General features: G+C 43.5%; 3 protein-coding genes across 5 annotated transcripts in view; 1 reads left to right on the plus strand and 2 right to left on the minus strand.

Annotated features, from left to right (window-relative positions):
• Positions 1–16,989: 16,989 nt before the first annotated feature.
• cnst (consortin, connexin sorting protein) lies at positions 16,990–70,835 on the minus strand. Of its 3 annotated transcripts, none has more exons than XM_033025882.1 (11): positions 70,743–70,825; positions 56,565–56,992; positions 56,082–56,248; positions 54,161–54,191; positions 52,853–52,939; positions 50,151–50,262; positions 46,733–46,754; positions 44,597–44,693; positions 32,996–33,891; positions 25,095–25,224; positions 16,990–20,143 (listed from the first exon to the last, which is right to left on the minus strand). In XM_033025882.1, exons 2-11 carry the CDS (start codon positions 56,926–56,928, stop codon positions 19,938–19,940), a joined length of 2,112 nt encoding a protein of 703 aa, XP_032881773.1. In that variant the 5' UTR covers positions 56,929–56,992; positions 70,743–70,825; the 3' UTR covers positions 16,990–19,937. The 3 variants fall into 3 exon arrangements, with proteins under 3 accessions (XP_032881773.1, XP_032881771.1, XP_032881772.1); XM_033025880.1 differs by having other exon boundaries at positions 18,846–20,143; positions 32,996–33,900; positions 56,565–56,993; positions 70,768–70,835; XM_033025881.1 differs by having other exon boundaries at positions 18,846–20,143; positions 32,996–33,900; positions 70,743–70,826.
• A 15,763-nt stretch (positions 70,836–86,598) lies between these two features.
• On the minus strand, positions 86,599–106,714 carry tfb2m (transcription factor B2, mitochondrial). Its single transcript, XM_033025884.1, has 9 exons — positions 106,594–106,714; positions 100,322–100,754; positions 100,081–100,172; positions 96,262–96,415; positions 92,509–92,657; positions 92,329–92,418; positions 91,098–91,157; positions 89,224–89,372; positions 86,599–87,044 (listed from the first exon to the last, which is right to left on the minus strand). The coding sequence occupies exons 1-9, from the start codon at positions 106,618–106,620 to the stop codon at positions 86,852–86,854; spliced, it is 1,347 nt and encodes a 448-aa protein (XP_032881775.1). The 5' UTR covers positions 106,621–106,714; the 3' UTR covers positions 86,599–86,851.
• Positions 106,715–108,886: 2,172 nt separating this feature from the next.
• The window catches only part of smyd3 (SET and MYND domain containing 3), a 775,824-nt gene continuing 740,531 nt past the window's right edge, over positions 108,887–144,179 (plus strand). Inside the window, exon 1 of the mRNA XM_033025885.1 lies at positions 108,887–109,101. Coding sequence (XP_032881776.1) covers positions 108,941–109,101 — 161 coding nt within the window. The 5' untranslated portion in view covers positions 108,887–108,940. The remainder of the gene's footprint in view (positions 109,102–144,179) is intronic.

A 144,179-nucleotide genomic window follows, 5' to 3' on the forward strand; every position in this document is an offset into this window, starting at 1 on the left:
CCTTTAGACTGGGAATTTGTGGAAACTGTTCCAGACATTTTGAATGTATAGCCAGGGCCGGCCTCAAGCCGATTGCTCCCAATTGGGCCCCACGCTAATGTTCCGTATTTAGTACGGAAATACGAATTCTCTTTGTTAAATAAAGATTTTTTTTAATTCGCCATCCGGATTTCTTTTAAACGAACATGTATAACAACCGCTGCACGGCCATCAGACACAAACGATTTGTTAACTAGTACTGTTAGCACTTCTTAACAGCAAGTAGTTAACACCTTGTTATGCAAAATCATCAATCTGCATCCATCCGCATTCCTCAGTAAATGTTATTGTGTTTTGAACAAGTATTAATGACGCCGTGTCTGAATTCAGACTGAGACACGGTCTGAAGAAGGGTTTCGGCCCGAAACGTTGCCTATTTCCTTCGCTCCATAGATGCTGCTGCACCCGCTGAGTTTCTCCAGCATTTTTGTGTACCCTCGATCTTCCAGCATCTGCAGTTCCTTCTTGAACACATTAATGACGCCGTGTTCCTTTGAATAAAATTCACGCGGTGTCATTAATACTTGTTTAAAACACAATTACATTTACTGAGGAATGTAGATCGATGACACGTTGAGAATTTCATTAAACTCACCATCATGAGTGAGGGCCCCGGACCGCGAGAAGGGGCTTCTTCCTGGTGTGCAGGTTAGTCATTCACCTACCGACCCACATTGTGTCTCTCTGTCTTTTGCTCTCTCCCTCCCTCCCTCTTTCTCTCGCGCTCTCTCTCTGTCGCTCCCCATCTCGTCTCTCTCTAGCTCTCCCACTCCCTCTCTATCACCTCAGCATTCCCGGAATCATTGCCGTTTTGAGGTAGACAAAAATGCTGGAGAAACCCAGCGGGTGAGGCAGCCGCCTGGCCTGCTGGGTTCCTCCAGCACTCTGTGTTTTTTGTTTGGCTCTGAAGTTGAAGGTGGCTCAGCGGGACGGGCAGCGGCTCTGGGGAGAGGGTTGCGTTTCTGGTCGAGACAATCACAAGTACTCTCACCGACGTGAGTTCAGTTCAGTCTGAAGAAGAAGTCTGAAGAAGGGTCTTCTCTCCAGAGTCGCTGCGCTGCCTGTCCTGCTGAGTTACTCCAGCTTTATGTCTACAATTTCAGAGAATTACAATTTCTCACGGGGGGGGCTTATAACGTCTCTAAACCCCTCTGGGACCCTCTGAACACCTCTAAACCCCCTCTAGCCCCCATATTCCCCTCTAAACAATTCTAAACACACTTGAACCCATCTGAAGCCCTCTAAACATCTCTAAACCGTTTAAACCCCTCTAAACTAGGAGGCTGCAAAGGTGACTTGGATAGGCTGGGTGAGTGGGCAAATGCATGGCAGATGCAGTATAATGTGGATAAATGTGAGGTTATCCACTTTTGTGGCAAAAACAGGAAAGTAGACTATTATCTGAATTGTGGCCGATTAGGAAAAGGGGAGATGCAACGAGACCTGGGTGTCATGGTTCACCAGTCATTGAAAGTAGGCACGCAGGTGCAGCAGGCAGTGAAGAAAGCGAATGGTATGTTAGCATTCATAGCAAAAGGATTTGAGTATAGGAGCAGGGTGGTTCTACTGCAGTTGTACAGGGTCTTGGTGAGACCACACCTGGAGTATTGGTACAGTTTTGGGCTCCTAATCTTGCCATAGAGGGAGTACAGAGAAGGTTCACCAGACTGATTCCTGGGATGTCAGGACTTTCATATGAAGAAAGACTGGATAGACTCGGCTTGTACTCGCTAGAATTTAGAAGATTGAGGGGGGATCTTATAGAAACTTACAAAATTCTTAAGGGGTTGGACAGGCTAGATGCAAGAAGATTGTTCCCGATGTTGAGGAAGTCCAGAACAAGGGGTCACAGTTTAAGGATATGGGGGAAGTCTTTTAGGACCGAGATGAGAAAAACGTTTTTTACACAGAGAGCGGTGAATCTGTGGAATTCTCTGCCACAGAAGGTAGTTGAGGCCAGTTCATTGGCTATATTTAAGAGGGAGTTGGATGTGGCCCTTGTGGCTAAAGGGATCAGGGGGTATGGAGAGACGGCAGGTACAGGATACTGAGTTGGATGATCAGCCATGATCATATTGAATGGCTGTGCAAGCTCGAAGGGCCGAATGGCCTCTACTCCAGCACCTATTGTCTATGGTTCTATGACTGCGTCCAACTGCTGTCTGGTTCGTTGATCGGTTTGCTAGATATGAACTGTTTTGGGAGAGAAAAATGCTCACGGCAGACCAAATGTGTTAAACAGAAATTGGTCAGATATTGAGCTTTACAGTGAGAAATCATGTGAAATAATCACTGAATTTAATTTTAAATGAATGTACCTGCATGTTATACTGTTTAATTTGGAGATACAACCAGATAGTCTGGTTGATACAACCAGATTAGTTTGGAGATACAACCAGATAGTCCACTGAGTTCGCACCGACCAGCGATTTTTGTTACAGATTTGACAATTTTATTTGGCGGCCAATCAAACGCTGTCTCTAAGGGGGTTGCATCCAATCACCAACCAGCTTGCCTTAAAATTCCCGTCCAATCAACAAATAGGTCTCCTCCCGTCCAATCAGCCGCTGTCTCCAAGGACATTGTGTCCAATCACATAATTAGCAGCTACGGTAAAGGTTGGAAGCCAGCGGAGCTACTGACAGTCAAACGGAAGGGAGCAGGAGAGATTCACACAGTGTATAATCCATAGCACCTAGTGTACAATTTCATAATATATACTAAATAACTGGGCTGACACACCTTGGCTGGGAATCTGGGGTTCACCAAAATTGTTCCCAATTGGGCCCCGCACCCCCTAAGGCCGGCCCTGTGTATAGCAGCCTGTTAATTTGCTCTCAGGACATGCTTTCTGAGAGAGTCTGCGGTGGGTGGAAGACGTGCCTCTGATTTTGCTAACATAAGGAACAGGTTGTATCTAGCTTCATCTACTTTCTCACAGCCCTGCCCTGCCCAGCCCATACAACTTGCAAACAAATTTCTCTACCACTTTCACCAATTCATCACTGACTGTGAATGAGCTTCCCATTTCATGAAAGGTGGCCTGGGTAGCTGTGTCACTTGCAAGCAACTTGAAGGCATTGGATTTGGATTTTCCATGAAATGAGCTAACTGAATCGCAGCCTGTGAAATAGTGCAAAGATATCAAAGCTTCGCTAACAGCTGGTCCCAGATGTGAGCTAATCTTTGATAGACTCAAACTCCTTCTACTGTTGCCTTTTCCAGTGTGCAATAATAAATCTGCTCCAATGTGTTGAGACACAGCGACTCCAATCACAAACACATCTGTGTCAGGACTCCTGATTATAATTGGGTATCTAGCTGTATCTGTTGAAGTTGATGGTTGATGACGAGCAGCATACTGACAATGAAGGAAAAGACGAGTTTCTGCTTCTTCATGGTTGCACTCCAGTTCTGGTACCAAGCGAGCATTCATTTGCCCATTGTCATCTGTCAACTCGTGACACCACTTTGTGAGCAACAAACACTGTTACATTCTTCAGGCATGCAGATGGTTTGTTCTGCCAAGTATGAAAAAAAGAACCTGATAAGCTCTGATTTGTTGTCACCACATGTAAGACATTTCTTCCATTGGTGAAGTACTTGCTGGTCTTCGCTGTAGATTTTTGTAATTAAGTTTCCAGCAACAGTGCATCGCCCTCTCTCAGCATTCTTGATGCTTTCGCTCCTATAAGTATCAACTACAAAGTGCATAACATTACTCTGAACACCGAGGGCAAACTCAACGAGTTGTTTCAGAAGGTGATCAGCGAGCTTGCCCAATGTTGATGGAATACTTCTCTGGGACAGTTCTTGCACCATAGCTATACCATCTACAATCCAAATGCTCCCTGGCAGAATGTCAACTTGTGGAGATAGTTGTACTTGCAATTCGATGTAGTGCATCAAGGATGATTTTGCAGTTTTGTTGTGGCCCATCTAGATGTGCAAGTGAGAGAGGATGTGGACCCATGTTGTATGTCAGCATGTTACGGATATCGAGCTTCCGTACATTAGCGATGATCACTGTGGAACAGATTTCTGTCAGCCTTTAACACCACTTCCATTCCTTTGATTTTAGATTGAGTAGACTTATTCATCGACTGGAAAGTCTTCGTGTTCTTCTTCTTTAGTGGCTTGAACATATCTTCACTGCCCTGGAGGCGATCTTTGGAGTATGTGATGAAAGTTGCATCTCCCTTCTCCCACACAGTGATGTAAGCCTCAGTTACATCCTTGGATGCAACACAGCCAGATGCTATGTGGACTAATTGGTCTTGGATGTCTTCAAATGGATTAATTATTGACTCGAGGACAGATATAAGCTTGTAGACATCCTCTTCATCTCTCTTTATTCGTGACTGCTGCAAGTCCTTGCGAGCACTTGTCATCTTGTCTTTTCCTGCCATTTCTTCACATCTGGAAATAGCGGCTCTTTCGGGTTGTGACAAAATCCATCTTGAAACAGCTCCTTTGTGAATCCCACTATGCCTCCTTTTGGTTTTGTGTCTCTTGCAGATCTGCTCTATGGCTTGATCACAGGCTACTTGTGAAAATCCATGATCAGCCTGCTTCTGTACAGCAAAATTGCTTTTCATGAACTCTTGGTGAACAGCAGGATGAGATGATGGGAGGTCACACATCTCAAGCCGGTAGGCTGGCAAGTAATGGACATAGTTCATGTGATCATAGGCAAACAACCATGGAAGAAATGACCTCACAGCTGAGAGATGCAAGTTCCAGTTCCCTTCTCTGGTTGTTCTGAGAAACAGTAGCATAACTTCTACCATCTCAATGTAAGAAGACCATACATTGAACGTTGGATTATTCGCCCGACTGTTGACAAACTCATCATACATTGTAGTCGTCTTGTGAAATTAATCTGACGACAAGTTCTGTGAAAGCCTCTTTCGGAAAGGATGCATTCAGTTGGCTCATCAATGTTTGTGCTTGATGTTAATCCTCTTCTGTAAGGGATTCAAGGAAGCTATGCCAGCATTCCATTGCTTCCACCAAACACTTGTGCATGTGGACACTTCGATTGTAGCGATGCCCGTTCATTGTGCCATTCAAAGATCCCTGTGCAACGATCCCTGCTTCTACCATCAAGTTCTCAAGACCTGCATCGCTGAATCGTTTACCGATACAAGCTAACATGGTTAACAAAGTGTGAAAGGCACCAAGGAGAACTATCCGATCAGAAAATCTCTCATTACTCCATCTGATCTGCTGTGCTTTTGAGTACATGGCTTGATCAAACACTACAACCTGCTTCAGGGCATCAGCAATTTGAAGAGACTTCTCAAGAACGGTGAAGACAGTGCCATACTCAGTGGTAGATATAATTGGTAGATAGCTGATGTTTCACATTCCTGGAATATCATTCTGTAGAAGAGTGTTGCAGCCTGTCTATCCAGGGAAGATCCTCTCGGATGAATTTGCCAATTTCATTACACAAAGAGCCAGGTCAAGCGTTCTTGCAGAACTTTGGACTGTCCAGAAGATCAACCTTTTCGCCATAAGATTTTGGTCGAATTCTTTTGCTCCCAATATATTTCTTGATGTTAGGAGATGGCGGTTGAACAGATCGTCATCTATCTCTTGCACTGGGCACAGACTGCGATGACTGGGTTGATTCAGAGGTGGTAGATGGGCTCCACTGAAGAAGAATGCCATTTGTATTGTGTGTGGTTCCCTTTCCACTTACTGTTTCTTCCCCGAAATCATTGTCCCATACAAACATGGCAAAGGTTGTTTGATCCTCAGCTGGAAGTAGGCCAATCCCCTGTTCTGTCTGCCTCTTTGCCAGCGCAGTGTCATGTTCCAAGGTGAATTAATTTGATGAACAATGGCCAAATCCATTGAGCAGCCCGATTAACCTTGCTGAGCCTGTTTAATGTCTGAATGCCATGGAGAGGTATGTGTGTTTTGGAAGGAGTATTATCCATATTAGATAAAGAGAGGAGCTGTTTATGAATGTTTTCAATTTTGGTTTTCAAAAAGGACATAAAACTATTACATTGAGAAGTTGAGTAGAAGTGGGTTGGAAGAGGAAAAGGTGGTCGTGAGATTATGTTAATTGTGGAAAACAGGGCTTGAGTGTTCCCTTCGCCAGATGAAATTAAATTAACATAGTATATGGATTTAGCTGTGGAGAGAGCATCCTTATAGTTCTTAGAACTTGAACTTGAACTATTGGGCTTGGGTGGGCGATAGATAGTGGCTAAAACAGTAGGAACGGGTCGACTGATTTGTAGGATTATGGATTTGAATGAGTTGTGGGCAGGGACGGTGACAGGAGACACTCTCCCCTTGTCATTGTAGAGCATTGCGACAACCCCCTCAGCCTGCGGCGCGTGATTTACAGGTGTAAACAAACCCAGGTGGGACAGCCTCGTTGAGCAGTGTGTAGTCATTCTGACGCTGCCAGGTTTCAGTCAGGCACAAGAAGTCGAATTTGTTGTCCTGTAAAAGACTGTAGACCAGGGGACCCTTGTTGCTGAGTGAGCGAATGTTGAACAGCCCGACGGAGACGCTGGTGTTGCCGAGATTAGCGCTGGCCGACCTGGCTAGGTTAGTTAGCACATTGTGGTGCTTTCTCGGGGGGACGAGGTGACCATGACCAGAAGGATCTTATTGGCTTTGTGTCATCAATGTTGAATCTCCATCCGGAGCCACGGTGGGTATATTTGCCAGATCCAGGTGAAGATGTAACACTGGGGGTGGGTCGGACAGGTGGGGTCGTAGCTGGAGAAGTTCATCCACAGAGTATTGGAGAATCAGTGTAAAAGGATTGAGTATGGATGAGAGAGTGATCCAGACAAGTACTGTCCATAAAAACAAGCTGTTAATCCTCATTGTGGCCAGCGATTTATCCAAACCCCGGCAGCCGGAAACAGGAGCAGCAGGTAGTGGAGATGAGGTCATGAGCTCCAGCAACCAAAAGACGAAGGTAATAACAGTCAATATATGCAGGTTATTCCATTAAAGTCAGCACAAGTTGCTGAAGTGTGTTAACAGATAGATTCCCTGCTCAAATTAGGGAATAATACATAATTCATAGAGAGCAGCGGCAGCTAGTCGCGCTAGCGTTCACTCTCACTTCCGGCAGCCATTTTATGTTCAGGTATACCATGTTGAATACTATTCAGAGGAGAGCAGCAGCAATATACAGGTCTGGCTCTGAGGTACAGCAGGGAAGGGTGAAGTCAGATGGAGTGATTGTGATGAATCGCTAGATGAATTAGTGAGGGAGAGATGGACAGGAGATTCCATGGCCACAGACCCCAGGATGGGGTGCATTACCTCCCTGGTGTCAGGGTCCAGGATGTCCGTGCAGCTGCAGAGCATTCTCAAGGGGGAGAGGAAGGGGCAGCCAGTAGTCAATCTGCACATTGGTACAAATGACAGGTAGGAAATCGGATGAGATCCTGCAGAGTGAATATAGGAAATCTGGCAAAAGGTTAAAAAGCAAGACAGGAGTATGGCAGGACTGAGGAAGACTGTTGGATTAATTTATATGTATTTCAATGCAAGAGAGCCTTTACAGGTAAGGCAAATGAACTCTGTGTAGATACAGTGGCTTGCAAAAGTATTCATACCCCTTGAACTTTTCCACATTTTGTCACGTTACAACCACAAACGTAAATGTATTTTATTGGGATTTTATGTGATAGACCAACACAAAGTGGTGCATAATTGTGAAGTGGAAGGAAAATGATACATGGTTTTCAAATTTTTTTACAAATAAAAAACTGAAAAGTGTGGCGTGCAAAAGTATTCAGCCCCCCTGAGTCAATACTTTGTAGAACCACCTTTTGCAGCAATTACAGCTGCAACTCTTTTGGGGTATGTCTCTACCAGCTTTGCATATCTAGAGACTGAAATTTTTGCCTATTCTTCTTTGCAAAATAGCTCAAGCTCAGTCAGATTGGATGGAGAGAGTCTGTGAACAGCAATTTTCAAGTCTTGCCAGAGATTCTCAATTGGATTTAGGTCTGGACTTTGACTGGGCCATTCTAACACATGAATATGCTTTGATCTAAACCATTCCATTGTAGCTCTGACTGTATGTTTAGGGTCGTTGTCCTGCTGGAAGGTGAACCTCCACCCCAGTCTCAAGTCTTTTGAGGTCTGGGGACAGGGCAGTCTTCCAAGATTGCCCTGTATTTGGCTCCATCCATCTTCCCATCAACTCTGACCAGCTTCCCTGTCCCTGCTGAAGAAAAGCATCCCCACAGCATGATGCTGCCACCACGTTTCACAGTGGGGATGGTGTGTTCAGGGTGATGTGCAGTGTTAGTTTTCCGCCACACATAGCGTTTTGCATTTAGGCCAAAAACTTCAATTTTGGTCTCATCTGACCAGAACACCTTCCTCCACATGTTTGCTGTGTCCCCCACATGGCTTGTGGCAAACTGCAAACGGGACTTCTTATGGCTTTTTTTCCAACAATGGCTTTCTTCTTGCCACTCTTCCATAAAGGACCGATTTGTGGAGTGCACGACTAATAGTTGTCCTGTGGACAGATTCTCCCACCTGAGCTGTGGATCTCTGCAGCTCCTCCAGAGTTATCATGCTGCTTCTCTGATCAATGCTCTCCTTGCCCGGCCTGTCAGTTTAGGTGGACAGCCATGTCTTGGTAGGTTTGCAGTTGTGCCATACTCTTTCCATTTTCGAATGATGGATTGAACAGTGCTCTGTGAGATGTTCAAAGCTTGGGATATTTGTTTTATAACCTAACCCTGCTTTAAACTTCTCCACAACTTTATCCCTGACCTGTCTGGTGTGTTCCTTGGGCTTCATGATGCTGTTTGTTCACTAATATTCTCTAACAAACCTCTGAGGCCTTCACAGAACAGCTGTATTTATACTGAGATTAGATTACACACAAGTGGACTCTATTTACTAATTAGGTAACTTCTGAAGGCAATTGATTGCACTGGATTTTATTTAGGGATATCAGAGTAAAGGGGGCTGAATACTTTTGCACGCCACACTTTTCAGTTTTTTATTTGTAAAAATATTTGAAAACCATATATCATCTTCCTTCCACTTCACAATTATGCGCCACCTTGTGTTGGTCTATCACATAAAATCTCAATAAAATACATTTTGTGGTTGTAACGTGACAAAATGTGGAAAAGTTCAAGGGGTATGAATACTTTTGCAAGCCACTGTAGGTACTTGTGACTGGAACATTGTAGCATTACAAAGAGCATAACTACAGAGGCCCAGGGAGCCGTTGGTGCGAGGGGAGGAGTACCTGCACTGTAAGTATAAAATACATCGCGGGCTTGCTTTCACAGAGGCCCAGGGAGCCGTTGGTGCGAGGGGAGGAGTACCTGCGCTGTAAGTATAAAATACATCGCGGGGCTTGCTTTCACAGAGGCCCAGGGAGCCGTTGGTGCGAGGGGAGGAGTACTTATGCGGCAACGTTCCAGAGAAGGAGTCTGGTGGAAGCCTCTGATTGGTGGAAGAGGACCGGGTTTACATTTTTACATTTCTGCCTTCAGGTTAAGGATTCTGGGAGTTAAGGATTCTGGGAGTTGAGTGTACAGTATTTATTAGTAAAGTTTAAAGGATAAAGTTTTGTGTTTTTTAATATTTAATATAGTTAATTTGGGAGTAAGATATGTCAGTGGAGATTGGCCCCGTGGTTTGCTCAGCCTGCAACATGTGGGAGATCAGGGATATGGTCGGTGTCCCTGGTGACTACGTTTGCAGGAAGTGTGTACAGCTGCAGCTCCTGGCAGACCGCATTGAACGATTGGAACTGCGGCTGGATTCATACTGGAGCATCCACAATGCTGAGAAAGTCGTGGATAGCGAGTTGGTCACACCGCAGGTAAAAGGTAAGAGGACAGAAAGGGAACGGGTGGCCAATAGCCAGCAAAGCAGTAGGCAGGTAGTGCAGGAGTCCCCTGCGGTCATCTCCCTCCTAAACAGGTATACCATTTTGGATACTGTTGAGGGAGATGGCTCATCAGGGGAATGCAGCAGCAGCCAAGTTCATGGCACCATGGGTGGCTCTGCGGCACATGAGGGGGGGAAAAAGAGTGGAAGGGCTATAGGGGATAGGGGATTCAATTGTCAGGGGAATAGATAGGCGTTTCTGCGGCCGCAAACGAGACTCCAGGATGGTATGTTGCCTCCCTGGTGCAAGGGTCAGGGATGTCACTGAACGGCTGCAGAACATTCTGGAGGGGGAGGGTGAACAGCCAGTTGTCGTGGTGCATATTGGCACCAACGATATAGGTAAAAAAAAGGGATGAGGTCCTACAAGATGAATTTAGGGAGCTAGGAGATAAACTTAAAAGTAGGACCTCAAAGGTAATAATCTCTGGATTACCAGTACCATGGGCCAGTCAAGAGTAGAAATAGGATATTGCAGATGAATACGTGGCTTGAAAAATGGTGCAAGGGGGAGTGATTCAAATTTTTAGGGCATTGGAACCAGTTCTGGGGGAGGTGGGACCAGTACAAACAGGACGGTCTGCACCTGGGCTGGAATGGAACCAATGTCCTTGGGGGAGTGTTTGCTAGTGCTGTCGGGGAGGATTTAAACAAATGTGGCAGGGGGATGGGTACAAGAGCAGAGAGGCAGGGGGGTGTAAAATGAGGGTAGAAGCAATAGGTAGCAAGGTGAAAAGTAAAAGTGGCAGGCAGACAAAACCAGGGCAAAATTCAAAATGGGCCACTTTTCAACATAATTGTATAAGGTGTAAGAGCATTGTAAAAACAAGCCTGAAGGCTTTGTGTCTCAATGCAAGGAGTATTCGTAATAAGGTGGATGAGTTGAACGTGCAGATAGCCATTAATGATTATGCTATAGTTGGGATCACAGAGACATGGCTCCAGGGTGACCAAGGCTGGGAGCTGAACATCCAGGGATATTCAGGAGGGATAGAGAGAAAGGAAAAGGAGGTGGGGTAGCGTTGCTGGTTAGAGATGAGATTAACGCAATGGAAAGGAAGGACATTAGTTTGGAGGATGTGGAATCGGTATGGGTAGAGCTGCAAAACACTAAGGGGCAGAAAACGCTGGTGGGTGTTGTGTACAGGCCACCTAACAGTAGTAGTGAAGTTGGAGATGGTATCAAACAGGAAATTAGAAATGCGTGCGACAAAGGCAAAACAGTTATAATGGGTGACTTCAATCTACATATAGATTGGGTGAATCAAATTGGCAGGGGTGCTGAGGAAGAGGATTTCTTGGAATGTATGCGGGATAGTTATCTAAATCAACATGTAGAGGAACCAACGAGAGAGCAGGCTATTTTAGACTGGTTATTGAGTAATGAGGAAGGGTTAGTTAGCAGTCTTGTTGTACGTGCCCCCTTGGGCAAGAGTGACCATAATATGGTTGAGTTCTTCATTAGGATGGAGAGTGACATTGTTAATTCAGAAACAATGGTTCTGAACTTAAAGAAAGGTAACTTTGAGGGTATGAGACGTGAATTGGCCAAGATTGACTGGCAATTAATTCTAAAAGGGTTGCCGGTGGATATGCAATGGAAGACATTTAAAGACTGCATGGATGAACTACAAAAATTGTTCATCCCAGTTTGGCAAAAGAATAAATCAGGGAAGGTAGTGCATCCGTGGATAACAAGGGAAATCAGGGATAGTATCAAAGCGAAGGATGATGCGTACAAATTAGCCAGAAAAAGCAGCATACCAGAGGACTGGGAGAAATTCAGAGACCAGCAGAGGAGGACAAAGGGCTTAATTAGGAAAGGAAAAATAAGAAAACTGGCAGGGAACATAAAAACTGACTGCAAAAGTTTTTATAGATATGTGAAAAGAAAGAGATTAGTTAAAACAAATGTAGGTCCCTTGCAGTCAGAAACAGGTGAGTTGATCATGGGGAACAAGGATATGGCGGACCAATTGAATAACTACTTTGGTTCAGTCTTCACTAAGGAAGACATAAATAATCTGCCGGAAATAGCAGGGGACCGCGGGTCAAAGGAGTTGGAGGAATTGAGTGAAATCCAGGTTAGTCGGGAAGTGGTGTTGGGTAAATTGAATGGATTAAAGGCCGATAAATCCCCAGGGCCAGATAGGCTGCATCCCAGAGTACTTAAGGAAGTAGCTCCAGAAATAGTGGATGCATTAGTAATAATCTTTCAAAACTCTTTAGATTCTGGAATAGTTCCTGAGGATTGGCGGGTAGCAAACGTAACCCCACTTTTTAAGAAGGGAGGGAGAGAGAAAACGGGGAATTACAGACCAGTTAGTCTAACATCGGTAGTGGGGAAACTGCTAGAGTCAGTTATTAAAGATGGGATAGCAGCACATTTGGAAAGTGGTGAAATCATTGGACAAAGTCAGCATGGATTTACGAAAGGTAAATCATGTCTGACGAATCTTATAGAATTTTTCGAGGATGTAACTAGTAGCGTTGATAGGGGAGAACCAGTGGATGTGGTGTATCTAGACTTCCAGAAGGCTTTCGACAAGGTCCCACATAAGAGATTAGTATACAAACTTAAAGCACACGGCATTGGGGGTTCAGTATTGATGTGGATAGAGAACTGGCTGGCAAACAGGAAGCAAAGAGTAGGAGTAAACGGGTCCTTTTCACAATGGCGGGCAGTGACTAGTGGGGTACCGCAAGGCTCAGTGCTGGGACCCCAGCTATTTACAATATATATTAATGATCTGGATGAGGGAATTGAAGGCAATATCTCCAAGCTTGCGGATGACACTAAGCTGGGGGGCAGTGTTAGCTGTGAGGAGGATGCTAGGAGACTGCAAGGTGACTTGGATAGGCTGGGTGAGTGGGCAAATGTTTGGCAGATGCAGTATAATGTGGATAAATGTGAGGTTATCCATTTTAGTGGCAAAAACAGGAAAGCAGATTATTATCTAAATGGTGGCCGATTAGGAAAAGGGGAGATGCAGCGAGACCTGGGTGTCATGGTACACCAGTCATTGAAAGTAGGCATGCAGGTGCAGCAGGCAGTGAAGAAAGTGAATGGTATGTTAGCTTTCATAGCAAAAGGATTTGAGTATAGGAGCAGGGAGGTTCTACTGCAGTTGTACAGGGTCTTGGTGAGACCACACCTGGAGTATTGCGTACAGTTTTGGTCTCCAAATCTGAGGAAGGACATTATTGCCATAGAGGGAGTGCAGAGAAGGTTCACCAGACTGATTCCTGGGATGTCAGGACTGTCTTATGAAGAAAGACTGGATAGACTTGGTTTATACTCTCTAGAATTTAGGAGATTGAGAGGGGATCTTATAGAAACTTACAAAATTCTTAAGGGGTTGGACAGGCTAGATGCAGGAAGATTGTTCCCGATGTTGGGGAAGTCCAGGACAAGGGGTCACAGCTTAAGGATAAGGGGGAAATCCTTTAAAACCGAGATGAGAAAAACCTTTTTCACACAGAGAGTGGTGAATCTCTGGAACTCTCTGCCACAGAGGGTAGTTGAGGCCAGTTCATTGGCTATATTTAAGAGGGAGTTAGATGTGGCCCTTGTGGCTAAGGGGATCAGAGGGTATGGAGAGAAGGCAGGTACGGGATACTGAGTTGGATGATCAGCCATGATCATATTGAATCATATTGAATGGCGGTGCAGGCTCGAAGGGCCGAATGGCCTACTCCTGCACCTAATTTCTATGTTTCTACAGGAGGGACAGGATTGGCAGCTTAATGTTTCATAATACAGGTGTTCAGGTTATAAGAGGTAAGAGAGGGAGTTGATATAATGATTAAGAACACCATAGTAGTCTAAGTGATTGTCCAGCGAGGCTATGTGAGGCTGAGAAATGAAAAGGGGATGTTTGCCTTATTGGGATTGTACTATAAGCCCCCAAGTAATGGTAATCAAAGGAACAAATGCAAAGATTATAGAATTGTCAAGGGAAAAATAGGTTAACCAGTGAGAGAAATAGGGCCCCTCAGAAACCAAGTGACATTTGTGTCGAGCCACAGGAGGTGGACAAGGTCCTTGAAGATTTTTTCCTGTTTTTTAACTATAGAGACGCACAAATTGGGGAAACAATGGAGATGTCCTGAAGACAGTATGTTTTACAGTTGTGGTGTGAGATATCATAAAATGTGCCAAACTCAATAAATCTCTCAAGCCTGATCAAGTATATCAAAGGATACTGGGACTCCATCAGAGCTCTCAATCAGATACAATTGGAGATGAAATAAATTGAAATGTTGGAAGCTTGAGTGAAGCAGTGCTAGAGGAACTATATATATGAATCATCGTTAAACGCAGGTGAGTTGCCAGAAGACTGGAGATGGTCCATGTCCATCCAAACCTTTTCTATCCATGTGCCTGCCAAACTAGCTTCTAAATATTGCAATTGTACCTGCATCTACAATTTCCTCTGGCAGCTTGTTCCACACACACACCTCTGAAAAATTTGCTCCTTGGGTCCCTTTTAAATCTTTTCCCGTTCACTTTAAATCTGTGCCTTTCAGTTTTAGACTCTCAAACCCTGAGAAAAGACCATGGCTATTCATCTTACCTATACCCCTCAGGACTATACCCATCAGTTCCCCCTGTCCCCTACACACCTGGAATTGGAAAGCAATTGGAAGCTGAAACTTCATCAGTACAGCATGAAGGTGGTGAGATGTAATGTAGGTATGTGGATATTGAGCTAAGAGCTGATGTTGAAATCCATTATAAAAAAAATAAAAAATTTAAAGTGTAAATATGCATTGATCCATATCATTTTAATTGTGTGCACAGGAATAAGTTTTCAACTGATGGAGAATATCTGTATTGTGCATGTAATGACATAGAAATTAGCAACTATTTACTAAAATGTAAAACTGAGGATTAATATAGTTCCAAGCTTTTGATACAATGTTGATTAAAATTCAAATCTATAAATAGGCTGACATTGAGAATACACATCTGCAACAGTGGACAAGTAATCTCTACAAGCCAATTTGTTCATTCATCCCAAAAGGTTTAAAATATCACCTTCCAATCAACTTCCCAATCATGGATGCAGTTCACCTCTCCTATGCAGCCAATTTGAACTAATATTTTTTATAGTACAGGTAGTTACATAGAAACATCTGTGCACAGAGACATTACTGTATAGAAAGAACTTGTCCATATATTTATGCTTAAAGTTCTGCCCCTTCCCCCAAATTTACATGCACTTATCATGTGAATGAACAAAGTTTCAACAGGTCTCTTCCCCCTCGCCATGCTAGATTGATCAAATTACTCAAATGTTGCAGATGAGGATAAGAGTGAAAATAAAGCAAGGATTTAAATAATGGAGGTGAAAGCAAAGGAAAGTTTAAAAATAGTATTTCTTACCCTTGAATTGATGAAATTGTACAGTAAAGGAATATGGATGGCATTTAAAAGTTCCTGTCCTTAAGGTGTTGGCAGGAAACTCGAGAAAACATCTTAATAAAATGTTGAGAGCATCAAGACAATCTACATATTTATAGAAAGTTGCTATTAGAACATCGAAAATGGTCTAGTTTAGAGATACAGCATAGTTCTCAATTTGGTAGGTGTTGCTCCAAACCACTTCTAGAGCCTCAGCTAATGACTGCTGCCTTGTGGCTCTGTGGCCATTGCTATTTCCAGTAGCTCTAGGTTTCATTTTACAATTGGTTCTCTCCATTGAGTTTAATTAAACCCAAATAACTAGTTCACTGAATCTGTCCTTGCTTTACACTGAAGAGAGCAACACTTTATTTACCATCAATTTCAGGCCACCTCCACTCCCATTTCGGTGTGTTGGTATCAGTACCAAACTCCAATTCACCACAACAAAGAAAACCTTTTATTCATTGCCCTTTATCTCTCCACATCACTGTCTATCTTGTTTCCCTTATCCCTAACCAGTCTGAAGGGTCTCGACCCGAAACGTCATCCATTCCTTCTCTCCAGAGATGCTGCCTGTCCCGCTAAGTTATTCCAGCTTTGTGTCTTTAAACAATCTTATTGGCAATGTATGAACAAGATTATGCTGTGAGGGATCCTTGATGCATATTTAAAAAAAGACAAAGTGCTGGAGTAACTCAACGAGTCAGGCAGCATCTATGTAGAACATGAATAGATGATGTTTCGGGTAGGGACCCTTCTTGATGCATATTCATCTGTTGAAACAAATTGCCCAACCATTAATAGAGAAAATAGTTAATTGTGCTAAATATGAAAGGATTAGTGGCACTACAGCAGTATAACAGTCACCATATCTAGAGTACAAAGTGCAGTATTAGAAACATAGAAAATAGGTGCAGGAGGAGGCCATTCGGCCCTTTGAACCAGCACCGCCATTCATTGTGATCATGGCTTATTTAATCCTTATTTCCTTAAACATCCTTATTTAAGGAAGAATGTTAATCTGTTGAAATACAGAAGTGCTGGAGTAACTCCGCAGGTCAGGCAGCATCTCTGGAGAACATAGATAGATGACGTCTTGGGTCGAGATCCTTCAGACTGATTTCAGGGAGGGTGAACATAGCTTGAAAAGTGGAGAAGCAGGACAAAGGTTGGCAGGCAATAGGTTTACACAGGCGAGGGGTATTTTATTGACAGGCGGATGGCTGGAACAAAGGCCAGAGATAAGAACAGTACGTGTGAGACAAGTATGAAGTGTTGCAGATTATCAAGCCGGGGGGAGAAGAGAAATAATAGGTCGGAGTCCAAATGGGGTAGGGATGTGATATTTTTCACATATCTCGCAACATAGGTGACCCATTAAGTATTTGCCTGCTCTTGGAGCATTCCATTAAGTCTTATTCCCCCCCACTTATTTCCTGAGAACCTATTTTCACATGCATGACAACCCCCGCCTCTCCACACACATGAGATACAATAAGCTGATAACCTACCAACCAGCACGTCTTTGCATTGTTGGAACTTTGCAGAGTTTGAAAGTTGTATGATAAATAAACTGATTTTAAAATGAGGAACTCAATGTGGAAAAGACACCAAATAAAAATCTATTAAGTTTAACACTATTTTCTATTTGTAAGAGATTCAAAGCACACGTTGTAATCTTAAAATGCATGATCAATTTACATGGAAATCATGTAAAACACTTTACAACCAGCTCGTCTTCAAATTACAATTCTCTGTCATTTTGCATTTCAAATCAATGCAGTGATACAATTACTATGCTTCATATCATGGTTGTGATTACATTTATACATTTCTTGTGAACAATCCCAAAAGTCTTCCACAATACAAAATGAACAGAAATGTTTAAATGATTCACAGATTAGGAACTCAGCTGCAGTAACCTAGGATTACATAGTTCAAATCTTAGATTTCTGAAATTTTACATGCTAGAATTTACAAAAACAGGAAGAATATAAATCCAAATGATTTGCTCTACATACAATCTATATTCAATAAATTAAGTTCCATATCTTTAATTTATAGTTGTGTACTGAACCAGCCAGTAATTCATGGCTATTGTATAGTGCCTTTTATTATGCACTATATTATAGTTGACGTTTAAAGTTAGCAACTTTAGACATAAAAGTTAAAAGTTCTTTTGCTAAAATTTAAGGCCCTTTCCTAAAGCTCAAGTGATTATACCATTCAGTCTGAGGACCATTCACTGGCAAGCTTCCTAGTTCAGTCTGCCAGTGTTGTTCAATATTCTAGAAATAAGTTTATATCTGAGGAGCATAATCATGACTGCTCTCTGTTAACTACCAGTGACAACGAGTTAAATGCAGAAATAATGCATGTTTTACAAAGGGGAGAAAAAATCAAACCGTAAACAGCAAAACAACATTAAATGTTAACATTTCTTTTAGTACTGACCAACCGAATATATCACTGTGTAATTGATTGAAATAAATAATGTTTGCAGGTGCCAACAAATTAGAAGATAGAAATCTGTAAAGAAAGCATGACTTAAAGTATGTGCAGTGACAATGAGGATGAGATAATTATTCAATATTTTCTACAAGCATTATTAAAAAGTATATGCATACATTTGGATAGAGACCTGCTCTTATGTTCTCAAAATGTATTTCCCATTTTCTAAAATAAACTGATTCTATGTGTTTGAATTGCAATTTCTTAATATACAAGATCGATATTTCATACAATGAAGGTGATGCAGCTATGAAATTATAGTGCATGTGTTACAATATTGTGCTTTGTGATGCAATGCACCTCCATAAATAACAAAATTAACTTTTAAACCTCTTCCTGCTAAGACTATTCAAATTGGAAGCCTGAGGCTGCAGCACACTTTTGTGACCAGGACTCAGCAAGGAAAACAGTGTCCCTGCCTTAAAATAGAAATCAAGTTAACTTTAGAATACAACAAAGCCAATCAAAACATACCAACCTGAGAAAAAGTTTTATCTTGCAGAACACAAACGTTCAACACACATAAGTTAGATGTAATTATGAAAGTTCAGTGAAATTAGTCCATTGGTAAATTTGCTAGAGGGCTGGTACCTTAATTACAAACATAAGTAATACTGCCCAGAATGATGTAAGCAAATAGCCAGGATAATTTCACCAAGTTCGTGCTTTTGGTTGAAATCAGCCTTTATTTAGACATTCTTCGTCATTTGATTATCCCTTTTCTCCCAACATTGCTGAGGCAAGAATCTACTATATTGAGAAATTATAAATGTTAACGTGGATCATTTCACTGACAGTAGGTCTGAAAACAATAATGTCATAGAAACATAGAAAATAGGTGCAGGAGGAGGCCATTTGGCCCTTCGAGCCAGCACCGCCATTCATTGTGATCATGGTTGATCGTCCCCTATCAATAACCCGTGCCTGCCTTCTCCCCATATACATTGACTCCATTAGCCCCTAGAGCTCTATCTAACTCTCTCTTAAATCCATCCAGTAACTTGGCCTCCACTGCCCTCTGTGGCAGGGAATTCCATAAATTCACAACTCTCTGGGTGAAAAGGTTTCTCACCTCAGTCTTAAATGACCTCCCCTTAATGTCCTGAATGTTTACTCTACTTCTGTAAATATAACAAAATAATCAGAATGCATCACAAAGCACAACATTAGCACAACAAATTTTAACAACTATTTTCCCATTGTTTGAAATGAAAGTTAATTTAACAATAAACATATAGATGAAGGAGCTGACTGCCTCAAAGTTATAATTTACATTCACTCCTAGAGTTTAAATCAGAATTATTATATTTGACCAATCAGTAAGTAAAAGCAGCAAATAATAGAAAATGATGCACCAATACTCACGTGAATATCCTAACACATGGCTACATGAACAATGACAATGTATATTTCTAACCTTCAATAATAATCTTCTCAAAAATTAATTCATTTATATATTTGCATTTTTTTTAAACTGCAGAAGGAAATAGATTGTGAACTAAGTAAGATTAACAGATGGCATAATCACTGATAATGATATAAGTTATAATTGAGAAAGAGACATGGGTGAAGGAATCTAACCAATAAAAATCAAAACCTATAGATACATGATTTTTCTTCAAAAGAGCAATGTAAAAACAGAAACAAAAATCAAGTGCATAATTATCTACTGTAACTCATTCACATGATAAATTATGAATCCAATTTTTTATATCCTTAAGTGCAGAGTATCCTAACAAGCAAATTATACAAAACTAATTTCTTCTGAAAATGATTGACAAGCCTGCTATTCATATGTAGTCAGCGAACATTATTGACCGTGTTGTATATTCAGTCTTCCCTGTGTATCAAGCTATTAAAGGAAGTCATGTCAACAAGCTACGAGTTTTGTTGAGGTCTGAAGTTTCATTATTTAAGTTCCTGTGTTGTGACCTAATGCCAGTTACATTCCACAGTAGTTAGTGCACTGCAGTGCGAGCATCAAGATGATTAACTGCTCATTGTGGTCCATCTGAATCCCTATTTACACAATGATTTCATTTATATGTGGATATACTGTTATTTAAGAAAACAACAACCAGTGCTTCACTTTTGCTATGCCTTGTTCGAACTGAGTATAGTAAAAATCCATCTGTGTTGTAAAGTCTCTGCATACACTGGACTCCAGATCTCCAAATGTACAATAAAGTGCTGTTCCTAGGACGCTAAGAAGTACTGTGACAATACACAGCAGGACTAAGAGAAGACAGGAATCTCCAGTTCCTTCATCTAAGGAGAAATAATAAAAAATGAGCACATTAATGTATGATATTTCCAATAATTCAAACTTATCTTATAGAAAGTGAATTTGCAATTATTCCTAACTGATTGATTACTTATTTTACTGATTTGATATTTGAAAACATTAGCCCTTATAATACTGTCACTTATTATAGGCGTCACTTATTTCATGACTTGATCTTGTAATTTGATTTCTAAATTGAGTACAAATGTCAAAAGAAGCAGCCAAAATCACACTGGACCTGACCAGCTGCTTGGAATCGCCACTGGACTCCCATTCCACCTACACGCACCTAGTCCAATACACAAGGCCAATTTCACTGCCTCTCTATATTCAAGTTATACTACGAAGTCTCAGTAATAATAGGCCTCAATCAGGGTATGTAGACTGTTTTGTGGCATCCCTTATGCATGTATTTTTCTAATGACCTGAATGTTCTAATGGAAAATCATATGTAGGAGCCATTCTTGCTTAGGCAAGTTACTGTTAGCATATTTTACTATTTTGTCTAGAAATTTCTTGCAGAATTATTTTGTATGCTTGGGGGTGGGATTTTGATACGTAGATGGGCGGTGACATACATCGGATGAGGGAGGAGTGAATCGAACTTACGCAGATGATAAAAATGAATCTTCCACAAGATAAATATCGGATGAGACTAGCGAGACCACAGGGAGTGGTCAGATCGCCTGGAGCCGGCAGAAGAGAAGGAATATCGTTTTTTACCAGTTCAGCTAGCAAGAACAGAAAGCTACAGTTTGTATAAGAATAAAGAGGATCTGGTCTGTTCTCTTCTTTGTGTTTACAACCACTTCAATAAAAATCTATGAAACTGGAAATAACGACTGGAAGATTCGTTTTTATCATCTGCACAAGTTCGATTCACTCCTCCCTGCCTGTGTAGTAATGCCAATGGAAAGGATTGAAATTGCCATTACACATGCTCTACATATAGTTTGGTTTAATTTAGGGATACATTTTGGAAACAGGCCCTTTGGCCCACTGAATCCACGCCGACCAACAATCACCCATTCATTAGTTCTATGTTATCCCAGTATTGGTTCTAAAAGATGGACTACATTTCACCACAAGATAATCAAAACCAACTTTATGTTTATGTAACATTAAACCTCTCATGTTTAGACACACAGCTTTAAAATCCCAGGTTTGCTAATGGTCAAATAAATGTCCCACCTATTTACAAATCAAAGATATCAAAATGGATTACCGCAGAGAAAAAAAACGTAGTAGAATTGTTGAATGAGCAAAGACAGTAATGCTATTCTTGGGAAAAATGATTCAAAAAGACATAACTCATTTTAATTATTGAATGCATCTAAAGTTTGGTGGCTTCAATGGTGTTAGCGGTGAAAGTCAAAGGAATAATGATTGGACATGTCATGTTTTAAAATACAGCTAAGAGCATTAGCTTTTACTAAGAATCTGTAAATAAGACTTGAGCTCCAGGTAAGAATGTTACATTTTAATTCAAGGCAGAACAAGGAATATGTATAGACACAAAAAGCTGGTGTAACTCAGCGAGACAGGCAGCATCTCTGGAAACAAAGAATGGGTGACGTTTTGGGTCGAGACCCGAAACGTCACCCATTCCTTCTCTCCAGAATGGCTGCCTGTCCCGCTGAGTTACTTCAGCTTTTTGGGTCTATCTTCGGTTTAAACCAGCATCTGCAGTTGCTTCTTACACAAGGAGTATGTATGATCTAGAGAGAATTTGTGAAAAAACAAATGAGTAACAATTGATCATAAATGAGGACAAGAAGCCACACCAAGAGATTTTTAACTACCGGTGGTGAGAATGATCAGAGGGCTTGTTTAAAAATGCTTAGGTGATTCTATTCAGAAAACTAGGTAGTTTTCATGCAAAAGGAGTATTATGAAAGCAACTAAGATGTAAATTGAACATCTGTAAGACTAAACTTGTAAGTGAACAAAGAACAGCCAGCTTTACCAAATTCCATTTATCATAAATGTCAGCCATTCTAAATGATAAACACGTCAAATATAAACAAGGATGGGGTCCTGTTGAAATATGCAGAGCTGTAGTCTAAAATTTAAATGAAAAGAGACGCTCAATCAATTGTTTACAGTCAGCGGAGGGAAAGAATAGTTGTTGAGTGAACCTGTTGGCTCAAGTTGGTGCTGATAAATGTATACATTGCTCAACGTACTTCGATTTTATTTCACTATCCTGGTCTGGTTGACTTAAGAGTGATAATTTATTGTATATCTATTGTTGCTGTTGCATTTAATATGTGCCTGTTATGCCGCAGCAAGTAGGAAATTAATTGTTCTGGTTCATATCCAGTGCATCTGGCAAATAAACACTCTTGACTGTTATTGCTTTACAGCATTATAAATGTTTAATTGATCCATAAATAAAGCATTGTTTGGAACTTCTCTTATCAGTATTGTTTTCTGTTGAACCTGCTTTCTGTTGAAACCACCTTTATTTTTCCCCAGAGTAGATTTAACCATATTTTGCAACATTGGTTTTGGGAATTCTAATTATACAAACAGCTAAATCACATAAACATGAGATCAAACACTGACTGTATGAAACAGCTCTGTCTTTCATAGCACAAACAGGAATGATTCCTGAATAAAAGCTCTGCATGGTATCCAATATGATTTGAGATTGAGAAAGAATAAAATGGGATTAAGGTAGGATTAGAAGAAATGGATGGTTGTTGGTAGGCATGGGCTTGGAAGACCAAAGTGCCTGTTTCCATGCTGAAGTAACTCTGTGAATTGGCTTTTTAAGAATGAAGGCGAGCAGAAATTTCATTTTGTGGATTATGAACCTTTGGAATTCTCTATACCAGGGAATTGTAGACGTCCAAACATTGTATTTTTACACCAACGGTTTCTTGAACTCCCTGGAAATCAAGGCATTTGGGGAGGTATGAAAGTAGATGTACACATACTGAGCAAAAGAATCGTAATAGATGTTGTGGTTTCTATTTTTCAACTTCTATGATAAATTAGCTGCAGTGGAAAATGTAACACATTAAGGTTGAAGGAATGATATATAAAAAGAGAAACATAATTATTTATAATGCAGGATGGTGTGTTCACAAGTAATCATAAATATTTATCATGCACTGGCTGCACATTGTTTATTTTTCCCAGTACATTCCCAATGAGATTCTTGAAAGAACGGTAAAGAACCTTACTTCATCTTGTCACCAAGAGACTTAAAAAATAAATCAGATGATTATAAAAAGAGCACGGAATACCTCTGAGAAAAGTACTAATTGCAAGGGGGAGAGAAGAGTGCAAAAAGAACTGGGACGTGTCTGTCAGCCCTGTGAGTTAGAAGCAGGCATTGCTATTTTATTACTGTGCTCATCTTTGAGATGAATGGCTCTTTGCTGAAAGGAGCAGCGAACATGTCATGATCATTTTGATCACGAGTTGCTCTACAAGATATACAGATCATCATATTAGATCAGATACATCAGTAGGCAGATTACATAAGAATGAATGCATTCCCCAAAAGTTACTTTAAAAAAAACAGCAGGTTCAGTGAACTTCCAATAACAAACTTAACTCATGGGATAATATGTGAACCAGTGAGATTATAGCATCAAAATCAAGATACATTTTTGATTAATGTTAGTGCTTCAACGGCAATTCATTTTAAATAATGCTTTTTGTTAGGGCATTTCCCTCTGCTCCCTGCAAACATTAATGCGGTCAGGATTTAATCTCATTGTTACCAGGAAGAAGGATGCAAATTAAAATAAACATCCCTACAGGAGGAATATAAAGCACTTGAAAGCCACTTGACAGCTTCCCATTGTATAAATTCCCATATTTATCAAAGATCTCCCTTCGCTCATACTTTTAATCTGTAAGGATTTAAAGGTTGCCAGATGCACACAGTTTTGTAGTGTTACTGGGTACTTGAAGCCCATAATTACCATCTTCTATCTGGGAGACAGATAAATATCAAATTACATATTTAGAAGTAAAACTGGAGAGGTAGAAAAATAAAATTATCCCTTGAAAATCAGGACTTGGAAAACTGACTGTTTTCAGAGGTGCTAGATATTATGGGGAGAAGGCAGGAGAACGGGGTTAGGAGGGAGATAGATCAGCCATGATTTAATGGCGGAGTAGACTTGTTGGTCCGAATGGCCTAATTCTGCTCCTATCACATGATCTTATGATGTTTTTAAAAAAGGTGACAGCCAAAGTAACATTAAAGCACTTAGTTCTCACCATATACCCAAGGCTCTGTTATAATATATATACTTTACATGCATAAAACTGCAAATTAACCATAAACAAACATTAACATGCACAAACTCATTCTATCAATGTCCAATCTTATATTGTATCAACGACTAAAGGGTGGCACAGTGGTAGAGTTGCTGCCATACAGCGCCAGACACTCGGGTTCGATCCCAACTACGTCTGGTGTCTGTATGAAGTTCGAACGTTCACATTGTAACCGCGTGGGTTTTCTCTGGGTGCTCTGGTTTCCTCCCATATTTCAAAATTCTCCCATATTTCAAAGAAGTTCAGGTTTGTAGGTTAATTGACTTCTGTAAATTGCCCTTAGTGTGTAGAACATGTAACTGGGATAATATAGAAATAGCTTACCGGTCGGCTTGGACTGAAGGGCCTGTTTCCACAATGTATCTCTAAATTAAACTCAGATTGTTTCCACAAAAACCCAGTGACTTACAATAGCAAGTACAAAAGATGGATGCAAAAACTTAAAGATTTGTATTTAGATTGCAATCAGTAATTATATTTTACTGTTGCACAGATCAAACTTCACATTAAATCGGGCTATTAGCATTTGAGATTTTATTTTATTTCACTTGCATTACAAAATTAAGAATTGGTATTTATATCTAAAATGTACTCAGGAAACCTTCAGTAATAAGAGAAAAGTCATTATCTTACCCTGATCAAATGTGTCTTGGGGATCTTGAAATCTTACTCGTCTCTTTGACTGCTTCTGTTGTGTCTGTCTGATCTCTTTGTCTGAATTTCCTTTCTTCAGTATGGAAACAAGACCTTCTGGGTGGATACTCTGTTGGAAAAATGGCACAGTAATTCAATGTATGTGCATCACAAACTATTTCCAATCCAGAATAAATGTTGAGCATGCCACATCGTTTACATTACTTTTCAACCTTTGGGCAAACACATCAGCTATTAATCTCGCAGAGAGGGGGAGGGGGGCGAGAGGGGGAGGGGCAGAGGTAGAGAGGGGGAGGGGCAGAGGCAGAGAGGGGGGGAGTAGAGAGGGGGGGGAGTAGAGAGGGAGGGGAGGGGAGTAGAGAGGGAGAGGGAGGGGAGTAGAGAGGGAGAGGGAGGGGAGTAGAGAGGGAGAGGGAGGGGAGTAGAGAGGGAGGGGGGGAGAGAGGGAGGGGGCGGGGAGTGGAGGGGGAGGGGAGTAGAGAGGGAGGGGGAGGGGAGTAGAGAGGGAGGGGAGTAGAGAGGGAGGGGGAGGGGAGTAGAGAGGGAGAGGGAGGGGAGTAGAGAGGGAGAGGGAGGGGGAGGGGAGTAGAGAGGGAGGGGAGTAGAGAGGGAGGGGGGTAGAGAGGGAGGGGGCGGGGAGTGGAGGGGGAGGGGAGTAGAGAGGGAGGGGGAGGGGAGTAGAGAGGGAGGGGTAGTGAGGGTGGGAGTGAGGGTATATAGGGAGGGGACCACCCCTGCCCCATCTCCCTCCTCCACACCACCATCTCCCTCTACCACCCCACTCCAGCTCCCTCCTCCCCTCACTCCCATTCCCTGTCCCAGGATCTACCCAGGTCGTCGAGCAGCGCCAGGGCCTGGAACCTGGCCTGGTTCTCGTACTCGGCCCGGCCCTGGCTGTAGACTCCACCCGTCAGCTTGGCCACTGCCTGGGCTATAGTGAAGGCTACGACTTCATCTCCGGACTCCAGCCATCAGCTTGGCCGCTACCTGGGCTATAGTGAAGGCTACGACTTCATCTCCGGACTCGTCCCTGACCACGGACCCAGGCTCGTCCTTGTTTCCAGCGGCGGCTTCTTTCTCGGCCCCGGTCATGGCCCCTCACTCCAGCTCGAGCACCAGGCTCGGCTCCAGCCAGGGCCCGCGGCTCCACCATCGCCACTAGGTGTCGGGCGTCGGAAACTGCCACACGAGCGCTGGAGTGCCCCTCCCTCCCGGACCCCCGTTCTGCCTTGCGAGTCCATTGCGACGTCATTCGGGGTTTTTTTCCGAAATGGATGAGTTTTCTGACTGTTTTTTAAAACTTTAAACGATTAAAAAGTTCGGAAATATAGGTGAGAATGCGATGGGAAGATGTACACACACACGAGAAGAGTTATAGATAGCTTAGATTTAAATCTTGGCATGAGTGAGTGTAATGCATAAGATACATATTAAGAGTTATTTTTTTTAAATTTGGTTCACTTTAAAATTATTATTTTTTATGGTCAAAGAAGAGCATTGACATTGTTTTTTGTAGTTGCTTTGATTTTGCAAATTATTTGTAGCCCAATACTTGAGATTCCCTGCCACTGCATGTGTTTTCCTTTATTACTATGATTTCTTCCACTTCCCAAAGATGGACTGGTTGGTAGGTTAACTGGCTACTGTAAATTACTTTTGGTGTAAGGAGGCAGTAGGAAAATCAGTAAAGATTTAATGGGTATGTGGTGAAATAATAAATAGGGGGATGGGATTGCTGATAGCTAACAGAGACTCCATGGGCCAAATGGGTCCTACATCGTAAGGAAATATAAAACATTGCAAGTATACTGAGGACATATGGGTGGAACTTAGAAATAGAAGGGAATAATTTCTTTAATGGGGTTGTATTATAGGCTTCCCGATAGTCAGCAGGAATTATAGGAGCAAATATGTAGGGAGGATCGCAGATAACTGTTGAATAATTGGGTCATAAGAGATGATTTTAACTTCCCTCCTATTGATCGGAATCCCACAACGCAAAGAACTTGAACGAGATGGAATTTTTTAAGTGTGGCAAGGAAAGTATGTATAGGGCCCTACTTGACAGGACAAAACACTGGACCACGGGAACAAAGTAGGGCCAGTAGCTGAAGCGTCAATCGGGAAACCTTTGGACCATGATTAATTCTAATAGTTTTAAAGTAGTCATGGAAAAGATAGGACTGGTCCACATTACATTCTTAAATTGAGGACAGGCCAATTTTGAAATTATTCAACAGTAATTTGCATATTTCTGTTAGAGTGAAGAAGGATGGCAGTTTTACAGAATAAATTTGTGGATGAGGTATTTTGAGGCTACAGTCAGAAAAAAGAAAGCGTATTTCAGGTCTAGACAGCTGGGATCAAGCAGATACATTGATGAATATCAGAAATATAGGACTACACTTACAGAGGTAAATCAGAAGGGCAGAAAATAGGACACGAGAGAGCTCAGGCAGACATGATAAAGAAAAAAATAATGGAAAATCCTTAGAGATTCTATAGGTATATTAACTTTTGGCCATCGCTATTAGGGAATCCCCTAATATTTCTGGTATTGTCCGTGGGAATAAGACACATAAGCTATCTCTTTATGCAGATGATCTGTTATTATTCATCTCTAACCCTGAGAAATCTATTCCGGCAATAGTAGCTCTACTTAATCAATTTAGTAGTTTTTCTGGTTATAAACTAAATCTTAGTAAGAGTGAGCTTTTTCCATTAAACAATCCAGTTTCGAATTATGGACAGTTTCCATTTAGATTGACTACTGAATATTTTACTTATTTAGGCATTAAGATTACCAAGAAACACAAGGATTTATTTAAAGCCAATTTTACGCCTCTAATTGACCATATCAAACAACAGTTCACTAAATGGTCACCAATGTCCTTGTCTTTAATAGGCCGAATCAATGCTATTAAAATGTTTATCTTACCTAAATGTTTGTATTTATTTCAGACAATACTAATTTTTATTACTAAATCTTTCTTTGATAGTATTGACTCCAAAATGTCTTTATATATATATATGGCAGAATAAAAATTCCAGACTAAGTAAAAAATACTTACAGAAATAAAAAAAAGACGGTGGTTTGGCACTGCCGAACCTTAGATTCTACTATTGGGCAGTTAATGCTCACTATCTAACGTTTTGGACAAAAGATTTAGAAGATACCCAATGCCCAGGATGGATAAATCTTGAACGTGATTCTATGCAAGGGCTATCATTGGCTTCTATTCTAGGGGCCTCGTTACCTTTTACAATTACGACTGAATAAATATACGACTAACCCAATAATAAGACATACACTCTGAATATGGTTTCAATTTCGTACGTTTTTTGGATTGAATGATTTTATCTTATCGAGTTATATCATATCTAATGTTTTCTTCCAACCTTCTAGTACTGATCAAGCCTTTCTGTTATGGAAGAGGAAGGGATTAGTAGCTTTTCGCGATTTGTTTTCGGATGGTTGTTTTATGTCTTTTGAGCAACTCTCCAATAAACATAATTTACCTAACTCACATTTCTTTAGATATTTACAAATAGACATTTTTTGAGGGCTACTCTACCCTTTTTTCCGTTACCACATCAAACCGATATCTTGGAATTTTTTTTACATTTGAACCCTTATCAGAAGGGCTTAATAACGACTATTTATGAGTTGATTTTGAAATTTAAAAAAAATACATTTGATAAAATTAAGAATGACTGGGAAAGAGAACTTCAAATTTCTTTATCTATAGAGAAATGGGAGAGGATTCTTCAATTAGTTAATACTTCTTCAATGTGTGCAAGACACGCTTTGATACAATTCAAGGTGGTTCACAGAGCTCATATGTCAAAAGATAAGTTAGCTCGTTTTTATGGTCATATAAATCCTACCTGTGACAGATGTCATTCTGAAGTGGCCTCATTGACTCATATGTTTTGGTCCTGCCCACTTTTGGAAAAATATTGGAAATAAATGTTTGATACTATTTCTGTAGTTTTAGGTATTGATTTACAACCTCATCCTATTACTGTAATTTTTGGGCTACCAATGTTAGATTCTATTCATCTGTCCCGTTCCGCTCATCGGCTGATTGCTTTTACCACATTAATTGCCAGAAGATCTATTTTATTTAAATGGAAAGACTAATCCTCCGATCACACTCCATTGGTACTCTGAAACGATATCATGTTTAAATTTAGAAAAAATTAGGAGTGACATTGTTGAACCCTTGGTTAAATTTGATAGGACTTGGGGAAGATTAATTCAATATTTTGACACAACATAAATTGTCCCCTCTAAGTGTTATGATAATTATTTTACCTTTATACGATGGAACGGACTTGACGACAAACAGGGACTTAAATTGTTGAAATTCTTTGCAGCCCAGATTCTGTTTTTCTTTTTTTTTTAAGTTTAGGGGGGTTTTGTTTTTTTGTTTTTTCTCTTTTTTTCTTTTTATCTTTTTGTTTTTATACATATGTTCTTTTTTAAACACTTAACTATATTTACATAGAGACCGGGAGGTCTATATTCAATGTGTATTTTGACACTGGACATATTTAGGTTATACCTGCCATTAATGTAACCCTGATCACTATGTATCAATATCATTGTTATGTTTATCATTATTTTTTTGTTGTCTTGTTTTTGCTTTTGAAAAAAACTAATAAAAAGATTTTAAAAGGAAGAAAGGTACATTAAGAGCAAAGGGGTAACATTGTTGTCTCTGTGTTGAGCCACAGGAGACAGGCCAGCTGTTAAATGAATGCATCTGTATTTACCAAGGAGAAAGTCATGGAATCAAAGGAATGGAGTAGTAATATGTTGGACCATACCTTAATTATAAAAGACCAGGTGTTAGCAGTCTTTAAGAATATTAAGGTGGATAAATCTCCAGGTCCTGGCCAAGTGTATCCTTGGACATTATGAGAAGTTAGGGAAGAAATTGAAGTGGCCCTGGTAGAGATATTTGTATCATCTTAAGCCACAGGAAGATATCAGAAGACTGGAGGGTGGCTAATGTGGAACCTTTATTTAAGAAGGATTGCAAGGACAATCCAAGGAACTACAGGGAGTGAGCCTCACATCAGTGAAGGGTAGGTTATTGGAGGGGATTCTGAGGAACAGGATCTTCCAGCATTTGGATCGACAACAACTAATTAGGGATAGCCAACATGGGTTTGTGCACGGAATACCAATGTTCCTTCCAATGTTTCACAGAATAATGCCAAAGTAAGCAGATCAAAATTACAAATGAACAAAAACAATTAGTCATTTAAGTCAATATCCAAATAACAAAATGTACAAGAATTTGTACAAATGTCCATCAGTTTTAATTTTGAATCTGGGTTTGAAGCCTTGATTAGGAAAGTAAGGAGAGTAGTTAAAATAACAAATGGTATCTTAACCTTCATAAATAAATGCATAGTATACAAGAACATACTTAAGAACATACTTAAGAACATAAGGAAATATGAGTATGCAATATAAACCATCAATAAAACGTTTGTGTAACTCAGCGGGACAGGCAGTATCTCTGGAGAGAAGGAATGGGTGACGTTTCGGGTCGAGACCCTTCTCCAGACGTCTCGACCCAAAACGTCACCCATTCCTTCTCTCCAGAGATGCTGCCTGTCCCGCTGGGTTACTCCAGCATTTTGTGTCTACCTTCGATTTAACCCAGCATCTGCAGTTCTTTCCTACACCATAAGATGTTTGATCTGTTCTTCACTCCACATTCCGGCCCCAAACAAATATAACCTCAATTCCCTTGTTGTTCCAAAATGTATAGAAATCTTGAATATACTGAACCCCATAGCAATTTCAACAAAAATTGCTCTAGGTGTCAACTGCTCTACATCGGTGAGACCAAGCACAGGCTTGGCGATCGTTTCGTCCAACACCTCCGCACAGTTCGCATTAACCAACCTGATCTCCCAGTGGTTCAGCACTTCAACTCCCCCACCCATTCCGAATCCGACCTTTCTGTCCAGGGCCTCCTCCATGGCCAGAGTGAGTCCCACCGCAAAATGGAGGAGCAGCACCTTATATTTCGCTTGGGTAGTTTTCACCCCAGCGGTATGAACATTGACTTCTCCAATTTCAGGTAGTCCTTGCTTGCTCCCTCCTTCCCCTCCTCAGCTCTCCACACCCTACTGTCTCCGCCTCTTCCTTTCTTCTTCCTGACCCCCACCCCCCCCCCCCCACATCAGTCTGAAGAAGGATCTCAACCCGAAACGTCACCTATTCCTTTGCTCCATAGATGCTGCCTCACCCGCTGAGTTTCTCCAGCATTTCTGTCTATCTTCAATTTTTCCAGCATCTGCAGTCCTTTCTTCAACAAAATCTATGCTCAGTTTAAAATAACTCCCTTGGATGGAGAATTCTTCTTCACCTTTGCCTTAATTGGTCAACCTTTTAGCCCATACTCTGGCTTTACACTCCTATAACAGGGAAACCATCCCTATGGTATCTATCCTATCAAGCCCGTTCAGAATGTACTGATTTAATATCATCCACACACCTGAAAGCATTAGCTCAATATACTCAATTTTTCTACATATCAATCCGCTCTTCCTGCAAATTAATTGCTAGAACTCCTGCTGCGCCACTTTAAAACACCACTATAAAACAAAATGCTGGAGTAACTCAGTGGCTGCATCGTTGGAAAACAAGAATAGGTGATGTTTCAGATCAGAACCCTACTTTAGACTGAAAGGTCTATAAGATCTTCCAACAAAAACCCTTACCGCTTCCCCAGCCATTCGCTGACCAGGGCCACTAATGCTGCTGCGGCTGACCTTCACTCCAGCCCCCTGCGGGTCACAACCAGTGACTCCACCGACCCTCACCTCTCCTCCACCCACCAGCAGGCTCCTATACCACGTGTTCTGACTCTCCTGGGTCCTACTGCTCCCCTCTCCTCCAGGGAACCTTAGTAATGATTCAAGTGGGTCTTAACCACGTTACCCCCTACTACCCCCCACTCCTCTCTGAACCTTCATCATCCCTGCACCCCCACAGTATCTCGCCTAAATTTCCATCCTCTGATCTCCTCCGACCCCAAGCCTCACATTTTTTGTTTTCACCACCCCCCCTCCTTCTCTGACTTAGAAAGGTCTGGCCTCACCTTTGTAACACTATGCTCCCACCTCAACGAGTTCCAAGCCGGCATGATGTACAGCTTTTCTACCATCCGTGCCTTTGGCTATGGGAAAGTGTCCTCAACACCCAGTGATGAGCCCTTCTCCCATCTCCAATCGTCCTCCTCCTCTTGGACTCCCCCGGAAGGCCTTCTACCATCTCTAGACCTTTGCATTTCTAACTGTCAGCAGGACAAAGCTTTCAGTCTGAAGAAGGGCTCCGACCCGAAACGTCACCTATTCCATTTCTCCACAGATGCTGCCTGAGTTCTGGCCTCACCTGAGTTACTCCAGCATTTTGTGTCTATATTCAGTATAAACCAGCATCTGCAGTTCTTGTTCAAGAAGAAACTGCAGATGCTGGAAAATCGAAGGTGGACAAAACTGCTGGAGAAACTCAGCGGGTGCGGCAGCATCTATGGAGCGAAGGAAATAGGCAACGTTTCGGGCCGAAACCCGTCTGTTTCCCGTTGCCTATTTCCTTTGCTCCATAAATGCTGCCACACCCGCTGAGTTTCTCCAGCATTTTTGTCTATCAACAGTTCTTTCCTACACTTGAAAAATAAAACACCCTTGAGGTCAAGAGAAAGGCAGGGAGAGGGGACTGGTTGTACTGCTCTTGCAGAGAGCTAGAATTTCAAGGACCTAATAACCTCCTGTGTTCTTACCATTCTGTAAAAACATATCCAATTAAAAATAAAAAGTGGGTTATTTGAATAGTTTAATATTGAAGAAAATACCTCTTCTATCTGAATCCTTTTTGCAAGTTCATCCAACGAATGAGAATTGTCATTGATTTGCAGTAACTCGTCTGTATTATACTTCTGACTGGATGTGATAACATTATGATTAAAGTTGGTGAGTTCTTCCACATTTTCATCTCGTCTCTCTGAAACTTCAGGTGATGTCTCACACGCATTGTGCTGAATTTTCTCCTCCACTTCTGAACCTATCTGTTGATATTCTTCATTAATTTCAGTCAGGACATTGGTATGGTTTTGTTTTGTTGCTTGACCATCCAACTCCACGGTTCCTTCTGGGCGACTTGTATTCTGCACATACCTAGTGTCTTCATGCACACAATCACTGGAATTACTTCTAACATGCTTTTGTAATACATGATTGCTATGTTTATGTGGAGCTTCACCATTTGTAATGAACTGTACTGTTTTGTTGCACTTCAAACTTATTTGTTCATTCTCTTCAGTAGTTTTGCCAACACATTTCAAATTGTGTTGCGGGTTTCCCATTTCCTCATGAAAACATGGAGCAGCATTTATTACAACATGTGTCTCATCAGAGAAAAGCTCTGTCTCAATTGTTTCTGCAGCAGTCAGCATGTTCTTGCCAGGCACTGAGGCATGTATCTGACAGCAGCTTTCATCTGTCATGATGTTTTCTGAATACAAATGTTGTGTCTCAACATCAAAGTGCATCCTGGCTTTTGCTCCTACAGCTTCTACTTGACTCTCGAGTGATGATTCAGCAGCATACATTTCAGGCTCTCTTGCACAGCATTCACCAACGGGCACTGCAACCTGCGATTCAATAGAATCTTCTTTCTGCTCTTCCATCACTTCCAATGATGCATAATTGTATTCTGCAGTTTGCAATCTTGGTGTGTCTAAATATCGGTCTGCAAAACCAAAAAACAGAGCACAGAACCACACATTTCATTAGAAATTTAAGATAGTTGCTGCAGAGCCCGTTAAAAATTAATATGCTTGGTCTCTGAATCATTGTCGCAGAGTGAAATGAAATCCCATCTGCCAATCCCGGCTCTTTTCCATTCAGTATGCAGGCATAAGTGGCATTAAATTTTAATGGATTTTTATATAATTATCTACTCAGCCGCAGGCAGGCAGGCACTCACTTGATGAAGGCCTTTTGTACATTTACTAACAATTGCATATTTGCAGTATCCTCAGCCTGCCAAAAATCTGCATTTAATTAAATGAAACAGAAATTATTACTAACTCCAAGAATCATTAATGAAGCAATTAAATTAGTTACTTTGAGGTAGAGCTTCAAGATCAGCATTTTCTGTTAGTAAATATAAATATTGAAATAGATCTGCATAAATATTATAATAATTTATTTTATTTTCATTAAAAATCAAAATATTTAAGTCAATAGTAAAATCAAACAAACTCAGTTTAAGAGAAAGAATGGGATCTTTTGGACAAACAAAAACAACTCCGTCTTCTCAGTTCTCCACTTTTTCCAAGAGCAGCTGCTTGAAACCTTGCAACTCCATTTGGGAGAAGAGTGGGTTTCTGAAAATGCAAGTTATTTTAAATCCACAATACACGTCAAAACATAAATAGAATATTCAATTATTTCTGACCTTCTGCATTACTAAGAATAATTCTATTTATAACTTTACACCTATCATCCGAATTGTTGCTTTGCTGGCCCAGAGATTCTTGAATATCCTCAAACCGGTATTTTACCACTTAAAAGGAGTTTTGTAATTACGTTGTTGATAAAAATTGCTGAGAATGTGTCATTTGCTGTGTCAACAGCTTAAAATGATAAATTTTATTTGAATTGCCCCATATTTTCATTTTAACTGAAAACATTTGCACATCAGAAAAATGAACGAATAATTTTGATCAAACACAGCTCAAACCTCAATCACCGGTTCCTGGGTAATCTATTTCAGCCATACTTGAATGCTGAACAATTTATTTTCCTTTCATATGAATTCCCTCCCCTCCCATGGTACGGAGCTTTTGCATTTTTCGGCTTGAAATTGTGCAATCTGGTGCGAGTCTGTTAACTTACACTTGAATGCAATATTTATGCTTTAAATTGGATTAGCTATGAATAAGGTTAGGCTAAATTACATTCCTACTTACATTCCACAGAAGAGCCAGGTGCTGAAGAGCCTGATCAACAGGTGCAGCACATGAATGATCTTAGTGTATTCATGTATCGAAATCAGATTATAATCAAGCATTTGGCCCATGTTGACCAACCTGGGTCTCACTGCACACCTGGTACTACTGACCCCGACTCCAGTTGCATACCTTCTCTCATTCCTGACTTCGAGTCCAGCTTTACACCTGGCCCCCTAATCTACTCTGATTATAGGTGCTACCTGCTTAGGTTCCCAGTGCTGAACACTCCCATTGTCCCAGCTTTGACTGCACACCTCGTACTATTCCAGACCTTGACTCTGGATGCACACTTGGCCTTGCTCCCAGCCCCTCTGCACCTACAATATATCTGGCCCACACATAAAGCCCCATATCTGACCCCCTGGACTTAACCTATTACTTTCAAGTCCACAGGTGCTTATCTAATGCAGTAATCTTTTATGGGGCACTCCATGGACCAAATTTTGCTTAACAAAATTTTCTAAATCTATTGGCTTCCTTGTTATCTAACATGCTAATTATTTTGTCAAAGAAGTCATCAATTGGTTGAACACAATTTCTCATCCATAAAATTATACTCACTCAGCTGTATAAGTATTATTACCATTTCCTTCATTTTCCTAACAAACTGTCCTGAAGTCATTTTCACCCCCAATATTTTCAGTATTTTACTGTCTTCCTCTCAGCTTGACTTTCCCGAAATGCAAAGTCCAATAACAATATATATATTTAAGCAATAATATTCTATTTAATGTGATCTTGTGAGGACATAATATTTTCTGTGGTATTCATAACACAACAATGATAAAAAAGATCTTTGTTTTGATTGCACCTACCAACATGTAAACATTATTATATTACAGTTAATATGTACCGAGGGCAAATTTTTGTTCCAATGCTCCCCATTCCCAATTACTTTTACATTGAAGTGATTGAAACCCAAGTGAAGTTTAAATGGCATCATAAAAATAAAACCTCCGGAATGGATGATATTCATTACGTGGTTGGTAGCGGTCAGTATCAGCACAATTATTATATTAAACTTTGAATCTTCAGATGCCCTGGTTCAAGCTAAAAGTAAAGACAAATAATAACCTCCTCACACATTCCCCTGCAAATATCTCTGTCACTCCTTTAAAATATGCCCCTTCTTTGAACAAGCTCTTAAACATCTGATTCAGTTTCCATCAGATTACACTCCTTGAGGATGTTCATCTACGTGTTCAATTAATAAAACAACGAGATTGGGGACATTTCTATTCAACCTGTCAAAGCAATTTGGGGGAGGGGGGAGTTTAGATATAATCAGTGAGGTAAAAAACCCCATAATAGTTGAGTGGCAAATGACAATAATGCTACCTTCCCAATATTTAACTTAAGGAAATAATGGGTTATCAGGGCTGTATGTTGTGACAGACAGCCTGACACCTTGCATGTCATTTTAATATTACACTTATCCCATCCCCCTGGATATTCTGGATTAATAAATTAAGGTTTTGTCAACTAATTACAAATCAGGCTAATTACAAATCAATAACATTAGCCAACTCCGAAACACGAAGTGCTGAGCATTGGGATCCAGACATCATGGACAACTGGCCTCAGTTCCCCGCTCACATCTGGCAGTGCTCTCCGTCTGAACCAGGGGCAGCGGAGGGTTTTTTTAAAGTAGGGGGGCTGAGCGATCACTGATCACTGGCCTTGGGGTTACCCAGTGAGGCAGTGGAGCGACCGAGTGGACTTTTTGAAATTTGATGTATTAAAATATTTAGTGCATTGTAGAAGTATGATTTCAATGTCTTTTGTCTAAAGTATTTTTAAGCGGTAACTTTTTAAGGGGTAATTTTTTCCACACAAAGGAATTCCCTGCCACAGAGGGCAGTGGAGGCCAAGTCACTGGATGGATTTAAGAGAGAGTTAGAAAGAGTGCTAGGGGCTAGTGGAATCAAAGGATATGGGGAGAAGGCAGGCAAGGGTTATTGATTGGGGACGATCAGCCATGATCACAATGAATGGCGGTGCTGGCTCGAAGGGCTGAATGGCCTCCTCCTGCACCTATTTTCTATGTTCCTATGTAAAGGGTGGTGGGTGTATGGAACAAGCTGCCAGAGGAGGTAGTTGAGGCAGGGGCTATCCCAACATTTAATTGACAGTTAGACTAATAGATGGATATGACATGTTTGGAGGGATATGGACCAAAAGCAGGTAGTGTAGCTGGGACATGTTGTTGGGTGTGGGTAAGTTGCGCCGAAGGGCCTGTTTTCACACTGTATCGCTATGACTACATTATACCTCCACCATGCATGAATGCTTCAAAATCAAGTGGTCGAATTCTATTGCCATATACTCAAGCATAGAAACATAGAAAATAGATGCAGGAATAGGCCATTCGGCCCTTCAAGCCAGCACTGCCATTCAATATGATCATGGCTGTTCATCTAAAATCAGTACCTCTTTCCTGTTTTTTCCGCATATCCCTTAATTTCGCTAGCCCCAAGAGCTAAATGTAATTCTCTCTTGAAAACATCCAGTGAATTGGCCTCCACTGCCTTCTGTGGCAGAGAATTCCACAGATTCACAACTCTCTGGGTGAAGAAAGTTTGTCCTCATCTCAGTCCTAAATGGCCTACCCCTTATTCTTAAACTGTGACCACTGGTTCTGTACTCCCCCAACATCGGGAATATTTTTCTTGCAGTTATAGCAAGTGAAAATCTAGCAGGCAAGCAGGATGCTTTCTCCAACCACCCCCATTTGAAGCCCACTATCTTCCACCGCTTCTACCCAGTGCTTGGTACCTACTTCCAGCAGCCACTGGTTGTCCTCCAGGGTGCACCAAGCCGCAGCCTGGTCCATGCCGGTCACCAGGGTGAATTCAGCACAGAGACTCTCATGGCAGCGGCGCAACGCTTCCGACGGCCCTGGACTCTTGCACTGAGGCTGCTCCATGGCCGGAGCTGCAGCGAGTGACTCGCCAGACCGGCACTCGCCAGCCCTGGCTCCCCATCCGCATCTGCCCCCGCCACTGCTTCTTCTTCCATCCCTCCCTCCGCCCCAGCTCTCCAACACCCACGACCAGGTTGCTCAGAGCACAGCAGCGCTTCGTCCAAAGTCAGAGATATTGAAACATGTCTAGCCAAAAAAGTGGGGGGGGGGGGGGGGGGGGGGCTGCCCATGTACCTCTCTCCTGCCGCTCGCCGGTCTTGCTCATGTCAGCCGCTTCCCGCATATTCTTAAATTCCAACTGTCGCCGGGAGCAGGACATGACCTTTCTTGCTGCGCTGGGTGACACTCATTCACTGCCCGGTGTCTTTCAATGTAAATTTGCATGGGGACTTGGTTTGGAGGTGTGTGACAGTTCGGTCAAGAGAGAACAGATAATAAGAATGCTGCTGTCTTGTCAACAGACGCGCACACAAGCAGTTGATATTAGTTTTGAAATTCTCCGTGATCACATAATTTTATCACGACAGAGCATGAGAAATTTGTGATCAGCGTGAGAGCATGCAAATTGAACGAAATGCGTGAGTCTCACGCTCAATGCTTGAGAGTTGGCAGCCCTTAGAGGGGGATTGGAGAGTTAAATGGGAAAACTCAGGACCAACTCTGCAGATAAAATGCAGGCGTTTTGCAAAGCAGTCACCTAATCTGTACTTGGTTTCTCCAAAGTTAAAGACCATACTGTAAACACAATGCAGTAGAAGTCATGAAATGCTGGAGTAACACAGCAGGTCAGGCAGCATGTCTGGAGAACATGGATAGGTGATGTTTGAGGTCGGCTTGAAGAAGCGGATGGCCTTTATAGGAATGGACAAGGAATTGAGTGGAATGCTGGATTTTAGTGCAATCCTCCTGTTAATAGTGGAAAAAAAGGACCAACTACACTTGCTAGCAGTCAGTTTGATGGCTTGGCATGTACAGCAGGCTCCCAGGATGCCGCACGGTGGCAGAAGATTTCCAGGATGCTGCCGGGCCAGGATCCCGGTGGCCAGACGAATGTAAAATCCGGCAGGCGGCCATCTGTAGGGGGAAGCTGCTGAGCTCCCGTGGCCATGCACGGCAGCATGCCTGGCTCGCCGCCATGAAAAGGGGGGGAGCTCAGAAGCCGCCGAGGTTGGCCCCGAAGACCAGATAGACAAGGTGGAGGGAGTTGCTGGTGACGATGGACGCAAGGAGTGGGCCAAAAGGAGAGGGATATTTCCTCCATCAGCTTCAAGGTTGGCTGCAGGATACGTCCTCAGGACACAAAGGTGGTTGGGAGAGGAGAGGGACATTGGTTTGCAGGCCGAGCTGGTCGAAGATGACGGAAGAGGTCCTGCAGCAGCCTGAAGTTCACATGGACCAGGAGCCGTTCCAGTGCATCGAGAGTGTGGACCGGACTTTGGAGTTTTTGCAAATGGCGCCAAAATATGGGGTGACTCGTGCATGTGTGATCTATACAACACAAATTTTACTGTGCAGTGCAGACATGACAGACAATAAAGCACCATCAAACCACTGAAGTCTGAAAAAGAGCCCTAACCTAAAATGTCACCAATCCATATTCTCCAGAGATGCTCCCCAATCTGCTGTGTTACTCCAGCACTGTGTGCCTTCTTTTGTAAACCAGCATCTGCAGTTCCTTGTTTCTACTCAATGCTGTAGACTAGATCAGAAGTAGCACAGATGAGTAACTGATAGTGGAAATAATTGTATGTTTTTATTTCAGATTTCCACCATCTGCAGTTCAGCAAATATCATTACCCCTGGATTTATGCTACCCACAACTTAACAACTTTCAAATATTTCATTAAGTATGAAGGCTAGAACTGAAGACTGTGCAGTGTGGTTGATACAGAGGGTATAAAAGGCTTTATAAAAGGTGTAAAACATCCCTGCTTTTTACTTAATTTTTCCATTTATGAAGTCCAAAATCCTAGGTCTACCAACTATTCTTTCAAGGCATTTTGCCACCTTCAAACATTTATTCACATGGGCCCCTCCCTTCCTCATTTCTTCGAGCCGTGTTATTAAAGTCAACATTGCTTCCCTCTCTCCTGGCAAAAAGCATCAACATATTTCTCTGCATTAAATTCAGTTTGCCATCTACCTGCCATTCTACTGGATTCCTATTGCATTTGATTGGTCTATTGTTGCCATATTTCAAAATAATGACATATTCCTGTGTGTTCCAATGTCCAATTTGTATATACCTATCAATCGAAAATGCCCACTGTCCTGGCATTCAACTTTAGGGAACACCACTAATCACCATCCACCAGTCTGGTAAAATAAGTATTAGCATACTGTGCTTTATATTTTGATGTAATCGGACACTGATCCTCCTAATCCATGAACTACAATCTTACTAGTCAGCCTTATGTTTAACTTTATCACATGCTTTTTAAAAATGCACATCAACCATCCAACCCCCTTCATTAAGAATTTCAAACAAATCAAACACAACCTGACTTTTGCAAATGCAGGCTCCCTCCCCAAAGTACTGATAATTATTTTCAGGTGTCTGGATGATTGGCTTGTCTGCCAATGGTCTGTAGTTATGTTCTTAAACTCTTTCTTGAAAAATGGAGTCATATTTGTAACTTTCTAATTCTCTGTCATCCTCATTGCGCAGACAGCAAGCCTTTTGGACAAGGCAGCTGAGCCGTTCAAAGCATTGCCAGCACATTCTAATGATCACTTTTCAATCAATTCTTAACCCCCACAATCTTTGTTTCCACTGATATTCTGCTAGCATCCTCTAATCTTGTAAATATTTGAAGTGAGTACTTGACACATATTCTGCATATATCTGTGTCTCTAGTATTTATGACTTTTGTCTCCAATAGGTTCCACCAGCTTACTATTAATATAGTGAATGATGATTTTTGAGTTCCCCATTATATTAACTGCCACCCTATTCTCCTATTGTCTCATGCAAACTTCTTTTATCTTCTTTCTTTTCCATTTATCTTGGCAAAATACTGTTTTTAGTACAGTTCTCGCTTCAATAATGTACCTTACATGCATTGAATCAACATATTCTCCATCACTCCCATTGTCAAAGGATCCTTGGTTTTGGTCCTTTCCCTTTTGGGAATATTCCTATACTGCACTTGAAACATCAACATTATTAAATTCTTCCACTGATCCAAAACATAATTTTCTGTCAGCCTTTGATTTTACTTAATTCCGTCAGATCCCATCAAATCCCATTTAATTTAGAAGTTTCATTTCAGATTGCTGATAGCCCTTCATTATTACTAATTAAAATCTTGTTACAATAACCACTCTTACCTAGTTGTTCACCGCATTCACAAGCAACAAATCCAGCAACGTCTCCTTCCTAGTTGAGCTGTCAATGCTATTCAGGGGTACTTAAGACTTCAGAAATTACTCCCTTTCCTTTGCTAAACTATAACATTATGCCAATCAATATTTAAATAAAGGTTACCGTCACCATTCTCATTGATTTTAGTTGAGAAAATGTGATCAGTCACCAGTATCAAATTACAACCCTTCTTTAACATCTGTTATGGTATAAAATTACAACCTACCAGATGTCAAGTATAGATTGTATCTTGATACTGCTAAGCTTTACTGTTAAATATGAATTCCGTATAGAACACCAGTGAACTAATACAATGTCTTAGAGAAAACAGCAAATAATCAACATGATTCCCGATTGATTAAAAAAAGATTAAGAATCTATTACAATAAAATTGCTATACTTAACATAAGGATGTCAGACAAGACATTTTTTTATAATCCCTCCTATTTTGGGTAATAGCTTGATTACATGTTATTACAAAATATAAATAGAATGTTATGCAGGAATACAGCACACATATTTTAATGGAATGACCTATCATTAAAGTTTAAATATGCATGCAAATTGATGAAACACAGGCATTTCTCCATTTAAATGGAATTTCAGGTCTTCTGTCCATATATAGACCAAAGTAGAGGTCCCAAATTTTCCAACAGATTCAGAATACTGAAGGAGTCTATTTCCTCCATGGTAAGACTCAAGTCTGGCTGCTTTCAGCAATTTCATTAAGAAATTAATACTCAGATATTGCGCCAAATTAGATCAGGTGCAGGATTCACAATCGCATTGGTTTCTAAGGGGATTATAGGGACTTTCAAGGGTACGCCAAGTTCCAATTAAATTATTTGTTAATTTCAATGTTTCTAATTATTTAAGCATTCAGCTAATATTATTTATTTTAAAATCCAAATACATTTCATTTTTAATGGTTTGGTGTTCCAGAAATGTAATGAACCTAAACAAGCATAATAACTTGCACGACATTTTGGAGACAGGTTCTTGCTCAGACCTTGTTTCTAGAATCTCTGACACCATAGGATAGTGAGATAGGGCTTCCACACCCAGACCAGGCAAGTTAGGCAAGAGGTGACTACAGGCAGCAACATTTTCAGTTCAATTTATATATTGTTGAATGGATGGTTACAACAAAGTGTGACATAATCTGAAAATGACTCAAAACCAACCCCTTCGGGCATACAGGTTCTTAACGACATCAAAACTGCTCAAACGACAGACAAACAAGACATCAGGTAGAACAGTTTGTGGAGCGTTTTTGCTGCATCCTTAGAATGGCTCAGATGATCGTTTGAGTACAGTTTGCCTTCTATAGGTTGTCAAGGTTATTTATAAAATCATCAACAATCTGTTCCATCTAGTGTGATATATGTACAAGATCTAAGAGAGAAGATACACTTGTGTTGCAATTTTGTACACTAGTAGGTAGTGAAAAAAACTTTTAAAAACATCCTGCATGTCCTCCCACTAACCCCATTAATGACTGTATTCTCAGCCACAGTGGAAATTAGATAATTCCTTACTGGAATTTAATACAAAAATGTGTTAATCAAATTTCAAACCACATAACAGACATAACATCACTTATTCATATTAATGCATTAGTAATGAATATCCAACAAAAAACGTACTCAAATAATAGAATTTAAAAAGGTACTACTTAGTTTAGTTCAGAGATACAGCATGGAAACTGACCCTCCGGCCCATCAACCATAAATCACCCATTCACACTAGTTCTATGTTATCCCACTTTCTCAGCCACTCTCTACATACGAGGGGCAATTTATGGAGGCCAATTAACCTATAAATCTGCATGCTTTGGTATGGAAACTGGAGCAACTGGAAGAAACCCATGCAGTCACAGAGAGAACATGCAAACTCCACACATACAGCACCCAAGATCAGGAATATACTGGGGTCTCCAGTATTGTGAAGCAGCAGCTCCACTCAACTGTGCCATGCTTAAAAAGCATATGGAATGTTTTCCTCTATAATTATTGATGACGCATAAAATATTGGAGCAGGGGGTTTAACTGCATGCAACACTACTATAACCACAACTGTAGTTGTGGTCACCAATTTACAGAAAATATATAGTTTTACTAGAGAGGCCAGAGGAGGTTTACAAACATGTTGGCAGTAGTAGAAAATTATCGATATGAGGAAATGTTGAATACGCTAGGATTGTTTTCCTTGGAACAGAGATGACCAAAACTGAATTTAAATGTTTAAATTTGTGAGTGGCCGAGATAAGTTGAAAAACAAGATTTTCCTTAGCACAGCGGTGAATTAACAGGAAACACAGATATAAAGTAATTAGGAGGGTTAGAGGGGAGATGAGGAAGAACCTTTTCAAAGGATGGGTGAGATTTGGAAATCACTGCCTGAAAGTGTATGTAGACACCCTCATCAATTTTTATGAATATTTAGCTTTATACTTGAATAGCTATGAACTGCAGGACCACAGACCTCCTATTTGAATATGGCATAGGCCGGATAGCTCTTTTTTAAACTGGCACAGACACGGTGTTGCTCAGCTTCCTTTCCTGTCGTACTTTCTGTGATAAGGAAGGTTTCAAATCTTACAAAGCCCAAGGTTTTGACATTTTGAATCTAAGCAAGCTTTACACTATGGCTGGCACATCTAATATGGATCTATCCATCTGAATGAGATTTGAGATCTTAATTTTAGAATGAAGCTAAATATATTTATTAAACATTCAAATTACAAGCAACTCGCGGTATAGCCGCTCAGGTAATAGGAACTTGCCCTCAAAGAATTCACAAATCACGACTCAAAAATTTTAGATGCAGAATAAAATTCACTCCCACATAATTTGAATGGTTAACATTTCTTCATTGCCATTATAAGTTTTTAAGGAGGTATTATTTTTTTTTAAAGTGGAGATGTACAACAGTCATATCAAAGGTAATTCCAAACCAACAAAACAGTTTGTACCTTAAAGTTTGTTTTGAGACTTTTGTATGTTCAACAAAACTCCAAATTTAAAGAGCAAAAACAAAGCTAAACAAGACAATTCACCTATGGCCATTTTTAAACCAATGGAGAGGCATTCTAGGATTTTAATCACAACTTTATATTTCCACATAAAGGTTTCAATCATTCCATACATACTCGAGTTGTATTCTGCAGGAATGTTCTTGCAAGCCTTTTTTTCCTTTGAAATAAAATGACATTCACTTTTGTAGAAGCACTCTGCCGATACTGAAATCTAATGCATTAAGAAAAAAAATCGGGCTAGCACGAGAAAACATCACATACATTTCTTGTCATATTAAAAATGTTCTCAACTTTATCACCCCCACAAATATTATTTATGTACTCACAATCAAAAGACTGCTATTTGATTGCTCAAAAGTTCAATTCCCATCACAAAAAAGCTCATATTGTTAAAAAAAAGCATTTTGTTAAAATTTCAACAAGAACTTTTCGATTATGCTAAATTGGAAATTTAAAAAAATAATTGAGGCTTCTCTTAAATAGGCTTTTAATTATATTTACAAGGAGAAAATCAATCGTTCTACCTATCCAGCGTTACAAATCCTTGAAGTACATATTTCTCAGTGGAAAGATAGCATACATGGAAAACAATTGCCACGTGCAATTATCCAAACCAGGAAAGTGATATCAGTACCTGGGGAAGATCTTTTCTTGCCCAAATGTGCTTTGCAATTTTTCTCCAGAGACACGGCCTACTTATGGGTTTGGTGCGACATGTTCACATCTACCTAAAGACAACTGATGCTGGTTTATTAATGTTTTTAAGCCTAAAATCAATTGATTTGTCTGGAAAGGATATCAAGGCATATGTTGAAATATAGCTCTGCATCGAGTACGGTGTAACAGACTAGGATAGTGGAGCTGAATGACTTCTGGTTCTATGTTTCTCAATGCATTTATAGCACAGATAGTTCCGATAGATCCAGGCTGCTAAATGTGTATTATGGGTTTAATAGCAACATTGCCACTGATTGTAACTGGTGATGCTTACATCAACAAAATTATGAAACGGGGCTTTAAATGGATCTGGACTGGGTTTGGAGAAATATCTTTAAATGTTTCAAGGAATAAACTCCATCTAACCCTTGAGTAAGTTACAAGATCTCATAGCAATAACAGAGAATTATCTGTAGTTCCTGGATTTTATTTATCCCTCACTCAACCTTACAGCAGATTATCTGGTCAATTCCACAACATTGTTATGGAACCTTATTATGTATGAATTAGCTGCCCATTCCTACAATACAATAGCACCCCCGTCTAATGCACTTTACTAGCTGTAATAAAAACAGAAAACAGTGTGAGGGTCTTGGACTGGCAGGTTAACTGCTTCCCTGTCCATGGATACTGCTTGGGCTGCCGAGTGTTTCTAGTATTTTATGGTTCAATTTCAGATTTCCAACATCTGTAGGATTTTTGATTTTCACTAACCGGGAAGTATTTGGGGACATTGTATTGTATCCTTCACAGGCAGCCAAGTTATTCACCAGCAGATTAGAAAATATACCAGAAAAATGGGAAAAGTACATGTCCTCCCCAATTTACAATGCCTGACATATGTACAACAGTTCATAGAAATGGAACCCAGGGGCGGACTTAAAAGGGCTCAGTGGGCAAAAGCCTAATTCAAGAATTTTAAATAATTTAAAAATACTTGGTAAAAGTAGTGTTCTATGGGAAGAAAGATGCTACAAGAGCACAATGGGGAACATGATCGACCAGAGGTGCAGCCAAAACAAGCAAAGTTTTAAAAGTTAAAACCTGCCCATTACTTCTAGCAGTTAATACACAACATATTAATTACCTGACAAATCAATAAATTACAAAGGAATGTGCATAGGTTTACATTATTCTGTTTCAAGTTTGCACCGATACATAATTTCCTCACAGGACTCACTTGATAATTTTCAAAACAGTGTTTTAACATTCACCTGAATTGATGCAAACTTTTGGATTAACATCTCATTTGAAGGATGACTTTCTGTCAGTGCAGCCTTTTTTTTGGTCTGCACTAGAGGATCAACTAGTTGGAGTGCTTGTGTGACTGGTGTAGGTCTTAAGCCCATAACTCCCTGAATTAAAACGTTTAATTGCTACCAACTGAGCCACAGGCGACTCTTCTATCACAAGATGTAACTGACACACTATGCTCAAAGTCATGTAAGTAGTTTACCTAGAAAATTAATTCCATTAAATCTATACAATTATGCACATTTGAAATATGGTATTTTCAAAAATTGAAAAACTTACTTTGCCACCTGGTATATTTGGCCTGAAAAAAAAAAAAAAATCTTTCAACATTGACCATTAACAAGAAATATCAAAAGCAACATTTGACTGTTTAATTGTAAATTAACCAGATGCCTATATTTTAAAACTGGATCAACACTTTTCATTACCCTTAATCAATCATTGGAGAGGCTGAGGTAAAGATTTACAAGAATGATGCCATGACTTGAGTTATTGGAGAGATTAGCTTAGGCTTTTCACCCCTTGAAACATGGGAAGTTGAGTATATAGAGTATATATATTTATATAGAGGTATATAAAAACATTAGTGGGCATAAATAAGGTCACAGTTTTTTACCCAGGGTCAGAGAGTCTAAAACATGAGGACATAGATTTAAATTGAATGGGAAAAGACTTGAAGGGGATGCGAGGGGCAAACTTTTACAGAGGGTGGTGGATATGTAGTACGAAGTACCAGAGGAAGTGGTAGGAGCAGGTACAATTATAATTTTAAAAAGAAATTTGGATAAGTTCATGGATAGAATAGGTTTTTAAGGATATAGGCAAAATCCAGGTAAATGGAACTAGCTCAAACAAGCAACTTGGTCGGCATAGACAGGTTGGGCTAAAGAAACGGTTCTCATGCTGCATAACACCATGACTCCATTATGGAGGAGGTGGAGTGCAGATGGAAGAGTAGATCCAGTGGGTAAAATGTGAAATACATTGATAGTTTCCATTGTCACCTTCCTCACTTAACAGATTCCAGTTACCAGTCACCTACCTTTGTCAACTAATCCACTGCTTTCCCTTCCCAAACTGGTTGCGCATGTCTGTCATTCGTCTTACCTTACTGGTCTATCTTTCACCTGTGGCTATTGTCTCACCCTGCATACTCTCCTCTTTATACTGGCTATCTTCCCTCTCCATTCGCAGTCCTGATGCAGTCTCTTTGTGTCAATTTCAGGAAATTCCTAATTAAACCTAATGCTTCTCAATCTTTTATTCCTCTTTAACTTGCACCCGGTTCATCATGCTTTTGTGATATGCTGGAATTTCTCCTATAATGACTTGGTCTCAATTTTATTTGATAAATGCTTTTATAATGCATCTTTACTAAAGGCACCATATAAATAAATACATTTTGCTACTATTAAAAATACTGGACCTTTAGGATTCTTCCAATATCCAGGATTATATTTCAGATTACCTGCAATATTATTCTTATTTCATTATTAAAATTAAAACTTAATTTATCAATATTGAAGTTATAATATTAATAAAAGAGAAACATTAAAAAAGTGAAAATAAGACCACAAAAGAAGGCTGTGGAGGCTCACTCACTAAATACAGTCAAGCCAAATAAATGGATCTTTTGATAAAGGTTGTTGGGTTAGTGCAGGAAAGTGGTGCTCACAAGTTCTTGTTAAGGCATACGGGGCAGCAACTCAGTCATTCTAGTCCATATTGCCATGGTGGCCGATTAGGAAAAGGGGAGATGCAACGAGACCTGGGTGTCATGGTACACCAGTCATTGAAAGTAGGCATGCAGGTGCAGCAGGCAGTGAAGAAAGCGAATGGTATGTTAGCATTCATAGCAAAAGGATTTGAGTATAGGAGCAGGGAGGTTCTACTGCAGTTGTACAGGGTATTGGTGAGACCACACCTGGAGTATTGTGTACAGTTTTGGTCTCCAAATCTGAGGAAAGACATTCTTGCCATAGAGGGAGTACAGAGAAGGTTCACCAGACTGATTCCTGGGATGTCAGGACTTTCATATGAAGAAAGACTGGATAGACTCGGCTTGTACTCGCTAGAATTTAGAAGATTGAGGGGGGATCTTATAGAAACTTACAAAATTCTTAAGGGGTTGGACAGGCTAGATGCAGGAAGATTGTTCCCGATGTTGGGGAAGTCCAGGACAAGGGGTCACAGTTGAAGGATAAAGGGGAAATCCTTTGGGACCGAGATGAGAAAAACATTTTTCACACAGAGAGTGGTGAATCTCTGGAACTCTCTGCCACAGAAGGTAGTTGAGGCTAGTTCATTGGCTATATTTAAGAGGGAGTTAGATGTGGCCCCTGTGGCTAAAGGGATCAGGGGGTATGGAGAGAAGGCAGGTACAGGATACCGAGTTGGATGATCAGCCATGATCATATTGAATGGCGGTGCAGGCTCGAAGGGCCGAATGGCCTACTCCTGCACCTATTTTCTATGTTTCTATATCAGCTCTCAGCACAGCAAACCCATCAGTCCAGTGTTCATTCATTTTATTGTTCCATAGACATGCAATCTTTTTCTCTCATATCCTCATCAACATTCCCTTTGGATTTGTGTTCGTACTTACCTGCACTACGGAGCAATTTGCAGTAGCCAATTAATCTATCTATGCCTTTGAGATGTGGGAGGAAACCATCAGGGAACCAACCACATGATCATGGGGAGAAAGAACAAACTCTCCAAAGGCCGACTAGGTTAGGGTAGAACTCAGCTCTATAGATCTGTGATACAACACTACTAACCAGTGAACCACCTTGCCACTGAGACAATTTAGAGCTTGCTGAATGGACTGCACTACCTGAGGAAACTCAAACAGGTCTCACTCCCTACCAACATCCTCAGGACTTTTTACAGGGGCACGGTGGAGTCTGTACTCACGTACTGCATGAACACGTGGTACTCCAACTGTAACTGCTCAGACAGGAAGTCTCTGCAGAGGGTAGTGAGGGGAGCAGAGAGGATCATTGGCGTCTCGCTACAAGAACTGTTCCAGAGCCGCTGCCTGAAAAAAGCACTGAGCATAGCAAAGGACAGACTGCACCCACTCCACACACATCTAGATCTCCTGCCATCAGGAAAGAGATACCGCAGCATCAAAGCCCGGACAACCAGACTGCTAAACAGCTTCCTTCCACAGGCTGTGAGGCTGCTAAACAGTCACTCCACCTGATTCTGCTGCTTTTGCACTGACAATTTAATAACTGGCACTGAGTAATAACTCTGGCACTGGCTCAGGCCACTTAAATCAGCTGCCCTGGACATTTTATGACTTTTTTTTTTTTAACTTGTATTTTAATGTTGCCTTTTTTACCTGCACTTTTTTAAACTATTCGTACTGTTTTTATCAGGAACTGGATTGTTTTTATTTATGCGTGAAATGTTTTAAGTTTTTATGTGCGATGCTCCGGTATTCCCTGGGAAACGTCTTCTCATTTTGCACTGTACAATTGTTGCTTTGCATGATGACAATAAAAGGGTGATGATGATGATGGAGGTATGACAGATAGAGTGGAGTCTTCCTTCAGTTTGGGATTGTGCAAGTAACTGAAACAATGTCAAGTGAACCATTAAACCCACGCAAATATACAAATGCACAACCATGAAAGTTATACACATCTGAATCACTAAATGGACATATTAATTGCAATAGTGATCATACCTAGAGTGTGATGCACATATTTCTGTAAGCTTCTTTATTCTGTCATTATCCAACGATTTAACAATCTTCCCTCCCGAAATCTCTCTTGCCATTGCTGCCTTCAGTTTCACTTCTGTAAAACCGGAAAAAGTCAGCTGAAATTACACTGTTCAATGAAATTTATATGTCCAAGCCTTGGCTGTCAAAAATCATCCAGAAAGCATTCAATAGAAATGTAACAAATTGGTCTGCCATCCAACAAAAATGCATCATGCTCTGACGATACTTCAAAGACGTGTACACACCATTTATTTTCACATCACCTAGAATGATAAATGAACAGGCTTTGAGTGCACGACTGATTTGATTGTACTGTAAATCACTGATTCCCCTGTGAACAAGTGTTTCCAACTTCCACCAACATTTGTGAAATAGTTTACCTGTCAACATCAATATACAGTCATTAAATTGTAGGACATGGACGATGAATAAACCAAAAGTGCGCCAATTAGAAGTCACCATGGGATGGCAAGTCTCATATCAAAAGAATGTAAGGATTGATCTTCTTGCAAATATGAATAGAGCACATTTAATTCCTATCAAATAAAATAGCTTTTACAAATGACAATTATTTATCCTGTTGAACAATCTGGAGCAAGAATTAAAACAAAGGAAATCTCGTGTCTCCAGTTTAATCTCAAATCAGGACTGCAAAACTATTAAGGCACCTTATAGACAGTAACAAGTACTTTCATTCACATCAAATTTAACACTGCAGGAGGAAAGGGCTAGAACAACCACTGGATAGGCATAAGGGGTGGATTATTTTAAAAAAACTTGCAAATTAACTTTTAGTCCTGATTTCAACTGTCTGTTTGTACATAATTGTTATAATTGCAATGGGAAGCCATGATTGATAGGAACAAAATTTATGCAGTTTCAACTGGAACCTTGGTTATAACCCATTTAAAAGTCATAGAGTCATACGACATGGAAACAGGTCCTTCGGCCCAACTTGCCCATGCTGACCAACATGCCCCATCTACACTAATCCCATCTGCCCACGTATGGCCTATATCCCTCTTAGCCTAGTCTATCCATGTACCTGTCCAAATGTTTTTTAAACATTGTGATAGTACCTGCATGACATAATTTATTGTATAATTTATTTTGAATGGTTACCCATACGGGTATTGATATATTTAAATAGAGTCAGAGCTATACATGGAATAAGACCCTTTGGTCTACCTAGTTCATGGTCATCAAGTTGGCGTACTGGGTTCTGCTTGTTTGGCCTATATAGCTCTCATATAGCTCTCTAAACCCTTCCTCTCAATATATTTGTCCAAATGTCTTTAGTTCAAGTTCAAGTTCAAGTGAGTTTATTGTCATGTGTCCCTGTATAGGACAATGAAATTGTACCTGCTAAGTGACATTGTATTCATTTGCCACATGCAAAATGTGCAGTACATTAACAAGCCAATTTGTACGGCTCAAGCCTTTAAAAGCACTTTCTAATCCTTTCTTAATCTGTCAAGAGAGCATCTCCTGAATTTATTCATCAGAATATCACTCCTTGTTGTATTATGTTCATCCCATTGAACTCCAACAAAAAAGTATTTCTTTAATTCTCTAAATGGATTTATTAGTAACTACTTTATAATATAGTAGGTTCTAATTTTGGTATCAGCATGCAATTGAAAATATCTGTATCTCCCCTGATGAAATGCAGTTATAATGTTAAAGATCTGACAAGTCACTTATTGGTTTTCCCTCTTCCACAGAGACAACCTATATAACTTTTCTTGATAATTACAAATATCATTCTGATTTCAAACGTGGAAATATATTTTCCACCTCCAGAGCTTCTAAATCATGACAAGATCTCCACCAGAATTGTGCAGAGTACTGTAAATAATGTCCAAACAATGTTCTATAAAAAAATCTTCCTATTTTACAATGTTATGCCACATAATGCTATACATCATAACATGGTCAAGATTTGTCTTTTCAAAAAACCTATTTGATTAATCCAACTGTTTGTTTTTCCCCAGGGCCCATCAAATATTTCCTGCTCCGGCTTTTTTATAGGACACTCAAATGTACTTGATCGCTGAACCTGGTCAACGAATGAACCAAGTATGTTTGTGATACCAAAACTGGAGGAGTCTGTTATGAACAGGTACAATTTTCTTGAAACAGCCATTTTAAGTTATCTGAGCAATCGTACTCAAAGTTTTCAATCTTATTTGCCAACAAAGTTTATAAAAAGCATTTCTCTTTGTACTATGTATCCCTCCCCAACCTCCTCGATAACACTAACTTGCTTTATCATTTATCCAGTTCTGACGCAGTGTCTTTCACCTGAAATGAGAAAACAAGTTCATTTCTCTCTCCATAAATCCTGTCTGGTTTCCTAGGTGCTTTCAGCGTTTTGTTTCTCTTCATAAAATCAAATTGATTTCAGTATTATAGTTTTTACAGCAGGGAAAACAACCCAATTTTGCAGCTGAAATTCTATGCAGAAAGACAGAAATGTCTGCAACAGAAAAACATGGCTTCAAAAAGAAACTACAAATTTAAGAATTAAATATCTGTCGTACAAAAACTGAAACTTTAGTAAGCCGTAACTAAAAGCCTTATAGACCAGAAACGCAAAAGTATATTGAAGCCCACAATTTTTTTTAATGACAGTGTTCATTACTTATATATGGTGTCCATACCCCAGTGCTCCTGAATGGCAGCAAGATTTGTCAGCAATTTTTGATGATACAGTTTCTCCAGCTGAATAAATTCTATCGCTTTCTCATCTATGCGTAAGGTAAAGGAAGATCACTTATTGCTCAAGCATCAAGCTGAATACATAATCATTTACTCAAACTCACAATTATAGCAGTGTAAAATTCTACCGAAAAGGCAAGGATTTCTAATATAGAATTGCAGAAACAATATTTCTGTCCTAACACCGCAGCAAAGGTACAATAAATTCTGTGCTTAACCAATATTATGTTTTTTACACATCAAGAAAATTAGATTAATATAATCTGAAACGATACTGCAGAATATCTGCTGGAAAACATGAGTGAGCATGTGATAAAGGGGAAATAGACATGGCTGGACCATGACTGATGTTTGAATGCTGATAGTGGAGTTGAACACTGATATCCATGAAGGCAAAAGAGAAAATGACTAAGCTTCAAGAGGTATTCTGTGGATCTCTATTTATTAGAAAAGACAATCGAGTGTCCATAGTGTACAGATAAAGTATAAAAGCACAACATTTATTGCAAAATAAACTCCAATAAAAAATAATTCCAATGAGGTACATCGGAGGTCCGGGCTACAATCCAGCTGGTGAAAAGGCAGTTCAGTTGCCTGAGAATAGCTGGGAAGAAACTGCCCCTGAATCTGGAGGCAGGAGTTTTCAAACTTCTGATATCAAGTTACAAGGTTCTCAATCTTTTATCTGTATTTCGTCTCGTCATTATTTGATATGTGGCCTACAATGGTAGTGTCATCTGCGAATTTGTAAATTGTTGGATTGGCATTTGGCTGCACAGTCATGAGTGTATAAGGAGTATAGTAGGGGGCTGAGAACACATCCTTGCACAGCACCAGTGTTGAGGATTAACGTAGAGGATGATTTATCACCGATCCTCGCTGATTGTGGTCTCTTGGTCAGGAAGTCAAGGATCCAGTTGCAGATGGGAGTGCTGACTCCAAGGTCCACGAGTTCAGTACCCTCATCACCCATAGGTTGAGTAGAGAGAATATGAATAGAGGTACTGCTTTTTATGTTTACAATATGGGCATTAGGATAAAGAGCACAAACTCACCTCTGATGATGTGCTAAATATTTAACATTGGGAGTAACAAATCTCCACCTGAATAGTCAGAGGAAAAAAATTAAACCAATGATACTGCTTAATTGATTAACTATGGAAGGGACAAAAAATAAAACATAAAAAATAAAAGGCGAATAAGAGGAAAGAATTTATGAAAATATGAAAAAGTAGAAAGATAAAGGATACATTCTTCTTCATCAAAATAGATTTCAGCGGTCTGAAAATGAGAAAATAACAATTGGTGATCCCAGAATGAATCCATCATCGCATTTACTGTGTTGCACTTAGACTAAATGTAGAGGTGTATAATCGAATATATACAAAGTTAATGCAAAAAGTTACATTGTTGGTTCTGTCTTTTTAAATACTGCAGAAATTTACAACATTTATCGAGACTAAAACTATGTAAACTATGAAAATGTACATATGCAAAATGGTTGCACATAAAATTAAAATCAAACTCTCAATTGATGAGCACTGGCGTATTTATGAAGTTTTACTCAGTAATTATCAAGTTGTCTATTGAGTTATATAATTAGAATGTTATTTATCAAAACAGCATCCAAGTATAATTCCGATTAATAAATTACATTATCATTAAATTGAAAAATAAATGATAAAGCAATTTTTTGCAACTTGGAGAATCTCAAAGTACAGTGTTTGTTGATAGCCTGGTAATTATCCTTCAAACATATAAATAAAAATAAGCACTCTGAACATCCATTTTAGTAATACAAATAAAAATGTTGTATCATGCAACCCCAATTCCTAACCTCTACCCAGCCAACTTTGAAAAAACATGGTGATAGAATCATAAAGTCATTACAGCTATCAAATTCATGCCAACCTCATGTATAAATTCAATTCTGTCCTATTCATTCAATTTTTTTCCTGCAGCCATACAAATTATTTTATTTCAAACGTACATCTCTTTTCCTTTTAAAAGCCGCGATTTACTGTTTGTTTCCGGTCTTAAAGACCACACATTAATGTATTTTTAAGGATAATTTTTATCTAGAAATCCCCCATTTAATGCCCACTTTGATTAACCTCCCCCCCCCCCCCCCCTTTAACCATCATTAACAGAAAAAATGTTTTGTTTATACCATGTAAACCAGTCACGATTTAGGTTATTTCTATCAAGCCTGGCAACCTCTTATCTCCCAACATAAACAACCCCATATTCACCAGTGGTGTAGCACAAGGATCACTGCTGGAATAATTACTGTTGATTGTGTACATTCATAATTTGGATGTGAATGGCGAAATCTTGATTAATACATTTGCAGATGATGCAAGAGTTGGTGGTGTTGATAGCGAAAAGGGTGGTCTTAAGTTTCATTATGGTATTGGTCAGTTGGAGAAGGACTAACAATGAGAAATGGAATTGAATCTTGATAACTGTGCATTTGATGCACTTTAGGAACACTAATAAGGGTAAGATATACATAATGAATGGTAAGACCCTAGGAGTATTGATGAACAAAGGGACCTGAAGATTCCTGGAGTTGGCAACATCCTATCTATCTGTGATGCCAGGAGTATAGAATATAAGAGTAAGGAAGGTTATAGTACAACTATATAAAATATTGCTTAAGCCAGAGTTGGTGGCACAATGTGCAGATCTGGTAACCACACCATAGATTGAATAGGATTGCACTGGAGTGTAGAGGAGATTCACCAGGAGGGTGCCTGGGATGAAGTACTTAAGTTAAAAGGACAGAATGGATTCCCCGGATTTTTTTTGCCTTGGAGTGGAGGAGGCTGAGGGCCAACCAGATTAAGATAATTGATGAGAGAGACAAGTGGATATCTCATGAGGCGGAGATGGATCAGAGGTTCCCTGGAGTCAGGGCAGATGCCCTATGCTGAACATTTTATCACATGTTCAAAGATCTCCAATTGTATCCTTACAGTTTTACCTGACAACTATTGATTCCCCTTTATTCTGGTCACAACTCTTGATGTTTAACATGTGAATTTTAAGGGAAAATATTTAAAATATACTGAATTTATCAAAGCAAATACACATATTCAGAACTCATTCTTCCTTTTATTGATGCTTTATCTGTGAGAAACATGGGTAAAAATATAGCACTCCCTGCACCTGATGAAGGAGGTACGGCAGCGTACTGCAATCGTTTAACTCTGTAGCTTTCTGGATGCAGTTGAGTAGAGCCTGTAGGAGTTCTTCCTTGTCAACTTGCTGACAATTTACTTCCAACTCATCACTTCCCTTGCAGGTGGCAATGCTCGGAGATTTGGATATACCATCTGACAAAAAAATAAAATATGACATTGCTGAAAGATCCAGAAGAAGTATTACAATGCACTTCTGTCACGATAGCATGAAATTCTCAGCAGTGACCAGACAAATTAAAATAAATATCAGGTAAGAAGTCTCGACACATCAGAAAACATTTCTACATTTCAGCGGGGCAAGTTCAGAGAGAAATACCATCCACTACATTTATTTGAAAGAAACACAAAATAACAACTATTTCTTTCCATCTTGTTAAAATACCATAAACAGTTGTAATTCTCAGTTTTGATTAGTTTGAGCAGCAAATGATTCTATTTGAAAACTTACCTGCAGGGATGGTTTTTAATATGATGGGTGTATCTGAATCACACGTCATTTCTTTCTCCACTGACGGTTTGGTGTTCGAGCTAGTGATGCCGTTCAAAACCTCGGTCTTAACATTACAATCTGCCTCCATGCAGTCTGTTTGTGTAATCTCAAAGTCAGTTCTTTCACAGTCTTCTTCATTGTTATTGATTAAATCCTGCTCCTGGCCTCCCATTATTTCATCAGTGGATGATGACACTAACTGTGCTTCACAAATCTGATTTTTATTTTCATCTGAAGTTACTGAGGTGGAATTTCCCACACACTCATTACAGATATTGTCAGCTGTTTCCACTTCAACCTTAACCAATTCTCCTTCATCCATGAGAACGTTCTACTGTAGATCAGCCTGGAAACATCAATTTCCTTCAAAATCTTTTAATGTTGATCTAGTAAAAAAAGTATTAAATCAATTTAGTAAGGGAAATATTCATTCAAATCAAACCCATGACAGTTTTAACTTGATAACTTGATTTTTCTTATAATTATTAATTTATTGTATTTTTAATTATATATTATGTATGTTATTGCAATTATGGGCCTGTTAAGTAGCAGCAAGAAAGAATTAAATTGTTCTGTTGTCAGTGCATATGACAATTAGTCGTTGTTGACTCTTGGGAGTCCCTTGACCCTTGTGTGTTTACCCGAGTTTATATGCGTCTTGTTTGCTGCTGCAAGCAAGATTTTTCATTGGACCTGTATCTCACCATCCTTCAGCATATATGACTATAAACCCGACAATCAAATAAAAATGATTCATGAGGCAAAATAAAACTGTTCATGTGGCATTTCCATATGATATTTCTTGGTCCATTATATATTGATCATTGTGAAACATTTATATATTACCGGAGTGAGTCAAGAAATAATTAGCTTGTAAAAGATGTAGTTTATGTTATTGAATATTTTAAAAGGAAGACAGAGGAATAGAGTTTTCAAGAAGGAATCACAGTGCTTCACCATCACATACCTCTACTTTTAACTGCAGCAGCTTTAATATACGCTATTGGAGCTGGAATTATCGCGGCTGCTGACACCAGACTTGCCCTCCAATGGATCCTAGTTAAAGGAATTAAAGTGTACTCATTCCAATTTCAAGGCCTCGAAAGAGTCCTGTATTGTTTAGTTTTTAATTTTTTTAAATATAGTTGCAGGAGTAGACCATTCGGCCCTTCGAGCCAGCACCGCCATTCAATGTGATCATGGCTGATCATCCCCAATCATTACCCCGTTCCTGCTTTCTCCCCATATCTCCTGACTCCGCTATCTTTAAGAGCCCTATCGAGTTCTTTCTTGAAAGTATCCAGAGAACCGGCCTCCACCACCCTCTGAGGCAGAGGATTCCACAGACTCACAACTCTGTGAGAAAAAGTGTTTCCTCGTCTCCATTCTAAATGGCTTACCCCTTATTCTTAAACTGTGGCCCCTGGTTCTAGACTCCCCCAACATCGGGATCATGTTTCTTGCCTCCAGCATGTCCAAACCCTTAATAATCTTATATGTTTCAATAAGATACCCTCTCATCCTTCTAAACTCCAGAGTATACAAGCCCAGCCGCTCCATTCTCTCAGCATACGACAGTCCCGCCATCCCAGGAATTAACCTTGTAAACCTACGCTGCACTCCCTCAATAGCAAGAATGTCCTTCCACAAATTAGGGGACCAAAACTGCAAACAATACTCCAGGTGTGGCCTCACTAGGGCCCTATACAACTGCAGAAGGACCTCTTTGCTCCTATACTCAACTCCTCTTGTTATAAAGGCCAAAATGCCATTCACTTCTTCACTGCCTGCTGTACCTGCATGCTTACTTTCATTGACTAATGAACAAGGAACCCCCAGATCCCATTGTACGTCCCCTTTTCCCAACTTGACACCATTTAGATAGTAATCGGCCTTCCTGTTTTTGCTACCAAAGTGGATAACCTCAAATTTATCCACATTAAACTGCATCTGCCATGTATCTGCCCACTCACCCAACCTGTCCAAGTCATCCTGCATTCTCATAGCATCCTCCTCACAGTTCACACTGCCACCCAGCTTTGTGTCATCTGCAAATGTGCTAATGTTACTTTGAATCCCTTCATCTAAATCATTGATGTATATTGTAAATAGCTGCAGTCCCAGCACTGAGCCTTGCGGTACCCCACTAGTCACTGCCTGCCATTCTGAAAAGCACCCGCTAATCCCAACTCTTTGTTTCCTGTCTGCAAACCAATTTTCTATCCATGTCAGTACCCTACACCCAATACCATGTGCTCTAATTTTGCTCACTAATCTCCTATGTGGGACCTTATCAAATGCTTCCTTAAAGTCCAGGTATACTAGATCCACTGGCTCTCCCTTGTCCATTTTCCTAGTTACATCCTCAAAAGATTCCAGAAGATTAGTCAAGCATGATTTCCCCTTCGTAAATCCATGCTGACTCGGACCAATCCTGTGACTGCTATCCAAATGTGTCGCTATTTCATCTTATATAATTGACTCCAGCATCTTCCCCACCACCGATGTCAGGCTAACTGGTCTATAATTCCGTTTTCTCTCTCTCGCCTTTCGTAAAAAGTGGGATAACATTAGCTACCCTCCAATTCACAGGAACTGATCCTGAATCTATAGAACATTGGAAAATTATCACCAATGCGTCCACGATTTCTAGAGCCACTTCCTTAAGTACCCTGGGATGCAGACCATCAGGCCCTAGGGATTTATCAGCCTTCAGTCCCATCAGTCTACCCAGCACCATTTCCTGCCTAATGTGGATTTCCTTCAGTTCCTCCGTCACCCCAGATCCTCTGGCCACTACTATATCAGGAAGTTTTTTTGTGTCCTCCTTAGTGAAGACAGATCCAAAGTACCTGTTCAACACATCTGCCATTTCCTTGTTCCCCACAATAAATTCACCTTTTTCAGTCTTCGAGGGTTTTAACTTTGGTCTTAACTAATTTTTTCCTCTTCACATATCAAAAGAAGCTTTTAATATCCTTCTTTATATTCTTGGCTAGCTTCCCTTCGTACCTCATCTTTTCTCCCCATATTGCCTCTTTAGTTATCTTCTGTTGCTCTTTAAACATTACCCGATCCTCTTGCTTCCCGCTCATCTTTGCTACGTTGTACCTCTTCTCTTTTATTTTTATACTGTCCCTGACGTCCCTTGTCGGCCACGGTCTCCCCTTACTCCCCTTGGAATCTTTCTTCCTCTTTGGAATGAACTGATCCTACAGCTTCTGTATTATTCCCAGAAATACCTGCCATTGTTGTTCCACCTCCCCGAGTCGGGAGTGGGTAATTTGCGCGCCTGCTACCTTCCTTGGATGTGGTAGCCGTTTCTCAGGCTCCTTCTCTGGAATCGAAGCCCAATTCCCCGTTAACTGTGGTAACCATGGTACGCACAGATAGTACAAGTACACAACCTTTTATCCGAAAGCCTTGGGACCAGACACTTCTCGGATTTCGGAATTTTTCGGATTTCGGAATGGAAGATTTTTAGCGTAGATTAGGTAGTAGCGGGCGGCTGAAAGTCTGGAGCGGCTGCCTCCTCCCCAGAGACAGGGGAATCATTGTAAATCATTGCTTAAATGTTAGTCAGTTAGTTTGGAGGGATTTTATGTGGTGGGGGGGGGGGTGAAGGGGGAAACTTTAATTCTTAGTCCGCTACCTGGTCGGAGAGGCGGGGAGCGGGCAATGCCTTACCGGGTCGCCGTGCAGTAAGCTCCAGAGCGCTGTGGACGCCGACTCCCAACATCGGGGAGCTGGGGTTGCGGGCGTCCGGCCGTGGGCCGCGCTGGATTTGGAGCGCCGCGCAGCCAGGGGTAGAGTCGCCGGGGTCGGAGCTCCAACCAGCGCCGGTTGGAGCTCCAGATCTTACTGCACAGCGACCCGGTAAGGCATTGCCCGCTCCCCGCCTCTCCGACCAGGTAGGGGACTAAGAATTAAAGTTTCCCCCTTCACCCCCCCCCCCCCCCCTCCCCTTCACATAAAAGCCCTCCAAACTAACTGACTAACATTTAAGCAATGATTTACAGATGTTTAAGTGTCTCCCCGGTCTCCGGGGAGGAGGCAGCCACTACAGTAGTACAGACCTGGGTTGACCGTGGGTCGTTTCGGGTCAAGTTTGGCGCCAAACGCGAGCTTTGGTGTGCAGACGACATCCTGGAAAAAATGTCCGGTTTTCGGAGCTTTTCGGTTTCCGGAATTTCGGATAAAAGGTTGTGCACCTGTACCATTGAAAGTTGATTGGGCAGACATTAAAATGTATTGTCGCCGTCACGAGGATGTATGATCGGCCCCAGGTTATTTGGAGTCACCAAAGCTGTCGGGCGAGTCCGGATTGGTTTTGGTCTGATCATCTCCAATGGGCTCAGCGCTCGTTAGCATGTATTAGCTCTAGAATTACCACAATTATCTAAGTAAGAAAGTGAGCGATCAAAGGAACCATAACTGATTTAATGAGCCATTCGCAGTTTGACTGTACCAGTCGTGTGTACTTAGACATGCATGGCTTAATCTTTGAGACAAGCATATGCTACCGGCAGGATCAGCCTGAGAGAAACTTTCACTAAACCATAACCGACAACGATGGGGGTTGCAGCACCACACACACCACAAACGCCCCCCCCCTCTCTCTCTCTCTCTCTCGCTCTCTGTGTCTCTCGCTCGTTCAAAAAGTGCCGAGAAAACACAAACCGTTCCGCCTTTGCGAACAACTCCCATAGAGGCTCGCATGTGCTTCCACCCAAAGCGACAAGGTGCGATGACCTCGGAGGCTTGACTCAGCCCACTGGGTGGAGAACCAGGTCATAGAGGACTCACACCGCAAGAGGAGGAGGCGATTCGGTGGCCCAGAGGAGAAAACGCACACCTGTCGGCCGACGACCTCACGCCAGTGGGTGAAGCATTGCGGATCACCCGTGCCCAGGATTGCCGCGACGAGTGGGCATTTGTCACCCTTTCACCATGGCCGTGTCTTGTCCCTGACCACTTGCGCGGCAGGACCCGCCCATTGTGGAGTCTGGCAAACGAGCATGAAACACTAGCGGTTGTTGTCCACTGGCCTGTTCGGCCTCTCCTGCGCCACCAGCAGTGGCTGCCTCGCCAAGTCTTTCTGTCCTTTCTACTTTTTGTATGTGTTAAAAGTATGTTTTTGTATTCCTTGGGTTGTTTTATGTGGGGGGGTGGGGTTGGGGGAAACTTTTTTCCGATCTCTTACCTTGACGGAGGAGCAATTTTTTCCGTATTGTATCTCCGTCCTGCGCTCCAAGCCGCAGGAGTCTGCAGGACTTTAACATTGCGGAGCTTGCAATCCCTTTGCCGGGGATCGAAGCTCCTACCGCGGGGCCTGTGGACTTTAACATCGTGAAGCCCGCGATCTCTGGTAAGAAGAGGCCGACTCGGGAGCTCCATGCCGCGGAGAGAATTTCAACCGCCCCGAAGCGGGAGTTTCGATGACCCCGACGAGAACTTTGATCGCCCCGACTGCGGATGGTTTGACTGCCGCGACCACGGGAGAACAAAGAGGAAGAAGATTGAACTTTACTGCCTTCCATCACAGTGAGGAATGTGGAATCCACTGTGATGGATGTTTATGTAACTTTTATGTGGTTGTGTGTCTTGTTGCGTTTCACTTAGTATGGCAGTATGGTAACTCAAATTTCACTGGTACATGTGACAATAAACTGACCGTGACCTTGAATCTTGAAAAGCAGAGATGCTAAAGAAGGTTGAATGGGATAATAGGAGTTTGAATATGGAGTTTGAATAATCTTTTATGGTATACGAGGGCTGTATGTTAGATCAGTATTACTACCCAAATTTACTGCCTGAACAATTAGACCAGTTCAGTGGCCAGGGAAAAGTAATGCAAAATATCCAGCTGCCAATTTGGGTCAAGAACTCATATCTTCAAATTACAAGTCCAATCCTTCAGATATTAGCCCATGAACTTAACCACTATACTATTTTATTTTACACAAATGGAACATGGAAAGTCAGCCAAAAAAAATCTTGGAATTCAAGCCTCAATGTAACAAAAACATGGGGGTGATTTAGTCCATTACACAAACAAGCATTTGAGAGACCAGCAATATGGATGGGGATAAACATGGTCATTGTTGCAGGCATCCTCTGCCGACTGGGAAGGGGCATTTCCAAGTGACTTCACTTCACACCCACCACGCGCAAGCCACAAAATTCTTAGGCTGGGTAGAGCGGGCAGAGGTGGAAGCACTGAGTAGATTCCCTCGCTCACTCACAGGGTCAGTGAAGCCAACCTGCACCTGCTCACTCTTCCATCACAGCAGTTTCTGTGACCCACATGACACACTTTTATTTTGTTTCTGATTTACAAACAGCTTGGGTTATGAACAGTGCTCAGGTGCAGAACCCTGATGTTAGCTGGGGACTTCCTGCAACTACAATTTCATGCAATATGTAATTATCCAAAGGTAAACTGACACGTTAATCCACAATTTGATACTCGCCTGAAGTTCCTAGGGCCGATAAACCCTACATCCTCACCACTCCCTACATACTGTGGGAACAGCAACTTGCACCACAATCTCAACTCCAACTTGATTGGTACAGCATTAAGGTAAGTGAGGTCTTGCAGCAATAAGAGTAAATTCGGCCCACTGAAGTGTTTTGACATTTGGCTTGGGTATGTTGCCAGATATTGTCCAAAGTATCAGAAATATTTACAAATATATAGGCCTTGACAATCAAAATGTTTTAAAAATATTAAAACACTCTACTCACCCTCAGACTAACTTAGTTTTCATACAGTGTGGTGCACAGTACTCACAAATACTGTCTAATCAGATTTGTGCAGATACAGTGTAGCTTAATCCACTTGCATTCTGGTTAGAGAAACAAATGAGAACGTCATGTTTAAGAAAGAACTGCAGAAGCTGGAAAAATCGAAGGTAGACAAAAATGCTGGAGAAACTCAACGGGTGAGGCAGCATCTATGGAGCGAAGGAATAGGCGATGTTTCGGGTTGAGACCCTTCTTCAGAACGTCATGATCACTGTCCAAAACTAGAGCATTGCATACAGAGATTTCCTTCTCTAGTGAACGAATCAGCTTCTGACTACAAAACCATTACGTCACGTATAAAGCATAGGCCAGGTGTATGAATGCAAGACTATCCACGTACACAGTTAAGTTCCAAAACCACAAGATTCTCAACTCATCCACAAAACAGCCTGTTTAATTGAGATTATAAAATGTACTTTCTCCACTTCCTGTGTACTGTACCGAATATGTAGCTCACTGATTCTGGCTCACCTGACACCCACTTTCCCGTAAAACTCAATGGATTCACAGGCGTTATAATACTGCTTAACATCATGGAAAAAAAAGTGAATTCAAACGGATAGTGGTGTATTAAATGGGAATAACATTCAATAATTCGCAATTTGCCAGTCTGGCACCACTAACGTACCAGATTAATAGCTTTTTCACAAATATCACAATCCTTTACTACTAGGTCAAAACCCTTGGTACATCTACAGAAGTGTGGGAATACTTTCCCAAGAACTAACAAGTCCAAGTTTTAAAAAACTGTATAGTATTTATAACACAATAGTAGGCCATTTAAACTACACATACACTTTTGTCCAACCGTGTCAACAAATCTTTCTATTCCTCCCTTTTGTGGTTATTTAACTAAATTAACACTATCTGGCTCAACTACTCCTTGTGAATTCCACATTTTACTGCTATAAAGTAGTTCCCTACTGAACTTATGAATGACCATAATCATATTTACATAATTGTTATGATTTCATTTACAAATTAAAAAACAGCATGCCTACATCTGCACTATTAAATCCTTTCATAATTTTAAAGGTATCCATCAGACAATTCATCATATCTGAAATGCAAAGAATGGATCGACTGGGCTTATATTTACTGGAATTTAGAAGGGTGAGAGGGGATCTTATAGAAACATAAAATTCTTAAGGGATTGGACAGGCTAGATGCAGGAAAAAAATTCCCGATGTTGGGGGAGTCCAGAACCAGCGGTCACAGTTTAAGAATAAGGGGTAGGCCATTTAGGACTTAGACGAGAAAAAACGATTTACCCAGAGAGTTGTGAATCTGTGGAATTCTCTGCCACAGAAGGCAGTGGAGGCTAATCCTCTGGATGTTTTCAAGAGAGAGTTAGATATAGCTCTTAGGGCTAACAGAATCAAGGGACATGGGGAGAAAGCAGGAATAGGGTACTGATTTTGGATGATCATCCATGATCACATTGAACGGTGTCGCTGCCTCGAAGGACTGAATGGCCTACTCCTGCACTTATTTTCTATGTGTCTATAAATGTGACTGTAAATGTAAACTCTTGTTTTTCTCTCAACAGGCCTTCCTGCTTATTGTAAATGGTTCCAGAATGTTCAGCTTAATTTCAGATTTTTGCATTACAGCAGGCTGATAAACTGCTGTTTCTTGAACACCTGTACCCCAGCACTTTTTGCATGAAGCAGTTTACACTGGCAGTTGAGACTGGGCCCGCACCTGTCCTCCAGCATCACCCTGAGCACCGGCACACCACAGGGTTGTGTACTAAGCCCCATGCTCTACTCCCTCTTCACTCACGATTGTGTCCCTGCATTCAACACCAACACCATCGTGAAGTTTGCAGACGACACAACAGTGATTGGGCTGATCACCAACGGTGATGAAACAAACTACAGAGCGGATGTGCTGAACCTGGCGGACTGGTGCGCCAATAACAACTTGGCACTAAACACCTCCAAGACCAAGGAGCTGATTATTGACTTCAGGAGGTCCCATTCTGGAGAATACGCCCCAATCTCCATTTATGGGGAAAGTGTGGAGAGAGTGTCCAGCTTTAAGTTTCTGGGCACTCACATTTCAGAAGACCTCACATGGTCCACAAACACCGCCGCGCTGGTCAAGAAGGCACAGCAACGACTGTTCTTCCTGGGGACATTAAAAAAGACTGGTCTGCCCCAACAGCTGCCGATAACGTTCTACCGCTGCACCACAGAGAGCATATTAACGTATGGCATCTCTGTGTGGTATCTCAGCTGCACGGAGGCGGAGAGGAGAGCTCTTCAGCGCGTCGTCAACAGAGCGCAGCGGATCATCGGGACAGAGCTACCAGCCTTGGAGGGCATCTACCACACACGGTGCCTCAGGAAGGCCCTCAGCATCCGTAAGGACTCATCACACCCCTGCCACGGTCTGTTTCAACTACTTACCCCCGGCAGACGCTACAAGGCCTTCTACGCCCGAACCTCCAGACTTAGGAACAGTTTTATCCCAAGAGCTATAGCGGCTCTGAACCGGCCCTAATGAGTGCCGCCCCACCCACCCCCTTTGGACAGTCTCCCTCAGATGGTCACGTCAATCAATTCAGCTTGCTTATTGATGTCTTGTATTTATTTACCTTCTTGTACATCAGTGCAGCTGCACACTAAATCTCGTTGCACTGACGTGCAATGACAATAAAAGATATATTATTATTATTATATTATTACACTGTTATAATAAACACAAATTCATATTACAGTCAGTCTGCATTGCAAGGTCACAATGTAGATTATGAAAGAAAACTGGCAGGGAACATAAAAACTGACTGCAAAAGCTTTTATAGATATGTGAAGAGAAAAAAATTAGTTAAAACAAATGTAGGTTCCTTGCAGTCAGAAACGGGTGAATTGATCATGGGGAACAAGGACATGGCAGACCAATTGAATAACTACTTTGGTTCTGTCTTCACTAAGGAAGACATAAATAATCTGCCGGAAATAGCAGGGGACCGGGGGTCAAATGAGATGGAGGAACTGAGTGAAATCCAGGTTAGCCGGGAAGTGGTGTTAGGTAAATTGAATGGATTGAAGGCCGATAAATCCCCAGGGCCAGATAGGCTGCATCCCAGAGTACTTAAGGAAGTAGCCCCAGAAATAGTGGATGCATTAGTGATAATTTTTCAAAACTCTTTCGATTCTGGAGTAGTTCCTGAGGATTGGAGGGTAGCTAATGTAACACCACTTTTTAAAAAGGGAGGGAGAGAGAAAACGGGGAATTACAGACCAGTTAGTCTAACGTCGGTAGTGGGGAAACTGCTAGAATCAGTTATTAAAGATGGGATAGCAGCACATTTGGAAAGTGGTGAAATCATTGGACAAAGTCAGCATGGATTTATGAAGGGTAAATCATGTCTGACGAATCTTATAGAATATTTTGAGGATGTAACTAGTAGAGTGGATAAGGGAGAACCAGTGGATGTGTTATATCTGGACTTTCAGAAGGCTTTCGACAAGGTCCCACATAAGAGATTAGTATACAAACTTAAAGCACACGGTATTGGGGGTTCAGTATTGATGTGGATAGAGAACTGGCTGGCAGACAGGAAGCAAAGAGTAGGAGTAAACGGGTCCTTTTCACAATGGCAGGCAGTGACTAGTGGGGTACCGCAAGGCTCAGTTCTGGGACCCCAGCTATTTACGATATATATTAATGATTTGGACGAGGGAATTGAATGCAACATCTCCAAGTTTGCGGATGACACGAAGCTGGGGGGCAGTGTTAGCTGTGAGGAGGATGCTAGGAGGCTGCAAGGTGACTTGGATAAGCTGGGTGAGTGGGCAAATGCATGGCAGATGCAGTATAATGTGGATAAATGTGAGGTTATCCACTTTGGTGGCAAAAACAGGAAAGTAGATTATTATCTGAATGGTGGCCGATTAGGAAAGGGGGAGATGCAACGAGACCTGGGTGTCATGGTACACCAGTCATTAAAAGTTGGCATGCAGGTGCAGCAGGCAGTGAAGAAGGCGAATGGTATGTTAGCATTCATAGCAAAAGGATTTGAGTATAGGAGCAGGGAGGTTCTACTGCAGTTGTACAGGGTCCTGGTGAGACCACACCTGGAGCACTGCGTACAGTTTTGGTCTCCTAATCTGAGGAAAGACATTCTTGCCATAGAGGGAGTACAGAGAAGGTTCACCAGACTGATTCCTGGGATGTCAGGACTTTCATATGAAGAAAGACTGGATAGACTCGGTTTGTACTCGCTAGAATTTAGAAGATTGAGGGGGGAATCTTATAGAAACTTACAAAATTCTTAAGGGGTTGGACAGGCTAGATGCAGGAAGATTGTTCCTGATGTTGGGGAAGTTCAGAACAAGGGGTCACAGTTTAAGGATAAGGGGGAAATCTTTTAGGAACGAGATGAGGAAAACTTTTTTCACACAGAGAGTGGTGAATCTCTGGAATTCTCTCCCGCAGAAGGTAGTTGAGGCCAGTTCATTGGCTATATTTAAGAGGGAGTTAGATGTGGCCCTTGTGGCTAAAGGGATCAGGGGGTATAGAGAGAAGGCAGGTACAGGATACCGAGTTGGATGATCAGCCATGATCATATTGAATGGTGGTGCAGGCTCGAAGGGCCGAATGGCCTACTCCTGCACCTATTTTCTATGTTTCTATGATCTAGTGGAATGGCCAGAGAACAAAATACAATGTCAATACGACCAATATAACTATGAATTAAAGTTGGTAAAAAGATGCCATTCTAAACTCTACAGCAGACCTAAAGAGTAATACAAGATGAATGAATTATTTCTCTGATTTCTTCCAATAACTAAAAAAAAAAACTAAACTTTAGGTATAAATTAAAATGTAATTAATAGACAATTTAGAAATTCTCAAATATGTTAATCCACATTAAAAGTAGATCACAAATGAAATGACAATTTGCAAAGGAACATTCTTTAATTTCTGTAGGAAAGAACTGCAGATGCTGGTTTAAATCGAAGGTAGACACAAAATGCTGGAGTAACTCAGCGGGACAGGCAGCATCTCTGGAGAGAAGGAATGGGTCAGCGGGACAGGCAGCATCTCTGGAGAGAAGGAAAGCAAGAACCTTCTTCTTCTTGACTCGAAACGTCACCCATTCCTTCTCTCTAGAGATGCTGCCTGTCCCACTGAGTTACTCCAGCATTTTGTGTCTACGGTCTTTAATTTCTGTAATGTTTGATGGAATTAGGGTGTACACGTCAATGACACAATTGCTTTATCTGCCCAAAGCAGATGCAGCAGAGCAAGAATTTACTTATAAATTCACTAGTAGCCCACATAATTTTAAAAATCTGCAAATCTGAACAGCAAAACTCAAATTTAATGCATAAACTCAAAAAATGCTGGAAATAATAAATATTAACTGATTCTCTGTTGCAGATGCTGCCTAACACGGGGATAGTGGGGCTTTGCAGCTTTTTTGCTTTTTGACGAAATAAAGACATTCTAACTGAGAAAGAAACAGCACTCACTCTCTCCAACCAACATAACGATCTATAAACAAGTTATGTTGACATGACTGGTTTCCCAGTTGTGCTATACAGTTGGCTGCAATACAAATGAAATGAGCAATTTGTAGATGCCAAAAGAACACAAAAGTAAAACCTACACATCAACAAGTTATAAGATCACCTTAGAAAGGTACCATCTCAAGGCATAATTATGCACAATACGGCAAGGCACAGTTAACTGTCAATACACCGATGTCACATCTACAACGCTAAGAAGGTAGAAAACCAAAAACCTGTCAATAACAATGAAAACAAAACTTCCCAATATAAACAGAAAATCACCAGAAAGTACAGGAGAGGAATGAGGGCATAGCGTTTTATTAAGTGGCTTAAGTGGGCACTGGAAATGAGCCACGAATAGTGATGGAAAAAGGGGGTAGTTCACACATGTGAAGTCCAGTATTTCAATCTGGGCCCAGTTTCACTGGAGTTTAAATAAGACAGCAGGATTTGACCCGCTGTCAGTTCATTGTGCACAATCATCAGGCATAGGCGGAGGTGTGTCCCACACTCCACAGCCGGTCGACCACTAGGGCATACCCTAACGCCATCAGAAGTGCTTTGAAATGCAAAACATGTAAGGAACAAATTCGAGGGTGACTGGAGCAGCAGATAGGTGGAGCGGATTGGGACCGTGTCATGCCTCTCTGTTCCTTGCGTGCAGGTGTCCAATCACATCTAAGCGTCACTGTCACCTCCATCAATCATTGTACTCATTTCCACTTGCGCAAAAGGGGGGAAGGTGAAGCAGGTAGCCATGGACGGGCAGGGGTGGGACATGCACCTGTGGACTGGGTGGATGGCAGGGGTGGGGATTAAGTGTATCCGTGTCTAGGGCGGAAGGAGCATGCGGCTCCGGGACGGGGAGGTAAGGCGGGTTGCGATCTCGGAATCGCACAGCATCAAAGGTAGCGGGAGAGTCAGAACGTGACAGAAATAGCCTGAGAGACGGCAACAAAACGAACCCCCAAAAGAAAACAATTCTCCAAAAGAAAAACGCTCAACGGGTCGGGCAGCATCCGTAAAAAGAGAAACAGAACTAAGGTTTGAGATCAAATTCCATTGCCTGGTCGGCTGAAAGTTTGCAACATTTTCCATGTTCATCTCAGATTTCCAGCATCGGTAATGTCTTGGCTTTCACCGGCCGGGTGGCCGCTAGAATCACTAAGGCTAGCACCGGTTGCTCAGCTGTCTCCGGGCAACTGGCAAAGCGCGGCGCATGGAGAGGGGGCACCCGCGGCCGCGGCCCGGTGGGGCAGGGGAGGGGGCACCCGCGGCCCGGTGGGGCAGGGGAGGGGGCACCCGCGGCCCGGTGGGGCAGGAGAGGGGGCAGCCGCGGCCCGGTGGGGCAGTGGAGGGGGCACCCGCGGCCCGGTGGGGCAGTGGAGGGGGCACCCGCGGCCCGGTGGGGCAGGAGAGGGGGCAGCCGCGGCCCGGTGGGGCAGGGGAGGGGGCAGCCGCGGCCCGGTGGGGCAGTGGAGGGGGCAGCCGCGGCCCGGTGGGGCAGGGGAGGGGGCAGCCGCGGCCCGGTGGGGCAGGAGAGGGGGCAGCCGCGGCCCGGTGGGGCAGGGGAGGGGGCGGCCGCGGCCCGGTGGGGCAGGGGAGGGGGCAGCCGCGGCCGCGGCCCGGGAGGTAGGGCCCAGCGTCTCTCTAATCATCACCGGTCCGATGCCATTGCCCATTCCCTTTCCAATCGCAGCTCCATATGGGAAACACAAAACACTGTCGCGTTCATTTATTTATTTCCCCCACAAGAGAGGAGGGGGAGGGGATCGGCGCCCCGCAGCCATCACCCCCGTCTTACCTGCCCGCGCGTCCCTGTCACCCCGCGCTCGCGCTCGCGTTCCCTCCGACATCCAGGCACCGTCACAGCTCGCACTGCGCCGCCGGGATGAACTCGGCAGCAGCCAAAGAGCGTCATGTTCTCTCCGCCCACGGCCTCCCGCGCGTCCCCCCGCTATCGGCAGCCAGCCGCGGTGCAGCGGCGCTCTCCAAAAGAAAGACTTGCTCCGCCGAATTCACCACTTCAAGCAACTGTTATTCGCATTGCTGACTTCCATCAAGAATCACAAGCCCGCCTCCAGACCGGTACCTCCACTGACTCTCCTTCCCTCACCCTTTTATTTTCCGACATTGCCAACTAAACTGTGGTCTGGGATATTAAAGTTTGCAAAGGATTGTCTCCAGTTTGTGAAACTGCATTCGTGACTAATAATATATTAGCCTCGGTGACAAAACTCCAGGGAAAGGTACAATAATTCAAACTGACAGTGTAAAAAGGAGGGAATGCTGTAAGAGCTGCAGAAACAGAATGGTGCATGAAAGAGGCTATATTTGCATTTCTATTGGTGAAATCTTTTCTTGTGTACTACTAGTAAAAAATGATTTATCCCCCTTCTGCTTATCAATTGCCATGCTTGCCTGACTAATGACTGACGTTTCAGTGGAAGAGCTCATTGGGAACATTGAACACAACCCCATCAGTTTTAAGGCAATTATGCATAGTGATAAGATGTAAAAACAAAGAACTGCAGATGCTGGTTTCCGAAAAAATACTCATAGAGTAACTCATAAGGTCAGCCACGATGACTGGAGAAAATAGATGTGATGTTTCTCGTTGGGACCTTTCTGGAGACTTCCTGTAACATATTATTTCTTTCATGCTTACAGCTGATTTCCTGCCACTCACCACCGGAGTGATTTCCAATAGCCAATTAATCTGCTAACATAAGCAAGCTGCTGTATCAACTCAGCAGGTCAGGCAACATCTGTGAAGGCAAATGGACAGAGAATATTTTGGGTTGTGTCCCTTTTTCAGACTTCTGTCCATTTCCCTCACAGATGCTGTCTGACCTGCTGAGTTCATAGAGTCATACAGCAACGAAACAAGCCCTTCGGGCCAACTCATCCTTGCTGACCAAAATGTTCAATCTAAGTAAGTCCCATTTAAGCGTATTTGGTCAGTCTGTCTACCCCCTGCTGTACTCACTCTATACTCATGACTGCGTAGCCAGTCACAGTGCGAACCCCATCATCAAGTTTGCTGACGACACCACTGTTGTGGGACGTATCACTGATGGGGATGAGTCAGAGTATAGAAGAGAGATCGAGCAACTGTCCATATGGTACCAGCGCAATAACCTGGCCCTCAACACCAGCAAAACCAAGGAACTGATTGTGGACTTTGGAAGGAGTACGAGGGGGACCCACAGCCCCATTTATTGGTTGAAAGGGTCAAGAGCTTCAAATTCCTGGGCGTGCACATCTCTGAAGACCTTTCCTAGTCCAAGAACACTAATGCAATTATCAAGAAAGCTCATCAGCGCCTCTACTTCCTGAGAAGATTACGGAGAGTCGGTTTGTCAAGGAGGACTCTCTCTAACTTCTACAGGTGCACAGTAGAGAGCATCGTGGCTTGGTTCTGCAATTTGAGCGCTCTGGAGAGGAAAAGACTACAAAAAGTCCATCCATCGGCTCTGACCTTCCTTCCATTGAGGGGATTTATCGGAGTCGCTGCCTCAAAAAGGCTGGCAGTATCATCAAAGACCCACACCATCCTGGCCACACACTCATCTCCCTGCCACCTTCAGGTAGAAGGTACAGGAGCCTGAAGACTGCAACAACCAGGTTCAGGAATAGCTACTTCCCCACAGCCATCAGGCTATTAAACCTGGCTCGGACAAAACTCTGATTATTAATAACCCATTATCTGTTATTTGCACTTACTCAGTTTATTTATTCACGTGTGTATATATTTATATTATCTTTATATTATATTTATACAAAACTTATCTGTTTTGTAGTAAATGCCTACTATGTTCTGAGTGCTGAAGCAAAGCAAGAATTTCATTGTCCTATACAGGGACACATGACAATAAACTCACTTGAACTTGAACTGTCAAACTCTCATCTTGTTTGTTTCTATGTATATGTGTGTGTGCTTGTCTGCCTATGTGATCCCGGAACAACGGCAAAACAGTACACGATAGCACTACAATTTTGGACCACCTTACTCACAATAGTCATGTGGTGTGGTGTATCAAGTTTTGTTCAGATTGATGTTGTATTTTACAAGTTATTCACATTTTTAACTTTACAAAATCTCACTTTGAGAAAAATGTCTTCCATCTGCACTGCAGTTACAGGTATGATGTCACAATGGCTGCTACAATGTTGCAATCCCAGGACACGGAGTCCTGGCAGCCTTAGCAAGTGCAATTGCATTTTTTTTAAAGTTTAAAATGAGGGAGGGTGAATAAGGGGAACTGAGCCACCCCTGCAAAGTTGGGGGTGATGGATGAGTGGTGAAATATTGCGTTGGGGGAACAGATTGGGTTGGGGGAACGGGTGAGTGGTGGAATATTGCGTTGGGGAACGGGTTGCGTTGGGGGACCACACCTCCCATGGGGGCTATGGGTGAATGGTTGACTATTGCGTTGGGGAATGGGTTGTGTTGGGGGACCAGGCCTCCCGTGTGAAGGGGACCCAACGGGTCCCACTTGGTCTAGTATCCCTGTAAATCTCTCTGCTTTCCAGCTTAATGGCATATTTCCATGGCAGGCGGAACAAAACAGAGCTCAATACTACAAGTGTGTCCTCAACATCATCTTGTACACTTGTGGCATACCATCCCAACCTCTATACTTAATTCCTTGATTGATTGAGGCCAATGTGCCAAAAGTCTTATTCACCACCCTATCCACCTGTGATGCCACCGTCAGGAAACTATATACTTGTACTCCTAGATCCCTTTGCTCAACAACACTCCCCAGGGACTTACCATTCACTGTGAAGATCCTGCCTTATTTTGAATTCCTAAAATGCAACACTTCCAACTTATCTGAATTAAACTCCAAATGTTCCTCAAGCAGTTTGTTTTTTCACTCAAGATTCCAGTAACTGCCATATTGTCTCCCCAACCTACCAAAGGAACCCTGCATGGTCACAGGGAGAACATTAAATGATCCAAGGTACACAAAAATGCTGGAGAAACTCAGCGGGTGCAGCAGCATCTATGGAGCGAAGGAAATAGGCGACGTTTCGGGCCGAAACCCTTCTTCAGATCCAAACTGACAGAAATAGAGATTAGGTTGAAACTAGGGTCTTTGGAACTGTGAATCAAAACCTCTAATTGTTGTACACATAATGTTACTTTGCCATTCAAAAGATCGAGAGTGTTTCCCTGATATTCAACAATCTATCAAACTCATGCCGAATATACTGAATAACTGAGCAGACACAGGCCTGTGGTGCAGATAAAAAAACATTCCGCGGCCCCTGCAGTGTAAGTGAGTGATCACTGATCACCGGCCTCAGGGGTACCCGACTGAGTGTGGGTAGGCTGTGGGAAGGGGGGCACTCCCCCTCCCATGGTAGGGACTTTTAGAAATTGATGTATTAAAATCATGCTCTAGAGAAGTGTAGAAGTATGATTACAATGTTTTTTGTTTGAAGTATTTTTAAGATAATGTAGGGCCTACTTGAGAGATAGGAGCAGGTGATTATTATTTTTGTTATTGCTCGACCGCCAAAAACGGATGGATAAAAATACAGGCCATTCCCCCACCCCATCTCTGGGTGAAGAAAGTTTATCCGCATCTCAGTCCTAAATGGCCTACCCCTTATTCTTAAACTGTGACCCCTGTTTCTGGATTCCCCCAACATCGGGAGCAGTAAGAGTGAAAATCTAGCAGGCAAGCAGGATGTTTTCTCCAACCACCCCCATTTGAAGGCTACTAACTTCCACCGCTTCGACTGAGTCCTTGGTACCTACTTACAGCAGCCACTGGTTGTCCTCCAGGATGCACCGAGCCGCAGACTGGTCCATTCGAATTCGGCGCAGAGACTCTCACGGCAGTGGCGCAACGCTTCCTCCTCGCCTTCGACCTAAGGCCCGGCCACCTCCGACGGCCCGGGACTCTTGCACTGAGGCTGCCCCATGGCAGGAGCTGCAGCGAGCAGCTCGCCAGCCCCTCAAACACTCGCCAGCCCCAGCTCCCCGTCCATATCTGCCCCCGCTGCTGTTTCTGCTTCCATCTCTCCCTCCACCCCGACTCTCCAAAACCCACGATCAGGTCGCTCAGAGCATTTTATATTTTTGAGCAGATTTCTGGAAGTGGCTGCATATAACTTAGAACCAGGTTGAAGAGCTGGACAGCAAAAACAATTTTATAGATGGTTGACTTCCAGATGCCTTCAGATGGAAGATGAGGTGTAGCTCCTCAGGTTTAAATTCAGCCTTGTTACAATAGTACAGAAGGCCACAGACCAATAGTCAGAAAGGGAGATGAAAATTAAAGTGGCAGCACTTTAATCATTGAAAGCATCTACATGTGAAGACGGCAGTATCCAGCATCAAGGATCCTCACCAACCAGGCAATGCCCTCTTCGCTCTGCTACCATGGGGCAGGAGGTACAGAAGCCCGATATCCCAAACCACGAGGTTCAACAATTGCTACTTTCTTGCAATTCCAAAAAGTTCTTGCACAACCCTAATCCTCCTTCAGCCACAGAACACTACACCTGTTCCACTACCATCAATTTGTTTTCTTATGGACTATTTTTGCACAAATGTCTTGTTTTTTTTGTACAGTCCTTCCATTTTCATTATCTTGTAGAATTTGTATAATTTATCTATAACGTATATAATTTATGTTTTTTTATTAAGTCTGTTGAAATGTAAAAGCAATAGTCTGGAAATTTATAATTAAAACAGAAAATCTGAAAACAGGCGCCATTTCGGGATAGAGAAACAAAATTAATGTTCTAGGTCGATGACTCATCCAAACTGGGAAAACATTTTAAACTGCAGAGAAGGGGGAAGGGTGAAGCTCAATTGCTGATTGGGTGGAGACCAAGCAAATCCACATAACTCAGATAGTTTGGATGCTGTGTAAGAGCGTGCTAAAGGCTACTTAATCATTGTTGGTCTGTCATTTGCAAATAGAGGAATGAAAGAGAATGGAGGGGAAAAATAAAAACAATTGTTGAAATGTCAATGCAGAACACTACAGATGCAGCAAAGCAAGTAAAAGAGAATGCAGGAAAACGTGTTAATTATATTGATGACGTAGGGGTGGGTGGAGGCATCCTAGGACAGGACAGCTTGGTGAAAGTTTAGGGAGTTGCCTTAATGGCACAAATATGTCCTGCAGGAAATTAATTCAAAGTAACCAATTATGTCTCTGAAGACAGTTGGAATGTTTCTGCATAAATAACACCATATAAATACCCGACATTGTTGACAAAATGTGCATCAGATGAGGCTCAGATGTGGTCAGTTTTTTAGGCAAGTTTGAATTTAGAACACAAGGATTCCAAGATCTGGGAAAATTATCAAGCACAAAGCTGTAATTGTGTGATGAAAGAGACCACCAGCTCTCGCTGTCAAGACTCATTCATATGGTTATTGGTTCGGGGTGGGGTATTGAAGAGCTGTGATTTGTGGGCAGGAAACAATCTTACCTCTGATATTTTTGTGATGGGACAGAAGAACAATTGTAGCAAAAACAAATTATGGACAAGACTTGCTTTACTCGACTATTTCTGAAACTAGCATCTATACTGTGACCTTTCAGTAAATCTATATCTATGATTTCCTTAGATCAGGGTTACTTTTGAGATTATTTCAACAGAGCAACTGTAATGTTTAGGAAAGAACTGCAGATGCTGGTTTAAATCGGAGGTAGACATAAAATGCTGGAGTAACTCAACAGGTCAGGCAGCATCTCTGGAGAGAAGGAATGGGTGACGGTTTGGGTCGAGACCCTTCTTCAGACTGATGTCAGGGGAGTGGGCGGAACAGAGGTAGAATGTAGTCGGAGACAGTAAGAGTGGTGGGAGAACTGGGAAGGGGGAGGGGAAGGAAGACAGAGGGAAAGCAAGGGCTACTTGAAGTTAGAGAAGTCAATGTTCATACCGCTGGGGTGTAAGCTACCCAAGCGAAATATGAGGCGCTGTTCCTCCAATTTGCGCTGGGCCGCACTCTGACAATGGAGGAGGCCCAGGACAGAAAGGTCAGATTGGGAATGGGAGGGGGAGTTAAAGTGCTGAGCAACCGGGAGATCAGGCAGGTTGAGGCGGACTGAGCAGAGGTGTTCAGCGAAATGATCGCCGAGCCTAGGCTTGGTCTTGTCGATGTACTGTAATGTTTCATTGGACAACTATGTAGGGAGGTAATTGATTCAACTTCTAGCAATTTTGGAGTAGTTTGAGTAAAAGTAAACCTTCCTTCGATACACAAAGTTGCCAGCAATGATGACCAAGAGATGTATCACATTTACAATAATGGAAATTAATTTTCCTTACCATTGTGTAAAGGTATCTCATCAAGTTCTAATGATTTCACTGTCCACTTCGATCACTTATGGAATAGTGCCCTGTGGAATTGAAGTTAAATCGGATTGCATCGTTGAATTTCCCTGTTTCAGTTTGTGCATGTAGGGTAATTACACCTTTTCCCTCTTTGGACTTGCAAAAGTGGGCACAAAATCAGAAGTAATTCTGCTTTTCATTGCTACTGCTCTCAATTAAACACTAAATTTTGTTTTTAAGTTGACACCAACCTGGCAGAAATTAACAGAGTAAAATGAAACACATAGAAACATAGAAATTAGGTGCAGGAGTAGGCCATTCGGCCCTTCGAGCCTGCACCGCCATTCAATATGATCATGGCTGATCATCCAACTCAGTATCCCGTACCTGCCTTCTCTCCATACCCTCTGATCCCCTTAGCCACAAGGGCCACATCTAACTCCCTCTTAAATATAGTCCAATGAACTGGCCTGTGGCAGAGAGTTCCAGAGACTCACCACTCTCTGTGTGAAAAAAGTTTTTCTCATCTCGGTTTTAAAGGATTTCCCCCTTATCCTTAAGCTGTGACCCCTTGTCCTGGACTTCCCCAACATCGGGAATAATCTTCCTGCATCTAGCCTGTCCAGCCCCTTAAGAATTTTGTAAGTTTCTATAAGATCCCCTCTCAATCTCCTAAATTCTAGAGAGTATAAACCAAGTCTATCCAGTCTTTCTTCATAAGACAGTCCTGACAACGCAGGAATCAGTCTGGTGAACCTTCTCTGCACTCCCTCTATGGCAATAATGTCCTTCCTCAGATTTGGAGACCAAAACTGTAAGCAATACTCCAGGTGTGGTCTCACCAAGACCCTGTACAACTGCAGTAGAACCTCCCTGCTCCTATACTCAAATCCTTTTGCTATGAAAGCTAACATACCATTCGCTTTCTTCACTGCCTGCTGCACCTGCATGCCTACTTTCAATGACTGGTGTACCATGACACCCAGGTCTCGCTGCATCTCCCCTTTTCCTAATCGGCCACCATTTAGATTAAAGTCTGCTTTCCTGTTTTTGCCACCAAAATGGATAACCTCACATTTAACCACATTATACTGCATCTGCCAAACATTTGCCCACTCACCCAGCCTATCCAAGTCACCTTGCAGTCTCCTAGCATCCTCCTCACAGCTAACACTGCCCCCCAGCTTAGTGTCATCCGCAAACTTGGAGATATTGCCTTCAATTCCCTCATCCAGATCATTAATATATATTGTAAATAGCTGGGGTCCCAGAACTGAACCTTGCGGTACCCCACTAGTCACTGCCCGCCATTGTGAAAAGGACCCGTTTACTACTACTCTTTGCTTCCTGTTTGCCAGCCAGTTCTCTATCCACATCAATACTGAACCCCCAATGCCATGTGCTTTAAGTTTGTATACTAATCTCTTATGTGGGACCTTGTCGAAAGCCTTCTGGAAGTCTAGATACACCACATCCACTGGTTCTCCCCTATCCACGCTACTAGTTACATCCTCGAAAAATTCTATAAGATTCGTCAGACATGATTTACCTTTCGTAAATCCATGCTGACTTTGTCCAATGATTTCACCACTTTCCAAATGTGCTGCTATCCCATCTTTAATAACTGACTCTAGCAGTTTCCCCACTACCGATGTTAGACTAACTGGTCTGTAATTCCCCGTTTTCTCTCTCCCTCCCTTCTTAAAAAGTGGGGTTACGTTTGCTACCCGCCAATCCTCAGGAACTACTCCAGAATCTAAAGAGTTTTGAAAGATTATTACTAAGTTTTGAAAGATTATTACTAAGTTTTGAAAGATTATTACTATTGTGAAAACCCAAAGCTGGCAGCTTAGTTACATCCTGTGACAAAAAAAGCAACTTATTTTCAACTTCAGTTTTGTTCTGCACATTGGGTTTACATTCCATTTTACTGTTTTCCCTGCATTTGACCAACACATTTGCACTGCCCATTCCCAGTGGACCCAAGAAGACTTAAAAGCACATACTGGTAATTCATCTTCCTCGACAATTGCTTAAGATCAAGGATGACAAGCTTCTGCATCTAGAGGGAGAGTAATGGAATCTAAATAGGAATAGATTTGTAGAAAAAGGCACATTTAAAACTAAATTTTACATTTGTTTTTGATTGCAGAGATGAGGCAAATTCATAAAACAAATTTGCCTCAAGGATGTAACTGATTTACCCTCCACCTTGTATTGAAAAGTTTCAAAGGGAAACTTTGTTCAGAAATGGGTCTCATCTCTTTATTAAGTAACATCCTATTCATTCTCTAATGTAATAACAAATTTACAAACCTCCATTTGACATTTTTAAATTTAGTATTCATTAACCTTGCATGCACCTTATGTTAATTCAAAAGAAAAACTTAATTTTTCTTTTCCCTTGGAATGTAATCTATCTATGCTTCTACATCAACTGGAGGATTGCTAGACCCCTATTAGCTTTGCAAATTATCTTTTGTAAGTCTCAAGTTCAGGTTCGTTCTATTACCCATTTCAATTCCACAGCAATGTTTGACTGGTCAAGGAGGGCAAATGAGGTTTTGCAAATTTATTTTGCAGCACTTACTCAAGACCTAGTGTATACTAGACAGTTGATTTGAGCTTATGGGTTATACAGCATGGAATAACATTATACAGTACAGAAACAGACTCTTTGGCTCAATTCACCCATGTCAACCAAGTTGTTTAATCGTTTGTCCCACTTGCCTGCACTGGGCTATATCCCTTTTCTTTTTCATGTACCCATCCAATTGTCTTTTAAATGGTGTAATTATATTCTCTTCTACCACTAACTCTGACAGTTTATTTCATGTGTGCATCATCCTGTATGAAACATTTGCCCCTCGGTTCCCTTGTAAATCTTTCCCGTCACAATAGACAATAGGTGCAGGAGCACGCCAAACACCACCGAGCCAGCACCGGCATTTACTGTGATCATGGCTGATCATCAACACTCAGTACCCAGTTCCTGCCTTTTCCCCATATTCCCTGACTCCGCTATCTTTAAGAGTTCTATCCAACTCTCTCTTGAAAGCATACAGAGAATTGACCTCCACTGCCTTCTGAGGCAGAATTCCACAGATTCACAACCCTCTGTGTAAAAAAGTTTTTCCTCATCTCTGTTCTAAATGGCTTACCCCTTATTTTTAAACTGTGGTCCCTGGTTCTGGACTTCCCCAACTTCGGAAACATGTTTCCTGCGTCTTGCGTGTCCAAACCATTAATAATCTTATATGTTTCAATAAGATATCCTCTCATCCTTCTAAATTCCAGAGTATACAAGCCCAGCCGCTTCATTCTATCAACATATGACAGTCCCGCCATCCCGGTAATTAACCTGGTGAACCTACGCTGCACTCCCTCAATAGCAAGAATATCCTTCCTCAAATTAGAAGACCAAAACTGCACACAATACTCCAGGTGTGGTCACACTAGGGCCCTGTACAACTGCAGAAGAACCTCATTGCTCCTATACTCAACTCCTCGTGTTATGAAGGTCAACATGCTATTTGCTTTCTTCACTGTCTGCTATACCTGCATGCTTACGTTCAGTGACTGATGAACAAGGACCCCCCAGATCTCGTTGTACTTCCCCTTTTCGCAACTTGACATAATTCAGATAATAATCTGCCTTCCTGTTTTTGCCACCCATTCCTGCACCATTGATTGGCCGCATCCGTCATCAGTCACCGTGGCGTCCACCTCGCCCAGGATGACGCCCTATCCTGCACCATCGCCACACTGATTGGTCGCGTCCGCTGTCAGTCACCGGCGGCGGCTGCCTCCCCCGGCGAGGAGAATATAAAACTGAAGGAGCGGAGTGAACATTACTAATGCTCCACCCTGAGGCAATCTGGGGCCTGGGCTCTGACGATCCGGGGCCTGGGCACTGAGGCCGACGGCTGCAACCTCGAGATCCTGGGGAGGTGAGGAGGGAGAGTGTGGGGATTGAGGGAGAGGAGGGGGATTGAAGGAGAGGAGGGGGATTGAGGGAGTGGAGGGGCCAAGGGATTTAGAGGGGGGAAAGTGGGGGAGGTGAGGAAGGAGAATGAGCAGGCAAGAGATTTCTCCGGGCATCCGCGGATTTCGAGGTTCGGTGGGGCATCACTGCCGCCGTGGAGCTTCGATGCCGACGCGGCCCCATCGTTGCGAAGCTTCACCGCAGTCAATAACCCACTTCACGTGCTGCACCCGCTGAGTTCCCCCAGCAATTTTGTGTACCTTCGATATTCCAGCATCTGCAGTTCCCTTTTGAACACCCACTTCACGCCTCCGTGGTGCCGAGCGGGCGAGCCCACGGCCTCCATGGTGCCCAGCCACGGGCACCATGGAGGCATCGAGACCACAGCGGTGAGGCCTCGTGGTGATGGGGCCGTGGTGGCGGTGAGGCCTCGTGGCGATGGGGCCTCGCGGTGGCGGTGGGGCCTTGCCAAATTTCAAAATCCGCGGAGAAATCTATCTTCTTCTTTTTTCATTTTTTCCCTGTCTCATGTCTGGTGGGGGAGGAGGAGGAATAGAGGGCAGTGGGGCAGGTCAGGAGGGATAGAGGGATAGGAGGGGGGGTAGGGAGGGGAGGTGAGTTATGGATGGAGGGATGGAGCGACTGAGGGTAGGAGAAAGGAGAGGGTAGGAGAAAGGAGAGTGAGGGAGGGAGGATGAAGAGGAGAGAGTGCTGGGGGATGAGGGGAAATGAGTCGGCCTGCGCAGTTAGGGGCTATGGGTGAGTGGTGGAATATTGCATTGGGGGTACGGGTTGTGTTGGGGGAACGGGTGAGTGGTGGAGAACTCGGATTGGTGAGACACAATTTCTCATGCACAGAGCCATACTAACAATCCCTAATCAGTCCTCTTGCATTAACTGCTTACTTTTCCCTTACATTCGATCTCACAAAGTGCAACACCACGCACTTGTATACCTACCCAATAGCAACTACTCCCAATTTACTTTCCCTCGTTCCCATTTTATAATGCTGTAATCTGCCTTATCTCAATTTAGTGCCTTTCATTAAAGTCCAGACTTATCTTTAATAATTCTCTCCCATTTACAATGAGAGATGGCCACATTGAAACTTACATAATTCTTAGAAACAGAATAGGTTTAGGGAGGATTTTTCTTCACCTGAGGAATCCAGAACTAATTGTCAGTCTCAAATGAAGGGATAGGCCATTTAGGATTGAAAAGAGAGATAGCATAATCTGGAGCATGCCTAGAACACTATCAAGGGTAATGGTGGAAGCAGATAAAATAGTGGCATTTAAGAGGTCTTTAGATAGGCACATGATAGTAAGATAGTGCGGCCGGGTCCAGTCACCGTCGTGGTAGCTCCGTAGAGACTCGGCGTTTTTTTAACTTGTATGTTCATTTTTAATTTATTTCTAACTGCTAACGCACTATCACTAACAATGTTCGACCAGAAAACTCTCTTAAAACTAAACTTTAGCGTAACCCAAGACTTGTTAAACACTGTGCTCACTGATCCAGCGTGGCCAGCAGAGATCATAAGAGCGCGCCACGGCAACAACAATGGGAGCGCGGCTCCGAGAAAAAGTTGGAGAAAACATCGAGGTAAGCGGGGGGGGGGGGGGAGATTCGGAGTAGGCTGAGAGTCCAAGCCTTCCATCCACCTCTGCCCAGCATTCTTCTGGCTAACGTCCAGTCCCTGGAGAACAAGCTGGATGACCTCAGAGCGAGGATCAGATTCCAGCGGGACATAAAAGACTACAACATCTTCTGCCGTACCGAGACATGGCTGACCCCGCTGGTGCTGGATCAGGTAATCTGCCCAACCGAGTCCTTCACTGTTTTCTGTGCGGACAGAACGGAAGAATCCAGGAAATCCAAGGGTGCAGTAGTTTGCTTCATGACCAACAATAACTGGTGCAACCCTGGAAATATTAAGACGCTTTCTCGTTCCTGCTCGCCGGACCTGGAGCATCTGACGATCTCATGCCGTCCTTTCTACCTTCCCCGGGAGTTCAGCTCAGTGATCGTCACAGCCGTCTACATTCCACCGCATGCGGACACTGACGTGGCATTATCGGCCCTATACGATGTGTTATGTCGACACCAAAACAAGAACCCTGATGGCTGGAGATTTTAATAAATCAAATCTCAAAAAGGTCATGCTGAACTTCTACCAACACATCACGTGTGCCACCAGGAGGGAAAGAACTTTGGACCACTGCTACAGGAAAGGGTAAAAGGCCGTTTCTCTCCCTCGTTTTGGAAAATCTGACCACGCTGCCATTTTCCTGCTGCCAGAGTATAAACAACGGATAGTACGGGAAGCGGCAGTGACGAGGGACGTAAACTGGTGGTCTGACCATACAGAGGCCATGCTACAGGATGCACTGAGTGATGTCGACTGGAATATGTTCCAAGCAAGTTCCAGAGACGTCAGTGAGTTCGTGGAAGCGGTCACGGACTTCATTGCAACAATAGCCGATAACATCGTCCCCACGGTAAGGGTTAGCATCTTTCCCAATCAAAAACCCTGGTTGGACAGGTCCATTCGCATTGCCTTGAATGCACGCACCGCTGCTTACAACTCTGGCCTGGCATCCGGCAATATGGACGACTGCAAGGCAGAGCCCTACAGACTGCGAAGGGCGGTGAAGGACGCAAAAAGGAGGTACAGGGACAGGATGAAGTCGCAGATGGAGCAGCAGGACACCAGACGCCTTTGGCAGGGGCTATGGACTGTAACTAACTACCGAAGCAGCCCCCTCTCAACCGGAAGTGCCAGCACCTCCCTAGCTGATGACCTGAACTCTTTCTACACACAATTCGAGACGGGCAACATCACTCCTAGCTAGCCGGCTAACGACACCACCGCCAGCGTGCTGGCTAGCGAGACTGGAGGGAGGTCCTCCGCTGGGAACGTGCACACATTCACGGTGACCGAGCACGACGTGAGGAGGGCTCTGACGGGTGTGAACACGAGGAAAGCTGTAGGCCCAGATGGTATATCTGTGTGAGTACTAAAGTCCTCTGCTACTCAGCTTGCTCCAGTGCTCACCACAATATTCAACCTCTCCCTGGCCAAGTCCGTGGTCCCTGCCTGCTTCAAAAGATCCATCATTGTACCAGTGCCAAAGACTGCCTCTCCAGCTTGCTTGAATGACTACCGACCGGTGGCCCTCACCTCGGTGGTCATGAAATGCTTCGAGGCTGATCAAGAACCACATCTGCGCCCTCCTCCCTCGCAACATGGATCCGCTGCAGTTCGCATACCGTGCGAACAGATCCACGGATGATGCGGTCTCTCAGGTTTTGCACACCACCCTCTCTCACCTTGACAGTCAGAAGGGGGGCTATGTGAGGATGCTGTTTATTGATTTCAGTTCAGCTTTCAATACCAGTCTCCCCCAGACTTATTGAGAAGCTGCTGGAACTGGGACTGAACACTCTCCTATGTGCCTGGGTCCTGGACTTTCTCACTGCCAGGCCCCAGGTGGTCAAGATAGGGAGACATGTATCCAACCCCCTCACCCTGAACACAGGATCCCCGCAGGGTTGCGTCCTTAGCCCCTACTATACTCCCTGTACACACGTCTCCGTGGCCAGGTTCAGCTTCAACTCCATCATCAAGTTTGCTGATGACACTGTGGTGGTGGGCCTGATCTCCGATAACGATGAGAAGGCCCACCGGGAGGAGGTGGTAGATCTGGCACTCTGGTGTCAGGACAACAGCCTCCTCTTGAATATCACAAAAACTAAGGAGCTGATTGTGGACTTTAGAAGGGCTCAACATCCGAGGACCTACATGCCACTGGAGATAAATGGGGCTACTGTGGATAGGGTGAGCAGCTTTAAATACCTGGGAGTCCACATCACGGAGGATCTGACATGGACAACACACACTGCAGCATTGGTGAGTAAGGCAAGGCAGCACCTTTACCACCTTAGGCAGCTGAGGAAATTCAGAGTCTCTCTGAGGATCCTTCAGTGCTTCTACTCTGGGGTTGTAGAAAGCATCTTGTCCGGTAACATCACAATCTGGTTTGGGAACAGCTCTGCCCAGGACAGGAAGGCTCTGCTGAGAGTAGTGTGTTTGGCCGAACGCACTATGGAACTACACTCGCCTCCCCCCTGCAGGACCTATACACCAGAAGGTGCAGATTCAGAGCCCACAACATTATGGGGGACCTCTACCACCCCAGCAACAAACTGTTCCAGCTGCTATGGTCAGGCAAATGCCCCCGCTGTGAAAACAGAGAGGATGAGACGAAGTTTCTTCCCGCAGGCCATCACGACTGTAAACTCTTATCTCACCAGGGACTAATTTACTGCTTTGTGTATTTTTTTTCTCTAACATGTAAATACTGATTCTGTTCTATTCTGTTGTTTTTGCATAATCCGCATGCATTGCCACTTTCATTTCACTGCACATCTTGTATGTGTGTGTGACAAATAAAGCTGACTTGATTTGACATGGATATGCAAGGAAGGAGGGATATGGATCACACACAGGCAGTGGAGATTAGTTAAATTTGGCATCATGTTTGGCATGGACATTGTGGACCAAAGGGCCTATTCGTGTGATGTACTGTCCTATGCATAAAAGCAAATTCTAACAAAATCGATGCATTCCAAGGTTCTAAAACAGAAAAAAACAGAAATGAAAACCATAGCTAAAAGTTACAGAAAACTTTAAATTTTCAACACATTTACTTACATAGCAGTCATGCCAAACTGCTACAACAGTTTTCACTGTTGTTAACGTATGCACGACTATCGTTAGAAACAAAATGCCATCTGCAAACCAACTCCATCAGTAAAAAATGCACTGCTATTGAAATGTTGATTTGGTTCTTACACCGTCTGAATTTATTACCCATTATTCCTTTTGTTGCAATAGCAGAATAATCTAGTAGCTCTGTTAAGACCTTCTTGTTCCAGAGGCATTTAACCTTTTATTATCATGAGTATGCACAATAAAAAAAACTGCTGGAGGAATTCAGCGGGTCAGGCAGCATTTGTGGAAGAAAACGGGAGATTTCTTTGGGAGGTGTACCTGGGAGATTTCTTTGTTCAAGTTCCTTCATTTGGACTCCAACATCTGCAGTCCATAGTGATCTTCTTCAACATACTATCTTAAAATTTTAAACAGATGTAATTTAAAATACTCACTGGTGACCCAAAAGAATTCAATCAGAAGGTATATTAAATTAAACATTATTCCAATTAAAAAACCATTTGAATAAAATTTCACATTTGAACATATCACTGCATTTTTTGTTACGTAGTACCCGAATTCCTTGCTGTTGTGTCCAATTTCATGTCAACCAAATTCTCACATGAAAAGAACCGTACAAATGACCCATTTTAAGAGCAACAATTTACTTCCAATATAAATAAGGAAACATTGATTAGTATGGCTTACAATATGGAGTGACAATAACATGAAGATTCCAGTGACGGGTGCAACGAAGGAGAATGACATAATGCTTTAAGCAATACATAAAAGCACTTGAAAGTGTTCAGTGTCTTGGATGTGATTGCCTGTGGGCAGTTGCATGTGTCACATAGCACTGTCAGAAGCAGGATAATTTTATTTCCTTGAAGTTATTCATTCAAATGTGCCTCACAGTAGTACTGGTATTCTCCAAGATTTCCTCATATAACCAGCTTTGACTGAAATCCCGAGATTGCTCCATTGCTTCAAAAAGTTGTTTGTATTCCTCTGGAAACACGTGGCCTGTCAATACATCTTCAGGTAAATCTAGCTCCATCATTAACTTGGCGCCACCTCCAGGGCACCAAGACCTATCAAAGATTTAATGATATTGAGAAATAACTACAAGGACAATTAACACATTTGATAAATCACAAACATTATTTCATCCATCCTAAATAAGTCAATGGTACAGAAGTAGTAACATCCCTTCTGGCCTTCCACAAGACGTGGCCATGCTCTGAATTTAAAAATGTAGGAAAATGAAATGTTCTCATATGACATGGTCCAGCACAAACACAAAGATGTAGTTATGAAGAAGGAGCTTCAGCATCACTAGTTAATGAGAAGTTTAAAGTGATTTGATTTGCAACCAAAGACCCTAACAAACTTCTACAGATGAACTGTAGAGGATATCCTGACTGGCTACATCATGGCCTTGTATAGGCATCCAGTACAGGGAAACGCAAGAGGCTGCAGAGAGCAATGAAGTCAGTCTGGTCCTTCATGGGCATGAAAGACGATTGAAAGCCTCAAAGCGGCAGCATCATAAAAGATCCCTACAATCCATGCTAGGCCCTTTCTTTGCGACAGGTCAGGAGGTACAGAAGCCTGAAGTTCCATGCTACCAGGTCCAGCAACAGCTTCTTCCTGCAACTATTGGGTTTTTGAACAAACCTGCACAACCTTCATTGTTCCTCAGGACACCTATGACAATCTCTTGTAGTTAATCTTTTTTTTTTGCAGTCTTTTTCATTGTCTTGTACAGTTCATGTTTTGTGTGATATATGCCCTGTGATGTTGCTGCAAGCAAAATTTTCACTGTACCAGTACACCATCGTACTTGCACACAAGACAATAAATTTAACTCGACTTATTTAGTCTTACATCGGTAGTGGGGAAGATGCTCGAGTCGATTATTAAGATGTAATAGCAGCGCATTTGGAAAGCAGCGACAGGATCAGTCAGTCAGCATGGCTTTATGAAGGGGAAATCATGCTTGACTAATCTTCCTGAACTTTTGAGGATGTAACAAGTAGATTGGATAAGGGAGAGCCAGCAGATGTGGTGTATCTGGACTTTCAAAAAGCCTTTGACAAGGTCCCACACAAGAGATTAGTGTGCAAAATTAGAGCACATGGTATTGGGGGTAGGGTATTGACATGGATAGAGAACTGGTTGGCAGACAGGAAGCAAAGAGTAGGAATTAACGGGTCCTTTTCAGAATGGCAGGAAGTGACTAGTGGGGTGCCGCAAGGCTCTGTGCTGGGATCCCAGTTATTTACAATATATATATATTAAGGATTTAGACGAGGGAATTAAATGTAACATCTCCAAGTTTGCGGATGATACAAAACTGGGTGGCAGTGTGAGCTGCGAGGAGGATGCTATGAGACTGCAGGGTGACTTGCATAGGTTGGGTGAGTGGTCAGATGCATGGCAGATGCAGAATAATGTGGATAAATGAGAGGTTATCCACTTTGGTGGCAAGAACAGGAAGGTAGATTATTATCTGAATGGTGTCAGATTAGGAAAAGGGGAGGTGCAACAAGACCTGGGTGTGCTTGTACATCAGTCACTGAAAGTAAGCAGCAGTGAAGAAAGCTAATGGCATGTCGGCCTTCATTGCGAGAGAATTTGAGTTAGGAGCAAGGAGGTCCTGCTGCAGTTGTACAGGGCCCTGGTGAGACCACATCTGGAGTATTGTGAGCAATTTTGATCTCCTAATTTGAGAAAGGACATTGCTTTTGAGAGAGTGCAGCGTAGGTTCACCAGGTTAATTCCCAGGATGGCGGGACTGACATATGATGAAACTGGGCTTGTATTCACTGGACTTTAGAAGGATGAGAGGATATCTTATAGAAACATATAAGATTCTTAGAGGATTGGACAGGCTAGATGCAGGAAACATATTCCTGATGTTGGGGGAGTCCGGAACCAGGGGTCACAGTTCAAGGGTAAGGGGTAGGCCATTTAGGACTGAGATGAGGATGTTTTCAAGAGTTAGATTTAGCTCTTAGGGCTAAAGGAAACAAGGGATATGGGGAAAAAGCAGGATCGGGGTACTGATTTTAGATGATCAGCCATGATCATATTGAATGGCAGTGTTGGCTTGAAGGGCCTACTCCTGTACCTATTTTTCTGTTTCTAATTGTACAAATGAAATTCACTGATCTTAATCGACTTGGTTGAATCACTGAAACCTTTGATATCCTAATCCCACCATTTACCCAACCGTTACAAAAGATCTAATTCAGAGGGTATACTTACTCCAATTTATCAATCAGCTTCGCTCTTCGTTTTGCAAGGCACTGCTTCATCATCAATACCAGTGTGGCCGAATTGGCAGCTGTTAGAGTCTGATTGAATAAGTCTTTGCGTGGTGTCAGCCGCACAAGACACAAATGGTCATTTGTCACCTGTTCAAGAGATGCAAGTGATCTATGAAGCTCATTTTTTTTAATATACAAAAACAGATACTGTCTTTTAATCATAAAATAATTGCTTTCAACAACTTTCAATATACAAAAATGAAGTTCATTTCATATAAAATGAATATAAATTTCCATGGACATCTTATATCCTTCAAACAAATTGAAGCAGTAAACACACAACAATAAGGGAGGTGAAAATCTAAGCAGAAACAGATGGTAAGTGCTATGGAAATCCGAATAATGCAGCAATGTTACAAAATTTTGAGATTTTAAAAATCAAGTCTGCAATTTATCCCATCAGATAAAGCACAAAAATAATTTGACACCTAATTCACTTTCATATCTTCAGTATTAAAAAAGTTATGGCCATTTTCATACTCGGAAATTAGCATCTTGTTCCCTATTGATTTTCCATTGACTTAACACAAAAGCTGTGATCGAGGACAGTGAAATGGCCATAACTTTCTTAAAAATTAAGAGCTGAAAGAAATTTTCAGTAATTATAGATTGAAGCATTCTGAAACAAATATGAAACAATCTTACTTGGATGACCTGAAATTAAAGCATATAATTAGTTAGTTACCCAATTGTAGCTAATTCCAAACTTCAATTACTAGACCTAAACATCTATCCATCTCCTAAGAAAGGATTAACATTTTTTAATAGCCTAAGTGTCCAAATAACATTCACAAAGAATTCACAATAAAACGTGATTTTTAAATCTCATTGACATTAATTTATAGGCCAAATGGAAGGGATTTAGTGTTCAATTGCGGTAAATTAATGGCCGTTTAAATCGGCTTTCGAGTGGGATCCTTTGGAACTCTGTGGAACGCGCTGGTTTAGAACGTTCCCATTGCAGTAGATTTGTACCCCAAATGCCCAGAAAAATACTGCGGGATTTAATGGGCCACAAATTAGCTACTCGCAACATTAAACTTTGGATAAAGGGATCTTAAGAAGCCCTTTTTAATATAAAAATAAACAACCTACCTTCCGTTGTCCTCTGTATGAGATCCGTCCCGTTGTCGGCGGTCGCGGGTTTAGAGGATAATTTTTAACTTGCTATAACAACTAAATTAACCAATATAGTTTAAGAATAGCTCCAGCGAAAGAATCTCCCAGCGATTTTTCGTCAGCAACTAAGTAGGCTGAACAACCTCGATTTGAATAGCCTAGGGAAAATCGCGTTTTAAACCCGCCCCCCTCTCAACGGCGCCAAAATCACACACACGGGCTTGGACAGATCTGCAGCCCCGCTGAAGGCATGTTTTGCAACATACCTAAATAATGTCGGCAAAGAAAATTAAAAGGGTGGCAATGAAAATTGCAGCACAGCGATGCAGCAGATTGGGCTGCTGCCTCAATCCAGTGACCAAGCTATGATACTGATTTCCAGTGCTGCTGCTGTGGAGCCTTTACATACTCTCCCAGATCACATTGATTTCCCCTCATCCCAAAAACTTCTCAATGTCCAAAAAACAAAAACATGGTCAATAATTATTTGTGTCTCGGGAAGAAGAATATCTCAATTTTCCTGAGATTATGATCCTCCAGCCAGGACAAACGGGCTCTGTCTACCTTGTCATACTCTCTCAGGACTCTTTCTAACCATTCTAAACAATGAACACATTGTTCATTTTAATGAACACGTTGTTCTTTGTTCAGTTTAAATAATTACACTTCATAACATTTAAACTAAAAGCTTACCATGCCTCGTTTTACACATCCACCATTTTTAGAACTTGTAGAAAAAGATGACCAAGGTTCCTAAGACAGAAATATTTGTTTATGTCATATCAAGGCAAAGATCACAGTTGTTGTAAACACTTTGCTCACAATCAATCATGATCAATTAAATTGCAAACACATGGTTTACTTTTCAAATGGAGATGAAGGCAAAAATACTAGGCAATTTTAGAAGTACAAAGATACATGCTAGTACATTTTACAATCATGATCCAATCCAATCCAATCCAACTTTATTTGTTAAGCACTTTAAAACAACCAATGTTGACCAAAGTGCTGTATAGAAGAATAAACAAGACATCATAAACAGACAACATAACAGCAAAGTGCTTTACATAAATTAAATAATAAGTTCCATTACAAACCATAGAAAAAGGTTAAAAAAAAAATGAATAAAATGGACACAACACATTTTAGAGTTCAACACAAACGTCCCCCCACAGCAGAATCAAAACTTTCCACTGTGGGGAAAGGCACCAGAAAGTTAAGTCCTCTTCCTCTGTGAGACACCCGAGGTCGGGGCCCATTTGTAGTCTTGCAGCCAGTCCGATGATTTTCAGAGCCCTCTTGCCGTGAAGATGGAACTTCGGCGTCGGGTGAAACATTCCTCAGCGGCTTGGAGAAGTCTGGAGCGGCTGCCTCCTCCCTGGGGACCGGGGCACTCGTAGTCCTCAGGCTGCGCCGTTGTAGCTCCGACCCCGGCGAACTCGAACCCTGGCTCTGCGGCGCTCCAAATCCAGCGCCGCCCGCGGCCGGACGCCCGCAGCCCCAGCTCCGCGATGTTGGGATCGACAGCCACAGCGTTCCGGAGCTTACCGCACGGCGACCCGGTAAGGCATCGCCCGCTCCCTGTTGGTATCCCAGCGCTGCATCACCGCCGCCGAAGCTGTAGTCCCGGCCGGTCCCGACAGGAAACTGCCGCTCCATTCTCGATGGTAGGCCGCGAGGACGGGGTGAAGAAGCAGCTTGGAGGAATGCTGCCTCTCCGACCAGGTAGGGGACTAAGAAATAAAGTTTCCCCCTTCCCCACCACCCCACATAGAAGACCTCCACTAACATTTTTTAACAGGACTTAAAATAAAATAAAATAAAAAAGGAGTAGAGACGGACTGCGGGCAGGCAGCCATACACAGACGGCGCCCACTCCCGCACATCCGGATCATTATTGATATTGAAAAGTAAAAATTCTAACCTTGTGTAACAACTCTATGTCACAAGCCATCTGCCACAATGCAACTAAGGCCTGATAGTGCTGCAGGTTACCAGGCTCCGCCGTCAGTTTCTACAGGTGAACAAATAAAAGTATTCAATTTTAGTAACAAAATGAAACACAATATGCAGGTTAACATTTCAAATCAATCTGTAAACCTACCGTATATTCTTTCTCACTTATGAACATGTTGATCTCTATTCTCCCATATTGAAAAACTGAAATCCGTTCAAACAAAGCATAAACAAGCTTCCAAAGCATGTTACGTTCATTTTTTTGTGGAAAGATTCCAACAAGTTTAATCGGAGGATCTAGGAGAGAAAGACATTTCTTAGATCAGCAATATTTACAAAGATAATTTAACTATTAGGCTGTACAAGAGATCAAAATCTATCCGTGCCAAGCTAAAACTAGTAGATCTGTCCAAAGATTCCTGAAGGTAACAGTACATGTAGTCGAGGTGGTTTAGACGGTAAGGGGAATGCATGCATTCATTAGTCACGGGACGACATTTCAGAGCAGGGATGTTTTGGCACTACTATACAAAGCATTTAGGCACCTTTCACAGTCAATTAAGTAATTTTTGATTTATAGAATCGAGTTATGTAGCAGGGAAAGAGGCTTTTCAGTCCGCCTCGTCCATGCCAAACAAGTTTCCCCTCCACTAAGTCCCATTTGACGGTATTTAGCTCGTATCCCTCTAAACCTTTCCTGTGCTTGTTGCTGTCCAAAATCTTTTAAATGTTGTTATTGTACCTTCCTCAACTACTTGCTCCGGCAGTTCGTTCCATGCACCCATCACTCTCCATGTGAGAAAGTTGCCTCCCAGATTCCCATTGAATCTTTTCCCTCTCTCCATAAATCTATGCCCCAGTTCTTGATTTCCATATTCCGAGAAAGTAAAAGAATGCGCATTCGCCCAATCTACTTCCCACATGATTTTATACACCGCTATAAGTTCATTCCTCAGCATCCTGCACTCCAAGGAATAAAGTTCCCGTCTGCCTAACCTCTCCCTAGAAGCTCAGGATCTCTAGTCCTGGCAACATCTTTGTAACACTTCTCGACACTCTTTCCAACTTAATGACATCACTCCCATAGCAGGGTGATCAAAACTGAGGGCAATACTCAAAATGTGGCCTCAACAATACCATGATGTCCCAACTTCTACACCCAGTTCCCTTGCTGACGATGGGCAATGTGCCAAGTTTTCTTCACCTCCCAACATATATAGGTGATTACATTTTCAGGGAACTATGTGCCTGTACTCAGATTCCTCTGCTCTACAACATTCCCCAAGTCCCTACCATTCTCTGTGAAGGCCTTATCCTAGTTTAACTTCCCAAAATGCAATACCTCAGTTATCTGGATCAAGCTCCGTAACCCATTCCTTGCCCAGCTGATTGAAATCCTGCTGTAATTCTTGATAACTATCATCACTGTCTATGATACCACCTATTTTAGTGTCATCTCCAAACTTACCAATCATGCCTGCATATTCTCATCCAAATCAATGGTATGGATGATAAACAGCAATGGGCTCAGCAACCAAACTTGAGGCAGACCACTAATAACAGGCCTCCAGTCCAAAAAAACAACCTCCCTCACCACCCGCTGCTTCCTTCCCTGGAGCCAATTATGTATCCAATTATCTAGCACTCCCTGGCCGTCATTTGATCTCATATTCCAAGGTAACCTACCACACAGAATTGTATCAAAGGCCTTGCTGAAGTCCACACAGATTATGTCTATGGGTCCTGCACTCAACCTTCTTGGTTACTTCTTCAAAAAACTAATTCCAGTTTATGAGATAAAATCACCCAAGTATAAAACCATGCTGACTATTATTAATCAATCTGTTTTTCCAAATACATGTACATCTCATTCCTCAGAATCTCCTCCAATAATGTTCCGAACACAGATATTACACTGACTGGTCTATATTTTCTGGGTTTTGCTTTGCAGTCCTTCTTAAGTGCAAGCATGACATTAGCCATCACCCAGCCGTCCAGCACTTCACCTGTGTCTAATGATAATTCACAGATCTCAGCCAGGACCTCTACAATTTTCCCTCTTTTTCCCCACAAGGAACTGGATCAGACCCAGGAGATTTATCTATACACATATATTTTAGGACATCTACCACCTTCTCGAATCTAAAACGGGCTGTCCTTGTGATATTGCCACTACGTTTCCCAAGTTCCCTTGTCTTCGTGTCTTTCTCCATGGTAAAAAAATAGGAAAAATATTAATCAAGAAACCTGATTATGTCATGCTGATCCACACATAAATGACCACTTTATTTTCTGAGAGGCCCTAATCTCTCTCTAGTTCACTTTTCCCTCCACAATATACTACTATAATCTCTTTGGATTCTTCGTAATCATATCTACCAGAGCTATCTCATGCCCATTTTCTGCCCTCTGACTTTGTTCTTAACATTCTCTCATTAAAATAAATTTAAACCATCCTCCTTTCCTTGCACACTGACTATCCTGTCAACTGAATTAGCCATTACCAATTTCTGTATTGCTTTCCGGCCTCCCATCTGCCTCCCAACTGCATTGAATTGCGTCCTCCTGCCAAACTAGTTTAAATCCTCCCGAGTACCATCTGCAAACCTACCCGCGACGATATTAGTTTCACTCCAGTTCAGTTGCAACCCATCCCTCTTATACTGTTCCCCTCTGCCTCTGAAGAGATTCTAATGGTCCAAAAATCTAAATCCCTGCTGCCAGTGCCAACTCCTCACACATGTATTCACCCGTCCTATCTTTCTAGTCCTAACCTCAATAGGATGTGCACTGGGACTAATTGAGAGATCCTGCTTTTAACCTTTTGCCTAATTCCTCAGATTCACACTGCAGGACCTCATCGCTTTTCCTACCAATGTCATTTGTGCCAATGTGTGCAACCTCAGAATTTGCAGCTCAGAACACTGCCTCTCCAAAAACGACAGCTCTGCTAGTGCCCGCCTTCCCTTCATACATCACTGGGAGCTAATCCATGGACTAACAGCTGCTTTATAAATCTCCTGCGCTACTCCCCTTCTCACCTGCTCACTCGCAAGTGAAACTAACCTGGCCTCAAGCCAAACAGTTACAATTTAAATCTCTCGCACTGCTTTCAGCTGCTCACTTGCTGCTGAAACCGCACTCACTATTCTAGTCTTGGAAAAGCAGTAGTTAATTTGAAATAAGGAATAATAATCATGAACTTTGAGCAATAAACAGTGGTCAGGACAGAAAATAATTCTGGCACATCTTTGAAATAATGCCTTTTGATCATTTAAGAGGGGAAAACCAGGGCTTGCTATAACATCTCATTCAAAAGCTGATTTATCCAATGGTACAATGGTTTATGATCGAGTGATATAGGATAGAGATCTGAACAATGTGGGGGATAATTTTTGGATTGTGCAGAGAGAGGGAGATGCCTGGAATGTCCTGTCAGGAGTGGTGGTGGAAGCAGATACAATAGTGGTATTTAAGAGGGTTTTAGAAAGGAACATGAATGTGCAGGGAATGGAGGGAAATTAATCACGTGCAGGCAGAAATTTAATTTGGCATCAAATTTGCCACAGATATCATGGGCCGAAGGGCCTGTTCTGGTGCTATGCTGTTCTATGTTGAAGTGAGGGAAGAATACTAACCTGCTCGCCATTCTGACACCCACAATCATTGTGCAAATTGCCCATTTCTTTGAATAAAAGTCTACACATCTATTTTAACTGTCTCAATTTCTGCCAACTACATAATAGTACTCCACGTTATCTAATGACGTTTTAATTGCATTACAGCTAGGGAACAGCTAATGCTTTTTATATTTTTTGCAATATTGTTGGATCAGGTTCAAATGTTTAAAATAATTGTTCAACCAACTTAACCAAACAGAAATTGATAAACAAGTAATTACCTGCAGTCCAAGCAACCTCTGATATTCCCAGATCATTGAAGAGTTTCTCAGAAAACATTGCAGGAGGTTTCATCATGCCATGACCTAGTGGATCCAGCTTGAAGAAATCACAGTGCACCACTTCCAACTGTCCATTCACATGCCTTTCTAGGGACTAAATTTTCATACCAATAATTTTATGAAGTTACAATAGCTTATTTTAATGCAACAATCATTTATTGTGCTCCATGGTGAACAATCGCAAGACCTCGATCAAGTTTAATTTTCAATCAGAATGGAAGACAAATGTCTAAAAATGACTTATGGCAAAATATTTGATCATTAAAACAGGAAGAGACTATTTTGAACCCGTTTGTTCCACTCAGCCTATGTCCTTCATACCTTCATAAATAACTTCCATTGAGTTGTAGCCAAATACAACAATCCAATTTGTTAACTATCTGCTATGGCCTAAAGGAAGATAAGCTGTTCACTTTGATACTACATTAACCATGTAAATATTTTAAATTCAAACTGACAAGCCAAATGTTTTTAGCCATCAACTAATATCCCAGTGGGTAATGTATCACACTTTAAAAAGTTTACATTATCACGCAGGTATAAATTTTAACCACTAGATTCATATGCAGTAATTCTGAATTTATATTCATTTTGGGAATCAAAATCCTTCAATCCTTCAAGATCATTCTGTTAACATCATTGCTACAGAGGGCGAGAAGGTTGGTAGAATTGATCAGAAACTCAACTGGGTTAGCCATATTATCATGGCTACAATTGTAAGTTAAAGCCCGGATATCCTGTGATAAATAAATCAATTTGTTGTGCCCGACACATCAAAGTCTTCACCATACAAGGCACGTTGGGAGTGAACAAATATATAATTCACTTGCTCAAGTACTCCAACACTTCAATTTGATGACATCCACGGTAGACTGATCCCCCTTCCCCTCCCCCCTTCCAAAAAGCACACCATTCATCTGTTATCCCAACCACCAACCTAAACTCATTCCCTCCTCCATTGGCACACCATTGCTTTGACGTGTAATATCAACAAAATGCACTATTTGCTGAGATAGAGCGATAGCTATACAATCATATGATGATGAAAAGAAGCCATTGACCAACTTGTCCACTCCGATCCATCTCCCAGCACTTGGCCCATAGCCTAAGTGATTCAAGTGCTCATCTGGACATTTCTTAAATGCTCTCAGTGATCCAGATTCAACCAGGATTCCTTTCTGGATGAAGAAGGCCCCTTGTATATCCCTTCTAAATCTCTTACCCCCTATGCTAAATCTATGTCTTCTAGTTTTATCTACCTCTGCTATGGTGAAAAGTTTCCTGCTATCTTCCCTTTCTACACCGCTCAATTATGTATCCTCTTAACCTCCTGAGCTCCAGAGAGAACATACCAAGTTTTTCCTGAAGAAGGGTCTTGACCCGAAACGTCACATACCCTTTTATTTTTTATTTATTTATTTATTAGTAGACATATTATAAAATGTAGTTACATATTATAGTAAAAAAACTTTTCATATACATCAGTCATACATTATTAAAAATTTCCATTATCAATTACTTCTGCTTCTAGTGTTTTTATTTTTTATAGAAAGAGGGAAAAAGAGAGGGTAGAAAGTTACAAATAAAAAAGAAAGCAAAAAAAAAAAAACACAACAGAAAAACAAGGGAGGTGGAATGGGTTACCTGTAATACGTCAATGGAGATAGGTTCGTAGGTTATAAAGTATAGCTTTTCATCTGTTCCTGAGTTCAAGTTTCAGTTGGGTCCTCGTGCTGTGCCAATCTATCCCTTCAGATAGTTAATGAATGGAGCCCAAATTTTATGGAAAATATCTTGTTTGTCCATTAAGACAAGTCTAATTCTTTCTAAGTATAGGGTCTCCGACATTTCCGTAATCCACATTTTAATTGTGGGGGTTGTAGGGCCTTTCCAAAATTTTAATATTAATTTTTTTCCGGTTATTATACTGTAGTTGAGGAAATTTCTTTGGTTTGTTGTGAGTGTTAAGCTTTGTTCTGATATTCCAAGTATTATTAATTTTGTGTCTGGGTCCAGTTTTGTATTAATAACTTCTGAAGTTATTTCAAAAATATCAGTCCAGAAATGTTTAAGTTTTATACAGTTTGCAAACGTAGGTGTTAAATTAGCCTCTAGATGTAGACATTTATCACAAATAGGAGAGATTTGTGGGAAGATTCTATTTAGTTTTATTTTAGAGTAGTGTAGTCTATGTAAGACCTTGAATTGTATTAAAGTATGTCTGGCATTTAATGAACATTGATGTATTTGTTGTAAACTTTCGTCCCACATATCTTTCGTGATAGGATGACCTATTTCATTTTCCCATTTGTATCTATATGGTTCGGTCGGTGGTACCTCGTTGTTTAGTAGGGTGTTATAAATATAAGCTATTAGTTTTTCAGTATTAGGATGCTTGTTCAGACATTCATCAAGAATTTCTGATTCCCTATTCCTGTAGACTTGTGTATTAGATTTAACATAATCTCTAATTTGTAGATATCTGAAGAAATTATTTGAGTACAGTCCATAATTCTGTTGTAACTCTTGAAATGAAAGAAAAGTACCTTTCCCATAAAGATGTCCTATATTTTTGATTCCATAATTTTTCCATTGTGTGAAACCTTTGTCCATAAAGGATGATTTGAATAAAGGATTATTTACAATGGGAAGGCAGAGTGGTATATTATTCAATTTTAAATCTTTTTTTATTTGTTTCCAAATTCGTATTCCACTGTGTATTATGGGGTTTTCTTTATAGGTTTTTTTGTGCAGTTTTGTGGGGGCAAATATGATCGGTCCAATTTCAAAAGGTAGACAGTCTTCCTTTTCCATCATTAGCCAATCTGGTTGTTGATCCATTTCTTCCAGCCAGAAATTCATGTTTTTAATATGGACTGCCCCTTTTCTCCATAGATGCTGCCTCACCCGCTGAGTTACGCCAGCATTTTGTGTCTACCTTCCATCAGGGTGAATCTACTCTGCACCCTCTCTGATGCTTTTATGGTCATCTTATAGCAGTAATCAAAAATGAACCAATATTCAACTAACGTCAAACCAAAGTTTTATAAAGTTGGAGCATACTTTTTCTACTTCGGCATTCAGTGCCCTGACTGATGAAGGCCAGTATCCTGTACTTCTTCCTAATCATGCTATTATCTACCTATGCTACTTCATGGATCAAAGGTCACTCTGTTCCTCAATACTCCCTAAACCCTACATTAATTATGTAAAGTGCTCTATTTCTTAGCATTAAAACTAACTTTGATGAATAACTTCACTGTCGTGTGCTGGGATAGTAGGGTGAAGGTTGCGGATGCCAACAGAATGAACAAGCTCATCAGGAAGGCCGGCTCCGTCCTGGGTGTGGAGTTGGATTCACTGGAGATGGTCTCGGGGAGGAGGATGCTCCTCAAACTGCGGAGCATCTTGGACAATACAGATCACACCCTCTATGACACACTGGTCAATCCGAGGAACACCTTCAGCAACAGACTGGTTCCACCAAGATGCAGCACAGAACGCCACAGGAGATCCTTTTTCCCCTGTGGCTTTCATACTGTACAACTCCTCCCCCTTCTGTCGTGCGGTAGACTGACCCCCCTTTCCCCTCCCCCCTTCCAAATCTTTGCACATCCCCAACCCTGGACTTTCCACTCGTCACTTTAATTTCATGTTTCATGTATCTCGTTGTGTTTTATGACTGTTGGCAGATCAATTTCTCTCCTGGGATAAATAAGGTTCTATCGTATCGTAATACATAATGAACTACATAAATACCTGTAACGTTGGTAAAAACTGCTTATCACACTCCAGAGCTACAATCCTCTGTGCTCCACCATTCAGTAATGCTCGTGTTAAAACACCAGGCCCTACAGATACAAAGACCAAGGAATTTACTTAGATAAAAATACACATCCTTTTTTATTTTATAAACAGGAAGGAAAGTTATGCAAGTTTTGAGTGTAAAGAAATCATGGCTCAAAATACAAATACGCCTAATCGATTAAAGCGTACTCACCCGGATTACACTCAAAAATTATTGCATTATTTTCAGATAGATCAGTATCAATGTGTTCCACGATTAGGTTTGCCAAATCAGGATTGACAATAAATCTCCTAATCCATCGTCTCTTCTCTGCATTGTTTATCATTTCTTCAACTTCCTCAATATCCAGAAAGTCAAACCTGGACAACGGCCTCTGCTGTTCTTTCCTGAGTAACGAACTAGAGAGTGCTGACAGATATCTCTGTTTTCTATCACAATAGGTTGAATATTCCTTAAACTTGTGCCGATACTGAAGTTTAGGCGAGCCATTGCCCAGAACTCCAGCGCGATGTGAAAATGATCTTAATGAATGCTGGACTTGTTGTCGACAGCCACAGGCTCTGCAGGCCATAGTCCTTAGAATGTAAAATGCTGACTTACAGTTTAACAACATCGTGGTTCTGATCTGAAATAAAAAACATGAAACTCAAAACAGATTTAGTTAAAACCTTATCAAACCTTATATATTCTACTGTTACGATGCTTTTAATGTGATTTAGTCAAATTACAAAATAATAATAAGATTGAAAATAGAGGATTATGTGAGGAAATGAAATGATGATAGAAACATAGAAAGTAGGTGCGAGAGTAGACCACCAGGTCCGTCGAGCCCGCACCGCCATTCGCTCATGGCTGAACACTAAACAGACACACTTACCCACAAACAGTAGACACAAGACACAGAACACAAGACACTACCCTCCCCTTTATACCGCTATCACCCCTCTCCACCCCAAAAACCTCGTGATCTCCTGGGAGAGGCAAAAAAACGGATAAAAACCCAGGTCCAATTCGGGAAAAAAATCCGGGAAATTCCTCTCCGACCCCAATCCAGGCGATCGACACTTGTCCAGGAGATCACTCAGGTCTTACTATACTAACCATACCTAGGTCCATATCCCTGCCCTCTCCCCGTAGCCCCTTATCCCCTTGGCAGCTAAAAAACCATCTATTTTAGTCTTAAATATATTTAAAGTTTCTGCTTCCACTGCTCCCTGGGGCAGTGAATTCCATAAATTAACCACCCTCTGGGTGAAGAAGTTCTTCCTCATCTCTGTTTTAAAAGAGCCCCCCCTTATTCTGCAACTATGTCCCCTAGTTCTAGTATGATGGGCAGAACAGAAACTTTTTTTTTTTTTTTTTTATAAAGCGAGGAAATGGTAAATATTGGTGGGGTCATTATTTGCTGGCTAATGAAACAGCAACGGCCTGATTGTAAAAAAAACACAGATGAAGAAACTCAGTAGGTCAGGCAGAATGATGGTCACCATTTCGGGTCAAGAGCCCGCATCAGGCTTTCAGTTTGTATTTGTTCCCATTACAGCATCTGCATTTTTTAGACTGATTGATTCTAATTGATGTCGCTTTTGATATACCAATAATATAATTTGAGATAAAATCCTTTGTAACCATGATTCATTCATTCCAAAGAGAAATGTAATTCATTCCAAAGAGGAAGATTCCAAGGGGAATAAGGGGCGACCGTGGCTGACAAGGGACGTCAGGGACAGTATAAAAATAAAAGAGAAGGACAACATAGTGAAGATGAGCGGGAAGCAATAGGATTGGGTAATGTTTAAAGAGCAAAAGAAGATAACTCAAAAGGCAATACGGGGAGAAAAGATGAGGTACGAAGGGAAGCTAGCCAAGAATACAAATGAGGATAGTAAAAGTTTCTTTAGGTATGTGAAGAGGAAAAAATTAGTTAAGACCAAAGTTGGACCCTTGAAGACTGAAAAAGGTGAATTTATTATGGGGAACAAGGAAATGGAAGATGAGTTGAACAGGAACTTTGGGTCCCTTCACTAAGGAGGACACAAACAATCTTCCTGATGTACTAGTGGCCAGAGGACCTGGGGTGACAGAGGAATTGAAGGAAATCCACATTAGGCAGGAAATGGTGTTGGGTAGACTGATAGGACTGAAGGCTGATAAATCCTCAGGGCCTGATGGTCTGCATCCTAGGGTACTTAAGGAAGTGGCTCTAGAAATCGTGGACGCATTGGTGATCATTTTCCAATGTTCTATAGATTCAGGATCAGTTCCTGTGAATTGGAGGGTAGCTAATGTTATCCCACTTTTTACGAAAGGCGAGAGAGAGAAAACAGGGAATTATAGACCAGTTAGCCTGACATCGGTGGTGGAGAAGATGCTGGAGCCAATCATAACAGATGAAATAGCAGAACATTTGGATAGCAGTAACAGGATCGGTCCAGGTCAGCATGGATTTATGAAGGGGAAATCATGCTCGACTAATCTTCTGGAATTTTTTGAGGATGTAACTAGGAAAATTATTTCTATTGAAGGAGTGCAGCATAGGTTTACAAGGTTAATTCCCAGGATGGCAGGACTGTCATATGCTGAGAGAATGGAGCAGCTGGGCTTGTATACTCTGAAGTTTAGAAGGATGAGAGGATATCTTATTGAAACATATAAGATTATTAAGGGTTTGGACACGCTAGAGGCAGGAAACATGTTCCCGATGTTGGGGGAGTCCAGAACCAGGGGGCCACAGTTTAAGAATAAGGGGTAAGCCATTTAGAATGGACACGAGGAAACACTTTTTCTCACAGAGAGTTGTGAGTCTGTGGAATTCTCTACCTCAGAGGGCGGTGGAGGCTGGTTCTCTGGATACTTTCAAGAGAGAGCTAGATAGGGCTCTTAAAGATAGTGGAGTCAGGGGATATGGGGAGAAGGCAAGAACGGGGTACTGATAGGGGATGATCAGCCATGATCACATTGAATGGCGGTGTTGGCTCGAAGGGCCGAATGGCCTACTCCTGCAACTATTCTCTATTGTCTATTGAAAATTGAAAGGGAGAGCCAGTGGATGTAGTGTACCTGGACGTTCAGAAAGTATTTGATAAGATCCCACATAGGAGATTAGTGGGCGAAATTAGGGCACATGGTATTGGGGGTAGAGTGCTGACATGGATAGAAAATTGGTTGTCAGACAGGAAACAAAGAGTAGGGATTAACAGGTCTGTGGCGGCTCCCAAGGGTCGTGCCATCATACTGTTGAACCCCTTGGCACGGGAGTGGTTCAGTCCAGAGGCGGCCCTTAGCCAGAGGGTTTAAAGGCAGGGGTTTGGGTGCCATCTTTCTCTTGTTTGGTCTTCCCTACAACCGGGAGGAACATAATTAAAGGTGCCTCTCAAAACACTGGACTTCGTGCTTCCTTTTGAGACCCACGTGCCACATTGGTGACCCCCGACGCTCCATTGGCGTCATGATGGAGAGAAGAGAAAGCCCTACCTCCTCACAGGCTGGCCCGGCCCTGTCTCTGGACGCGGTCTAGGTGAAACTGCCCAACTTCTGGACCACCCGGCCGCTCATCTGGTTCCAGCAGGCGGAGGCCCAGTTCAACCTGCGGGGCATCACGGTCGATGCCACCCGCTTCTATTACCTGGTGGGGGCCCTCGACCAGGACACGGTTGAAGAGGTCACGGACTTCCTCGCAGCCCCCCCGGACACTGATAAATATCTCGGCCTTAAGGAGCTCCTGCTCCAGATTTATGGCCTAAGCAGGATGGAGCGTGCTGCTAGGATCCTGCATATGGAGGGCCTAGGTGACCGACGGCCATCAGCCCTCAGGGACTGCCCATAGGTCTTCCTGCGCCGTGATGCCCACCGGACGCCACTCCAGAGGCCGTACGAGGGCCCGTTCCGGGTGCTGGAACACGGGCAGTCGACTTTTGTCCTGGACATGGGGGGCCGGCCGGAGGCAGTGTCGATTGACCGTTTGAAGCCGGCACACCTGGACATTGACCAGCCGGTGCTGGTTGCCCAACCTCGGCCTTGAGGGCGCCCCCCTTCACGGCTCCCTCCGCCTGTCACTCCACCTGTCCTCCCGCCGGTCCCTCGACCATTCCCTCGACCTGTCCCTCCACCTATGCCTCCGCCAGCCCCACGATCGGCTGACTTCCGCGCGCGCGTTTCGTGCCTCTGGTTCTGGGGGGGGGGGTCCTGTGGCGGCTCCCAAGGGTCGTGCCATCATACTGTCGAACCCATCGGCACGGGAGTGGTTCAGTCCGGAGGTGGCCCTTAGCCAGAGGGTTTAAAGGCAGGGGTTTCGGTGCCATCTTTCTCTTGTTTGGTCTTCCCTACAACCGGGAGGAACATAATTAAAGGTGCCTCTCAAAACACTGGACTTCGTGCTTCCTTTTGAGACCCACGCGCCACAGGTCCCTTTCAGAATGACAGGCAGTGACTAGTGGGGTAACGCATGGCTTGTTGCTGGGACCGCAGCTATTTACAATATACATCAATGATTTAGATGAAGGGATACAAAGTAAATTAGCAGATTTGCAGATGACATCAAGCTGGGTGGCAGTGTGAACTGTGAGGAGGATGCTATGAGAATGCAGGGTGACTTGGACTGGTTGGGTCAGTGGGCAAATGCATGGCAGATGCAGTTTAATGTGGATAAATGTGAGGTTATCCACTTGGTAGCAAAAACAGGAAGGCAGATATTTATCTAAATGGTGTCAAGTTGGGAAAAGGGGAAATACAACAGGATCGGGGGGTCCTTGTTCATCAGTCAATGAAGGTAAACATGCAGGTACAGCAGACAGTGAAGAAAGCGAATGGCATGTTGGCCTTCATAACAAGAGGAGTTGAGTGTAGGAACAAAGAGGTCCTTCTGCAGTTGTACAGGGCCCTAGTGAGACCACACCTGGAGTATTGTGTGCAGTTTTGGTCTAATTAGAGGAAGGACATTCTTGCTATTGAGGGAGTGCAGCGTAGGTTTACAAGGTTAATTCCCGGATGGCGGGACTATCATATGCTGAGAGAATGGAGCGGCTGGGCTTGTATACTCTGTCATATAGAAGTAAGACATTAAGATTAGTGGGAGAACTGGGAAGGGGAAGGGATGGAGAGAGAGGGAAAGCAAGGGCTATTTGAAGTTAGAGAAGTCAATGTTCCTACCGCTGGAGTGTAAGCTACCCAAGTGAAATATGGGTTTTTCAACCTCTTCCCATAGGTTAGACCCTTTCGTCCTGGCAAGATCCTTGTAAATCTTCACTGTACGCTTTCCAGCCTGACAACATATTTCCTATAACAGTGCTCAGAACTGAACACAATACTTTAAATGCGGCCTCACCAAAGGGTCTCGACCCAAAACGTCACCTATTTCCTTTGCTCTTTCCGCAGAGACCACTCCCTCCGTAACTCCCTGGTCAATTCGTCCCTTCCCACCCAAACTACCCCCTCTCCTGGCACTTTCCCTTGCAAACGCAGGAAATGCTACACTTGTTGCTTTACCTCCCCCCTTGACTCTATCCAAGGACCCAAGCAGTCTTTCCAGGTGCGGCAGAGGCCCACCTGCACCTCCTCCAACCTCATCTATTGCATCCGCTGCTCTAGGTGTTCGCTGCACTGCATAGGTGAGACCAAGCGTAGGCTTGACGATTGCTTCGCCCAACATCGCCGCTCGGTTCGCAATAACCAACCTGATCTCCCGGTGGCTCAGCACTTCAACTCCCCCTCCCATTCCGAATCCGACCTTTCTGTCCTGGGCCAGAGTGTGGCCCACCGTAAATTGGAGGTGCAGCACCTCATATTTCACTTGGGTAGTTTATACCCCAGCGGTATGAACATTGAATTTCAGGTAGTCCCTGCTTTCAGGTGAGGCAGAGGTTCACTTGCACGTCCTCCAACCTCATCTACTGTATCCGCTGTTCCAGGTGTCAACTTCTGTACATCGGCGAGACAAAGCACAGGCTCGGCGATCATTTCGCTGAACCCCTCCGTTCAGTCCACCTTAACCTACCTGATCTACCGATTGCTCAGCACTTTAAATCCCCCTCCCATTCCCAATCTGATCTTTCTGTCTGGGGCCTCCTCCACTGTCAGAAATGTTGCCTGTCCCACCGAGTTACTCCAGCATTTTGTGTCTACCTTCGATTTAAACCAGCATCTGCAGTGCTTTTCTGCCAGACGGGGGGAATTGAGGCTGGGACTATCCCAACGTTTAAGAAACAGTTCGACAAGCACATGGATAGGATAGGTTTGCAGTGATATGGACCTAACGCGGCTGGTGGGACTAGTGTAGCTGGGACATTGTTGGCCGGTGTGGGCAAGTTGGGCCGAAGGGCCTGTTTCCACACTGTATCACATGACACAAGACGCGAACTGCCTGCCAGAGGCACGATAGGTCACATGCAATGAATACTGCAACACTGAGATTTTGCTGAATTATAACCAAATGACAAACGGTAAATGCAGGTGAAAATGTCTCTGACCTGACAAGGACACGATCTCTCCAGCATGGAATCACGTCCACAGACGCTCACGCTCCTCGCACCGTTCCACAGGCGGCCGCCATTGTAACATGGACCCGACGTAACGGGGGACGCACATCACCTGGTCACGTAATGACGTATCACGTGCGCCGGCCGGCCGTACCCCTGTAGCACGGATGCTGCATGTGTTGGAAACAAGGGCAGATGCTGGTTTTAACCGAAAATAGACACAACGCGCTGGAGTAACTGTCTCTGCGGGACAGGCAGCATCTCTGGAGAGAAGGAATGGGCGATGTTTCGGGTCGAGACTGAAGAAAGGTCTCGTCCCGAAACGTCACCAATTCTTTCTGTCCAGTGATGCCGCCAGCATAGAGTTGCTTCAGCATTTTGCGTCTATCCTCGATATAATGGATGGTTCGCAGTTCGCACTAAAGATCCTTTAGCGAGCAAGATAGTCCACTCGATGAAAAATACGTCATACGGTCATGGGCAGAGTTATGGGTAAACATCGGCCCCATTTCCGTAACCGGCTTTCATCTCCGCACCAAAGACCCCATAGCGGAGCAAAGATACTAGTACAATATAATACAATACAATACGGTTTATTTGTCACATTGCACATAAAGTGCAAGTGAAATGAATATGTCAGCAGCGGTACAATGATAAAGAACACACACAAAAACACAATAAAAATTTAACATAAACATCCACCACAGCATTCATCACTGGTGGAATGCACACAATTTGGCCAGTCCTCCTCCATTTTCCCCCGTGGTCGGGACCTCAACCCTCCGCATCCGTTGCTGCGGGCGTCCAGATGGTAAAAGGACAAGGTACAAGTCCAGGTAAGTCCAGGAGACGGAAGCAAAGGACGGGCATCAACGACTATCCTAACTTTGCATAATCTGAAAACAGCGCTTCGCCTGCTCCTTATTTTCCGTCCACAGAACATTTGGGAACATTAAAACAGAGGGCTGACCACGTATGCCCGTAGTGCCGGCACTCGGCGGCCGGACAGTGAGCATGCGTAACACGGCCCGCAGCTTAGAAGCACTGGAGTCATGGTAGACTGAGCTGAAGAGAAATATTATTTCAACATGTTAGACAACATCTGTGGACGGAGCAAAAAAAAGGACACAGTCCATACCATTGCCTAATGTTAAGATTGAATTTGTTGCTAACATAGTGACTTCAGATGTTGGTATCTTGATCTGAAAACAATCTGCAGGAATCCATGGGGTGGGGTGAGAAACTATTGACATTTCTTATAGAGAACTTCAAGTACCCAAAATTCAGAAATTCAAGTACCCAAAATTGATAAAATTGCAAGGATCTGTTGTGCACTTTTCAACTTAAATGAATCTACAATCTCACAATAGGTGCAGATAGTTGTGCTTTCGTATGGGATATATACGAACAATCAACACTTACAAAAAACTAACTTGGCTCGTCAGCATTTACTATGAATGAAATTGTAAGAAATTGGCAAATCATTGAATCACAAACACAGAAGTAAAAGCACACTGTGTAATTTTAAGATGATAACAAACTCAAAATCCATTTATGATCATTTAATATGTTTCATCATGCAATTTTGTCTTCTCCATTGTCTCTTTTATGAGTTCGCTGCAAGGCCTGGAAAAAAGAACTTCTCAATTTGGAAAATGTGATCATGGTTGATTATCCACAACCAGTTCCTGCCTTCTCCCCATATCCCTTGACTCCGCTATCTTTAAGAGCTCTGTCTCGCTCTCTCTTGAAAGCATCCAGAGAACCAGTCTCCACCGCCCTCTGAGGCAGAGAATTCCACACACTCACAACTTTCTTCCCATCTAAAAGCCTTTTAAACACCATTATCGTATCTCTCCACCATCACCCCTGGCAAAGCGTTCCAAGCCTCCACCACTCTTTTAAAAAATCACTTGCCCTGCACGTTTCCATTCCTTAAATAACTATTTGTAGAGGGGATAGTGTGTGAGCAACTCAATAGGTTTGTCAGAATGGACAGAATACAAGTATTAGTACAGGTGTCAGAGGTTATGGGGAGAAGGCTGGGGAATGGGGTTAGGAGGGAGAGAGAGAACAGCCGTGATTGAATGGCGGAGTAGACGTGATGGGCCGAATCAAAGATCAAACATCAAGGGCTCTGCTCTATGATCTTTGGGCCGAATGGCCTAATTCTACTCCTATTCCTAATGATCTGAGGACAGCGCCTCTTCATCACGTGATAGAGGAGCTTCCACGTGACCGTCTGACACACACGCGGGGGGGCGGGGCGAGGGTAGGAGCGCGATGACGTTCCGCTCGTGGCTGTCTCCGGATTCCAAACCTGCTGCCGCGAGACAGGATGGCGCGCTACTTGCAGAGGGGCAGCTGTGGGCATCGGGGAGAAGGACTGAGGGCGACCACAACTCTCGCCCCCGGGCACCTCCTCTATTCCGCTTCTCCTTATGCTTGCATTCCCTCCAAGAAAGCCAGAGGATCCATCTGTGAACACTGCTTTTGCAGGTATGATCGATGCCTGACTTGCTCTAGGTTGCAATTTAATGCCATGTACCTGTCACGCTCTACAGATATTGTACACCTGCTTTGAGTAATTTCACTGTACACAAAAGTGTAACCGCTCTTGGTAAATTTCTATTCTGAGACTGTTTACAAAACTTTTAGTTTACGTTGATGATAACAGTTTATCCAAAGCACAATTACACACCCTCAATCTCCTTTAGAAAGAGAAAGTTTCTGCCTAATTTTCTTATATCTCCTTATATTGTCCATCCACTGGCAGTGATAAGAATGAAAATCATTGTATTGTACTTGTTTAGCGATCTCAGGATGCCCATAAGCTCTTTACAACTAATTCAGTGTATGCTGTTGCCTTGCAGGCAATGTGGCAGCTGAAACTACACGTGAACTACGGAAAATAAATCTATTGCTTGAGGTTTCTGGAATGCTAATTTGGGAAAAAATATCCAAAGATATTTGAAAGTAAATTTGATTCATTACAAATAATATGAGTTGCAGAATTGTGTCTTGTTTTGCGGGATGCTGTTTGTTTTTTTGGATGTAATCGGTCATGGAGAATATCTTACGAGTTGTTTTTGTCTCACCAACACATAATTTACAGATAATTTTGTATATACTTGGGCCTTCAGCTATTCACAATTTATATTAATGGTACTGCAATCATGTTGCGAATGATGTAAAACAAGATGGGAAAGTGAGCTGTGAAGATAATGCAAAGCATCTGGAAAAGAATAGTTAAGTGAGTGGAGAAGGTGAGAACATGTGGTTAGTTTCTTTGGCGGGGGAATAGAAGATTGAAATACATTTTTAACAGTGAGATCTGAGCCTGATTTCTGACAAATCAAGAGGACAAAGAAATGGTACATTTTGGTAAGATAAATCAGGGTAGGATTTATGCAATTAGTGGGAGGGCCCTGTAGAGTGTTGTAGAACAGAAAGACTGAGTGGTGTAACTAAATAATTCCTTGATACTGGAAGCACAGGTGGACATGGTGGTGAAGAAAGGTCAGGCTACTGCTGAAAGCACGGGACACCGCTTTCAGGTCAGGCGATGCCCGAGCCTACAGTTCATCCAGGGCTAACCTGAAGAGAGGCATCAAGAAGACCAAGCACTGCCATAAGCTAAGGATTGAGGAGCACTTCAACAACAACTCCAACCCCCGACGCATGTGGCAAGGCATTCAGGCCATCACGGACTATAGACCCACCAACACCACCCCCGCATCCAGCAACGCCTCCTTCCTTGAGGAGCTTAATAATAATAATATAATATATCTTTTATTGTCATTGCACGTCAGTGCAACGAGATTTAGTGTGCAGCTCCACTGATGTCCAAGAAAGGTAAATAAATACAATACATAAATAAACAAGCTGAATTGATTGACGTGACCATCTGAGGGAGACTGGCCGGTTCAGAGCCGCTATAGCTCTTGGGATGAAACTGTTCCTGAGTCTGGAGGTTCGGGCGTAGAAGGCCTTGTAACGTCTGCCGGAGGGAAGTAGTTGAAACAGACCGTGGCAGGGGTGTGATGAGTCCTTATGGATGCTGAGGGCCTTCCTGAGGCACCGCGTGTGGTAGATGCCCTCCAAGGCTGGTAGCTCTGTCCCGATGATCCTCTGCGCTCTGTTGACGACGCGCTGAAGAGCTCTCCTCTCCGCCTCCGTGCAGCTGAGATACCACACAGAGATGCCATACGTTAGTATGCTCTCTGTGGTGCAGCGGTAGAACGTTGTCAGCAGCTGTTGGGGCAGACCAGTCTTTTTTAATGTCCTCAGGAAGAACAGTCGTTGCTGTGCCTTCTTGACCAGCGCGGCGGTGTTTGTGGACCATGTGAGGTCTTCTGAAATGTGAGTGCCCAGAAACTTAAAGCTGGACACTCTCTCCACACTTTCCCCATAAATGGAGATTGGGTCGTATTCTCCAGAAATGGACCTCCTGAAGTCAATGATCAGCTCCTTGGTCTTGGAGGTGTTTAGTGCCAAGTTGTTATTGGCGCACCAGTCCGCCAGGTTCTGCACCTCCGCTCTGTATTTTGTTTCATCACCGTTGGTGATCAGCCCAATCACTGTTGTGTCGTCTGCAAACTTCACGATGGTGTTGGTGTCGAATGCAGGGACACAGTCGTGAGTGAAGAGGGAGTAGAGCATGGGGCTTAGTACACAACCCTGTGGTGTGCCGGTGCTCAGGGTGATGGTGGAGGACAGGTGCGGGCCCAGTCTCACTGCCTGCGGTCGCTCCGTGAGAAAGTTCAGGATCCAAGCGCATATCGGTGAGCTGAGGCCTAGCTGGTGGAGTTTGGTGGTGAGCTTGGTGGGGATGACCGTATTGAATGCAGAGCTATAGTCAATGAAGAGCATCCTCACATACGTGCCCTGTCTGTCCAGGTGAGTCAGGACAGTGTGAAGGGCCAGAGAGATGGCATCCTCTGTCGATCTATTTGCCCTGTATGCAAATTGATGGGAGTCCAGTGAGGCAGGGATGCTGGATTTAATATGGGAGAGGACCAGCCTTTCGAAGCACTTCATGGGGATTGGAGTCAGGGCAACCGGCCGGTAGTCGTTGAGGTTGGTGATTTTGGACTTTTTCGGCACCGGCACTATGGTGGCTGTTTTCAGGCACTTGGGGACCGTTGCCAGAGATAGAGAGAGATTGAAGATTCTCGTGAATACCTCCGCCAGCTGTCCAGCACAGTCCTTTAATACTCTTCCCTGTACACCATCCGGGCCTGCAGCCTTGCGTGGATTGATCCTACGCAGAGCGCACTGTACCTCCTGAGTGCTCAGTGTTAAGGCCTGTCCCTCCGCTATGGCCGGGGTTATTCACACCTGGTGGTGTTGCCAGTATCGAACCGGGCAAAGAAGGTGTTTAGTTCGTTGGCCAGTGTGATATCACCGTGGGGGCAGGCGGGGCTGCTCTTGTAGTCAGTGATGTCCCTGACACCCTGCCACATGCTTCTGGTGTCCGCGGTATTGAAGTGGTCTTCCACCCTTTGCCTGTGGATGACTTTGGCCTTTTTTATGCCTCTGTTCAGGTTCGCCCTGGCCGCACTGTAAGCAGAAGTGTCCCTGGATTTAAAGGCATTGTTGCGTGCCCTTAGTAGATCCTGAACCTCCTTGTTCATCCAGGGTTTCCGGTTTGGGAACATCTTTATTTGCTTGTCCACTGTGACAGTCTCCACACAGCAGTTGATGTAGGAGAGCACAGTGGATGTGTACTCCTCCAAGTCTACCTCTGTGCCACTGGTAGCCTGTTGTGCAAACAGGTCCCAGTCGGTGCGATCAAAGCAGTCCTGGAGTTGTAGGGTTGCGTCCTCGGGCCATATTTTGACCGTCCTTATTGCAGGTTTGGTCTTGCGGATGAGGGGTCTGTATGCAGGCAGTAGAAACAGTGAGAGGTGATCGGATTGTTCCAGGGATGGGCAGAGGAGAGCTCTGTATGCGTCCTTGATGTTGGTGTACACTTTATCCAACGTGTTTGAGCCCCTGGTAGGGCACTGCACATGCTGGTGGAATTTGCGGAGTGTGGCACGTAGGTCGACCTGGTTAAAGTCCCCTGCAACAATGAAGGCACCGTCGGGGTGAGCATCCTGCTGCTTACTGATGGCCGAGTGCAGCTGTGCTAGTGCTAGGTTAGCATTAGCCTGTGGTGGGATGTATATGGCCATGATGATAACCACAGTAACCTCCCGAGGCAGGTAAAACGGTCTACATTTAAGCAGTAGGTATTCCAGGTCTGGGGAACAGTAGCTTTCTATTGCAGTGTGGTTGGTGCACCAGTCATTGTTGATGTAGATGCAGAGCCCACCACCCTTGCTCTTACCGGAGTCCTTTGTTCTATCAGCACGATGTAGTGACCGGTTGGTCAGGTCCACAGCCCCATCGGGAACCAGCGCGCTGAGCCAGGTCTCTGTGAAGATCAGCACACAGCAGTCTTCCAGGGATCGCTGGGTGTTGATCCAGAGCCTTACCTCATCCATCTTGTTGGTGAGTGACCGGACATTCGCCAGAAAGACGCTTGGGAGCGATGGTCTTTGTGGTGCCCTCCGTAGCCTGTCCTGCACCCCCGCTCGCCTTCCACGTTTCTGCTTCCTTTCCCGGCGCTTGCTCCGTCTCCTGCCCTCCGGAGTGGTGATCCAAGGGGCTTTCCTGCCCAGCTCCGATGGGACGGTAAGGGTACTGTAGTACTCACACGCCACTTCTATGGTCGCTTTGACAGGGACAATCTAGAGATGGCCATCAAGGCTGTGCTCCCTGCCGATCACCAGCCCCTCACACTCACCCCCTACGACGTGTACGTGGCACTGAGTAGGATTAATGCACGTAAGGCTGCTGACCCTGACGGCATCCCCGGGCGCGTCCTCAGGGCCTGTGCTGCGCAGCTGACAGACGTCTGGACTGACATCTTCAACCTGTCACTTGCCCAAGCATTTGTCCCCACGTGCCTTAAAACCACCTCCATCATGCCACTGCGGCAAGCCTCAACGACTTCCGTCCAGTTGCACTTACTCCCATCATCACCAAGTGCTTTGAGAGGCTGGTCCTGGCACATCTCAAAGGCTGTCTACCCCCCACATTGGATCCCTATCAGTTTGCCTACCGCAAGAACAGGAGTACGGAGGATGCCATCTCAACAGCATTTCACTCCGCCCTCTCCCACCTCGACAACAGATACACTTACGTAAGAATGCTGTTCATCGATTACAGCTCAGCATTCAACACCATTATACCCTCTAAACTGATCACCAAACTCGGTGACCTGGGCATCGACCCCTCCCTCTGCAACTGGATACTGGACTTTCTAACCAACAGACCCCTGTCTGTTAGGTTAGCCAAGCACACCACTTCAACCCTCACCCTGAACACCGGCGTTCCACAGGGCTGTGTGCTGAGCCCCCTCCTCTACTCCCTCTTTACCTACGACTGCACACCTGTACATGGTACTAACACCATCATCAAGTATGCAGATGATACAACGGTGATTGGCCTCATCAGCAACAACGATGTGTTGGCCTATAGGGAGGAGGTCCAGCTCCTAGCAGCATAGTGCGCTGACAACAACCTGGCCCGTAACTCCAAGAAGACCAAGGAGCTCATTGTAAACTTCAGAAAGTCTAGGGGCGGCACGCACACCCCCATCCACATTAACGGGACGGAGGTGGAACATGTTTCCAGCTTCAGGTTCCTGGGGTTCAACATCTCCGATGACCTCTCCTGGACCCACAATACCTCAACTCTGGTCAAGAAGGCTCACCAGCGTCTCTTCTTCCTGAGGAGACTAAAGAAGGTCCATCTGTCTCCTCAGATTCTGGTGAACTTCTACCGCTGCACCATCGAGAGCATCCTTACCAACTGTATCACAGTATGGTATGGCAACTGCTCTGTCTCCGACCGGAAAGCACTGCAGAGGGTGGTGAAAATTGCCCAACGCATCACCGGTTCCTCGCTCCCCTCCATTGAGTCTGTCCAAAGCAAGCGTTGTCTGCGAAGGGCGCTCAGCATCGCCAATGGTTTGAGTTATAAGTAGTCGTCAAATTGAACATATTGTTCGGTGATGTACAGATACAATGAAAAAACTTGCTTGCAGCAGCATCACACCACTTAGACTCGGACAAACACACGTTGGGCCAAAGGGTTTGTTTACCTGCTATATAGCTATAAGTGGTTTGAAAACAGTGATCTTGGGGGAAAATTGTAGCATCCTGGTCCAATACCAGTGAAAGCACCATCGAGACATACAGCATGGAAACAGGCCCTTCGGCCCACCTTGAACATACCGACCAACTTGTCCCATCTATACTAATCGCACCTGCTTGTGTTTGCCCCATATCTCTCCAAACCTTTCGTATCCATGCACCTATCCAAAAGATTCTTAAACATTGTGATAGTACCTGCCTCAACTACCTTCTCTGGCAGCCTATTCGATATACCTACCACCCTTTGTGTAAAAAAAGTTGCTCCTCAGGTTACTATTAAATCCTCCCCCCCCCCCCCCCCCCCCTCACCTTAAACCTATATCCTCAGGTTCTTGATTCCCCTACTCTGGGTAAAAGACTTTGAGCATTTGCCCTATCTCTCATGATCTTATACACCTCTATAAGATCACCCCTCATCCTCCTGTGCTTCAAGGAATAATGTCCGAGCCTTCTCAACCTCTGTCTATAGCTCAGGCCCTCGAGTCCCGGCAACATCCTTGTAAATCTTCTCTGAACGTGTTCCAGCTTGACAACAGCTTTCCCTTAACAGGGTGACCAGATCTGACCACAATACTCCAAATGTGGCCTCACCAATGTCCTGAATACCTGTAACATGACCTCCCAACTTTTATATTCAATACTCTAACTGAGGAAGGGCAATGTGTCGAAAGCCACGTTGACCACCCTATCTATCTTTCAAGGAACTATGTATCTGCACTCTTACATCCCTCTGCTCTATAGCACTCCCCAGAGCCTTGCCATTCACTGAGTAGATCCAGCTCTGGTTAGACATCCCAAAATACAACACCTCGCACTTCTCTGTATTGAACTCCAACCGTTCCTGAGCCCAACTGCCCAACCGATCAAGATCCTGCTTCAATCTTCGACATTCAAGTTCAAGTTACATTTATTGTCACATGCACCAATTGGTACAGTGAGATTTGAGTTACCATGCAGCCATACGAATAAAAAGACCACAACACATGATAGAATTTAACATGAACATCTCCACACAGCAGAATCAACGTTTCACACTGTGAGGGAAGGCAATAAAGTTCAGTCATCTTCCTCTTTATTCACCGGTGGTCGGGGCCTTTTAGTCTTCCGCAGTCGCCGCTACGGACGTTGAACATGAACATCGCCGCCCGATGTTCAGGCTCTCTCGCCGGGATGATGGAGCTCCGGCGTTGGAACGGAAGAACACGCTCAGCGGCTTGGTGTTTCCGAATCGGCCACTTCCTACTGGAGGCCGCGGCTCCCAAAGTCCACAGACCGAGCTGGGCAGAGATTCAACACTGGCGACCCTCGGCAGAAGATCCCAGGACTCCGCGATGTTAAAGTCAGCGCCGCCCGCGGCTAGAAGATCCGCAAACCACTGCTCCATGGTGTTCAAGTCAGCAGGTCCAACACGGCGATCCCCAGTAAGGCATCGCACCGCTCCGCGATGGAGTTCAGCGCTGCGCCGCTGCTGAAGCTCTGGCCGGTCTCTGGCAGGAAAGGCTGCGAGGTGGGGGGGGGGGGGAAGATGCGGCTCGGAGAAAGGACGCATCTCTGTCCAGGTAGTGACTGAGAAACGGTTCCCCCAATTGCACCCCACTCCCCACATAAAAAGGACTAAGAAACCCTTAAAACATACTTTATGACTTACTAAAAATAACAAGAAAGGGTGAGAGGACGGACAGCTGCTGGCGAGGCTGCCACACTCGATATCTATAATATCACCCACTATCATGTCATCTGCAAACTTATTAATCATGTCTAGTACATTCTCATTCAAATCATTGATATAGATAACAAGCAGCAATGGTCCCAGTACCAGATCCTGAGGCACACCACTAGTCATAGGTCTCCAGTCTAAAAAACAATCTTCCACAAACACCCTCTGCTTCCAACCACAAAGTCAGTTTTGTTCTATGGCCAACCAGCTTTCCTTGGATCCCATGGAACCTAACCTTCCAGAGCAACCTATCATGCGGAATCTTGTCAATGCCTTTTTGAAATCCATGCATACAATGTTTACAGCTCTGCTCTCATTAACCTATTTGGTCACATTGACTCTAAAAAGCCAATCACATTTGTGAGACCTGACCTCTCATGTACAAAACCATGCTGACTGTCCCTAATCAGCCCTTGCCCTAAATGCATGTATATCTTATCTCTCAATACTCTCCAGTAATGTTCCAACTACTGATGTAAGACTCACTGGCCTATAGTTTCCAGGTTTTTCCTTTCCCTAACCCCTGTCTGTTCATGCATTCCTGCTTATCTTGTAGGTTGGCTCCACTCCAGAGTGGAGGTTATGGAGCTGAGGTGCAGGATTGCAGGAGGATAGCTGCTGCAACGGTACAGCGTTAATTTGGTTACTGTTTGCACTGAATCTATGGTACATCCATTTGTGAGGATTAGAGCTTGCATATCATCATGGAGCAGTTCGAAGAAGATAATGAAATTTTGGCTACAGCTAAAATTGAGAACAATCCCCCACAATCTGATGTTGCTTCCTGCACAGTTCTTGGATGTGTCAGATGATGACTATCATTGTCAGTTTGCATCTTGATCCTCATTGTGACTCTGGGAGAAACATTTTACCGATTGGAACGTGACCGTCGAGGACTTTCACAATGATTATTTTCCTTTACATTCACTGACATTATTATCGGCAAGTTATGCAACAGGCAGTGCTGCTGCCTCACAGCACCAGTAACCTGATCTTTGCTATTTTGTGCATGTTGAGTGTGCATGTTCTCCCTGTGATTGCATAGATTTTCCCTGGGGACCCAAGTTTTATCTTGCTTTCCAAAGACTGCATGATAAGTTGGATTCATCCATTCATAGAGTTATCAAGCAGTGAAATAGACCCTTCAAGCCAACTTGTCCATGGCATCTAAGATGCCGTTCTGAACAAATCCCATTTACATGCATTTGGCTAATACCCTGAAAGCTATGCTATCCATGTAACTGTCCAAATTATTTTTAAACATTGTAATTATACATGCTTTTACTATCACTTCTGGCAATGCATTCCATATACCATTCTGTTCAAAAATGTCCGCATTGTGCCCCCTTTAAATCCCTTGGGTCCCCTTAAAATCTGTCCCCTCTCAACTTAGACCTTTGTCTCCTAAGTTTTATTTTCAGCTATCGTGGGAAAAGACGGATTAAACACCTAATGTATGGCTCTCATAATTTTATAAGCTAATTCTATAAGGTCACCCCTCAGCCTCCTTTGTCCAGGGAAAACGGTACCAGCCTACCCCATCTCTCATTAGAACACAAGCCCTCCAATCCAAGCAACATCCTTGTGAATCTTTTCCATTTCTCCTCTTTCTTAAGCACATTACTCCTAATCCTTACCAATAGGCTGCACACAATGCTCAATGCGGTCTAATCGATGTTTTGTACAATTATAATATGATATCCCCTCGTCCTCAAAAAGGCACGCATACCTTCCATCTGCCATTCCTTGGGGGGGAGGGGGGCGGTAGAGCAATCCAAAGCTCCGCTCTAGGATCTTTGGAGTAATCTACTCTCGGCTCGGGTAGATCTACCCCAGGTGGTGGGGGGAAAGAGGGGTGGAGAGAGAGTAGGTGGTTGGAGGGGGAAGAAAGGGCTCCGCACTGTGTTTTTGATTTTCTGTTTTTGGATTGAATTCTGTTTTTAATTTGTGTCTCTGTGACGTCTTTATTACTTGTTATATTCCGATTATATGTTATTCCGATTACTATGTTAGGTGTCCTTGAGATGTCTGAAAGGCGCCCATTAAATAAAATGTATTATTATTTATTATTATTGGATGGGGAGGGGGTTGTGAGGGTGAATGGAGAAGAGGGGGAGGTCCCTCACGGTCCCGGGGCAGCGCTCCCGCCCCTCCAGTCGCTGTGCTTCACGCACACAGCCCCGGCTCCACCCCTCTCTCTCCCCGGGGAGACGGGGTGAACAACACAGGGAGGGCCGGGCTGGGGGTTGGAGCAACGTTTACAAACCTCGGCCTCGGCTCACACGCGTTCGCCCGGACCCCAGCATCCGCTCCCGCCGCCGGCCCTCTCCCTCCCTTCTCTCCTTCCCTTCTCTTCTTCCCTCCCTCCCTTCTCTCCTTCCCTCCCTCCCTTCTCTCCATCCCTCCCTTCTCTCCATCCCTCCCTTCTCTCCTTCCCTCCCTCCCTTCTTTCTCTCCTTCCTCTCTCTTCCCTTCTCTCCTTCCCTCCCTCCCTTCTTTCTCTCCTTCCCTCCCTCCCTTCTTTCTCTACTTCCCTCACTCCCTTCTCTCCTTCCTCTCCCTCCCTCCCTTCCCTCCCACACACACACGCACATAACGCACAGACAACTAACATACACACACACACACACACACACACACACACACACAACTAAGTTAAGATGGGGTAGAAACCCAAAGGGTAGGATGGGGCTGAAGCCCAAAATTTAATGCCTGGACTGGTTTGTCGCCAATGGTTATTGGTTTGCCAGGATCTAGTTAATTAAATTTTTTTTCATTTCACAGTCACTAAAACAAGTGGTATTGTAACTATGTACTTTTCAGAGGTGATCTAGGCATTGTTTGTAACTTGGAGGCTTACATGTATGCAATTTTATATTAAAATTAGACAAAGTGGGATCCATGTTCACACGGGAGGGCTGGTCCACCAACGCAATGTTCTACCTCTCCGCCAATTCCAATATTGGTGGCCAGGGGGGGGGGGCATGAAAGTAAGCATGCAGGTACAGCAGGCAGTGAAGAAAACGAATGGCATGTTGGCCTTTATAACAAGAAGAATCGAATATAGGAGCAAAGAGGTCTTTCTGCAGTTGTACAGCGCCCGAATGAGACCACACCTGGAGTATTGTGTGCAGTTTTGGTCCCATAATTTGAGGAAGGACATTCTTGCTATTGAGGGAGTGCAGCGTAGGTTTACAAGGTTAATTCCCGGGATGGCGGGACTGTCGTATGCTGAGAGAATGGAGCAGCTGGGCTTGTACACTCTGGAGTTAAGAAGGATGAGAGGGAATCTCATTGAAACATATAAGATTGTCAAGGGCTTGGAAACCCCAGAGGCAGGAAACATGTTCCAGATGTTGGGGGAGTCCAGAACCTGGGGCCACAGTTTAAGAATAAGGAGTAAGCCATTTAGAACGGAGACGAGGAAACACTTTTTCTCACAGAGAGTGGTGAGTCTGTGGAATTCTCTGCCTCAGAGGGCGGTGGAGGCAGGTTCTCTGGATGCTTTCAAGAGAGAGCTAGATAGGGCTCTTAAAAATAGCAGTCAGGGTATATGGGGAGAAGGCAGGACCGGGGTACTGATTGGGGATGATCAGCCATGATCACATTGAATGGCGGTGCTGGCTCGAAGGGCCAAATGGCCTACTCCTACACCTATTGTCTATTGTCTATTGTCTATTTTCATTTTAAAACCACATTAAGGGCACTCACGGTTGAGTAGACATGTGTTCAGTGTTATTCACAGCTCAGACTGAGAGACGTGACCCTCTCACTTCCCCCAACTTGCAGAGACTGACTGAGGCACAACACTTCTGGATTTTATAGTCCCTCCCCCCTCCCACCAGCAAGGGCAGCAGAGAGAATGTCAACATTTTAAAAACATTAATAACTCTTTTATTTTTCATCGATGGGAAAAATCCTCTTGTCCTGCGCAGCGGAGAGGGACTCTGAGTAAGATGGCGAAAAATCACAGCCGTGAGTGGCAGTGTTTTTTTCAAATATCATGAAACAGAAAAACAGTAATTGGTCAAGATCTTACTTTTAGTGATTTAGATGTCCTTTAACTCGCAGGCACTTTTTAAGGGCACATTTTGATTACTTTCCATTTTACCATAGAGATATAAAGTCTATAATAGACTTTATTTGTATTTCTATGATTCTACAGACCTTGGCTGGGAACCTGGGGCTCACCAAAATTGTTCCCAATTGGGCACCGCACCTCCTAAGGCCGGCCCTGCTAGCTGCCCATGCATGACAAACTGCACCTTATTTTTCTTGTCCAGACCCTTAATATTCCTCGTCAACCAAAGTTGCCTAATCTTGCCAGTCTTGCCCTTCAGTCTAAAGGGAACAAGCTGGCCTGAACTCTTTCATTCTCACATTTATGAGCCTCACACTTGCCTGACATCCCATTGCCTGCTAATTACCTCTACCAATCATCTCTTGTAATAAGTTTCTGTCTGATGCCATCAAAATGATCCTTCCCCAACTTACAGTGGCCTCATAATGTTTGGGTCAAAGACCCATCATTTATTTATTTGCCTCTACTCCACAATTTGAGATTTGTAATAGAATGTCATGTAAATGAAAGTAGTCATTTAGTAGTCAAATATGTATTTTGTTGCATATCTTTTACATGCAATGACTGCATGAAGTCTACGATTCATGGACATCACCAGTTGTTGGGTGTCTTCTCTGGTGATGCTCTGCCAGGCCTGTATTGCAGCGATCTTTAGCTTATGCTTGTTTTGGGGGCTAGTCCCCTTCAGTTTTCTCTTCACATAAAAGGCATGCTCAATCGGGTTCAGATCGGGTGATTAACTTGGCCACTCAAGATTTGACCATGTTTTAGCTATGAAAAACGATTTTGTTGCTTTAACAGTATGTTTGGGATCATTGTCTTGTTGTAGAATGAACCACCGGCCAATGAGTTTTGAGGCATCTGTTTGAACATGAGCGGATAAGATGTGTCTATACACTTCAGAATTCATTATGCTACCACCATCAGCAGTTGTATCATCAATGAAGATAAGTGAGCCAGTACCTTCAGCAGCCATACATGCCCAGGCCATAACACCTCCACCACCGTGTTTCACAGATGAGGTGGTATGCTTTGGATCTTGTGCAGTTCCTCTCTCCTCCATACTTTGCCCTTGCCATCACTCTGATATGTTAATCTTCATCTCATCTGTCCACAAGACCTTTTTCCAGAACTGTGGTTGCTCTATTAAGTACTTCTTGGCAAACTGTAACCCGGCCATCCTATTTTTGCGACTAACCAGTGGTTTGCATCTTGCAGTGTAGCCTCTGTATTTCTGTTCATGATGTCTTCTGCGAACAGCGGTCATTGGCAAATCCACACCTGACTCCTGAAGAGTGTTTCTGATCTGTCGGACAGGTGTTTGGGTTTTTTTCTTTATTATAGAGAGAATCCTTGTGTCATCAGCTGTGGAGGTCTTCCTTGGCCTGTCAGTCCCTTTGCGATTAGTAAGCACACCAGTGCTCTTCCTTCTTAATGATGTTCCAAACAGTTGATTTTGTTAAGCCTAAGGTTTGGCTGATGTCTCCAACTCCAATTTCTTGTTTCTCGGTCTCATAATGGCTTATTTGACTCATTGGCACAACTTTGGTCCTCGTGTTGATAAACAGCAATAAAAGGTTCCAAAGGAGATGGAAAGACTGGAAGAAAGACTAGGTGCTGAGAGCTCTCTTATAGATGCATGAAGGAGGCAATTAAACACGCCTGAGCAATTACAAACACCTGTGAAGCCATGTGTCCCAAACATTATGATGCCCTGAAATGGGGGGGACTATGTATAAACACAGCTGTAATTTCTACATGGTGAAACCAAAATGTATAAAAATGGCCTTCTGACATGTGATTTTTTTTTTCTATTACAAATCTCAAATTATGGAGTACAGAGGCAAATAAATAAATGATGGCTTTCTCCCAAACATTATGGAAGACACTGCAGGATTTCAACTTGAGAACCATTCCTATCATTTGCCATGACTGTCCTGAAACTGTGAGAAATGCTAATCAGATCAGACCACATCTGTGGCAAGAGAAACAGAGCTTGCGTTTTAGGTTGAAGACTCTTTGTTAGAACTGGGAAGCTTGTTAAGCTGCAGGGACGGTGGAGGAGAGAGGATGTCTTTGTTCGGACAAAACCAGGGTGACCCTGTGGAGATAAGCTATAAATGAGGTTAAATGCACAGGGGGATTTAGAGAGTAAGAACATAGACACAAGAACATAGAAAAATAAAGTAAGGGTTATGAAAAGCAGAGCAGAAAGACATGCCCAGCAGATCAGGCTTGACATGCCATACAGTCCCAGAAGAAAAAAAGGATGAAAACATACCACAAATAAGCTGTCAAATTATAGAATTCCATCTTGAATCCAGAAAAGATTGCAATGTGCTAAAATGGAAGATGAATTGCTGTTCCTTAAGCCAGTGTTGGGCCTTGTTGAAACAGTGCCGGGGGTGGGGGAAGGGGAGACAGGGGAGGGGAGATGGGGAGATGGGGAGGGGGTGCCATAGGTCAGAGTGGGTGTCAGAGGAGGAGTTAAAGTGGCAGCCAGCAGGTAACTCAGGGTTTGTTCTGCGGACTGAACAGTGTTCCACAAAGCGGTCACCCAATCTGCATTGGATTTCTCCAGTATAAAGGAGACCACATTGTGAAGCCAGAATGCAGTACACTAGTTTGGAAAAATTGCAATTGAATTGCTGATTCATCTGAAAAGACTGTCTGCATGGTGGAAATGGAAGAGATGATAGGACAAGTGTTGCATTGCTGAGATTGCAATGCTTCTATTGTGAGAAAGGGGATGGTTGCCGGGAACTGAAGAGTGGGCAAGGAAGTCGCAAAGGGAATTGTCCTTGCTAAACGATGAAAGGGAAGGAGTGGTGGTGGGGGGGAGGGGGGGGGGGGGGGGTGGATGTGGTGAAGATGTGTCTGGTGGTGGAATCTCTTTGGTGGTGGAAATTCAAAGAAAATGAGGAGAATTGTATCCTTGGTACGCTAATTGGTCATTGTTTTTAAAATAAAGACCCCAAATGCAGGTGGGTGAGGAAATGGTGGGCATGTGTGAGAGATATTTGTATTGTTTAGAACTTAGAACAGCACAGGAACTGGCCCGTTAACTCACAATGTCTGTGCTGAACATAATGTCAAACATATATATAGTTTCTGTAAAAGAACTCCCAAAACGCAGGTTTAAGAAAGAACCGCAGATGCTGGAAAAATCGAAGGTAGACAAAAAATGCTGGAGAAACTCAGCGGGTGAGGCAGCATCTGGAGAGAAGGAATAGGCGACATTTTGGGTCGAGACCCTTCTTCAGACTGATGAAGGGTCTCGACCCGAAACGTCGCTTATTCCTTCTCTTCATAGATGCTGCCTCACCCGCTGAGTTTCTCCAGCATTTTTTGTCTACCCCAAAATGCATGTGGTAGCCTCGATGAGATGTACCAATATCTAGTACTATTTTATTTTTTCAGTTCTGAATTCTGATTTCAGTTTGACACCTTTTGGTAGGGCAAATCAAATAATAGTATGCATACCAGTTTATACACACATTTATACATGCACGCATCATTCAATTTTAATGATTCTATGCTTGTATACCTTACCACTTTCACAACCATGTCTAACTTGTGAGGCTTATTGTGTTGCCCCCATGTAAAACCATCGCATCCATGCCATTGTTTATCTGAGCTCGTCTCATTTGCCTGCATTTGACCAATATCCTCTTCAGGTACTTGTCTAAATCTCTCTCAATCGTTGTATTGTACTTGCCTTTACCACTTCCTCTGGCAGCTTGTTCATACCTGGCATCGTGTGTGTGCACATCATGTCCCTTTTTCGCATTAAAGCCATCTAGTTTTAGACCCCCTACCACGGGAAAAACTGGGACCATTCACGTTTGCTATGCCCCTCATGATTTTATATACTATAATATAGTATATAATATATACTATAATATAGTATATAATATATTCCCCTCGTGGAAAGAAAGAAATCTATGCTTTACAATCTCTTGTTATAACAAGCCCTCAAGTCCCCACAATATCCTTGAGAACCTTTGCTGCATCCTTTCTAGTTTAAAGATATCCTTCCTATATCTGGAATTGAACACAGTACCGCAGTGTGGTCTCACCAATGTCTTGTACAGTTGTAACATGTCATCCCACCTCTTAGAATAGAATAGTTTCTTTATTGTCATTGTAACATGAACCATGTACAACGAAATTTAAAAATGTCAGCCAGTCAGTGCACCATTCAAACATTTCTAAAAGCTAACAATACATACAAGGTAAAATATTAAAAAAGATAAACAACTAAAATAAATATCATGGAAATAGCACGTATAAACACCCAACCCTACATCCTTCTGTCGATTTCACAGTGTACCACAGTCCCTTAGTATGTATCGCCCCTGCGTTCCTTGGCGGCTACATTTAGTGCCTTTATAGCAGTGGGGTAAAAATTGTTTTTAAGTCTGTTTGTCCTTGTCCTTGTAGATCTGTACCGTCTGCCTGACGGCAACAGTTCAAACAGGGAGTGTCCGGGGTGGGAAATGTCCTTTATAATACTCTGGGATTTTTTTGATGCAGCGGGAACTGTGTAAGTCCTCCAAGGTAAGGAGAGGGCAGCCGACAATCCTCTGGGCGTTGTCAATGGCCCTCTGGAGCGCTTTCCTCTGAGCCGCTGTGCAGCTGGTGTACCATACGCATACACAGTATGTTAGGATGCTCTCAATGGAGCACCGATAAAAGGACAGCAGCAGTCTCTGAGTGATGTTATTGTGTGAATGAGTGAAGTGCAGTCTCTGCTGGACCTTTTTCAGCAGCGCAGAGGTGTTCACGCTCCACGTCAGGTCCTCCTCAATATGGATTCCCAGGAAGCGGAAATCCACCACCCTCTCCACACAGTCCCCTCTGATAATTAATGGTACCATGTCCGTTTTATTCTTCCTGAAGTCCATTATTATTTCCTTTGTCTTTAAGGTGTTGAGGAGCAGGTTATTTTCTCCACACCACACTGTCAGCTGCTCCGCCTCATCCCGGTAGGCGTACTCGTTCCCCCCAGAGATGAGTCCCACCACCGTAGTGTCATCCGCAAATTTGACAATGGTGTTGCTGTGGTGGGCGGGGGTGCAGTCATGTGTGTAGATGGTGTAGAGCAGGGGGCTCAGCACGCAGCCCTGTGGAGAGCCGGTACTGAGGCTGAGGGCCGTGGATGTGTGATGGCCCACTCTGACTCTCTGGCTGCGACCCGACAGGAAGCTATTTATCCACATGCAGGTGGAGTGTGGAAGTCCCAAGTCCCCCAGTTTGTCCACCAGTTGTGGGGAAGGATGGTATTAAAAGCAGAGCTGTAGTCCACAAAGAGCATCCGCACGTAGCTCCCCCGCTGCTCCAGGTGGGACAGTGCAGCATGGAGAGCTGTGGCTACAGCGTCCTCTGTAGATCTATTCGCTCTGTACGCAAACTGGTGGGGGTCAAAGCTTCAGGGCAGGAGTGATGTGATGTGACCCCGGACCAGTTTTTCAAAACACTTCATCACCACTGGTGTGAGTGCGACTGGCCGGTAGTCGTTGAGGCTGGAAATGTGGGTTTTTTTGGGCAAGGGGACTATGGTTGCGGACTTCAGACAGGGTGGAACAGTGGACTGGGCCAGAGACTGGTTGAAAATCCTCGTACAGAGTCCAGCCAGCTGGTCTGCGCAGTCCTTAAGCACGCGTCCAGAGACGCCGTCGGGTCCAGTAGCCTTCCTTGGATTGATGGCCCGCAGCGTGCGCCTCACCTCATGCTCCTCTATCTTGAGGGTTAGGCTGCTGTGGACCATGTGGTGTGATGTGGCTGTCTCGGGTGGCTCCACTTCAAAGCGAGCAAAGAAGAGGTTCAGCTCCTCTGCCAACGAGGCGTCACCTTCAGCCGTATTTTACTCAATACCATGACCAATGGCAGGTGTGCCATACAACACCTTCACCATTTTGTCTACCTATGTTGACCTGATCGGAAAACACTTAAAACTAAACTTTAGCGTAACCCAAGGCCTTTTGGACACGTTACTCACCGATCCAGCGTGGCCGGCAGAGATCATAAGAGCACGCCGCGGCAACAACAATAGGAGTGCGGCTCCGGGAAAAAGTCAGAGAAGACATTGAGGTAAGCGGGGGGGGGGGGGGGGGGGGGGGGGGGGGGGGATTCGGAATCGGCAGAGAGTCCAAGCCTCACGTCCACCTCTGCCCAGCATTCTTCTGGCTAACGTCCAGTCCCTGGAGAATAAGCTGGATGACCTCAGGGCGAGGATCAGATTCCAGCGGAACATAAGAGACTGCAACATCTTCTGTCTGACCGAGACATGGCTGACGCCGCAAGTGCTGGATCAGGTAATCTGCCCAACCGAGTCCTTCACTGTTTACCGTGCCGACAGAACGGAAGAATCCGGGAAATCCAAGAGTGGAGGAATCTGCTTCATGACCAATAATAACTGGTGCAACCCTAGGAATATTAAGACGCTTTCTCGTTCCTGCTCACCGGACTTGGAGCATCTGACGATCTCATGCCGTCCATTCTACCTTCCCCGTGAGTTCAGCTCAGTGATCATCACAGCCGTCTACATTCCACCGCATGCAGACACCGACGTGGCATTATCGGCCCTACACGATGTGTTATGTCGATACCAAAACAAGAACCCTGATGCGGCTATGGTGGTGGCTGGAGATTTTAATAAGGCAAATCTCAAAAAGGTCATGCCTAACTTCTGCCAACACATCACGTGTTTCACCAGGGGGGAAAGAACATTGGACCACTGTAACACGCTGTTCAGGAAAGGCTACTAGGCCGTTTCTCTCCCTCCTTTTGGGAAATCTGACCACGCTGCCATGTTCCTGCTGCCAGAGTATAAACAACGGATAGTACGTGAAGCGGCAGTGACGAGGGACGTAAACTGGTGATCTGACCATACAGAGGCCATGCTGCAGGATGCACTGACCGATGTCGACTGGAATATGTTCCAAGCAAGTTCCAGAGACGTCAGTGAGTTCGTGGAAGTGGTCACGGACTTCATTGCAACAATAGCCGATAACATCGTCCCCACGGTAAGGGTTAGCATCTTTCCCAATCAAAAATCCTGGGTGGACAGGTCCATTTGCATTGCCTTGAATGCTCGCACCGTTGCTTACAACTCTGGCCTCGCATCCAGAAATATGGACGGCTGAAAGGTAGAGCCCTACCGACTGCGAAGGGCGGTGAAGGACGCAAAAAGGAGGTACAGGGACAGGATGGAGTCGCAGATGGAGCAGCAGGACACCAGACGCCTTTGGCAGGGGCTACGGACTGTAACTAACTACCGGAGCAGCCCCCCCTCAACCGAAGTGCCAGCACCTCCCTAGCTGATGACCTGAACTCTTTCTGAGCACGATTCGAGACGGGCAACATCACCCCTAGCTCGCCGGCTAACGACAACACCGCCAGCGTGCTGGCTAGCGAGACTGGAGGGAGGTCCACCGCTTGGGACGTGCACACATTCTCGGTGACCGAGCACGACGTGAGGAGGGCTCTGACGCGTGTGAACACGAGGAAAGCTGTAGGCCCAGATGGTATATCTGTGTGAGTACTAAAGTCCTGTACTACTCAGCTTGCTCCAGTGCTCACCACAATATTAGAAACATAGACAATAGGTGCAGGAGTAGGCCATTCGGCCCTTCGAGCCTGCACCGCCATTCAATATCATGGCTGATCATCCAACTCAGTATCCCATACCTACCTTCTCTCCATACCCCCTGATCCCTTTAGCCACAAGGGCCACATCTAACTCCCTCTTAAATATAGCCAATGAACTGGCCTCAATTACCTTCTGTGGCAGAGAGTTCCAGAGATTCACCACTCTCTGAAAAATGTTTTCCTCATCTCTGTAGATTTCCCCTCTATCCTTAAACTGTGACCCCTTGTTCTGGACTTCCCCAACATCGGGAACAATCTTCCTGCATCTAGCCTGTCCAACCCCTTAAGAATTTTGTAAGTTTCTATAAGATCCCCCCTCAATCTTCTAAATTCTAGCGAGTACAAGCCGAGTCTATCCAGTCTTTCTTCATATGAAAGTCCTGACATCCCAGGAATCAGTCTGGTAAACCTTCTCTGTACTCCCTCTATGGCAAGAATGTCTTTCCTCAGATTAGGAGACCAAAACTGTACGCAATACTTCAGGTGTGGTCTCACCAAGACCCTGTACAACTGCAGTAGAACCTCCCTGCTCCTATACTCAAATCCTTTTGCTATAGAATCATAGAAAGTAGGTGCGAGAGTAGACCACCAGGTCCGTCGAGCCCGCACCGCCATTCACTCATGGCTGAACACTAAACAGACACACTTACCCACAAACAGTAGACACAAGACACAGAACACAAGACACTACCCTCCCCTTTATACCGCTATCACCCCTCTCCACCCCAAGAACCGCGTGATCTCCTGGGGGAGGCAAAAAAACGGATAAAAACCCAGGTCCAATTCGGGAAAAAAATCCGGGAAATTCCTCTCCGACCCCAATCCAGGCGATCGACACTTGTCCAGGAGATCACTCAGGTCTACTATACTAACCATACCTAGGTCCATATCCCTGCCCTCTCCCCGTAGCCCCTTATCCCCTTGGCAGCTAAAAAAACATCTATTTTTGACTTAAATATATTTAACGTTTCTGCTTCCACTGCTCCCTGGGGCAGTGAATTCCACAAACTAACCACCCTCTGGGTGAAGAAGTTCTTCCTCATCTCAGTTTTAAAAGAGCCCCCCCTCACTCTGCAACTATGTCCCCTAGTTCTAGCCTCCCCGATCATTGGGAACATCCTCGGTGCATCCACCCGATCAAGGCCCCTCACGATCTTATACGTTTCAATGAGATCGCCTCTCATTCTTCTAAACTCCAAAGAGTAGAGTCCCAGCTTACTTAACCTTTCCTCATATGTCAATCCCCTCATTGCAGGAATTAATCTTGTAAACCTTCGCTGCACTGCCTCCAGGGCTAGTACATCCTTTCTTAAGTATGGACCCCAGAACTGTACACAGTATTCCAAATGTGGTCTCACTAATACCGTGTACAGCTGCAGCAAGACCTCCGTGTTTTTATACTCAATCCCCCTAGCAATAAAGGCCAAAACTCCATTGGCCTTCCTGATTGCTTGCTGCACCTGCATACTGACTTTTAGTGATTCATGTACTAATACCCCTAGATCCCTTTGCGTTGCATTACAACGCAGCTCCTCCTCATTTAGAAAATAACTTGCCCTATCATTTTTTTCCCCAAAGTGAATGACTTCACATTTATTAGTATTAAATTTCATCTGCCAAGCTTGTTGCCCACTCACCTAGCTTATCTATATCCTTTTGCAGACTCTTCCTATCCTCCTCATCCCCTACTTTCCCTCCCATTTTCGTATCGTCCGCAAATTTTGATATATTACACTTGGTTCCCTCCTCCAAATCATTTATATAAATTGTGAACAACTGTGGTCCCAGCACCGACCCTTGCGGAACCCCGCTAGTTACCGGTTGCCATCCCGAGTATGAACCATTTATCCCAACTCTCTGCTTCCTATTCGTTAGCCAATCCTCTACCCATGCTAATATATTACCCCCAATCCCACAATTTTTTATTTTTAGCAATAGTCTCTTATGTGGCACCTTGTCAAAAGCCTTCTGGAAGTCCAAGTATACCACATCCACCGGTTCCCCTTTATCCACTCGGCTTGTTACTTCCTCAAAGAATTCGAGCAGACTCGTTAAACACGACTTCCCCTTCACAAAACCATGCTGGTTCTGTCTGACGAAGTCATGTTTATCCAAGTGGCCCGTTAGTGATTCTTTAATAATTGTCTCCAACATTTTACCCACCACCGATGTTAGACTAACCGGTCTATAGTTACCCGCCTTCTGTTTACTTCCTTTTTTAAATATAGGTGTTACATTGGCCATTTTCCAATCCACTGGGACCGTTCCTGCCTCCAGGGAGTTTTGGAAAATTATCACCAATGCATCCACAATCCCCACTGCTATCTCCCTCAAGACCCTTGGATGTAATCCATCAGGTCCAGGGGATTTATCCTCCTTCAGTCCCATTAATTTCCCCAATACCACCTCCTTGGTGATCTTAATAGTATTTAGCTCCTCCATTCCTACCGCCTCCTGTTTATCCAGCGTTGGAATATTTTTTGTGTCTTCTATGGTGAAGACTGATACAAAATACTCGTTTAATGCCTTTGCCATTTCCATGTTCCCCACCAACAACTCCCCAGTCTCACCCTCCAATGGACCAACGTTCACCTTAACCACCCTTTTTCTTCTTATATAGCTATAAAAACTCTTACTATTAGTTTTTATGTTGTTCGCCAAATTCCTTTCATAGCCTATTTTCCCCGTCTTAATTAATCTCTTAGTTACTTTTTGCTGACCTCTAAATGCTTCCCAATCCTCTACCCTCCCACTACCTCTGGCTACCTTGTATGCCCTTGCCTTCAGCCGAATACTATCCTTTATAGCTTTACTGAGCCATGGCTGACTGTTCTTACCCTTACCCCTTTTTTTCTTCACAGGAATAAATTTATCTTGAAGGTTATACAGTAGACCTTTAAACGTACACCACTGCTCATGTACCGTCTGATTCTTGAGTCTGCTATCCCAGTCAACTTTGATCAGCTCAGTCCTCATACCTTCATAATCCCCCTTATTTAGACTAAGCACCCTAGCCTGAGTTTCAACCTGCTCCCCTTCTATCTGAATATGGAATTCGACCATATTGTGGTCACTTGTTCCCAACGAGTCCCTAACTATGACATTTTTAATTAATCCTGCTTCATTACACAGGACCAGATCTAAGATTGCCTCCCCCCTTGTCGGTTCCGTGACATACTGTTCCAGGAACCCGTCTCTAATACATTCTATAAACTCTTCCTCTAGTCTACCCTGCCCAGTTTGGTCTGCCCAATTAATATGAAAATTGAAGTCCCCCATGATTACAGCAGTTCCCTTTTTACATGCGTCAACTATTTGCAGATTTATGTTCTGACTAACAGCGTCACAGCTATTTGGAGGTCTATAAATTACACCCACTAGTGTTTTTTTCCCTTTGTTATTCTCTATCTGTACCCAAGCTGTTTCACTATCCTGATCCTTCAACGCAATATCCTTCCTCTCCATTGCCGTTATTCCCTCCCTTATTAAAAGGGCCACCCCTCCTCCCTTTCTTTCCTGTCTATCTTTTCTAATTGTCGAGTACCCCTCTATATTTAACTCCCAGTCCTGATCCCCTTGCAGCCATGTCTCCGTAATGGCCACGATATCATAACGATATATACTTAATTGCACCGTTAATTCATTTATCTTATGTTGAATACTCCGCGCATTTAGATAAAGCACTTTCAGATGATTTTTACTACCCTTCCTTTCCGTTTTTGCCCCTTTTACATCTAGAGCTTTATCTTCACACATTCTGGATCCTCCTGTCACATTTTGATTTTCCGCTTCCCTAGCCTCCCTTAGCTCACTGTACCCTTACTAAATCACTGTACCTTTAACCAGAAAGCAGAAATGTTAACCTGAGGTTGCACCCAATCAGCTGCTTCCTCTAGTCTGCTCCCACCAATCAGCGGCTTCCCCAGAACCCTCCCTATGGAGTGTGGAACGTTACGGGATTTGGTAAGCTCTGACCCTCCACCGCTGTCTCCAACGGTCCTGGGTCTCTGCGAGAACAAGCCCCGTGCCCGATTCAAGCCCTCACCGCTCTGACCCTCCACCGCTGTCTCCAACGGTCCTGGGTCTCTGCGAGAACAAGCCCCGTGCCCGATTCAAGCCCTCACCGCTCTGACCCTCCACCGCTGTCTCCAACGGTCCTGGGTCTCTGCGAGAACAAGCCCCGTGCCCGATTCAAGCCCTCACCGCTCTGACCCTCCACCGCTGTCTCCAACGGTCCTGGGTCTCTGTGAGAACAAGCCCCGTGCCCGATTCAAGCCCTCACCGCTCTGACCCTCCACCGCTGTCTCCAACGGTCCTGGGTCTCTGCGAGAACAAGCCCCGTGCCCGATTCAAGCCCTCACCGCTCTGACCCTCCACCGCTGTCTCCAACGGTCCTGGGTCTCTGCGAGAACAAGCCCCGTGCCCGATTCAAGCCCTCACCGCTCTGACCCTCCACCGCTGTCTCCAACGGTCCTGGGTCTCTGCGAGAACAAGCCCCGTGCCCGATTCAAGCCCTCACCGCTCTGACCCTCCACCGCTGTCTCCAACGGTCCTGGGTCTCTGCGAGAACAAGCCCCGTGCCCGATTCAAGCCCTCACCGCTCTGACCCTCCACCGCTGTCTCCAACGGTCCTGGGTCTCTGCGAGAACAAGCCCCGTGCCCGATTCAAGCCCTCACCGCTCTGACCCTCCACCGCTGTCTCCAACGGTCCTGGGTCTCTGCGAGAACAAGCCCCGTGCCCGATTCAAGCCCTCACCGCTCTGACCCTCCACCGCTGTCTCCAATGGTCCTGGGTCTCTGCGAGAACAAGCCCCGTGCCCGATTCAAGCCCTCACCGCTCTGACCCTCCACCGCTGTCTCCAACGGTCCTGGGTCTCCATATGAATGATAACATACCATTCGCTTTCTTCACTGCCTGCTGCACCTGCATGCCTACTTTCAATGACTGGTGTACCATGACACCCAGGTCTCATTGCATCTCCCCTTTTCCTAATCGGCCACCATTCAGATAAAAGTCTACTTTCCTGTTTTTGCCACCAAAGTGGATAACCTCACATTTATCCACATTATACTGCATCTGCCATGCATTTGCCCACTCACCCAGCCTATCCAAGTCACCTTGCAGCCTCCTAGCATCCTCCTCACAGCTAACACTGCCCCCCAGCTTCGTGTCATCCGCAAACTTGGAGATGTTGCATTCAATTCCCTCGTCCAAATCATTAATTCAACCTCTCCCTGGCAAAGTCCGTTGTCCCTGCCTGCTTCAAAAGATCCACCATTGTACCAGTGGCAAAGAATGCCTCTCCAGCTTGCTTGAATGACCACCGACCCTCACTGGCCCTCACCTTGGTGGTCATGAAATGCTTCGAGAGGCTGATCAAGAATCACATCTGCGCCCTCCTCCCTCGCACCATGGACCTGCTGTAGTTTGCATACCGTCCGAACAGATTCACGGATGATGCGGTCTCAGGTTTTGCACACCACCCTCTCTCACCTTGACAGCCAGAAGGGGGACTATGTGAGGATGCTGTTCATTGACTTCAGTTCAGCTTTCAATACCATAGTCTCCACCAGACTTGCTGAGAAGCTGCTGGAACTGGGACTGAACACTCCCCTGTGTGCCTGGGTCCTGGACTTTCTCATCGCCAGGCCCCAGGTGGTCAAGATGGGGAGACATACCTCCAACCCCCTCACCCTAAACACAGGATCCCCCCAGGGTTGCGTCCTTAGCCCCTACTGTACTCCCTGTACAAACATGAATGTGTGGCCAGGTTCAGCTTCAACTCCATCATCAAGTTTGCTGATGACACTGTGGTGGTGGGCCTGATCTCCGATAACAATGAGAAGGCCTACCGGGAGGAGGTAGCTGATCTGGCACTCTGGTGTCAGGACAACAGCCTCCTCTTGAATATCACAAAAACTAAGGAGCTGATTGTGGACTTTAGACGGGCTCAATATCCGAGGACGTACACGCCACTGGAGATAAGTGGGACTACTGTGGGTAGAGTGAGCAGCTTCAAATACCTGGGATCCCACATCACAGAGGATCTGACATGGACAACACACACTGCCGCACTGGTGAGTAAGGCAAGACAGCGCCTTTACCACCTCAGGCAGCTGAGGAAATTCAGAGTCTCTCTGAGGTACCTTCAGTGCTTCTACTCTGGGGCTGTAGAAAGCATCTTGTCCGGCAACATCACAATCTGGTTTGGGAACTGCTCTGCCCAGGTTAGGAAGGCACTGCAGAGAGTAGTGCGTTCGGCCGAATGCACTATGGGGAACAGCACTCGCCCCCCCCCCTGCAGGACCTATACACCAGGAGGTGCAAATCCAGAGCCAGCAACATTATGAGGGACCCCTACCACCCCAGCAACGGACTGTTCCAGCTGCTATGGTCAGGCAAGCGCCTCCGCTGTCACGCTGTGAAAACAGAGAGGATGAGACGGAGTTTCTTCCCACAGGCCAGCAGGACTGTAAACTTCTACCAAGGACTAATTTACTAATTTACTGTTGTGTTATGTCTTTTTTAAATTTTATTTTCCATAATATGTAAATACTGATTCTGTTCTATTCTGTTCTGTTGTATTTGCACAATCCGCAGGCTTTGCCACTTTCATTTCACTGCACATCTTGTATGTGTATGTGACAAATAAATGTGACTTGACTTGACTTGCAGGGAACTATGTATTGTACCCTCTGTTCTACTACACTCCATGGCCCTGCCATTATCTGTGTAAGTCATAATTTTGCACTTGTATGAGTTAAACCTTATCTGCCATTCCATGGCCCACTTTCCCAGTTGATCCAGACCCAGACCCAGACCCAGACCCAGGACATTTGCTGCAGGAGTTCCACTTGCTTTGTGACACTCGTACTCTCAATAAATGTGGCCTATGCCAATGCAATGATTTCTCCAATTTCAAGTAACTCCTGCATTTCTTCCCCCCCCCAATATTCTTCCTACTAGTTCCACTACTTGCATCCTTGTATCCCTGTCGTTAACATATCTCCCCCAGCCAACAATGGGCCTTTATGGACTCCACCCTTCCTGATGTCATCTGTTGCTGGCAATGTTTTGTTCTGACCTCTGTCTTTCAGTCTGAAAAAGTGTCCGACCTGAAACGCCACCAATTCCTTTTCTCCAGAGATGCTGCCTGACACGTTGAGTTACTCCAGCATTTTGTGTCTATCCACAGTTCTCCACATTGTTTCTCTTGAGATCACACCTTCCCTAGCCAACAATGGACCTACCAGGCAACGTCTTGCCTGAGGTGAATTATGGGTGGCCCTGATTGGTTCTGGTCTTTCCTTGTCTCCAGCTCTTCACCTCCCTCTCCACCCAACTTTCATTCTGAAGAAGGGTCCCGACCTGCAACGTCACCCATCCTTTTTCTCCAGAGATGCTGCTTGACCTGCTGAGTTACTCCAGCACTTTGTGTCTGATTTGTAGTTTTGTTGCACAGATCATTTTGGTTGAGGCATTCTGTAGTTAACACCTTGACCATTAGAGGGAGCTCCTCACTGCATCTCAGCTTTTGTCAGCATGGATCCTATTAGGCTGTGGGCCGAGCATCAAAAATGTGTCTAGAAATAGGATTTTGTGACCCAAGTCACCAAACTATATGAAATTTTCACATATTGTGTAAAAAAATGTATATAAATCACCCCTGAAACTCGATATGAAGAAGACTTGCACATTTTTTATTAAATTAGAGAAAAACCGGAAAAATGTCGGGAATTTTTTAGTCCAATCAAAGCACATTTAACATTGAGTTGTCTGCCAGTTGGCCAATCACGCGCTTTGTTTCAGGCTAGCACACAACATGGCTGAGGGGGCTTCACAGATGCCTGTTTTACTGGAGATTCCGATGTGTTGTTCTGTGGAATAAATGTCGTGGAAACTTGCAGCAGGTAATTGTATTTAGTGGGAAAAGCATTAAAAAGGCTGAAGAAAGTGCTGCGAAGTGGATTAAAGTGCAAGAAAGCCTTCAAAGTCCCTGCTGATGTGCTGGAACACAAAGAAGGCCCCCAGGAACCAACTCTAACTAAAAGGTAAGACTAAAGTCTGAATTTATGAAAATCTATCTGTATGGACTTTAATTAATTTAATATAATGTGAATAAATTCATTCATTCATTCATTCATTCATTCATTCCTTATTCATTCATTCACTCACTCACTTACTCATTCATTCATTCATGAAATTGAGGGCCTAAACTATAACACAGTCAATTAAACATTTTCACTAATGCCAGCCTGTTGTAGAGTAATAAGTCTTTAACAGCTAATCTCGGAGCTGCCTGCAAAAACATACCGGGAAAAAGTGCTCCGACCGCGGGGCCTAGGTACTCGCGGTAAAGTGAAGCCGCGGCCTCAATTAATAAGCGGCCGATTCGCGATCGCGGAGCCACGGATCATCTCCGCGGGCGGGGGGGCGGCGGGGGGGGGGGGGGAGGCTGTACATAGTGCCGTCTGTAGCGGTCGTTTTCAGACCCCGATAACGGGAGAAAAACGGAGGGATATCGATCGCTCTTTACCGCGAGTACCTAGGCCCCGAGTCGGAGCACTTTTTCCCGGTAAGTTTTCGCAGGCAGCTCCGAGATTATTTGTTAAAGACTTATTACTCTACTACAGGCTGGCATTAGTGAAAATGTTTAATTGACTGTGTTATAGTTGAGTATGAATGAATGAGTAAGTGAGTGAGTGAATGAATGAATAAGGAATGAATGAATGAATGAATGAATGAATTTATTCACATTATATTAAATTAATTAAAGTCCATACAGATAGATTTTCATAAATTCAGACTTTAATCTTACCTTTCAGTTAGAGTTGATTCATGGGGGCCTTCTTTGTGTTCCAGCACATCAGCAGGGACTTTGAAGACTTTCTTGCACTTTAATCCACTTCGCAGCACTTTCTTCAGCCTTTTTAATGCTTTTCCCACTAAATACAATTACCTGCTGCAAGTTTCCATGCCATTTGTTCCATAGAACAACACATCGGAATCTCCAGTAAAACAGGCATCTGTGAAGCCCCCTCAGCCATTTTGTGTGCTAGCCTGAAACAAAGCGTGTGATTGGCCAACTGGCAGACAACTCAATGTTAAATGTGCTTTGATTGGACTAAAAAATTCCTGACATTTTTCCGTTTTTTCTCTAATTTAATAAAAATGTGCAAGTCTTCTTCATATCGAGTTTCAGGGGTGATTTATATAATTTTTTTTACACAATATGTGAAAATTTCATGCAGTTTGGTGCTTGGGTCATGAAACTGCAGAATAAAGCTCCTCGGCCCACAGCCTATATTAACTTCATTGCTTCGTTTACCCATTGAAATAATTTAATTATATCTGCTTCAATGACTTTAACCAACTCTAAAAAGTAAAATGTCAACTATATTGTTATGTTATATATTAATTTGTTCTATTATCCTACTCTACACAATCCTAAATTGAAGCAACACAATTTAGAATTTTTTTTTTTATTAAGTGATGTCTACAAAAATTAAAATTCTCTGATCTTGAGTATAAATGTATGATATTGGCTTATCTGGTGTTGCACAAATTGGATCTAGAGACAATTTGAACATGTATTAGTTAATATGATTTTGTTTTGTGATGATTAATAGACAAGAACTGTTTACAATCAGGCTCCAGATATTCTCTTGCACAGATTACTGAAAGTTATTATCTTTTATTTAATTGCATTTATTCTTTTGATATAAAAGTAAAATACTGCAGGTCATGTAAATGTTGAAGTGAAAACAGGAAATGTTAATTGAAATCAACATAAACATATGAATCAGGAGCAGGAATTGGCTAAAGATAAACACAAAAAGCTGGAGCAACTCAGCGGGTCAGACAACATCTCTGGAAAAAAGGAATAGGTGACGTTTCGGGTCGAGACCCTTGTTCAGACTGAAAGGTAACAGAAGGTGGAAAGGGGTGGAGATGGGAAGATGTGATTAGTGGTGGGATTCGTTGGAGGTTTCAAAAATGACGGAGGAATATGTTTGTATGCGACAGTTCCCTCTCCACTCTTTCCGCCTTCCGCAGAGACCATTCCCTCCGCAATTCCCTTGTTAACATCCCTTCCCACCCTAACCACCCCTTCCCCAGCAACAGCAGGAAATGCAAGACCTGTCCTTGTACCTCCTCCCTCGACTCTGTCCAGGGACCCTGACAGTCCTTTCAGGTTAGGCAGAGGTTCACTTGCACCTCCTCCAACCTCATTTACTGTATCCGTTGTTCCAGGTATGGACTCTTAAACATCGGCGAGACCAAACGTAGACTGGGCGATCATTTCACTGAACACCTTTGCTCTGTCCGCCTAGATCTACCTGATCTCCCTGTTGCCAAACACGTTAATTCCCCTTTCCATTCCTACACTGGCCTTTCTGTCCTAGACCTCCTCCATTGTTAGAGTGAGGCCAAATGCAAATTGGAGGAACAGCATCTAATTCCCTCTCTCTCCATCCCTCCCCCACCCAAGTCATACCAGCTTCATGGTCATCTTGTTGTCTTTTTGGCTGTACTTGTTCTCACCTGACAGCTAATAATGGCCGGTTTCCTTTATCATTGTTACTTTTTTGCTTATCTTTCATTCATTTGTTCTATATCTCTCTATATCACCATCTATATCTTGTCTCCCTTTCCCCTGACTCAGTCTGAAGAAGGATCTCGATCCGAAACGTCACCTATTCCTTTTCTCCAGAGATGGTGTCTGACCCGCTTAGTTACTCCAGCTTTAAGTGTCTTATCTTTGGTTTAAACTGACATCTGCAGTTCCTTCCTGAGCCTCGGAGTCAACGGTAGCCTCGGCGGTGATGGGGCTTCAGAAGTAGCGGGAGCTTCGTCGGCAGCGGGAGCTTCAGCGGCGGTGGGGCCTCGCGATCGATCTGCGATCAGTAGTTGATGAGTTGGGATCATATAGAAACATATAAAATTATAAAAGGACTGGACAAGCTAGATGCAGGAAAAATGTTCCCAATGTTGGGCGAACCAGGGGCCACAGTCTTAGAATAAAGGGGAGGTCATTTAAGACTGAGGTGAGAAAAAAAGTTTTCACCCAGAGAGTTGTGAATTTATGGAATTCCCTGCCACAGAGGGCAGTGGAGGCCAAATCACTGGATGGATTTAAGAGAGAGTTAGATAGAGCTCTAGGGGCTAGTGGAGTTAAGGGATATGGGGAGAAGGCAGGCACGGGTTATTGATAGGGGATGATCAGCCATGATCACAATGAATGGCTCGAAGGGCCGAATGGCCTCCTCCTGTACCTATTTTCTATGTGTCTATGATTCCCCCTGCCCTGACTAAATTTGGAGAAGGGTCTCGACTTGAAACAACCCACCCATTCCAGTTATTAATCGAGTAAATCTTCTCTGATTTGTTTCCAATGCATTAACATTTTTTCTTAAAAGGGAAATCAATACTGCACTGCACTCCAGATGTGGTCTGAACAGTGCCCGATATAAGATTGGGGAGAGGGGGAGCAAGAGCGGAGCTGCGGGATGTTACTTTCTTGCTCCCCTTCCTCCCAGTCATAACAGGGACAGTCCTCCTAGACACAAGGTCATAAGTGATAGGAGTAGAATTAAGACATTCGGCCCATCAAGTCTACCCCGCCATTCAATCATGGCTAATTTATCTCTCCCTCCTAACCCCATTCTCCTGCCTTCTCCTCATAACCTCTGACAACTGTACTAATCAAAAATCTATCTATCTCAGCCTTAGAAATATTCACTGACAGCCTCGACAGAATTCTGTGGCAAAGAATTCCACAGATTCACCACCCTCTGACTAAAGACGTTTCTCCTCATCTCCTTCCGAAAAGAACATCCTTTAATTCGAAGGCTATGATCTCTAGTCCCAGACTCTTTCACTCATGGAAATATCCTCTCCAAATCCACTCTATCCAAGCCTTTCACTATCCTGTATGTTTCAATAATTCTAAACTGCAGTGAGTACTGGCCCATACCGCCAAACGCTCGTCATAGGTTAACCTGGGATCTCATTTCTAGTCCTCACCTGTCGCATACAGCACATAATCCTCCAACATTTTCACTACCTCCAACGGGATCCCACCACTAGCCACATCTTCCCATCTCCACCCCTTTCTGCACAGACCGTTCCCTCCACAACTCCCTGGTCAACTCGTCCCTTCCCACCCAAACCACCCCCCTTCCCCTGCAGCCACACGGCTCTCGCTTAACTTTTTCCCCCTGTTGCCAGCCGGGCAACCTTGGCAGCTTTTTAGGTTGCCAAATGACAGTTTAGGTAGTAATTTAAGACGGTTTGCATGACGGATGCGATAATGTGCTCGGACGAAGTGCGTAGTTACCAGTCGGAATTATACTCAATGAAGCATTCACATATTATTTCTGCTTCAAATAAAGTCACAAACTAAACATATTCACCAATCAAGACATGATGTATCCCACAATGACATGCAGCAATATTATAACACAATATCTCAACTCTTTTTACACATTGCAATTAATGCAATTTCTATTAGTTCTTTCCACTTCCAAACAAAAATGTGGTTGGATTATTCAGCGTATGATCAACCTGTGTCAATAAATCCTGGACCATGGTAACATATATGCGTACGTATAGTTGTGAATGTTGCTCATTAAATAACTACAGTACTGATACTCCATATTAAGAGCATTGATTTGCCGTTAAAATGAATTCTGTAATAACGTGTCAACGGCAGCAGTGACAATCGAACACTACGGTTTTAATGTTCCACTTATTCACCATTTAATTAATCCATCTTTATGGATTAAAACAAATAATAACATTGGGAACTAAAACACATTTGATTGCATTCCGTTATCAAACACAGTCAATGTCCGCTCTGAAGACATTCCCACGACAATAGGGTCAGGGAGGGGTGTGTGTGTGAATCAGTGCGGGGTGGATAGATGGTGGGGGGGGGGGGTTAGAAGGCAGTCGGTGCAGAATGGATGGATAGAGGCAGGTGAATTAGTACGTGTTGGTTGGAGTAGGTAAAATTGTGAGGGGAGAGCACGGGGGATGTCAGTGGTGTTGAATGGGGGGGGTTTAGTACGGGATGAATGGGGGTAGACAAAAGTGCTGGAGAAACTCAGCGGGTGAGGCAGCATCTATGGAGCGAAGGAAATAGGCAACGTTTCGGGTCGAGACCCTTCTTCAGACTGAACCCCCCATTCTTCTTGAATGGGATGATCAGTACAGGATGGATGGGGGAGATCAGCGCATGATGAATGGGGGGGGGGGATGTGTCAGTACAGTGTGGATCGGAGGGTCTGTGCAGGATGAATGGGGGATCACTACATGATGAACGAGGGGAAGGTGCAGGGTAATTGGAGGGTGGGTCAGTACGGGATGAATGCGTGGATTAGTACAGGATGGATGGGGGATCAGTACAGGATGGATGGAGGAGAAGTGCAGGATGGATGGAGGAGAAGTGCAGGATGGATGGGAAAGGGGTAAGTACGGGTGAATTGGGGAACCAGTGTAGGATGGATGGGGGGGGGGGGGTGGCAGGTGAATCAATGCAAGGTTGATAGGGTGATCAGCGCAGGATGAATAGATTGGGGGGGGGGGGGGAGATGGGGAGGGGAGCACAGGGGATGTCAGTGAGGACTGAATAGAGGCGGGAATGGGGATCAGTGCGGGATGGAGAGGAGAGGTCCCAGGATAAGGGGTGGAGGGGGCGTACAAGAGAGAGAGAGAGAGAGAAGGGGGGCAAGGTGGGGAGGAAGGAAGGTCAGCGCTCCTCGGACAACATCGCCCCGCTGCCTTGGCCGTTGGGATCTCCTCGCCACCGCCTCCCTCCTCCACCAGCCAACAGCAAGGTGCGGGGCCGAGCGGTGCAGCTCAAAGATCCTATAGCTATAGGATCTATGGTGCAGCTGCTTCAGAAGTGTTGGAACAAATGACGGGCCCCGAACAATGGCAGCAGCGGCCGCGATAGCGGCTCCATCACCTCCTCCTCCCGCACCCCGCCCGCCCTGATAAGGGCCGCTGCTTGCAAACCCGCTAACGGCGCTTTTAAAACAAACCCTTCCCGCACGCCGAGGCCTCCCCCTCCCTCCCTTCTCCCGGCCTCGGCGTGCGGGAGGGTTTGTATTGAAAGTGCGCTGTTAGCGGGTTTGCAAGCAGCGGCCCTTATCAGGGCGGGTGGGGTGCGGGAGGAGGAGGTGATGGAGCCGCTGTCGCGGCCGCTGCTGCCGCTGTTCGGGGCCCGTCATTCGCTCCGACCCTTCCTCACCCCGCACCTAGTATCTTTCCCACGCAATACAGCCGTCACCGCCGACACAAAATGTCGCGTTCCTTTTCTCCAGAGATGCTGCCTGACCCGCAGAGTTACTCCAGTTTTTTGTGTCTATCTTCGGTACAACCAGCATCTGGTTGCCAAGCCGGGCAAAATGACTCGGTGTTTAGGTTGCCCGGCGGCACTTTGAGTGGTCAGTGGCACCCGGGCAACCGTTAATTTAGAGCCCTGAACCACAGGAAATTCAACACCTGTCCCTATACATCCCCCCTCAATTCCGTCCAAGGACCCCGACATTGTTTTCAGATGAGGCAGAGGTTCACTTGTACTTCCTCCAACCTCATCTACTGTATCCGCTGTTCCAGGTGTGGACTCGTATATATAGGGTGATTTCACGAAAGGTCACTGGAGCGTAAATCCCCACTCACGTGACCGAAATTTTTAACTGGGGGACAAGCGTCACTTCCGGTACATGTTAGTGGATGGGAAAACACGCACTTTCACACCCGTTAAAAACATCGAAAACGGCCAGTTTTTGAGCTGCAATTTACGGAGCCGGTCGGGGTGACCGTGAGGAACAGCTACCTAAATTTACAGTCCAAAAAAAAGATAGAAACTAAGGTAAATACAAGAGCGAGCTGAAGGTGTAAAAAAGGCGGAAGTGCTAGCGGACTTTTTTCTTGGAGATTTAAAGATCCAAAATATCGGGAATTATCGCGTTTGCTCGCTGCATTTCATCAAAAGTGGCATTATTGACTTTTTATCTTTATTCATTTGTTAGATGAAAAGTATTAAAAGTTAGAAACCCGTCAGTAAAATTGCAAAATCGCCCATGGTTCTCGGGTGGGTTTTAACATGCAAAATGAAAATGCTTCTGAAGCTCCATTTACCATTTAAATAATCGTAAGCTTGCATCTCAGTAAAATTGATTTCAAAACGCATTGATAGTTTACGATTATACCATTCCCGCACTGACCTTTCCTGGGCCGCCTCCATTGTCAGAGTGAGGCCCAGCGCAAATTGAAGGAACAGCACCACGTATTCCGTTTGGGCAGCTTATGAACATTGAATCTTCTAACTTCAAGTAATCCTTGCTTTCACTCTCTCTCCATCCCTCCCCCTCCCACTTCACAGTTCTCCAACCAGTCTTACAGTCTCTGATTACATTTTATCTCTGCATTGTTGTCCAAGCTAACAATGGTCTGTATATCTCCCTCTCCCCTGACATCACTGAAGAAGGGTCTCGACCCGAAATGTCACCCATTCCTTCTCTCCAGACATGCTGCGTGAGTTACTCCAACATTTTGTGTCTATCTTTGGTTTAAACCAGCATCTGCGGTTCCTTCCGACCAAATACCTGGTTGACAGCTACTTGAGCAGATTGCAGCTTGTGGGAACTTGCTCTGCACAAATTAGCTGCTGTGTTTCCTATATTTCCACAGAGACCATACTTGGGAAGATAAAATAAATGTTATTGCTTTTGGGAGTCATGAGTTTATGAAGGGTACTAAATAAATGCTCATTCTTTCCTTGCTCGATACTGTATTTAAAATTTTTGGAGGAAAGGTCATTTAGAGGATAAACTGTAATGTCTCTTCCTAACATCAGATGGCAGTATTGTCATGCATTACCAGGGCAGGATAGCAAATATCCTGTGT

Source organism: Amblyraja radiata, chromosome 8 (assembly GCF_010909765.2).
Source record: "Amblyraja radiata isolate CabotCenter1 chromosome 8, sAmbRad1.1.pri, whole genome shotgun sequence".
NCBI classification, from domain to species: Eukaryota; Metazoa; Chordata; class Chondrichthyes; order Rajiformes; family Rajidae; genus Amblyraja; species Amblyraja radiata.

Excerpts from the sequence above, each read along its gene's own strand:
- tfb2m (XM_033025884.1), bottom strand. The coding sequence starts at position 106,620 with ATGCTGGAGAGATCGTGTCCTTGTCAG. Across the intron at positions 92,419-92,508 it reads TAAGTGAGAAAGAATATACG|AAACTGACGGCGGAGCCTGG; the intron begins GTAGGTTTACAG and ends GTTCACCTGTAG. Across the intron at positions 87,045-89,223 it reads AAGCTGATTGATAAATTGGA|GTCTTGGTGCCCTGGAGGTG; the intron begins GTAAGTATACCC and ends AATCTTTGATAG.
- cnst (XM_033025880.1), bottom strand. The coding sequence starts at position 56,928 with ATGGATGAAGGAGAATTGGTTAAGGTTGAAGTGGAAACAGCTGACAAT. Across the intron at positions 54,192-56,081 it reads TGCCGTACCTCCTTCATCAG|ACCGCTGAAATCTATTTTGA; the intron begins GTGCAGGGAGTG and ends TCTCATTTTCAG. Across the intron at positions 52,940-54,160 it reads CTATTTTGATGAAGAAGAAT|ATGAGAAAGCGATAGAATTT; the intron begins GTATCCTTTATC and ends CCTTACGCATAG.